General features: G+C 40.8%; 5 protein-coding genes and 1 long non-coding RNA gene across 10 annotated transcripts; 4 read left to right on the plus strand and 2 right to left on the minus strand.

Moving 5' to 3' along the window:
• Positions 1 to 16,102: 16,102 nt before the first annotated feature.
• Positions 16,103 to 19,061, minus strand: LOC310726052. 2 transcript variants are annotated; one of them, XR_014533619.1, is made up of 2 exons: positions 18,284 to 19,061; positions 16,103 to 16,453 (listed from the first exon to the last, which is right to left on the minus strand). It is a non-coding gene; the product is annotated as an uncharacterized lncRNA (long non-coding RNA). The 2 variants fall into 2 exon arrangements; XR_014533620.1 differs by having other exon boundaries at positions 16,103 to 17,536.
• A 6,177-nt stretch (positions 19,062 to 25,238) lies between these two features.
• Positions 25,239 to 67,221, plus strand: LOC310726336 (single-stranded DNA-binding protein 3). Of its 2 annotated transcripts, XM_083541812.1 has the most exons (18): positions 25,239 to 25,850; positions 32,505 to 32,577; positions 33,515 to 33,576; positions 36,149 to 36,233; positions 53,633 to 53,722; positions 58,335 to 58,418; positions 60,076 to 60,135; positions 60,760 to 60,826; positions 60,919 to 60,986; positions 61,166 to 61,230; positions 61,368 to 61,413; positions 61,950 to 61,985; positions 62,360 to 62,414; positions 63,036 to 63,106; positions 63,533 to 63,611; positions 63,728 to 63,756; positions 63,857 to 63,958; positions 64,087 to 67,221. In XM_083541812.1, exons 1-18 carry the CDS (start codon positions 25,795 to 25,797, stop codon positions 64,114 to 64,116), a joined length of 1,158 nt encoding a protein of 385 aa, XP_083397938.1. In that variant the 5' UTR covers positions 25,239 to 25,794; the 3' UTR covers positions 64,117 to 67,221. The 2 variants fall into 2 exon arrangements, with proteins under 2 accessions (XP_083397938.1, XP_083397939.1); XM_083541813.1 differs by lacking the exon at positions 58,335 to 58,418 and having other exon boundaries at positions 25,550 to 25,850.
• A 1,343-nt stretch (positions 67,222 to 68,564) lies between these two features.
• On the plus strand, positions 68,565 to 71,832 carry znf622 (zinc finger protein 622). Of its 2 annotated transcripts, none has more exons than XM_083541792.1 (7): positions 68,565 to 68,717; positions 69,418 to 70,002; positions 70,082 to 70,333; positions 70,421 to 70,583; positions 70,722 to 70,837; positions 70,935 to 71,078; positions 71,392 to 71,832. In XM_083541792.1, exons 2-7 carry the CDS (start codon positions 69,423 to 69,425, stop codon positions 71,523 to 71,525), a joined length of 1,389 nt encoding a protein of 462 aa, XP_083397918.1. In that variant the 5' UTR covers positions 68,565 to 68,717; positions 69,418 to 69,422; the 3' UTR covers positions 71,526 to 71,832. The 2 variants fall into 2 exon arrangements, with proteins under 2 accessions (XP_083397918.1, XP_083397917.1); XM_083541791.1 differs by having other exon boundaries at positions 68,566 to 68,717; positions 70,079 to 70,333.
• A 248-nt stretch (positions 71,833 to 72,080) lies between these two features.
• Positions 72,081 to 76,641, plus strand: d2hgdh (D-2-hydroxyglutarate dehydrogenase). Its single transcript, XM_083541776.1, has 11 exons — positions 72,081 to 72,373; positions 73,274 to 73,380; positions 73,565 to 73,720; positions 73,866 to 73,923; positions 74,043 to 74,182; positions 74,259 to 74,452; positions 74,540 to 74,708; positions 74,939 to 75,082; positions 75,252 to 75,394; positions 75,485 to 75,650; positions 75,727 to 76,641. Exons 2-11 carry the CDS (start codon positions 73,278 to 73,280, stop codon positions 75,987 to 75,989), a joined length of 1,536 nt encoding a protein of 511 aa, XP_083397902.1. The 5' UTR covers positions 72,081 to 72,373; positions 73,274 to 73,277; the 3' UTR covers positions 75,990 to 76,641.
• Positions 76,431 to 82,053, minus strand: acvr1l (activin A receptor, type 1 like). Of its 2 annotated transcripts, none has more exons than XM_083541779.1 (11): positions 81,966 to 82,053; positions 81,289 to 81,368; positions 80,641 to 80,720; positions 80,298 to 80,549; positions 80,004 to 80,215; positions 79,719 to 79,818; positions 79,176 to 79,322; positions 78,818 to 79,093; positions 78,537 to 78,734; positions 77,848 to 77,978; positions 76,431 to 77,509 (listed from the first exon to the last, which is right to left on the minus strand). In XM_083541779.1, the coding sequence occupies exons 3-11, from the start codon at positions 80,705 to 80,707 to the stop codon at positions 77,375 to 77,377; spliced, it is 1,518 nt and encodes a 505-aa protein (XP_083397905.1). In that variant the 5' UTR covers positions 80,708 to 80,720; positions 81,289 to 81,368; positions 81,966 to 82,053; the 3' UTR covers positions 76,431 to 77,374. The 2 variants fall into 2 exon arrangements, with proteins under 2 accessions (XP_083397905.1, XP_083397904.1); XM_083541778.1 differs by having other exon boundaries at positions 81,568 to 81,999.
• Positions 81,805 to 89,455, plus strand: otomp (otolith matrix protein). The gene is made up of 10 exons (XM_083541819.1): positions 81,805 to 81,912; positions 82,969 to 83,092; positions 84,513 to 84,649; positions 84,984 to 85,086; positions 85,445 to 85,630; positions 85,807 to 85,981; positions 86,080 to 86,147; positions 87,121 to 87,305; positions 87,963 to 88,134; positions 88,786 to 89,455. Exons 2-10 carry the CDS (start codon positions 83,017 to 83,019, stop codon positions 88,794 to 88,796), a joined length of 1,113 nt encoding a protein of 370 aa, XP_083397945.1. The 5' UTR covers positions 81,805 to 81,912; positions 82,969 to 83,016; the 3' UTR covers positions 88,797 to 89,455.
• Positions 89,456 to 144,179: the final 54,724 nt, after the last annotated feature.

Consider the following 144,179-nt stretch of genomic DNA (forward strand, 5'->3'; position numbering starts at 1 on the left):
GTATATAATCAAAAAGAGTTTAAGAACAATACAGCAGAAGTGCTCAGAGGAGACAATCAGTGATTGGTGGAAACAAGGTGGTCATTGATTTGTTGTTGGGAAAGACGCAATGGTGTTTAGTAATAGGTTTGTAGTAAATAAAAGTAATTGCTCAAAAAATTAACGGTGAGCGAACATCATTGGTAACATTGAGGCTCAGAGATGGTTTATTGGTAAAAGTGGTGAGTTCACAGGGAACACTGGTGATTGGCTATTGGATAAAATGGCGATCAGTGATTGGTCATGGGATAAAAATGGTGTTCAGTGATTTGGCATTGAATAAAATGATCAGAAATTATTGGATAAAAATAATCAGGGATTGGTTTAATCTATAAAACTGGTGATTTGTGTTTGGTCATTGAATAAAAATTGTAAATCAGTGATTGGTTTGATGGATACCAAATTATCATCATTGATTCGTTACTGGATAAAATGGTGATCAGTTTGTTACTTTGGCATTTACATGTGTATCTCAGGTTGTAATCACTAGTGGTGACACCATCAAACTTGTTCTCAACTTGCTGTGATGAGAACTGAAGAAATATAGAGTGGGACAGTTGCTTTATGTTCTTGGTGTAGCATAAGTCAATGTATGAAAATCATCACGGTAAACGGGATGAAATGCTTGTTTAAAATGAAAGTGTATCTGTTGCATGTGCTCTGAGGAAACATTTCAGAAATGTGGGGCCTCACGTATTCATCAGCCCCAGGCCAGGCATTAGCGTAATGCTGCCCCGTCTACCACATAAGTTCTCAATCCCAGTTCTGGAGACTCTAATCAACTGCACATTTTTGTTTCTTCTGATCTAACACGAACGACTGAGGTCATAAAGGCTTTGTTAAGTACCTGATGAGTACGGTCTTGTGTGTTGAAGGGGTCGTGTTTTATTCCGTAGACATTTTTCCGGCCGAGATTCTAAATCAAGTAGCTTGCAGTTAATCTACTCTTGAGTCACTCTTGTTTGCAATTAGGCAATGGATTTGTGTTCAAATATCCTACTGTAGGTTTGCTGCAGTCGGGATGCATCGTTGATATGAAACGACATTGTGTCGTTGGCGTTAGTGTGTGTGGCCGCAGCGTTCAAATTTGGCCTTTGATTCGAGCGCACTTAACTAAACGCAGTTCGAGTGACACCTGGTGAAGTTCAGGCACTGCATTCTAAGCAATTCTTTCATGAAACGCTTCCAAACAGCTTGCTGTTTTAAAACTTGACAAGCCCATGAATCCCCAAGAGGCTTAATTGTTGTTTCAACTGCCCATATAATTCTTTATATTCATTACCCAACTTGTGCCGGTCAACAACCATCTGTCTCTTTTATGTTAAAGCCCAATTTTATAATTAGCTTCTTACTGGTGTCTATTGCTCCTGTGGTGAATTTACCACTGACTATGAAACAAAGAACACCCGTTAAAAGATTCCTGGATTTTTTTTCTCTGGTCGTCGAATCGAGTCGGGGTGGGACTATACATGGATCGATGCCAAATCAACAATCAGAATCGGCCGTTTGCTTACATCAGCACCACTTTTTCCTGCTTTCCTCAACCACACAATCTGCACTGCCTTATTTCCTGAGCAAATTAGCAATTTTTCCCCCCCATTTTATATACACTGGTTAAGTATGGAGTGGCATGATGGGTAGCGTTGGTGTACTGCAGCTTTCCGTTTCCTGGTTGCGTCCTAAATTGGGTTTAATGTCTATGTGGATCTTGGTGTCTGTATGGGTTCCGTCCAGGTTCTCCGGTTTCCTCCCACCATCCGCGGTGCGTTCTCAGCTGGCAAACCCAGTGTCCCTGGGATTCCTCGCAATGCTGACTAGAATAAAGCCTTTACTACGGCTGAACAAATGAACACTTTTGTATTCGTATTATACACGTATTGGCCAAGGGAACAGTTTCTGACGTGTCTAGATAAAAACTCAGCGGATAACTACCAGAACTCTCTTTCCGAGCTTCGCCATCAAAACTTATGATTGGTCCTTCAGCTCCTCGTTGATGACAAGTCGCTGAGTACGACCATGAAAACGCTTTGTAATTGGTATGTTTCACTAAACCAGGTGTGATGTCTGCTGGCTCGGCTAAAACAGCTGAAAGAAGGATGTAGCAGTGGTGTGAACGCAAACTGCAATCTTACCTTTTTGTTTTTCCAACACTCACAGACACCAAGCACACACTATTGGCTATATATGATCTTCTGTATGGGTTCCTGCAGACCTCATCTTTTGTCACTCGCACTCAATCAATTTGTTTCGCTTTATCCGACAAAATGTTTATGAAAAATGTACCAAATGGATGTCTGAAAAAAAAAGATTTGAAATGGTACATGTGATTATATATATATATTATAGCTAGAGCTTCCTTCACCTTTCCACCATTCACCATGAGCTTCACAGTGTAGATGGCATGTGATACCGTTGTTTTCACACAGAGGGAGCTAAGTAACTTCACTTTGGTAGTTTGGGGAGACTTTTGGAGAAGACGCTTAGATCCCAGAAGTGATACCCAAAAAAAAAAAACTAAAGGTCTCCAGTTCCGCATGACTAAAAGGAAACAAAAATAGTTATTGATTAAATAGAAATCATCATTGATAACCAGAGATATTTTCTTTTCTTTTTTTAACAACATATCGCAACCATCCTTATTGTCTCATGTATTATCCATACCTCAAGACCCGTCTGTGTGACCTGCATTACCTGTAACCTTTCGGACCGCTTCCACACACCTGACCGACCTTGAAAGCTGTCGGTGGGCAAATTCGCTGAGGAACTGTTGGGAAATAAACCTTTGTGAACGCTTTAAGGATATGAGGATGTTCTTTTATGTGACTTTACAGTGTTTGTACCCAGAGTTCATTGCAGACAAGCTTTTAAATTCATGCCTTTTTCCCCTAGGATATTATTTAGTCCAAACTTCTAGGCCTTTGGTGTTTTTTGGTTCTCTTTTCTAATAGCCAAATCTTCAGGTTCCTTATAATATAGAAAACAGTGTGTGTGTGTGTGTGTGTGTGTATATATATATATATGCGTGTGTGTAATATTGGAACATTAAGTACGCGCGTGCGGGACGAAGGCGGGATTTTTGGCTCCTGAGGCGTCCAAAAACAGACCGCAAATCAGCTCACTATCGGGCTAAAGCTATATTATTCGACTTGTACGACCGTTTAAACGTTTTTTAAAAAAGTATTTATAGGTATACTGTTAGATACTGTTCGGTTAGTTTACTAAGCGTGAGAGACACACGACGGCGAAATCTAAACTGTGCTCAACACTTCTTTCTCTCCAAACTCACCTCAGCAGCGCGACTGACCTGTTTCAAGCTCCCCACTCGGTGAATTGATTCTACTACAGGTCCGCCTGAAAGCGGGCTCCAGGCAGCGGGGGTGTTTACTTCTCTCCGCTTGTGTTTATTCCCCCAAACACCGTAAAATCTGCATCGAAACGCGTTCGCACCATGATGCAAAACTCTAATAATCGAACCAGTATCTAAATACACAGGTCAATTTGCGCGCGCACCTTTCGTATGCGGAAGAACGCTTTCTTTGTCCCCCCGCAATGAAAATGAAACATTCCACAATTTATTCCAGGGAAAGACTGACAGTTTTTTGGGTCATGAAGCAGCTGTTCAAGTCAGCGTCCTGCCCTCCCTCCGCGGGAATAAGAAATGAGTACATTTTAAATTAGATAAGTAAATTTTTTTTCTTTTCTTTTTCTTTTTTTTCTACGTAGAAAATGCATCGAGTTTTTATTTTAATAAAAGGGTAAGTTTAATGAGACAGTGTATACGTAAAGGAAATTAGGTTTTTTAATGCATTTGGTAAACATTAGTATACCAGTTTTTGCTCACAGGTATACAAAGTTTCAGGATTATATTGACTACTTAACACACTATATATACACACACACACACACACACACACACACACACACACACACCGATGACAATTTTGTACACTTTCTCATTCTCATCAGATTGTCACCTGGAATCGTTTTCCAACAATCTTGAAGAGGTGTTGAGTGCTTGTTGGCTGCTTTTCCTTCACTCTCCGATCCAACTCATTCCAAACCATCTCAGCTGGATTTGGATCAGGTGATTGTTGAGGCCAGGTCATCTAATCACCTTCTCCATCACTCTCCTTCTTGGATGAATAACTCTTACATAACCTGGTGGTGCGATGTGGTCATTGTCCTGTTGAACGCACTAAGTGCATACCAAATGCGATGGCATGCCGCTGCAAAATGCTGTGGTAACCATGCTGGTTGTGTGCCCTAAGTTATGAGAAAGTCACCAACAGTGTCAACAGAAAATACCCTTACACCATCATACCTCCTCCTACAAGGTTCACAGTGGGAACCACACATTCAGGAACCGTCCATTCACCCTCAGTTTATCCAACCAAGACGTGACAGTTAGCATTAAAAACTCAAATTTGGTCAAATGTACAGTTTTTAACTGATTTAATTCTCTTCGGCTGGTTGTTCTTCCGAAATAATAATGTCTTTGATGCAGTTTGACCATGACTTGTGCAGTTTCCATTAATCAGTAGATGTGGAAATATGTCTGCCATTTGGTTGGTAATTACAATAATGGTAATTATAATAAACTTATCCTCTGCAGCAGAGGTAGCTTTCCTTTCCTTGGATGGTCCTCATGAGATCCTGTCTCCTCATAGCTTTTGATGGTTTTGGCAAGTGCACTTCGAGATACATTTAAAGATATGAGATGTTAAGGATATCTTCACTATTATTTACAATGTTGAGAATATATACATACATTGCTGCTCATCTTTGTTAAAAAGTTATCAATTATTAAGATCAGATTCACTTCCATTTGCTAGATTATCAGTTTCTTCATGCCTGTGGGACTTGCAGTGTGAGTCATTACAGTACAAAAAAAATAACCACAGAATAGGACTATTTATATTACAGCTAAGGTTCAGTTCAGTGTGTTCACGTCTCAGATGCTTTGCATCTCTTTGCCTCTTTGCCACATGGTGTGCTCAATAGTCTAGAAGTCCTGTTTGTGGAGAAAAGTGGCGAGACGCAATGCTCTTTGATCTTATAGGTCTGGGTCGGACGTGTCGGATTCCAGGCGTGGAGGGTGAGGGGGACAACAGAGAGTCTGTAGAGATTTAATGTGAGCCATTCAACATACCGGTGGCCTACAGGAGCTTTGTGACAAATTTTATCCCACAATATACCACATAAATTCTTTTTTTTTTTTTATTAGTCTAGCCATTGTGTTGGTCTGAACATGAAAGGTTTAGGGGAAATGTGAAATCTAAAACATTTAAAATCAAGTGCTGTAAATTGCAAGTTGACATTTGTTAGTGCATTTCTTAAGTTCCCGTGTCAGTACGCCATTTAAGTTTATATGCAAAGAAAATGGAAAACAATGAATCTTATCCAGTAATATACAGTACATTTGAGTCAATGCGTACTGAAGCATTACAAAGAAATATTAAGCTTGTTAGGATGATGCAAAGATGGTTGGTGCATTTGGTTGATGTGTGTAGCTTGTACATTTAGGCTTGTTTTGCTAATCCCCCAATTTAGCTAGTACAAAATCTAGCATGTGACATGGATTAATCAAACAAATACATATTAAAACAACTTGATCTATGTTAATCACATAGTTAAAAATAGGCTATCAATTCTGGCTACATACACAATGAGGAAGTTGTTGATTTCTAGTGTAAACATAGGGTTAATGGAATAAAACAAGACCACCTAATTGATACCATTTTCGAATTACAGTAGCTCAGATGTAATTGATGAGCCAGTGCATGATGTTCAGTGCTTACCTTTTTTTTCCACTGGTGCTACAAGGCTAACTGTATTTGTGTCTTTTGAAGCAAATTATATGGTAATATGGGTGTGAATTATTGGAAAATATTCCGTTAGATATGAGATTTCCAAGGACAGCGGGTTGTGTTGCTGCCTGACAGCTCCACAGGCTGTTTCACATGTTTTCCCTCTTAGCTTATGAGGTGTTCCTCTGGGTTTGCAGTTTTTTTTCTCCAGCTCCTGGAAAACAAGGTGGATTTCTCCTGAGTGTGCCAATGTGTGATGGACTGGGATGCCACTCAGATTCCCATTCTTAGGATTGGCTCTGCATTGACAAACACCCTAATAAGGAAAAATGCTTACTGAAGAAACAAATGTATGAATAAAACTTCTATTAAAGTTTGTAGATTTAGTGCAAAAATTAAAAACGTTTTCTATTACCAATAATTTACATAACAGTGGTCCCCAACCCCTGGGTCAATTGGTACAGGGCCGCAGAGAGAATACATAACTTAGATTATTTCCGTTTAATTTATTAGCTGATTCTGAACGATGTATTATTTTGGAAAGTTACCGGATTCTCTCCGCCACATCTGTCTATGACTCACTCTTGATGCTGGTCACATGTCTTACCTACATCTGCTACCTTTTTAAAGGGGCTGCTCCGGCCGCTAACACATAATACATTACCGCTAAATCGAAACCCGCAAGCTAGCAAAATGAACAAAAAAACAACACAGTGGATTCACGTTTATTATTATATTTAGAAAATACCAGTTTTTATGCCGGTCGTATCATTTTATTTTGTTGTATTTATCCGCCACACCTTAAAGGCTGGTCCGTGAAAATATTGTCTGGCATGAAACCGGTTTGTGGCGCATAAAAAAGGTTGGGGACCTCTGCTATATAATATATGTATTTCACAATTTATAGTTCTTTGAAGTTATTAATAAGATTTTAGACACAGCTCTTGCTATGTCTTAATGAGTTCAATCCAGTGTGGCAGAGAAGGAGAACTACAAATCTTCGGGTCAAACTACTGGCCTAGATCCTGACAAATACAATTTGCAGGCTTTTTTTTATTGCACTCAGGTTAGCACTTCAAAGTTTTGGGTCTAAAAAAGGCATTTTGTTTTAGCTGAATCACAAATGGATAAAAAGGTGCACAGTGAAAGAAGTAATGGTTTGAACAATGACCTTAAAGTTGGTATTAATATTAAACCATTAGAACGTCCCACCATCAGAAATTCGACTTGCATTTACATAATAAATGGCATCACTAGAAAACACTATGGTAACATGAAAGGAAGCCATGACTGACATTTACCACCCACTGCAAATCAGACCCTGCCAATCAAAAAAACAGTATCCAATGTCCATCCACAGTAAGAAGCAAGCACCCGTATCTTGTTTGAACATCACAGGGCAGCTGCACACAGCTGGATTAAAGTGCAGTCTGCTCTCTTGCGCATACATGAGCTCAGAGACGCCCAAGTTTGGTCAGTGTAACACACACGACGTGAGACGTAGTAATGCTATCCTTACAGAGGCCATGTCTAGTGGAAAAATGGTTGAACATTGAAAATGGTTTTAAGGACTATACACACTAAATTGGACTTTCCATCCAAAGACCTTAAACTACTAAACTATGGCAGCCTAATCTATGTGTCACGTTTAAAGCAAACAAGAACAAACCCATTCATTAGATCTTGCTGTGAAGAGAGCAATGAAATCCAGATATTGTTCGACATTGAATTGTGCTTCTGTCTGCCTTGCAGTGCATCAGCTGCAGATGTCCACTCTACATCTGAAAAAAATGAATTGTCGCTACAGAGATGGGAACTAATGAAGTACAAATACTTACTTCACTATTTATTTTTCAGGAACATTTTTAATTTCACTCATTAAATTTTTTGCACAAACATCTGTTCTTTCTACTTTTTACATTTTAAAACCAGACTCGTAATCGATTTGGTGATTTTTTTCTTTTCATTGCTTGCTGTTTTCAGCCCATCAACCTATTTCCTGTCATTGCATGGCTTTTTCAACCTACCACTGGCGTATCATTTTCTGGCTATCACACACCACAGATCTTGGCTAGCCTACGAAGCTAACGACGAGCAAGGCAACAAAGAAATATGGTTAACATGGATGAGAAAAAAGTGAGTCAGCAATATAAACATGACTGAAAACAGAGACATCACCTGTTCATCATCTTTTTTCTGCTTGTGTTCTATATGGTGGATGTTCAGCCTGGATACATTCATTAGATAACAAAATGTGAAATTTTTTTGGATTAATATATTAATATGATGTCAGGGCCAGTTACCAGCATTCCACTAAAACAGGTAGTAGTAATTGCTACTATTTACTTAAGTATATGTCAGAGCCCAAACTTGTTTACTTTAAGGTGTAGTCAGTACTTCAACTATCAAAACATGAGAATCTGTACTTCTGCTTAAGTGAAGTACATTTGCCATCTCTGTACAGCTATAATGTGAGCGGTCAATCACTGCAGTTTAGATGAAGATTTAGGCCAGGCAATTGCTGTCATCTCTTGTCGTTTCCTTCCAGTTGAACCGTGCAGGAACTCTACTTTTGTCACTGTTTACCTTCCATAAATTAAGTCAGCAACTTTAAACAAAAGCAGCTGCGAAGGAGGTTCCACTGGAATTGTAAATATCTGAAAGATCCGGTGGGTATGTTTACTTAGGGCCTTGAGTCCTAATCCATTCAGTTCACTTTTTCGTTGTGTTCCCAAACGGACTGCCAGCACGCCTTGACAACCTGACCCAATCCCGTTTGGCGAATGACTGCGTTCATATTTACACAAGCGTGAGGGCTTGACAAACCTTAATTGTCAATATGGAAATTATGTACACCTTACGCTATATATAGCCTTCCCACTTACCAGGTGTTCATCGATTATAATGTGTTTATAAGGTGCATAACGCTATTCTGGTGTCTCCAAGAACATCAAGCCATTGTAATTTAACAAAACTTTCGAAGGCCTCACATCCGGTAAGGAAATTTCAGAAGCTACATCATGATGCAGATTTGGCTTAACTCAATTTAAATCAATTTTATTTCCTTCAAAGCTTATTACAGTGAACAATATCACATCACAGCTACGAAGGTCCAGATTCAGCCAGCATAAAAGGACTCCTCAGGAATGCATGAAGAAGAAACACTTTTGTGAACGAAATATAAAAAATAAACATCTTCCCATTGGCAGCAATGAAATAATAAAAAGAATGCTTAATGAAATCGTAGAAGCCAGAGTATGCAGCTTCTTACAAAAATTCTTAGTATAGTATATAACTCCAAGGAATCTCCAACCCTTGCATTGTCACTTTTCTGACGGAAACGCCCACTTTGGAATGCTGATGCCGCTGCTGGAATGGTCTCTATTAACACTTAAGTCAGCCCTGTGTTCCCAGAATTCCCCACACCATTTGGTTAAGAGCCACGGGCTCCAACTGGGTCTTAATATGCATCATATGTGAAGTCAGTGTGGAGTCCCAACCCAAGACCTCTGCCTTGGCAGAAGAACCCAGCAAAGCAAATAGGGCTTACAGGGCAAAGGTTTGATTTGATGATCCAGTAATTCTGGGTTCACTTTGCACTTTTTTTTGTTTTCTGGTGCCATGTAGGAATGTGGTCTTGTTCTGATTTTGAGCTAAAGGACATTGTGGTTTCCTTAACATTCCTCAATATCCAGTCTCAAAGTGTTGACATTCTATTTATTAGTTATTAGATGATGAGAGATTTAATAAGACACCATTTAAGCAGTGTTTGCTCTTAATCAAAGGAAGTTTTTACTAAAGACTGTGACTACCAAGTTTCTTCACTCCCAAACCAGATTTCTAGCTAGAGCATATGGAACATTCAGTCAATAAATGTGGCCAAGATCCACCCACAGAAAAGCACAATTTCACTGATATGGCAGCTGACCAACCACAGACATTGTTTTTCAATCAAGTCATTATATGTTGCTTTGAAATGCAGTGTTTTTACCTGGAATCCAGCACATGAAAGTGTAGGGAACCAATAAGAATGCAACTATCCAAATTCTGAAGTTTGCGGCCATAAAAGTGTACAAAGATTGTGGCTGGAAGGACTTTTAGAGTCAACTGTAACTTTTATACTAGTGTACGTTATTACAAATTTGCATTCATGAGACTGTGTGTCTCTCTCTCTCTCTCTCTCTCTCTCTCTCTCTCTCAATTATAAGGGTTCTTTGTATGCAGAACTAGTTCTGAACTTATCCGCACCGCAGTATTCATGCTCTTCACTTCTCAAACAGAGGGAGACACAGCAAAGCTGAGTGCTTTGATACAGGAAGCTCGTTTGATTTAATGTATTGTGTGTGATAAAATTTAAACTAGCATAGATTGGCTATGTCTTTTTACCAGAGTATGGTTCTGTTTTCTCTCTCTCTCTCTCTCTCTCTCTCTCTCTCTCTCTCTCTCTCTCTCTCTCTCTCTTTTTTTTTAAACATTTTACTCCATTTGGTCATTTGCCAATTTCCACAACAGCTACCAGGCAGTGAGGGTAAAGGGTAAAGGGCTTCCTTTGGAGGACAGCGCTAACGCCCTCTAAACTACACAGACACCCAAGATTGGTTAGCGTTGCTCTGATTGACAGGGGAGAGAGTATGTCATTCCACCCACTCAGACAGCACAGCCAATTTTGCTGTCTTGTATTCTCAGTCATGGATGCAGCATCGGTGATCTCCTGACAATAGGGTGAATGTGTTACTGTTGAACCACTTGGAAAAATATCTAATTTTATAGTTTTAGTCATCCAGAGATTGAGAGATCTGGATTTAAATTGACAAGCTAAGCTTCCTCTACCACTTCCTCGATCCAACCCCCCTCCCCACCAACACCACTGAAAGGTTTCTCCTCCTGTTCTGTCGGCTTAGCAGCTGCAGTGTGTGGTATCTTAATGGATGGTTCAGAGGCCACTGGCGAGGCTGGTAATACATAAATCAATTTGTAAAGACATTTCTTCTTGGGTGCTCAAGGGAGCTAGTTTTTTTTTTGCTTGACTCAGCGTACCTCCAGCATGTAAACCCAATGGTGGGGACCGAGGCTCCAGCTTTTTGAGTGGTATCAGCAGTGCACATTCCATAGTCCTAAAGGAACCTGTTGTTTGTGGAATGGTACCTGTCGGATGCCATCAGGTTTACTGGTGTCTTCATAAGTTAAAGGATCAACAGAGGTTCTCCAGGGTCATCAAACCTGATCACACCTGATTGATGTGAATTTAGAATTCCTGCCCCACCAAGCACATCAAAATTTAAAAAAAGAACACGTTCTCCATGACTACCCGTGTATTGCCGTTGCTCTTTTTATTACGTCACCTTGTCAGACTCAGTTCCATTACCCAGTAATTCATGGAAATGCAACGATTCTTGCCAACCTTTCCAGAAATTTGCTTAATATTTGCAAAACATTTGGATAAAAGCATATCTATTCTCTCATGTGCTATCCTTCACTTTCTGTTTCTCTCGCTCTCTCTCTCTCTCTCTCTCTCTCTCTCTCTCTCTCTCTCTCTCTCTCACTCTCTCTCTCCCTAGCTCTCTCTCACTACACCTTATAATGTCTTCTAATTGAGCTAAATCTCATTATTCCTCGCCAGGCTAATGGCACTGTCACTATATGCAAGACTGCACATCTTAAAACAGATCAAGCAGTACTTTATGTCTGAGATTAACACCGTCTAGATGATGAGATCTGTTTGATTTCCTATGCTCTCCTTTTTGTCTATCTCTCTGTATCTCTCTCTCTCTCTCTCTCTCTCTCTCTCTCTCTCTGTCTCTCTCTCTCTCTCTCTCTCTCTCTCTCTCTCTCTCTCTCTCTCTCTCTCTCTCTTTTACCACAACATATTTTCTAATTGGAATCATATTATTCTTGGATATCTTCATACAGATCAGCCAAAATGTTGTAAGAGGAGTTAACATCATTTACGTATAAAAGCAGACTGTTTGGTTTAATCTGTGCTCTACCTTTTTCATCGCTTTCTCTTTCTATCTCTCTCTTTCTCTCTTTCTCTCTCCTGTCCTCCACTGAGACGTCTCGCTTTTCTTCTCAATGGATTCTTTTCCTTCCACATTCCATTGAGAGTACGCCTCTTAACACACGCAAGGCATGCTCTTAATACTCGACTGTTTTACTCGGTAAACCGAGACACCCCTTGATGCACAATTTGCATGGAACCGTGGCAAGATCTGGTTAGCCGCTGACAGCATTGCGGAGAGAGACTTTATAAAAAAAGGGCCCAAAGTTGCAAGCAGAGATTTGCCAATGGAAGAATTGTTGGTACAAGTGCCAAAGAGTTTTATATATTTTGCGCATGGAGAAGAAATGTTGAAAAGCAGGATTTATGAATGAATTAAAACACACACACACACACACACACACACACACACACACACACACACACACACGCACAGAAAACTGCAAGGTTTATCTAATTTGTGGGGGAGAATAATAGAAGCCATGCTTCTTCACTAAAGAGAAAAACTAAAGAACGAAGCCCTGGCCCTTTATACCTCCCTGTGTCTGTAGTTTGTACACATGCTGTGTGTGTGTGTGTGTACGTAAAGGAATGGGGGTGGGGGGGGGGGGAATCATGGAGGCCCCGCAAAGAGACATGAGAGGCTCTGCAGGCTTGGCCTGGGGCACGACTGTCAACAATATATGCCTCCATCACTCAGACAAAAGCAGAACTGCAGGAAGACTTGCGAAAAGAAAGACACCAGGTTGGGATTTATCACCACGTGTTCTACCGGGTTATGGAAAACACAACTGGCGTGGAATAACTGGAGAGAGGTCTGTAGGGCCTTTCTTCCGGTTTGGCTGATGTGTATTTCATTCATGGGTCCAATGGATACAAGGATTTGGCATAAGAACATCTCATTCCATATTTCTTATTTCATCTGTTGGAAATAAATATGGAAATTATTATAATATACATCTTCACTGTATCAATCACTACCAGTAGTCATTATTGAAAAGCTTTTACTACAGCTGGGCCAGTTTGGGTCTTTGTTTTATAATCTCCACACACACACAAATATACCTTTCCTCCCTCCTACATTCTCTTTCTAACCCCCGTCCATCATCTTCATCCTCCTAACAATATCTTCCCTTTTTCTTTTCGTTCCAGATTCCGGCTCCACGTTTTCCTCGCCGCTGCTTCATCCTGACTCATTGTGGTCACATTTGCAAAGATGCACGGCGCTCGCCAGGCGCGTTACACACTCGATGACCTCACTGAATCTTCTAATGCAGCCGAGCCTGTGGAACTGATTACTGTGGACTGGAGTTGCTCATTTATGCCCAATACGTAACCTCAGGAGAATTTAAATGTCTCTTTTTTATGGGTCTGGTCTGGCAAGACACATTTTTATCGGTGGCACTGTTCCAAATCGGCTTGTTGCAGGCAAATGCTGTTTTTTTTTTTTTTGTCCCCCTCTGAAATGTGGAGGGGAAAGACAGACCACGTGGATAAAAGCAAAGAATTGAATTAATTGTATCATTAATTAATCTTTTTTTTCTATACTACGTCTTGGGGGATTTTATATGTTGATTCTATTGCATTTTTCTGAACTCTAATCAGTTAAGTGGCAGTCTTGAATAGAAGTAGAGTGTCGGAGGTGTGGGTCAGTGTAATTGACCGGACTGACCCCATCCCCCTTAGCTCATGATGGAGGAGCTGGAGGTTTGTGTGGCTCGAGGAACAATTAAAGCTGTACTGCATTAATAAATCCAGCAGACGACAGCCTCCAGCTTAAGGCGACTTTAATCTCTAATTAACAAGGCCCCTCCCCTAGAAACCCTGTTAGCTATGCTAATTAACCCACTGCTAACGAGGAATCTGCCGAGTAACCATGGCAAAACTGGGAATGGTTCTATGTTCTTGGTTTGAACGAATTGGTTCGAACCAATTTTAAATGCCATTGATTTTCCACTCAGAACAGCGAGTAATGTTGGGATTAATATGTAAAAATTTTCACAGTTACACTCTTGACCAGATGAAAAAACGAGACATTACAGACAATATTAGCACATAACCAATTCCAATAAAAAAAATAGGAGGTTTAAGGTTTCCTTTTGTGCCTGGTGTAGATTGCCAGAAAATTGACCCTATCAGTGATTTTGCTTCTTGTGTCCCCTAGATAATTCTTACCTACAGACATCCAGACATTTTGTAGTTATGGTGGTGGTGGTGGGGTGGGTTTTCCTCTGTTTGTGTGCTGGAAAAATCCCGGAATTTCTCATTAGGCCGTGGAGTGAAGATACGGGGTGCTCGCATTTCATTTGCATGTCGTTAACTTGCTTCACCGGCGTCAAGACAGCCAGCAAGCATAGAAAAAAAAAAACCTGTTTTCTCCACTTCTTTTCTCGCAGACATGCCTGTGCCTCTCCTCAAGCTTGAAAAAAAAAAAGAAAAACAGCCTGCTTTTCATCCCAGATGTGTGGAAAGGGTCATAAACTCTTCCTGGGCTTTAGCTAGCCCCCCTTTTTTCCCCATCTGTAATTGGATGCAACAGCGCTTGCTCAAAAAAAAGGGTGTCTTTTTCCGTCCTAGGTGCCTGGGACCACATTCAATTAAAAAAAAAAAAGAACCAGATGAAAAAAATGGTGGCTGTAGAGGTTGTGTGGCAGAGCTGGAGATATACGCTTAAGAAACGTAGCAGAGGACAGCGACAAAAAAAGGTGTCTGAAAATAAGTAAATGTCTGATTAGAAATCTAAAAGAAAATAAACAACGTAACAGATGATGCATAGCGTTAATGATTGACTAGGCCTATTTTCACTGTGTTTAGGTGCAATCATACCTAGAAGAGGTCTGATTATTCAGCACTCAGATGGAGATCCATCTGGAACGGCAAGGCTTGTTTTCTATGCTAATTTTGCAGGTGCTTCTGGGATGGCGAAGGTAAACATCACCAAACCCAAACTGGTCACAGGGACCTGCTTTTTGCACTGATCCGTACCAATACAAGAGGTATTAAGGAAATTTTTTTGGTATGTATGGGGAAATATTATAGAAATAGAAGTGTGCAAGGAAACAAGGGCTAGAGAGGGTAGTGTGAGTGTGTGAATGTGTGTGTGTGTGAGAGACAAAGTGTTTGTGTGTGCTTCTTGAGCCAGCACAGCAGGTTATTTCTGTATGCATGGTGCATCTACTCATTCCGTGAGGAACATCTATCATTTTAGCCGGTGATTAATGGCCATCCCGAGCTTGGCTGGTGCGAAAGCGAAAAAGCCTCGAAAAAAGGGGGGGGGGGTATACACTGAATGGTGGAGGTGGAGGTGGAGGGGGGCGAGAACGAGAAATGCCACTGCGAATGCGGCAAGTCGAGCCCTCACAACAAACTCGCAGCGGAGTCTAACTCCCAAAGAACCAACACAAAGCCTTTGTCTTTTTATTCATGGCAGTGTTATCCCAGGCCTGACTGTCCGGTCCGAATTTTGCGGCGGAAGAATCAGCTTATTGCGGTCTTGTTATCTTATAAGGGTATGCGGAAACAACATCATTCGTTCAATCCAATGGGCACGTAGAGTCAACAGGATAAACCAAAAACGAGATGCTTGAAGACAAAGCTGTCCAATTCATAGTATTACAAAAAAAATCAATCCATTTTACATTGGTGGGGATGGATGGATGGATGGATGGATGGATGGATGGATGGATGGATGGATGGATGGATGGATGGATGGATAGATAGATAGATAGATAGATAGATAGATAGATAGATAGATAGATAGATAGATAGATAGATAGATAGATAGATAGATAGATAGATAGAACTTTATTGTCATTGCACAGGTACACAGCAATGAAATGCAGTTTAGCATCTACCAGAAGTGCTAATGGAAGCACATATGCAAATTGACAAGGGTGCTGATTAATATGTGAGTATATGTACAGCATGTAATTATATATAAACATATGTACTGTGAATAAATATAAAAGCTATGGCAGTGAAAAATGTGCAGACACTTTTAAAGGTACAACAAGTAGAAGGTTATAAGGCTATGGCATTGAAAAAAAACTGCAAAAGCTGAATAACAAGTACACTAAATATATATATATATATGTAAATGTGAAATATTAGGCAGGATGTTCAGTAAGGTATATATAGATCCACATAAATAAAACAGTAGTGCAGATTTATTCAAGGCACAATATGTGTAGAGAAACGGGGGTATAAAAAGTACAATAGGCAAAATGTACAATTGTAAAGAAGTTACATACAGTGTTAATACAGTGATCTAAAGGTGTAGTGTAGAGTTCATTAGGGTGATGGTGGATGGAAAAAAAGCTGTCTCTGAACCCGCTGGTTCTGGCGCGTAAGTCCTGTATCTCCTTTTTGATGGAAGGAGGTTAAACACTTTGTGACTGGGATGTCTAAAGTCCTTGATGATGTTGTGAGCTCTCCGCATCTGCTGTGGTGAAGGTGTTCAATGGCAGGTAGTTTGGTGCCAGTGATGTGTTGGGCGATATTGATCACCCTTTGAGGGCTTTGCGTTCACACACAGTGGAGCCTCCTTACCATACAGTGATGAAGATGGTCAGGATGCTCTCGATGATGCAGCGGTAAAAATTCTGAATCCCTGGGGACAGATCAACTTTCTTAGGACTTCTCAAGAAGTACAGGTTAGAGTAAAAGTGGACTGTTAGCAGTAGTCGAGTCAGTAGTTGAGGTGAAATATCCTATGCCTTGATTGAAACGAGCAAAAAAGTGATTGAGGTTGTTCGGTAGGAAGGCACTGCTGGTTGGTAGAGATCGTGGTGTTGGTTTGTTGGATGCGCCTTTTCACATGCGTGTGGGTTCAGAGTTGTGGAATGGTCTTTAATGTGGAGTTTGTATGTGTGTCTGCCTCTCCTAACACCTCTTTTCAGGTTGGCCCTGGCTCTGTTGCAGTCCTCTGCATTGTCATATTTAAAAGCAGCATCTCTTGCTTTCAACAGGAGACGGACCTCAGAGTTCATCCACAGCTTCTGATGGGGAAAGCATTTCATGTGTTTGACGGTAGTGACATTGTCAATGCACGTGTTGATATGGTCCAAAACAGATGATGTGTAGATGTCCATGTCTGTGTGAGATTCTAGTGTGACCTGTGAGGCAAACATGTTCCAGTCAGTATCCTGAAACTGTTGCTGTAGAGAAGAAATGCCCCCCTCTGGCCATACCTTTACTGTCCTCACAGCTGGTTTCACTCGTTTGAACAGTAGTGTGTATTTGGGTAGCAGAAACAAAGAGAGGCGATCAGACTGACCCAAGTGGGGGAGGGGAATAGCCGTGTATGCCTCAGCTATGTTTGTGTATACCTAATCCAGTGTGTTGTTCCCTCTGGTAGTGCAGGAGACATTATGGTGAAATTTATCAGTACAGACAGTACAGTAGTACAGATCTCAGGTTGGAGTGGTTGAAGTCTTCAGCAACGATTCTGGGTGAATAAACATGCAGTTAGTGAAGAAATTACTACCGAATCCGAAATCTGGGGAGACGCTGGGCCTTGCGTTGTGCACCTGCCGCCAAGATGGTTATCCGACATGGGATCCAAGTTGTTTCAGTTAAACCACCAAGGTTAAACGAGTATCCCGAGTGGGCCACCCAGCTCCGGTTTCATCAAATAATTACCCCTGATTCTGAGCCAGCTTGTGGTGGTATAAATCAAGTGAAAGGGCATCTCCTGATATGCAAGAAGAAAAAATAGAGGTGCTTGAACAAGTAGAGGGATGGGTTGAAATAAACAATGGGTTGTGATGGGAAGATGCCTGTATGGTAATAAGGAGAAATGCGGACACATACTGTAGGTCATGTTTTTTTCTTGTTAGTCCTGGCTTGCAGCTCAGGCATTACGTTTGCTTCAGCAAGATGTGAACCGAGAGGCAATCAAGGCCAAGAAAGGTGGCATAGTGAGCAACTAGTATTTTTTATTAATTAAATAGAAGAGAGATACTAGTCAATTAAAACAGTGACCACTTTGTTCACTGTAGCTTTAGATTCTTTGACAGGAGTTTACCATGATACTTTGGTCCTTGGCTGCTTTGACATATTGTGCATTCTGAGATGCTTTTCTGCTTGGCACGGTTGCAAAGTGTGGTCAATTGCTTGACCGCACTTTCCTGTAGGCTTGAACCTGTCTATCCTTTCTGCGTTGACCTTCCTCATCTTACAACACGCTTTCACCTGTAGCATTGGATGTTTTTTGTTTTTCCACGCCATTCCGGAGAGTGGTTGGATGGGTAAAATACTCAGCCACAGTCTAAATCCTATTTGCATAATTTTTACGAACTGTGCTGCTTCCGTGTGATTGGCTGACTGGATAACGGTCAGCGTACAGTTGCTTCCATTAAAATGGTAGGTGCATGTATTGTAAAATTCATACCGAATCCCAAATCCTTATGTTTGGGATGGAGTTCTAGGTTTGCCATACCTTTGCTTACGATTTCTTTCCTTCTAAATTTGTTGGAGATCAGGTTGAGTGACTCCGGTATCTCTCTTGCAGTCCTCTCTGCATTTCCATTCTCTTCTCCTTCCCCACACACACACACACACACACACACACACACACACACACACACACACACACACACACACACAGAGAGCTCTACGCTCTATTCAACCCCCACCCCCCATTGCTCCAACACCCACAACACGCAGCCCAGAGCAAAGAGGATTTCTTCCTGGCACTAATAATGAGATTTTTTTTCCTTGAAGCCTGCCTCTACCGATATAATTCAACAGGGGAACCAGAAATACACGTACATTATACATGTACGGTCCTGCGTTAAAAGGGGGAGCGACTTCAGCATGTCGTTCCCTAACATCCGTGTTCGTTTTCGTGCTGTTTAGTTTTCTGAATGGAGAAGGCACGACGATTGATATGGACGGTGCGATAAGGCAGTGATAAAGTTTGGGGTCTAGCGCTAGATCTACTTCAGTGCCTCAGAGGTTGACATGATAGAGTGAAAGAGAGGGAGAGTGAGAGAGAGAAAGAGAGAGAGAGTGTGTGTCTGAGGTATGCTCTATGTGAATTTGCCATGGTTGAAACGAGTGAATTTTTGAGGTTTGGTGCATGTTTGTACCATGATGCAATTCGCCACAACTTGTTTGCAGTGCTGTTTTTCTTTTTCTTTTCTTTTCCCTCGTCACCCACAGATGCATGTTGCACATAAGACTATACAATTTCATGAACTGAAAATACTAACACGTACTGCGATTAATCGCCATGCACTCATCATCATAACACACGGTACATGATTGAAACAAGCATTATCAGGTGGGTCAGGGTTGGGGAGCAATAATAAATATATATATAGTAATATATGGATATGTATTATATCTACTGTGTACGAGGTGCAGTGGAGAAGATTTCTTGGTTGTGCAGCAGTGGTGGGGGAAAAAAGCGAGTATTTACTATTCTCGGAGTGTCTCGTCAAGTCTCTCTCCATCCCTCACTATCTCCCTCGTCCTCTCTTCTTCCTCCATCTCTTTCTCTCTCTCTCTCTCTCTCTCTCTCTCTCTCTCTCTCTCTCTCACACTCTCACTCTCTTTCCCTCGCTTTCTACCTCACTCATTGGAAGATAGTTCTGAATTATAGGCGTCAATGTGAATTTTTTGGGCTCCTTTCTGGAAGAAGCTGAACCTGAAGCACAGAACACTCACACACACTCACTCACACACACACACACACACACACACACATATATATATATATATATATATATATATATATATATATATATATATATATATATATATATATATATATATATATATATATATATTATCTCACAAAAGTAAATAAACCCCCTCATATTTCAGCAACCATTTTAGTATATCTTCTCAAGGGAGAATACTATAGAAATGAAACTTGTATATATTTTGCAGTAGTCATTTGTGCAGCTTGCATAGTAGTATAGACAGCCATTATTGTCAAAATAGCTGCCAACAAAAGGGTGTACACCCTAAGTGATAACAGTTGTACATCACATAACCATGCAACGTACAATTTTGTCATACTGACCAGTGGTTGTTCAACATGGCACAAGGATTTGATAATTAGAATTGTTGCTCTCCTTAAAGATATAAAAGGATCCGTAGCACCCTGAAACTGGTCATACAGAGGTTAGATGGGTTCCAGTCAGAACAGGGTCGATCAAAGAAGTCGAGTCCTCGTGCTGTGTGTCAGGTGCAGAAGCTGGCTTTGAAAATACAAACGCACAAGTGCTGCCAGCATTGCTTTAGAGGTCGCAGAAGCGGAAGGTCCGCTTGTCAGTGCTCAGACCATACGCCTCACACTGCAACAAGTCGGTTTTCATGGCCATCGTCTCAGAAGGCAGACTATTCTGAAGCTGGATCACAAGAAAGCCCACAAACAGTTTGGTAAAGAACAACCTGTCCAAAAGCATGAATTACTGGAACCATGTCCTGTGGTCTGAAGAGACTAGGATAAACTTGTTTGGCTCAGACGGTGTCCAGCATATGTGGCCATGCCCTGGTGAGGAGTACCAAGAAAATAGTGTCTTGCCTACAGTCAAGCATGGTGGTGATGCCCTCCCTTCAGAAACTAGGTCGAACGATAGTTTTCCAACATAATAATGACCTCAAACACACCGCCAATATGACAACTGCCTTGCTGAGGAGGCTGAATGCGAAGGTGATGGAGTGGCCAAGTATGTCTCCATACAAAGAAGTGCCGTGTATTTAACATCCAGCAGCACCGTGGTGTCAAAAAGGGGATCCCAGCAACAACCTGTGCAGCAGTTGTGAATTCCATGCCCAGGAGGATTAAGGCAGTGCTAGATAATAATGGTGCTCACACAGAATATTGGACTCAAAATATTGGACTATTTTGAACTCAGGTTTGACATGTTCATTTAGGGTGTACACACTTTTGTTGCCAGTTGCACATTGTACATTGACTACTGTAAAATATATCTAAGGTTCAATTCTATAGTATATATTTATTTATAATTCAATATTTATATATTATGGCTGTCAATTGATAAAAATATTTAATTGCAATTATTCACATGATTGTCATGAGTTAACTCATGATTTCAACTCGTACAAAAGTGCTTTGTGTTTCTATCAATGAATAAATCAAAACTGGTTCCAGATTAACTAGATTATAAATTTCAGATACCACTGAAATTACAGAAGACCACCTTCTTCCATGGGCTTGGTGCAACTGAGAAATCAGAATACTTCTGTCAATTTTTGCATACGTTTCTGAGGTACCAATTGATTGGGGATGAAGACAATGCAACACCATTTATTCATTGTTCATATACTCATTAGAGCAAGGAACAATATCTTCTTCTGGTCTGGATTATCTTCAGGAAATTAGATGCTATTAGTTATAAGGAAAGTTTATTTCAAAGTAAAGAATGCTGTTACCTTCTCATAACCACAGGGTCCTTGTTTTGATCTTGAGCTTAGGTTACTGTCTGTGTGGAATGTTGCATGTTCTTCTCATGTGCTGTGTGGGTTTTCTTCATGTTATCTGGTTAACTCCTCCTGCCTGATACAATAAAGTAAAGTGCTTACTCCATATGAATGAGTACTTCTTCTGCATAATGTTTTTTTAAGATAGAACATACATAGATCACCTCTCCTATTTGGATGATATGCTGGACGATATGATTTTTCTAGAGTGTAGATCGATATGAATTGTGCAGGCATGTGTAAATAGGTTTTAATTCTAGGGAACATTTTTTCATGCCAAGGAACAGTAGAAAAGAGTGGAAATAGGTCTAAAATTGGTAATAGCTCCATAAGGAGGCATAATGTCAGAGAAATTGGTTGCTGTACTTGCTGTAAAGTGTAGCGAGTACAAAAGCTGTTCCTGTAGTGATAACTCACTTGAGTGAAAGTACAAATACTGATCAAGAAAATGACTTGGAGAAAACTAGTTAGGTAGTTGCTTTAGAATCAATCGTTTTTGTCTACAATTTTTTATTTCTTCAAAACAGATTTGTTGTTTAACGAAGCAAGCTATGCTGCAGTGAACAGCACTTCCATTTTCAGCTTTATGTTAGCTAATAATGTTTCCACGGTTTGAATGTTGTGCTGTGGTCAAGGATGCTTATCTCCATGGACGGCTCCACTCTCTCAGTCATTGCTGGTTCATCATTTTGCACCTGAACTATAAACATTTAATCAGCTGTTTTTTGGTTTTCCTTTAATTCTCCTATATTATCATCATTACCTGGTAGACTGTATTTTCTCCTATGTCCTGCATGTAAAAATAGTGGGTCTAAATCCAAACTCTGTTGTCAGTGTGAAGAAAGATTTAACTTCTGCTCTCATACCAAGGCAGCTAATGGCATTGTCTAAGGATCCAGGTGTTTGTCATATAAAATGATATCAGATTTGAAGTCAAGAGACGCAAAAAGACAAACTCCTCAGGATTAAATGCTTGCGATGTTCCTTCTTAGCAGACCCGATAATATCTCGTGAGACATCAGGCGAGGCAGTTCCTGAGGCAGTTCCTGTAGCCATGACTCAGAGTGAGTTTGGCCGGAAGGGAGGCCAGGAGAGACCGCAGGATGTTTTGGATAAACAGGAGCGAAACCATCATGCGTGGTCAAGCTAATGAGCTACAGCGAGCAAAATTAACTTGTTCTATAGCGGTCTTTTTTTTTTTTTACCAGGAACAAGTAGCTCGATCAAGTAGCTTAAATATATACCTAATAAGACAAAACATACTTTACTAATGCATTATTATGTTATTATTTAGATCTAAGAAATTCATAGAATTTCTTTAATTTTTAATTTATTTTTTAGTAAATTACAAGGCAAATATGGTGTAAATAGCAACAGCCTGACTAAGAATTAATTATAGAAATGGCTGTTTTTTTTTATAAATGCAGTTTAACACAGGAAGCCAATGCTAACCTTATGCATTGTTCAATGGAGAATGAAACTAGTCAAGGTAATCTTTTAAAAAGCTAAGGACATTTTTTAATTCTTTCAGAATTTGAAGCCAATCTTAGAGCACCACTCGATTCAACTGATCAGCTAATTACTAAAGCTTTCATGAGCTAAATTTGGTGTCAGAAGAGAAAAAATAACTATCTTGTGTAGGGTTGTGGTCAACCACAACGTCCTACAGAATGCATTGCCTGTATTTTTCAAAATGTCTATAGTCTACGCAAGTTGTGTACCACAAATGGGGCCCGTCCTCTGAGCAAGGGCGTTACTTAAATGCTTTGTAGAGGGGGATGGGTACAACTCCGGGATGACTAGGTCTACAGGCCGCTCACTGGTTCACTGCCATAGACGTAGACAAAACCATTTGACTGAATCAAAATGATTGTTTGATCGTTAAATGCAAAAATAAAAACAACTGATTACATGGAGTCTGAAATTCGATTGATCGGAAACTATCGACTATTTTTCTAGAAGTGTTTTTATATTACTACCCTCATTCAAAGACTATTATTTCTATAGTAACAAGTCATTCACAGGACTTTTTTTTTTTTGCAAGTACAAACATATTTAATGTTTTTTTTAACATTTCATTGTTGATAGTGTTATGTTTTGAATAAGATGAATATTTATGGAAGGAGTATCCAGTGTCAGAGACTGCTTGGAACATATTCACATATATTTCTTTTTGCATTGAAACAGATCAAACCACCCTGTGATTATTGATTTTCTAATAATGCACAACACTCAAATGGTTCATTTCTTACTTAGTTGCACTTACTTACTGCTGCTCTATAGGATTTTATTTTGGAATTGTTTGGTAAATGCTATAAATGTAAAAAATTAACCAAGTGATTTGGCTTCCAACTCAATAACTCAACTCAAATGCAGCTAGGGGTTTTTTGTTTTTTTTCAGGTATGTACATATGCAACAATGATTTCTGAGCTCATCACAGAACCAAGATTTACACCCCTATTGGCAAGACAAGTTTGTTTAACTATATGTTGGCAGCATTGGCCACACAGATCAGAGTGTTTTTAAAAATGCAGCAGTCTGATTTCCAATTACTTTCAAACTGGTAGCATTACTCACATTGTCACATCGTCCTTGTGTGGACTGGCTTGTGTACAACTTGTATATTACTGACTATGTAAATAAGACAAATGTTTACCTTCGCTGTAGTTATCTGCATAGATTAACATGAAAATCTTTTATTTTGTTGACTAAAGTTGGATCCCCCAAATGCCAAAAAAAATCCTCTGCCAATCTACTTTAGAGAAGGATGGCGTAAGACAACCCACTATAAGCATTGCATTCAGAATTCTGCAAATCCAGCTTTGAGGACCAACTGCCCCCTGAGCAGTCACAATCTTTTCCACATACAACTGTTCACCAGCTAATGGTAACATCCGTCATGAAGCTAGATCAGCTGGGAGTAGTAGACCTAGGTCAGGTTTGTATAAACTACAGCGCAGTAGTCTGATTTACAATCGACCTCTAAATTGGTAGCGTCACCTAAATTGTCCTCACATGGATCGGATAGTGTTTAACTCTTGGCCATTCTACACAACAGTTGCTCTGTCTGAGAGTCTAAATCAAAGTAGTTTAATTTGCTATCGGTTGTCTGTTTTCATACTGCATATATTTAAACAGTCCAAAAAATGCTAAATAAATCTTGTTTGAGGGGTACTTCAGGCTGAAACAGCACTCATAAAACCCTTCATTTGTTTAGAAATGCGGAATCTTTTTTTCCAAGTGTGTGCAGAACACAGAGCCTGTGCGAAAGGAATGAGTAGATAATTACTTAAACATCTAGTTGAAAACATTTTGTGTGTCAGATCAAGCATTTTTTTTTATTGGTCAGGTCCAATATCCAAAATACATAGCATTTCTGATTAGCAGCTCAGGTGTAGAAGAAGAAATGCTGTTCTAAACCCCAAATACACAACGTTTTGCAAAGTTGTTTCAGTCTAATCCAATTAAATAGGCTTGAAAGAACCTTCTTTTATTGAATCTGATTCAAAATGTATAGTTTTTGTTTGTTTGCTAATTTGGCTCGGCTAGTTTTGACAATGCAAAATTAAACAAAATGGTATTGTATGAAATGCTTAGAAAACCCACAAACGAGAAAGCGAAAGAAGTGTAAAAGAATTTGGGGGAAACTTGTGCAGAACGATATATTGAAAAAAAACCCCGCACAAACTGATTTTGTGTGTCGGATCTAATGATATTATCCCTATAAGCTTTAGTAGGTTTACATTTCCAGAACTCCTATATCAAAAATTCCTTTGTTTAGGCCTGGTTTATGCGTCTACCACCAGTATATCTGCCGACCAAAATACTAGGTTCGTTTACTCAGGTTGATCGAGTCATTTTCTCGGACGGACACCACCAGGCTCAGACGTTCTTGTTCTGGATAAACATCCACACGCTGTTCATCCGACAATCTGTAGGGCTCTCATCTGCTGGAAGAAAGAGAAAAAAATTCATAAATAAATTAACAGGATCTGATTTAAATCACCAAACTGACGGCCGACATGTAATCAACCGTTTAAAGTTCTCCTTTCTGGAGAAAGAATTACAACTAAAGGGGATAAAGGAGTTGAAAAAGTTATGGCGTGCGTCAGGTCATTTTTGGTGTGCGTTCCCCTTTAAGAAGCCCCCCCTCTCTCCGTGCAGCAGAGGGAGGACGAGTAAACTCCCGGAACAGCGATTGAAAAAAAAAAAAAGAAAAAAGAGAAAAAAAAAAAGCTCTCGCGGCGGACTGTTTCAAGTCCCCCCCGGTAGAAACTGTGCCTGATTTGTGGCCGATGTTGGAGATGTAAAAAAAAAAAAAAAAAAAAAAAAAAAAAAAAAAAAAAAAAAAAAACAGGAGGAGGAAGAAAACCACACACTACCCCGGGTAGCTATGGAGATGGAGCCCTTTCCTGGCCGCTTTCTTTGACAGGCGTCGAGTCGGGGGGCTTAAAAAAAATCTTATATTTTTTTCCGAAATCGGGAGTCCAACAATGTACGCCAAAGGGAAAGGAGCCGTGGTGCCGTCCGACAGCCAAGCGCGGGAGAAGTAAGTTCAAAATTCGGACATTCGTGCGTTGTCACGGAAACCAACCAAAACCCCATTTAAAAAAAAAAAAACCCGTTACCGTTTTAAACGGTCGACCTTTCTTCCCCCTTGTTTTTTTTTGTTTTTTACCTGCGCGAGCGCGACCTGCGTTTGAGCGTGCGCGCACCGCCGCAGCTCGCGACAAAACTACTTTCAACGTGAAACTTGTTTCGAAAACTTCAGCGTGCGGTCGCGGTTTTGTTTGTATTTCTGTTGTTGTTGTTTCGGTCTTTCTTGTTGTTATTACGGGACTCTTCTTGTTTTGTCTTCGCGTCGTTTCTTTTGTCTGGCGCTCACGCGCTGCACCGAAAACTCCTTTCTATTCTTCTTCTTGTTTAAACTTAGAAACTCCACCGTCTTGCAAAAAAAACACAACAAATAAAACAGTGTGCATTTTCTCCATCAGTAAGACTTTGTCCTCGTGCATGCGTATTTCACTTATTTATTTTCTTGTCTTTTTTTGTACCGGAGGGGTTGAAACGGATCCCCTGGTTGCAAACGGCGTTTAAAAGGGCGCGTGCATGGCGTGTGTGTTGTAGGTGCGTGTTGCATCCTCACCTTGAAGGTTGTACATTGTTTTTTCTTGTGCATTTGTATCACCTTGCGTTGTTTCAAAGGTGGGCAAAGTTTGCACAGAGTGGTATAAAGTGTGTTACCTGCATCTTAGAACTTCCACAGCAAGTTCATGGATCTTCCGTGGCTTTAGGGTAGTGTGCATTCGTGTATACGTGCATGCATATATATGTACGTGCAGGCATTCATTTGCGTGTGCATGCATACATATGTACGTGCATGCATGCATAAAGTGTGAATGGTTCAAGAAAAGCTATCCATACAGACTGAGACAGTCAGACCGAGGTTGTTGGGTTTCCTGGTCTTGTGATCATGTTGTTATGATATCATGGTGACATTTCCATTCAGAGAAGATCACCGGTGCGTTTAATTAAGATCATGCATAGGGGTCAGAACCCATTTCAAGTGCACACCAGAGGCATTAGGGATTTTTGAACACCTTTTTTTGGGGGGTTGGGGGTAGTGGTGCGGGTGTTGTAAGGGGTACACTCCTTTTATTTTCACCTCAAAATTAAAGTGTCGAGAGCAACTCTTAAGGTTCTGACCTTCTAAACATTGTTCTGATGTGTAGGCTGACTCGTCCGTGTGCGAACATCACATGCCTGTGCGCCTCAAAACTTTCTAAGAAGTTCCTTGTTTCGCAAAAGTCCATTAGAACCTACGCTGCTCAAGACATTGTTCACTGTGTTTGTGTGTGTGTGTGTGTGTGAGCTGGAGTCTCAGCTTCATGTGTTTACACAATCTCTTGCCTTACGATAGTGTTACCACTGCCTCCACTGCCTAAGACAGGCTGGCGAGTCGCCTTGACCGACTTAATCTGCTACAACTGTGGCAAGTGGCGATGTTTACGATACTCGCGCAAACGGTTTTGTAGGCTAAAACCGAACTCTTGCGGAATGGGAAAAGTTTCGAGGATGCTGATGTTTGGCGTAAATGCTAAGTTTTTTTGGAGCATGTTCATTTCAGGGTAGATTTACTCATAGCCCTGCCCACTAAAGCTCCATAAAAGGAAAAAACTTACAGCTAAAAACTAAAATGGCGACTAAACGCCAAAAGAGCGCCTTCGCAAACACGTCTAACGGAAAGTCAACTAGAATCTGTTATTGTAGAACGTCTGCTTCTATACACAAACCTGAACTTGTTTTGGAGGCACAATGACATCTTTTGGTTCCTCAGCGAAAGCTTAGCCTTAGCTATCTGCTATGATGTGTGTGTATATATTTGCTTTGAAAGCGTCTTGAAACAATTTAGAGAGCCGTTATTAAGAAAGGGCTGGAAGTTAGCTTTGTGTAGCATTGCGTTGCTGGTGGGGGGCATTTAAATCAACTTGCGTGGGCACAACCAGTGTCACTGATCGACCAATATTTGTTCGAAAATAATGTTTAAAATAACGCAATGATTCGGTTTGCACCAAAAAGTATTTTCTTTACTTTAACATTAGTGTATGTTAATTATATTTTTTTCTCTGTAGTGTTGTACAATATCTGTACAAAGTCTCTGTTTTGAAGGTCCACGCAGGCCAGTTTGAATTCAGATCTCTAGAACTTGAAAACGCAGGTCACGTAATGAATGCAGATCCGAAGCGCTTGTTGCCACATCGTTTTTTCCAGTAGATTTGGCAAACATCCAGAAAACTGGTTCTTTAGCTCGCAAGTTAGCTCGCTAATTACGAATGAGCATGACGCCCAGTCAGCCACGCAGCCATGTTGATTTACCTGCAGGTCTTAACGGGGCGTTGTTATTTGCATCCAACAACAGCAATGCGGCGCTTGCGCTAGAATCCTTCGCCGTAACGTTTCTCTGCCGAGAGGAAACGGAATTTGGTTGGAGTTGTTGAATTAACTTTGTTGGCTGTAGTCATTGCTAAGAGGCTTGCATTGCTAGCATGGAGTGATTTTTTTTGTGGATTAATTGGGAATTAATTTTCGAACGAGAGGCCCAAAAATTCAAATGTAAAACATTGCTGGAAGTAATAAAAAAAAACAACAGCTAATAATTGGAAGTATCTTTATGGTTGACAAGTTTTAATATCACCTCCTTCTTAAGCCACAAATGTTTGACTGCAAGCTTCACTGATAAGTTCTCATTAGCGAATTAATTGAATCAGGTACGGGAATGCGAGTACAGCTATCCCAGAGATAGGGTGGAAACCACTGATCAGGGATGCTCTCTTATCAACGCGTCCTTGCTAAATTATTGACGTGATGGTTGGAAACACGATTTTCCTAACCGTCCCTTTGAAGGGCGCTTACATGCAGCCTGGCTTCATTCATGTTTTAAGAAGGCCTTTTGTTCAAGGGCCTCGGGCGACGTGTCAGGTGTGCTCGAAGAGTTTTTAGAAGTCAGAAGTGTCTTTGTTTTTTTGTTTTTTTCAAGTTGACGTTGAGGAATCCGCATCGGGTACCTGTTTCAGCGCATGCACCACGTTGATTAGTGGCATTACACCACAGGACTCTGGCATCTCAGACGTCCTCTGATATTGTTTTAACGTGTTCCAACTTCGAAACTGTAAACGAAAGATTGTTCCTGCGTATTCGCTTTGCGCTCCCACTTGGTTATATATGTGGGTAGGAGGGGAAAAATAAGAGAACACCGGTTTGTGACTGCTGCACCTGGCATTACGTTGCAAGGCAAGCATCCTGACCTGTGTTTAATCTTCCCCTTGTGTACAAGACTCCCTGCAGAGAAACAAGGTGTCCCAGTGAAGCCGTTCTCCAACAGGGGCTAATAGGGAGTCTCGCGTCCTGTCAGTCCTTTCTGTACCATCTTGTAGCACTTTCTCTCACTTAATAGGGAGTCTAATGTCCCGTCACTCTCTCCTGTACCATCTTTCTTAGAATGAACCCTTGAGCATCAAGTCTGTTAGACCTGCAAGTCCCAATCAGCTCTACAGTCAGCCCTCTACATTCAGCCTGGCATGGCTCTCTGGGGCAAAGACACTAAGGCAGCAAAGGGGGAGGCAGGGAAGAAGGGAGGTAAAGAGGAGTTTTGATGGATTTGTCCCCCCTAGCATTCCCTCGAGCAAGCCTCTATTCAGGTTTTTCCAGAAGCAAGAAAGGCAAGTTTTGTGTCAGCAAGAATTCCTAGTCATCGTTGCTGCTTCTTCACCTCTTGAGAATTCCATGCTTTTTCAGATTTGCATACTTTACCATCAGGATGCGACCATTTGAATTGGAGGAGGAGCCGAGTGTACACAGAGAGGGCTTTTTCTGGTACAGATTTGAATAGGTTTAGTTCCGTTTGAATATGTGAATTTGAATAAAGGAGGGGTTCTGCAATTGTTTTTCAAGGTGGTACTAATCGTTGTTTTGTTGTGTGGTTGGTGTTATTTTTTTAATAACCTTTCTTTCACAAAAACATTCTTTTTGTGTTATTGGTTAAGCATGTATCTTTATTATTTGGCATTTGCAACAGGGACCTGAAGTCTCAACCAGATAACTTGTTTTTTCCCTTTTTTTCTCCTCTCATTCTCATCTCACAAACCCCCCCACCCCTATCCATCCCACATCCACACATATGGACGTCCCAACAGTTACATTTTGATCACTACCCCCTCTTGAAAATCAGTGGTTTAAGTTATACATTTTGAGTAGGCTTGGCGGTCAGGCCTGCAAATTGCCTCCAGAATGCACTGCTGAACAAAAAGTGTAGTCTTTAATAGTTCATAGGTGAATAAAATTAGCTGAAGCAGAAGCTAAGCTTAGTTTATATGTTCAATTCAGGTGAATGCTTTTAAACTGTGAGAACTTGAGAAGTGTGAGCCAGTAACATTACCCAGGTTACATCAAGCAAGTTTTCTCTTTCTTGTAGCTCTTAATTTCTTCAGACTATCTTGCATGCTTTACAGTTTTCGGGGTACCTTTTGGATTCCAGATCTAGTGCACATTTGTCGTTACATGATTATTGTAATAAAAATTAACCCTTTTTTCATATTTGTTATACATCTCGGATTCTCTCAGTCAGACTTTTGCCCAGTCAGGTCTATTGCTCAGTCTAGCATGCGATTGTCCATTAGCCGATTTTGTAAATTATGAGATCGTGCAGATACAGGTCAAGATTTTTCATTTAGTATTCACATTAAACTTAAGAATAGGGTGAAACATGATCTCCATGACTTTCACGATGATGTGATGTAGTTGTTGGTGCCAGACTGGCGGGTTGATCCTGAAAAATCCTAGAGATTACACAGATTGGTGCAAAAATAAGTGTGCCAGAGTTCTTTGGACTAATGGTTTGATAACTGATGCTTCCAACCATGGTAAGAAGGTAGGATGGGCTTCAACTGCAGATTACCAAATTGTGCATCAGTCCTATCAGCCAAGAACATGAGGCTACAGTGGGTATGGTATCTCCAAAACTGGACAGTTAATTTTCAAAAGGTGATGGTTTTCAGTTTTCAGTTCTCTAACTCTGTTGTCTTTTGCTAATAGTAGTGGACTCTGATGTGGACTTCTGCTGTTGCATTCAATATGTATTCGATATTGTAGTCTAACAAATTAGTTTGTGTCTTTGCTGGACTAGGACACATGTATACAGCTTAGATTACCTGGAGTCCTTTTACGACACATATTGTTCTTGACACTACTTTCTTTCATCAAACAATGGTCTCTAAAATGCAACTCCCCCATTGCAGAAGCCACTCACTAACAACAGAACTTTTTAGAAAGGGTTTTTGGGTTTTGTTAGAAACCATCATCCTTGTGTTTATGGCTGTCGTTGTTTTTCCCCCTTTTTCCCACATCTCTCAGCAGGAGGCGTTTGCCATTCTGCTCACTCTTTTGAGCTTTTGCTAGAATTGTGTGTATGTGTAAGTCTCCTTCTTGTCTGTTGTCTTCTAGCTTATCACACAGCCAGTGACCGACAGATCTGAGGATTCTTTCTAGTTATTTATGACATGCTATCAACAAGGGGGAGGTCTTCTGCCCCCAAACTCCCCAAACCTATATGCGCAACTCTGCATCCACACGTCCTCGGACTTCCAACTGTATTTTAAAAAGACACGGTGTACTTTTAAGCAGTAATGGTGATTGCTTGGGGTCACAGTAATTTTTCTTTCGTTAATTACACGTGAACTCGAGCCGTATGACACACTTGCTGGGCAACAAAACCGAAGTACGTCTGTGGACTTGCATGTGCTCGATGAGGCTTGCAAAAATCTACTCGGACTATTCTAAACGCAGTCTAAGGACCTCAGCCATAGAGCTTCACCCCTTCCGCAGTTTCCCTCTCGGCCGAACGTGATAAAAAGCACTGTTTTTCCAGAATTGTGAAGAAATACACACAAAAAAACACACCAGCATTTTTTTGCCAAGAGAGCCAGGGCTATTTTTGTGGGTATTTGGAAGTGGAGAGGATTGAGGAACGCTTCAGCCATGGTACTTGTCTAGCTGGTTTGGAGACAATGGGTTGGTTGGTGTCATTGCGCAGCCTTATAAGGCATTGGGGTAAAAGTTTAAACAGGATTTAAACAATTGACTGAAACAGACAAGGTCTATCACCAGAGATGCGCATTTTGTTCACGTAATTTTTCTTTAATTTGTAGCTGCAATCATCACCGATGAAAATGTCTTGCTGACTTTCACAACAAAAAACACGACCTGCATTGTTGTAGCAGTTAACAGATGAGCCATGATCCTTTCAGGAGTACAACATTTTCTGCACAAAACAAGTCGAGCGCAACGTTGTATAACATCCTCTGTTTACCGCAGTTAGTAACACTGGGTAGACTTGCATAATGTTAGCTAATACTAATCACCACTACTAACTAGACTTAAGTTTTTCATGCGATACAAAGAGTAAACATGATCCTTCGCAAATTCTCATTTTTGCACTGCATTAACTGCCACTTTTTCATTTCCAGCCATCCCGAACATGGCTCTTGGAAGCTCACTGGAATGTCCACTTACCTGGGCTTTTTAGCCAGCTTCTCAATCATGATGCCTAATGAACCTTTTATAGCCAGTTTGAACGTGGAAGCAGTGGTGGTTGTTTTTATTTTTATTAGTACAAGCAATGTCTTTTTTTCTTTTGTTTGCTCCCCAGGCTGGCTTTATACGTCTACGAATACTTGCTACATGTTGGCGCACAGAAATCTGCACAGACCTTCTTGTCTGAGGTGAGTGTGTGTGTGTGTGTTTTGTGCATTTGTATATCCCAGAGCATTGCTAAACCCTTGGGTCAGGAAAACTTACGTAGTCCGTCATACTCTCAGATAGTTACTGTCTTTAAACAGTAAACGGACTCCTGTAGATAGAGCGGGGTGTGAAAACGCTAATTAATGGGGGATGAAATCAATGAACTTGACTTTGCCTGATCACCGCACCACTGGGTCTTGGTTGAGGATTTGTTTTACATTTCTGCTATTTGAAAGACGCCCTTATTCAGAGCGATTTTCAGTTATCTAAATTCTACAAGTGAGCAATTAAGGGTTAACGGTCTTGCTCAAGGGCTTGGTGGAGCTCGGATTTGAACTAAGGACTCTCTGACCAGAAGTCCAACATCTTAACCACTGAGCTGCCACTTGGATCAGTTTTCTTTATAGTTTTACAGCAGCAGCTTTTAGATTTATCAACAGAATATGGCGGAAAATGACACGAAACTAAACAATAAGATGTTTAGAAAGAACGTTGTAACAGTTGTTAATCTGGTGAAACGTTCTGAACTGATACATTAATAGACAACAGTGGGTTTTCCTCCACACACAAAAAAAAATTTAATTCTGGAAAATCGATACTAGGTGAAAAGGAATGAAAAGCACAGCTCTGTTGCTTTACATTTAATATATCAAAAAAACGGAGCGAAATATACGCCAATCAAAGTGACTCCCTGTAAGTTGTGGAGAAATGTTCACGGGACGCAACGGCCATGGGACGTATGGGAGGCCACCCGCCGTCGTATACAGATAGACATCAGATGCTCTGTGTTCTATTAGGAGAAAGAACGAGTCGATTTGTTTTTGTCTGCGTTGCTGCCAGAAATAGGCGACTTAAATGTGGTGCAGTGGGAAGTGTGTTTGGAGCACCTAATGTTTTTTGTTTGTGTGTGTGTTTCAGATCCGGTGGGAGAAGAACATTACTCTAGGAGAGCCTCCAGGATTCTTGCATTCGTGGTGGTGGTACGTTGTCTTCTATATGTTGTTTTCTTTTTTTGGGGGGGGGTGGGGTTTGGGGGGGAGGGGAGGATTGTAATATTGATCCCAATCGATATTCATCGCTTCCCCCAAATCATGATACCTGAGAAAATGGGATACAGTGACATGACAAAAGGTGGTCTACATTTTTGCCAGTTTTGCCCTGACCCTCGGCCCTGTCCTTACTGACTCCACCCATCGAAAGAAAACAAAAGCCCCAGATGGTGTAGAGTAAGCAGGACACGCCCTCGCGCTTACCCCCACTGCCAACCTTTGTCTCCGTCTGTGTCCTTTTGTCCCCCCCCCACTCCCCCCCCCCATCTGCAACAACCCCAAGAGAGAGGATTAACTCTTTGCATACCACTCTCCTTTGTGCGCAGTGATCAAATCCCCACCTCCCTGCTGTCATTTAAAAAAAAAAAAATTATCCTCGCCCTCGCTCCTCTCGTTGGGGGGCAGGCCGGTTGCTGGGCCACAGGGTCAACAGCCTGGAGGTTTCCAGAGTTCAACAAGAGCCAAGAAAGGATGCAGGTTTTGATTAAAACACCGATCCCGCCTTCCACCCTTCACCACCTCAGATCTCGTGTCCTAATAATTTGTTCGCCTGTCTATCGATGCCATCTTCTGACCAGCTCACTTAACCTTTATTTCTCTTAGCTTAATTAAAGGATTGAGCTTAATCAATCGCCTCCTGATTCGCTTGCTAATATACTTAAAAGAAAGGTTCATTGTAAGATTGTTTAAACATAGCAGGGAATGCTGGACGATATTCTATTTGTATTGCGATTAATTATATATATATATATATTTATATATATATATATATATATATATATATATATATATATATATATATATATATATATAATGATATAAATTTCCAATTAAAGAAATTGAACAGGATATTTCGAGTCCATCTTGTGCTTCTCATGGAAACGAACCCGCATGCACATGCAAAAGACGACCGTAAAACTATAGAAAAGGGGAACTTATGGGATATTAGACCCCCATGGCCCCCCCTTCCCCCATCTTGGTTGTTTCCTGCCTGTAGGAGATAGCCTTAATACCCTTAGGTGTAGCCAAGTCCTGAAAGAATAGCGATTGACATGAAAATGCAGCTCCTCCAATTAGCATCGGAGCATTGTTGGCGTCGTTGAATCTGAAAAGAAGCGCTTTGACGTTATTCAGGATGCCAGCAGGGTGTGTTTTCAGCTTAGCATTCGAGAATATGGGATTTGCACGAATTAAATGAGGGCATACTATAGATTTTATACTACGGATATATTGGGTACATCTGAGTCATTTTTTTTTTCAAAGCCCACTAGCTTTCCCTCTGTCCATATAGAAGTTAGCTATGGAATCCTTCTCTCCTTTTCCGTCTGTTTTTCGTTACTGCTACCCATTAATGGCCCCCACCCCCACACACTAAGAGTCCGGTTTGCCTGCTCTTATTTTCCTGCCGTGTTTTAATGGAATGTTCCTTATCCCAGTAAGCCTTCAACCTGGAGGGGGGGTCACCGAGTGCTCAGACACCCCCGAAATGCAATCCTGAACGTTATTTATTTGTTTATTTACGTAACCATAAACCGAACGTTCACGACAGTTTAGAAACATCCACTGCATCTCAGGTGGTACGTCTTGCTTCGCTCGAAGTCCCGCATCTTCTGTCTCTCTTTCGTTCTTTTTTTTAACCTGTTTTCACCCCCTGTAGCTTTATTGGTTATCCATTAAATCGATGCCTAAAGACCAGGAGTGATCTAATTTGGACGTGTTAAACAGGTACTTAGTTACAGCGCAGTAATTAAAATGCCATTTGGAAGGAACCCTTGTGCTCCCCCTCGGCGGCCCTGGAGGACCTGAGTGGACTTAATTGAGGAAATCCCTGGCTTAATTGATCCGTAACCTACTGCTCGTGCCAAGTGGACAGAGAGTTTCTGGAGGATCCAAGGGGCTGCTGCATAATTTTTTTTAAATCTTACCTTTTAAACAGAAAACAGTGCAGGCTGTGGGATTGTGTCCTGACTGAGCAGGTAGGTTCTGCTCAAAAACCTTCAGAAGCACCTTGTTTTCAGTGTCTGAGTACACCTGTAGAAGTTTTCACTCCCATTGATGTACCAGTCGAGATATGATTGACCCTGGCAGAACTCGCCAATAGTAACTAGCATCTCACTGAAGCCCCACCCTGTTCCTCTCCATTATACATCAGTCACCAATCCTAATGATATTTATTAATTTTTTTTGTTAGTGAAAATCTTTGGTCCTTATAGTGAAGGTTAAAGATGTTTAAAATATAAAATCTGTTTTAGTTTGAAACACAATATAGGGGAAGCTCGTTGGTTTAGATTTTGGACTTCTCATCCGAAGGTCGTGAGTTCAAATCCCAGCACCACTAAGTTGCCACTGCTGGGTCCTCGAGCAAGGTCCTTAAACCTCAACTGCTCAGTTGTAGAAATTGGATAATTGTGCTTTTCATTGGATAATGGCATCTGCCAAATGTAAATGTAAAACTTTCAGAGCACCAGCTTGTGTTTTTCACAGTCCCTCCATCTCGTTGCAGCGTGTTCTGGGATCTGTACTGCGCCGCCCCGGACAGACGCGAGACCTGTGAGCATTCCAGTGAGGCCAAGGCCTTCCATGACTACGTAAGTGCCAATCTGTTAATGCTGCTTTCACCTCTTTGGGCAGAGCTAGACCTCTGGGTCTCAAGGATGCTTTTGTGATGTTATATGAGGTTGCGTGGATTGCACCGTGCCAATCTGAAAGGGTTCAGCGTAGCAAATGAAATGAGGCAAATCTTAAGATTTCACACTCTATCGCCACCTTCTGGGCCATCGTCCTAATTTCAGCATTTTTCAAAACATCCCCCATATGGGTAACATCCATAAGGGATTTCAGGTAATAATGGCATCCGGGCCTACCTGCAAAGGTTTGTTTATGCGCCATAAACGTCTAACTGCGCAGACTTGTCCTTGTGAAGTTCGGCACTTTTGCGACTGTAGGGACTCTGTATAGACTGAGTCCTGAGAAACAAACGCATCCGGACAAATACACAGGCCGAGCAAATGTGGACTGAGTAATAGAGCAATGTTGGTTGGTGTGCAGGTCACACACTCCCATCTGTAAATGCTTTGTGTAGTTCCCTGACTTTCAGCCTGAACTTCAGAGGGTTTGGAGTAGAAGCCAATCTGCTTAACAACATATAAAGGTGTGTGCTGTGGTTTATTTAGACCTTTCTCCTTCTCTTTGTTAATTGGCTACACTCAATTCTGGTTAAATGTTACATTAATGTTATTATGATTTCTTTTAATGTGGTTGGTTGGTTGGTTTGATGCATTTGTTTGACTTTTTATTGCCTGAACTGTTGCGTCACTGGGGCCTGGCTTGAAAATTAAGCGCGAACGGAGAGGAATTGCTCTTCTGTGATTGCGACTTGAAACGATTTTCATCCTCTAATCATGAGGACCAGACAATGGTAATGAGCTGAACATTTATTTGGTGAATGCTGGTCAAATATGATTAATATAGGCTGCAGTTTCATCACCAGAGGTTCTGATTGTCCCCCCCAAAGCGTCAACTTAAACGCTCTAATCACAGCCAAGAGGAGCTTTTTTTTTTCTTTTTTTTTTTCCCTCCTCTGTTCCCTCCTCTGTTGAAAGTCTCTGAGGATTTTTCCTTTATCTCTTTAAAGCGTCTGTTTTCCCGCGTGTATTTTGAGAGCCGCCGTGCACGTCTCAGCAAGGTCCACCAGCGCGTCCTTGAGTTGGGTGATTTATGGTGTGTTTAGCCCTCTGCTGGGTTTTTTTCCCCTCGCAGGCCAGTTGCTCCTCATAGGGGTGTGTGTGTGTGTGTGTGTGTGTGTGTGTGTGTGGTTCATCCTGGCTGTTGCCATCTCCCACTCCTTTTCCTCCCAACTTTCTGGGGAGATAATGGACTACAGTGCTTTAATCTCCTAATCCCGGGAGCGGTTGAGGGGCTAAGCCGAGGGGATTTGGTGGGATTGGAAGCCTGGCCAAACGCCAGAGGTGCCTGGTTTCTCCGCATCGCCACCATAATGAGCATTGATCGGACAGCACACCGTCCAGTGCCATTTATCACAGCTGTCCCGGAGTAGCTGCTCGATCTATGAGGGGTCGTCTCTCTCATCTCGCTGTTCCGCCACAGCCTCGTTTTTGTGGTTCCCCATTCCCAAGACGCTTGCGCATAAATCCTTCCGGGGCCTCTTTAGAAGAACAAAAGATTCAGTCGCGAGCGTTTTGGTGGGGTGTTTTGTTCCAATTTAAAGCGTTTCAATAAAAAAAAAGGGGGCTCTGCTGATTATGGCCTGGCGTTGCTCCACCGTGTACGAGTGCACTTCCATAGCTTTTCCCTCAGCTCTGAGGTCGAGAGGTCTGTCAGCAGAGTCGCTTGCCGTGTGCCCATGTATCCATCTGGCTCTGTCGACTTTCTTGCACTTTCTCATCACGAACACATGCTTACCTTTTTCTACTTTCTCATTACTTTCTTGGTTGTGACTAGGAGGTAATCAGGCAGCTGTCAAACTCCTACTCATTTAGTTCAATAATAAATGATTATTATAATTCAATTTGCTGGTATCGTGATTCTCTTTGTGCTTGTCCCGCTTTGTTGTTTTGACGGCTGCGTGTTGTCTACAGCGTTTTGTGTGTTTTACACAGGGAGCAAAAAACTTTTACTTTGGTTATAATTGAGTGATGTGAAGTTGTGATGTGAAGAGGTACTGGAAGTTACCGGAAGTCTAGTTAACGCCTAGAAGTTTTCCAACAACATCTAATGAAGTTGAAGCCTGATGTTGTGTACATTCTGGAAAACTCTTGTCAACGACAATACGTGAAGTAACCAATACTTGGGATTTTCCTGTTGTCGCATTGGCACCTTCAACTTCTGACCAATCACAACAAAGAATTCAACATTCATCTGCCCTGGTTTTCCTAGATTGCAGCAGTAATGCCATGGCCAATATTAAGTCCCTCCATGGCCCACTGCTTGTCGTTCTACCAGTGTAAATATTTTGGTTATGTGTGCAGTAGAAAGTGCGCAACAATGTTTATTTAGCCATTCGAGTAATCAGCCGGCGTGACGTCAATTACACCGTCGCTCAAAACTGATAGCCGAGATAAGGCGGGCCGTGTACGGACCAGGATCTTGACTGAACTGGATTTTCACCCTTTTGTTTCTCACTCGCTTTCTTATGCATACAACATGTCTCTCTCTCTCTCTCTCTCTTTCTCTCTCTCTCTCTCTCTCTCTCTCTCTCTCTCTCTCTCCTTCTCTCTCTCGCTCTCTCTCTGAGGAAGATTGATTGGGTAATCTCGCTCTTTCTCCATGATGCATGCTCATTCGCTTGCATGCTCTGGGGAAACAGAGAAGTGCGGCCAGCATGATAATATCCTGGGAGGAGGAGACGGAAGACGGCGGTGGTGGCGATCATCAATCAAGTTCCGCTAATTCTCCCATTCGAACTATAACGATGGCAAATTAAAACATTTCAAAGCAAGCATGTTACCTGCATTACCCCCTGATGATAATCTGTGAGAAAAAAACCTTGAATGAACAACAAACAAAAACAAAACAACACAAAGGTCAGATGTGCATGGAACTTTCTGGCAGTCGCAGGGTTAATCTGCTGTTTGCTTCTTCGAAGGTGCTTTGAGCATGCTCACTTCAGGCATACGGTTAATATTTGATCCAGTAGATGAGCCTGTGTTTATTAAAGAGAAAGCAAGAATGTTTGCATCCTATCCATTGCGCCGTACACCAGTTAGGCTTTGTTTATTTTAAACATTGTACACTTTTTCTTTTTTTTCCCCGTGCAAAAGTTTACCCTGTAAATGTCCAAATAACGAAAAGTCTCAAACGCAATTTGTGGTCAACGGCGGACATTGAACGGTTGGAAACCAGTTAGTTCCAGTTATCACTTGCATTATAGCATTATAGAGTCCTACTTGTGAAGCGTTACTTCCGAAGACCCCTTTCTTGAGTGGTGTAAATAATGTCTGCATGTTTTTAAAATAGTTTTCGGTTTTGTGTACATAATAACGAATCGAAATGTGCTTCAGCTAATTGTTCCTGCACCACTGATTAACCGTAACTCTGTACCACCCCTACAGATCATACGTATAGTATACCATTGTACCATCTTGCCCCATAACCATCCTTGATTGATTGGCATTACCAGTAGCTTTGAAAAGGTGTTGCGCTGTTGACTTGCATAGCAGGAAAGAAGGAAGTGTGGCTAGAAAGATGTAACGTGCAATCTTGGAAATAATGGTGTGAAGAGGAACTTGCGGGTGCACCCCAGGTAGCAAAACTGAAGTCAGGACTCGAAGTAGGCCTATCGAGTTTAATAGCTGATACCAAAAAGGCAGATGTAGAGGACAGAGTAGTATGGAGACAGACGATCCGCTGTGGCAACACAGAATAGGAGCAGCCGAAAGAAGACGACAACTAAGCTTCTTATAAAAGTGAGCTTGGCCTCTGTAAAAGGTAACCAGGATCACAGTGGTGACGAATGGCAAAGCCTTGTATTGGGGAAAAAGTCTAATCGGTAGGTTGGTACGTCTTTTGAAATAGTGCCTTCACTACACGAAAGTAAATTCCACAGGATCCACAGGATCCGCAGGAGGTCAGATGTTGCACAGAGAATAAAAGGAAAGGGTTGGGCAACCAAGACTCAAGATTTTCTTCGTTCCTGCCTTCCGTCTGTGGGGACTGCTTTGCAAAACACCCTATCTCTCTCTTTCTCTCGCGCTCTCTCTCTCTCCCTCGTTGTGTGTTGGCAGGCAGCATTGGCACTAGACCCTTGGCTCTGTCTGTTTTTGGTGCTGTTCTAGCATCTTGGCCAATACCAACTAAAGGGGAGGGGGTAGTTGAGGAGGAGGTACAAGTACATCAGTCTCAAGTACCAGCTGCCCATCCAAACTCCCCCCCAAAAAAAACGGGCCTCCTTTTGATAGATTGTGTGTTTGTGTGTGCGCGCGCACACTCTTGTTTGCTTGCTTGCGTGTCTACACATAAACACTCTCACATATGCGTGTGTTTGGCCACACGGCCCGTGCCAGGCTGCTCGTCTGAGACGAGAGGCAAACACTCTGCATCTGTTCATGCCCCACTCGAAGCATTCACACACTTTCCCCGTCCTGTAAAACCAACACGCCTCTTGCACCGTACATGACGTTTTCGCCAAACAGGTACTGGGTTCAAACCGAACTCTTTTCATTGGACTTCAAGGTGGTCTTGTTGGATACCATGGCGTGGAAAAAAAGTCCAGAGCGCATGTGGGATTGTGTTTGTGGTAGAGTGCTAGTCGCAGCATCCTAACTTGTAGGACTAAAAAAAAAAAAATGTCAAAACAAAGTAATTTTACAGTCAGATAAATGTTTTTTAATATTGTCCATTTTTATGCCGAAAAGTAATTACACCCCTAACAGCTTGTAAATGTGCAATAAAGGGAATAATAACAGGGAAGCAAAGGATGCTAGCAGAGAATGTACTTGTTTCTCATGGTTGAAGATGATTTCGAGATTTGAGATTGTGTGTTTTTGTGGGTTTCGCATCCTGAGATCCTTTTTTTTTCTCATCACAGTTGTAAAGAGTTGGTTTCAAAACGCTTTGGGAAAGGCTAAAGCTATAGGTAGAACATTTCTAAAGTGTATCTGTCAATTTAACGAGTAATTGAACGTACACACACAAACACCCTGATTGCAACTCCTCCCAGCTTTACTACCACCTTGTGCGTGTGCGTGTGCGCATGCGCGTGCGCGTGCGTGAGATGTGTGTGAACAAAAAAAACAAAAACAAAAAAAACCCGAACACCTGGGCCTGTTTCAGTTGAAGCCACAAACGCCGGCCTTTGTCAAAGTGCAAATCTTTGTAGTGAAGAAAGTCACGTCCTGAAAGTCGGCACGTTGAATCGGCGGAGGTTTAGCAGTTATGAGTTTCACCGGGGTGTTTTTTCCAGGTTTAAGAGTTCAAATCCCAATAGTCACTTTTAAATGCCAGGACTGTATTTGGATAAAAAAAAAAACAAAAAAAAAAACCCCGACTCAGTTGATGCAAGTAGATCGATTGATGATCTTGCTGACTCCGAAACATACTCGATGAGACTAAACCAACACACAGGCATGTGGAGACAAAGCAAGGTTTACATTAACGTACATAGTGAGGGGTTCTCTCACGGTATCTGAAAGAGTCGAAGGATGAAAACAAGCTTAATTCCTGCTAATTCAATCGTGCCATGCCAAGTAAGAAGGCTTATGTGGTGATTTGTCAACAGTTTTAACATGTAGCTAGTTTATTTGTGGTTGACCCTGAATTTGGGTGGCAGCAGAACAGTCTCTGTTTTTGCAGTTGTTCCTACATGGGCTTGCACAAAAAAAAAAAAAAGAATCAGGTGTGCCTGGTCTGAACTTCGCCACAGTCATCCGCCTGTTTGTAAAACCTTCTTAAAGTCAGGTATTGATGTACATGAGGTGAGGAGGCCTAAGGTGCAGTCAGTGTTCCAGTGCATCCCAAAGGTTTTTCGATAGGGTTTAGGTCAGAGTGTAGGCCACTCAAGATCGTCCACTACAACCTGTGTAAAGCATGTCTTCATGGTTTTGTGTACAGGGGCATTGTTATCTCGGAGCAGGTTTGGGTCTCCTAGTTCAATTGAAGGGACAATTTCATGCTACGGCATCCTAATAATTGTCATCTGCAAGTTTGTGGTAACAATTTGAGGAGGAACTACATAAATTGTTTTGTCCATATAGTGTGATAGAATGTAATATTTTAAACTGTATAAAGGCCCACAGCTGGACGGAGAGGAGCTTTCCAGTGCAGCATGTCCACTTCTAATCAATGTAGTCAGTCTGCTAGCACAGGTCCAGTCACCACTATCTTGATGTGAGTCACTATCTACCCTATATAAAGATATAGAACGGTTCTCCTCAGACCGCCAGCAGACACGGTGTCATGTTTTGCAAAAGCCCAGCAGACGATTAATCACTCGCAGCAAATCTCTATAGCAGGAACTCTCGACACTGTTAGAAAGGGAGTCAATCCATCGATTCATGAAAATGAGTCATTTTCATTTTAGCACTTTCATCCTCGATCGCTAGAAGTTTCAATGCGGTGCGTTTGGGTTTCCCAGGCAAATTCCTGGAAGGTTTGTAATTCGGCTGGATTTATAAATGAGATGCATGAATTATAGATTTTGAAAAAATATATATAATATTTATTTGTTTAATAGACAAAAAATAGAAAATTTTCTGTACCTTGTCCTTGCCCCCGCCAAGTGTAATGGTCTCTGTTGTTTCCTAAAAGAAAGAAAGGAAAAAAAAGTGTGTATATGGATGTGTGATAAATATATTTCTATATTGTTTGAAGCCCTGTGGAGACTGACACACACACACACACACATGCACGCCTGCCCCGGGATGTGTCTGATCGACTGCATTAAAGTCTCGGATTTACCGGCCGGGTCGAAGAACGCCAGAGAAAGGGCAGCATGTGTGTCTTGAAATGGCGTTTGTTAGTACCTAGAATTCAGTAGGTTCAATGTACTCGGGAGCTCAGTTTTCATCAGGCCTGTTTCTCATAATCCGTTTTGGATGTCTTGTGAAATAATTCGGCGTGCCGTATTGTTAACACGGACACCTCCCCATATTGTGCAACCCCCATGTTTCATTCAGAAAGCTGACTCCACGGGTAGGACCAAAAAAAAAAAAAAAAAGAAAAAAAAAATGTTTTTGAAAAAATGCATTTGCCCCCCTGAGAGCAGACGCATAAAAAAAAAGAAACTCTATCAAGAACACACAGTAAATACGCTAACGCGGAGATAGCGGTAGCGCTGGAGCTAATTGGTGGCTCAGGCCAATCTGATTTCCCAGAATGCGCTGCCGCGATACGAACGCAGCAACCGCCCGCTAGTTATCGTGAGAAAGCCGACCAGACTGAGAGAGAAGAACGAAGCACCGCCGCATCACTCCGTCTGCAACGAGATGGAGCGAGGAATAAACCGCATATCTGCACAGGATTGTGGGTAACATTGAAAATAATCTGAATCTGCTAACTGGTCCCACATTAGGGGTGTTCAATGCTTGCCCCATTTTTTTTCTTTCCTTTTCCAGTTTCTTTCAGTTTCACTACTTTGTCAGGCATCTTTGCAACGTTTCCTTATAGTCTTAATTTTTTATTTTTTTTAAGCGTCCAGGCTCGTGATCGATAATCTTTTAAGTAGCATTGATCAAAGCCATTTGCTTTTCTAAGATGACTATCGAGCTTGTAACACTGATCAGTGGCGCTGAATGCGAGCCACCCGGCCATGCTATTGACCGCACGCGCAAAACATTTGTCTTCATTGTGCCTTTTAATTATTCATGGCCACGTGATTATGGCCGGTCAGGCCTTCACATACAAACACAGTCAAATTTTTACACTTTCTAGGTGACAGTTTTGACATCATCAAAGATGTCTATTGAGGGAAACGTTTAGTTTTTTTTCTTGTCCTAGCTCACGTGTATCTACCACCTTTTTTTTATTTATTTACATGCTAAGTAAGTTAGAAACCGGGAAACTAGCTTTGCCTCACACTAGAGTCTTTGGCCGCTTAAGGTGTGTAGGTGCGCTACATTTACAATAGCAGCGGTAACAATAGCAACGCAAGACCGTGTGTGTTTCCCTGTACCGTGTGTATGTGACCAGCAGCCGGCGCTTATTAACGAGGTGACTAGCAAGTAACATAACATGAACCCCGAAGGCCTTTAAGATCGACATTTGACCTGAGGGGTACATTACTGACCAGAGATAAATGTACTTTAATCCGGATACATTTGAACACGACGTTCTCTGCGTCCACACTTTCATTAGCAATCGTTTCCCCAAAAGTTGCTCATCCGCGTGAATGACCAAAGAAAAAAAACGCGTCGTCAAAAGTCTTTGTTTTCACAGTCCACACTGCGAAAGCGGCGTCTCAAGAACATGCGTATTAGTGACGACATGGCCCAGGTGAATACGTGCGCCCACACGCAAACACCTTACACAATGCATATTGTATATCGTGGAAACACTCAATGTCCAACTTGCGTCTGAGTAAAAGCGTGAGACGTGATGGTGGTTCTCGGGACAGTGCCTTGCTCTGTTGTGGGAAATATTAGAGGCAGGTGTGTTCGATTAGACTCGGCGCCGAATGAATACCTCTCCTAGTAGGCGGTGCACGGAAAAGCCTTGTCTGTCCGTCCGTCTATCTGTCGGAGTGGAACTGTTGGCTCAGTCAGCACGATTAGCTTATTTAAGGCTGAATGGACGAGTTTGTTCGGCTCCTCCCCTCCTCCTGCCACCTTTTCATGAACACTGGTTTTTAGATGTGTGTGTGTGTTTTCCACCTGCCTGTTTCAATCCCGCCTTTTTTTTTTCTCCCCCCGCTTCAATCCAGCTCCCAGTCTGGAGCGGGCACTTTGTCAACTCATCACCTGCATCAATCGTGCGGGTCAGTAACCCCCCAACACAAGGGTAGCACTTGCTTTCTCTCCAAACACGCACACACACTGAGAGCCGAGGACAAGAGGGTGAAAACCAAGCGGATTACAAAGCCAGTTTAATCTGGCCCAGACGCAGAGGGAATTCTCGCTCTCTCTCTCTCTCTCGCTCTCTCTCTCTCTCTCCCTCTCTCTCTCACTGCTTCACACCCTCCTTTCTGCTTCCTGCACTGGTGCTGGGGAAGGTGACTTCGGTGCAGGGGGTCCCGATTGGTCCGTTCTCAACATGCGTGCGCAAACGTGTGCACATGTTCTCACACACACACACTCCTCTTAAGTCTAAGATATATATATATATATATATACCATTCTCTCCTAAATAACACATCTCTGTCTACCCTGAAGGGCCGTTCGTTTTAGAATTGCCGTTTAAGTAATAATGAAAGTCTAAATGATGGTCTACAGTTAGCAGACAAAAGACATCTGTTATTGTTCCCCAGGCCAAACCTTCTCCTGCCAGCCTACCTTTGCGTGCGCGCACGTGTGCGCCAGTGCCAAACGTGACGTCTCTCGTTTCTCTCTACGACACGTCGTCCCCTTAAGCTAGAGTAAAGGAAGGCCCTTCTGACTGGAGCTGGTTCTCGGATCTCGCTTGTCAAGTCTGAGGTGGAAGGATGATGGTAGTGGATGTACGCACACATACACACAAACGCGAGTACACACACGTGTGTGGTAAGAGGTGTCAGAACAAACTGTTCGATGTTTGTTTTGCCGCCGTTTGATACTAGCCGGATCAGAGAGCTCAGGAACAGGAGAAGAGAATGTCGACTTTCTTTTCCGTTCTTTCTTCTAGTGTGTGTGTGTGTGTGTGTGTGTGTGTGTGTGTGTGTGTGTGTGTGTGTGTGTGTGTGTAGGGTTGATGTTTTGCTGTCTCATATCCTAGCCATCATTTGCTGCAGCTTTTCTCTCTCTCTCTCTCTCTCTCTCTCTCTCTCTCTCTCTCTCTCTCTCTCTCTCTCTCTCTCACACTCACTCACTCACTCACTCACTCACTCACTCACTCACTCGTCTTTATCCGGGATGCCTGGGGGACAGAGTGCAGACAGGACCCGTCTCCATGGCAACAGCTTCTGCAGGCTGCTGACACCCATCTCTTTATTGGCAAGGGAGGGGGAAAGAGAGGGAAAGAAAGAACGAGAGAGCGAGACAGACAGACAGACAGGCCACACTCTTCTCCTCCCGGGACTCGGTGGCCTGTGCGTTTGCATGCAGAATTAGCATACAGCGAGAGGGGGGAGGGCTCGGGTTTATGTGTGTGTGAAGGAAAGGAGAGAGAGAGAGAGAGAGAGAGGTGAGGGACTAGGACTTCCCCAGGGTCCTAAACAATCTCCTGTTCTAGGTCAGCGACTTGCCTGAAGTACTGCACCGTCATTGTCTTGTTTTGTTTTTAGCATCACGTGACATATAAGGTTGTAGTGAAGCGGTGCTGTCCCATTGTAAGAGGGGGGTGTGTGTGGTCAAGGGAATCGAGCGGGAAATTTCATTTTTGATAATTTTTTTAATTCGGCAGATTAGCGTTGTTTGATTTGTTGTTTGTCGAGGTGTGTTGTAACCATGTTACATAACGAGTGAATTGAGTGCGCATGGCAGTGTTCTGCAAGTGTGTGTGTGTATATATAAACATCAGGAGCTCATGCAAACATGTCTACTACCCTAGACGGGCCCCACACCCCAAATCAAATCCAGAAGCTGGGCTGTAAGAAGAAAAAAAAGTGGGGGCAGGGGCGAAATGGTTTTCGGGAGTTAGAAAGTCTTGTCGAGTGGGGGAGCCGAGCAAGTAGGGGGTTGAACACACCCGGTTAATACCCACGCCTTGCTTCCATGAATCCTCTTTCTGGTAAAGAGTAAGAGAGTTAAAAAGAGGGGGTGGAGAGGAATTCCATGACATTGGGAGTGTGGCAAAAGGGGCCCAAGCACAGATATTTCAAGGAGCCTAGTTTATTTATTCATGGAAATGCCGGTGCTTTGAATACACACCACCGTCGTACCTCGGCTCTTCCGAGGCAGTAAGTTGCAGCCGCCGGCAGTGAGTTATAGTTCGACACTCGTTATTTCTATGTCTGCCAACTGAATATTGGATAATGCGATTCCTAATGAGACACCCTACATGCTTGAGCATTTGTCAAATCACCAAAAGTTCTGCCTCATCAGAACAGACCTTGTTGACGAGCACGGCTTCCAGCAGAAGCATTTAGCTAATTGATTTCGATTCGAACGTGGATTAGGCGTTATTCGAATTACAAAGGAGAAGCAAAAGAAAGTGTTCTTACTTAGCGCACAGACCGCCCCCTGTCGGCAGTGGAGCAATGGCTTCTCGGCGAGCGTCGTCCGTGCGCTCTGTTTACACGGCTTCTCGCCCAGTGTCGGACTTAACTGGGCTCGTCACCCGGTTGAGATTTACCGGCTTCAGGGATGCTGCGATTGTCGCACGTTTACCTAACCGCTCTAAACTCGTACACGATGGATGTACCAGCTGTTTTTCCGAAGTTAAATGCTGCATAGTTTGCTTTGTGCCATATGGATCCTCAAAAGAACATAAATGTGTTATGTGCATGCATATTTTTGTAATTTTTGGAAGTAATGTTTCACGCCAATTGATTCATGCTGATCTTTCACTTATGGCTCTTGTCTTATTCGGATCCGAGCGGCTTCGCAAAAAATTTGCTGCTACAAGAGGTCAAGCGCTGGCATATCGTTTTTTCCTCGAGCGTAAATGTCAGTGCATATCCAACCAGTTCTCTCTCGTTCTCTCCCTCTCTTTTCTATCTGCATATATATGTTTAAATTGAAATGTTGCGATTTTAAAACAAAGCGATCGTTGATGCTGTTTCAGCCCGAAGTTTGAGCAGAGCCTTAGGACTAAAGTGCCGCTGCATCGTTCCCTTTAAAATAAACTAGAGACCCTTATCAATTTGGTCTGGAATTTGCAAAATAAAGGTGCAAGTTTTCGTCAGAGACTCTGGAGTCATGAGTTGACGCAGGTTTATCTCGCTTGGACATTCGCTCTCTTTTTCTCTTTCTGTCTCTCCATCTCTTTCCGTTTGCGTATTGCGCCGTCAACTGAAATCTACTAAATTCTTTAACGGAGGTTTTTGAATGTGAATGGCGATCTTTTGAGGCATTGTGCGGCTTGTTATCAAAACAAAGAACATGGACAGTTGGAAAGGATCTCGGAAGAGGATTTCTTCCCCCGACACCCCCCCCCCCCCTTTCATTCTTCAAACGCTAATTTGTTGATGTTTGCACTCGTATAATCTTTCGAGTCAGACTTACCAGAAACGCTGTTCACTTTTAATTAGCTTCATGCAAGGTCTTACCCTGGCAGGAGATGTGATTAACTAGATTAGTTAGATCTGTTGGCCAAAGTAGAGGAACAGGGACTTAGCCGCATTGGAAAGCTACAATCCCCCCAGCTCTGTTCTAACACCCACTGGCTGACTCACCTGAACGTACATCTTATTAGAGCGATTAAATCGGGCTTTCTCCTTCGCTCTGTTGTGTTACACATGTTGCGCGAAGGCTTTCTTCTCACTTTGGGCGGGAATCATGCACTTATGTATTATGGGGAGCAAAAACGTATGTAACTTATGTGCCTTTGGAATTATTGTTGATGCTTTGCTCGTCCTTCTGTCCTGGTTTCAGAGATCAACTTGACTGGGTACCCAACAGACCCTAAATGGTTTTGTTCCTTGCGAGCTGGCGAAAAGGAAATGTTCATGACCTGGAATGTATCCTGGTTGGTTATTTATTAGTGGTCTGTGGAACCCTGTTAGTCTGAGGTGTTTCCTCTTCCATCAAGTCTAAAAGTTGACAGGGTCATGATTTAAATGTCTGGATTTAAAGGATGGTAGCATTGCTCTGGAGCCATCAAACATTAACCAGAAATAATTCATCTAAGTCTTTTCCTAATGGTCACTCATGACTGGCCACTGGCAGATTTCTTGTAGTGTGAAATCTACCACTTCGCTATTCGAGAAGAGCCTTCCAGGACCGAGGCCCTGAACATGGACCGGAATTGGACACTGTGGCTACGCACCAAATCTGTCCGTGTCCTCCTCGGCCTCGTCCCCATCTGTCTCCTCTTTCTCTTTAGCATACCCCCCCTTCCCCTCCTGGTGCCTAATTAATGGCATTAATTATCTCCAATTAGCAGCGTGGTCTTGGCAGCCGTTCACGTCTCGCGTTCCTTTTGTTTCACGGAGCTCTGTGACATGCTACGCTCCCTGTGGGGCTGTCGCTGGCCTAATGAAAGGCAACCAGGCCAGGCTTTCGGCCTTTTCCCTCTCCCTCTCTTGTGCTTTCTTTCTTGCTCTCTTAGCATGACTGAGTAAAAAAGTGTGTGTGTGTGTGTGTGTGTGAGCTACTGCCACGTCTCAGGTCCGCTTCAGGTGACAGCAAACGGACACCGGCTGCTCAGCAAGCGCGGCCTGCCAGGCTTATGTGTACAGACATCAGAACAGTGGCCTGTTTGGGTTGGAACGGCTTCAGGGCACTGACTAAGCAGATCTAACTAACTCTATGGGTAATGCACACTCCTTGCTTTCACCCCAGGCCACTTATCAGATTAACACACAACGTGTTGTACTAGTGCAACACTGATGTACCCAAGTTCGGTCTGGAGCTGCTCCACAGACAAACTGAATACGCTGCCTAAGAAAAGGTGTCGTATAACAAATATTCAGAGGCGGTTGATGAATGCTAATACTGACCTTTGATGGCCATAGATAAGGCAGGCTGAAAAGAATGAGGCTCGCTCACATTCTCAAGGTGAAAAATGAGTCCTGAAAGCGCCGGCTATATAAGACCGTGGAGGAATACGGTCTGCCAGAAATGTAAGCGTCATGCAGGGATCGATCCCGCACATAGATACTGACCTTGACCTTCAATGATGTTAAACTGAAATAAAGACATTTATAACAGATTTTCTTCTGAAATGTTACTCTTACAATGGTCTGGAGGGGGTGAAGGGTAAAACCTCGTCAGTCAGACATCCAAGATGTTTGGAACTTGTCTCAGAACTAAACAGTGTGCATGCTTTCTTTCTTGACAACGACTTGCCCAGAGTTATAAGATGCAGCGTCCTCGTTAACCTTGCGCGGGTTTCAGTGCCTCTTGAGAATCTTCTTCCCGCTACCCTTTGCTAAGCAGGTTAAAGGCTACAGGTTGGTTTGGGGCACATTGTTTGATTTTCCATGATCAGGATGTCAAAGGGAGCGGTCATATGAACATTTTTACCAGCCCAGACCACCGCAAACGCTCTATATACTGCCTGAACTGACAGGCAGCCTTATTATGCATGCAGGTCTTCACTGCTAATCTTTATAGACTAGAGAACTTGAGTGAAAAGAGAGACAGGGAATTGGGCTGAGGCAGAGATTTTTTGAAAAATCAATCACTTGGCTGAAGCTGGCAGAATTTACAATTTAGATGTTGGGAGGGGGAGTTTTCAAAAAGGTCTACGCAAGATTGAGGTTTGTTTTTTCCCAAAAGTACAGTATGCACTAGGGGGGATTTGGTAGATTTTGAGAGGTAACTCGGACTAAGGGGTGAAAATTGTAAAATGCACAACAGTATACAAAAAAGCCTTTTTACAACTTAGAAAGGAAGGTTCTGGAACATTTAATAGCTAAAAACCTTTCTAGTCGTAATTCTTATCATTGCCTAGCCCATGCCGGAAGCTCCCGCTTCTAATCTAGCTAAGTACCTAGCTAAACCAGCCGACAATCTTACAGTTTTCTTTCATACTCGCAAACTTCGCTTGAATCCAACGGTAAATCGATTCTGTGCGTGAACGATGAGGGGCACAGTCAAACACTTTATTTTAAACAATTGTAGAAAAACGCATCTGGCGTTTATCCCCAACTTATTTATTGATGATTTTTTTTATTGGAATTTAAGTGTTTATCTTTTATGCAAATCTATAAATCTATATTTTTTATTATTGAATTTTATACATTTGTTAAAGTTTATTTATTTTTTTTTTTTTGGTACAATGATGCTCTGCACAAAAATCCTACCCTGTCCTTTTAAACCACTTCCTTGTGGCGTCGCTCGTGGTCGGATTCAACAGTAGTGCTATTGTTTGTCTTTACGATTCAGCCTTGTGTGTATGCGCGTTATGATAGATAGAGGCTGCACACACATTGTCCTTTCCATTGGTAAAAACGCGCTAACCTTTTTTTTTTTATGTAGGTTAGGACCTGGAATGCAAAAAAAAAAAAAAAGAAATATTTTTGGTTTGTTTTCTGGAAAGCTCACCCCAGCAATGAACAGTTATTTTTTCAGTCCCAGTTGCTTCAGTACCAGTTCCACAGGTTCCACTTGCACGTCCGGGTGTTGCTAGGATAGCTGGGAAGCGGTGTACGTCTGAGCCACCACCACTTATAATAATCGTACGTGCGTTAGATCAAAAAACAAATCATTTTCATCATTAAGCGAATCGAATGTGTCTCAGGTTGTATTTTAATCGAATCGGTTGACCCGCGCTTGCAAGGGCTGACGTTGCCCTCTAATGGCTGCTTTTGTTATTTATTTGTTTATTTACTTTTGCGTGTGTTTTGAGCACCCTCGACGCGGGCGACGAATCCGTTTTTATTGCAACAGACGAGTTACGTAGCTCCTCCCCCGAGCCCAACCCCCCCTTCTTTCCCTTTTCTCATAAGAGTGTGTGTATACGTGTGTATATAAGAGCACGCTAATATTTGTTTACGTTAACACGAGCGAACGTTGAATTGCGGTGGTTGCCCGCGAGCGTGTTTGCGTTTTTTGGCAGCGCGGCGTGTTTATAATTGCGTGCGCGGCGTGTATTAAACGTTATTGAGCAGGCTTTATAGGGGAGCCGTCGTGAATAGAGGTGCTGTTTAATGGCTTGATGAGATGATGGCAGTAATCAGTGTGGTATACGACGAGCTCTGAAAAGCCACGGCCCTCTCTCTCTCTCTCTCTCTCTCTCTCTCTCTCTCTCTCTCTTTCTCTCTCTCTCTCTCTCTCTCTCTCTCTGTATCTCTGAATACACACACACACACACACACACACACACACACACAGCAGATGATTGACGGCCTGAGGGTTTTAATGGCACTAGAGAGGGAGAGCTGAGGTCGGGGTTGTCATGGCAACAAGGCGACCGAGCCCCCCCCCCCCTTTCTCTCTCTCTCTCTCTCTCTAACTCTCTCCCTTTTCCTCCCTTTCTCTCCCTTCATACATGTTTCTGCATCTGAGCAGAGTCTTGCTTCCAGAAGCATGGTTATGTGTGCCTGAAAACACACACACACTCACACTCACACTCTCACTCTCTCTCTCTCTCTCTCTCTCTCTCTCTCTCTCTCTCACACACACACTATATATATTTGTGTGACACAATAAATGTGTAGCTTTTCTCCTTGTCTTCTCTTTCTTCCCTCTCTCTTTTCTCCTCACCACTTTCGTCTTTCCACTTTTCTACATTTTCCTCCTTTGTTCTCCTCCGCTTTTGTCCTTTTCATCACCTATCCCTTCCTCATAGCTCCCCTATATTTTTGTCTCTCTTCTCCTCATCACTCCTCTTTTCTCCTCTCTTTCCATTGCTTCTTCTCCACTCTTTTCATGCCTTTCCTCCTGTCCACTCTTTTGCCCCTTCATCCATCTTCTTCCTCTTTTTGCCTTAATTGCACTCTTTTCTTCGCTGTTCCTCTTTTCACTTTTCTTTTCACTTTTTCTCACCAGCTTCCTCTCACCTCCTTTTTCTTTTTCCTTTGCATCATGTGACTAGAGTGATTCTTAAACAGCTCCACCTGGAGACATAAAAAAAATATCTGGCAACCCTGATTGTGCAGGCAGGCCACTGAGGATATAAAACACTGTACCGACAAAAGATAGTAGATATCAGACATTAAGATTTGTATGTGCCTTTTGGAAATCCCGTTCCCCATTTAGTCCCTATTTGCTGTACTAATAACCTCCACTCTTCTGGGAAGGTGATCCACTAGGTTCTGGAGTGTGTTTGTGCGAGATTTCATTCAGCCACAGGGGCGTTAGTGAAGTCGGGTACTGTTGTAGGTGAGGTCAGGAGGCCTGGGGTGCAGTCAGCGGTCCAGTGCATCCCAAAGATGTGCAATAAGTTTGAAGCTCTATGGAAGGAAACCTTCCACTCCAACCCATGTAAAGAAGATCTTGGTAGAGTTTGCTTTGTGCACAGGGGCGGCATCATTATGCTGAGACAGGTTTGGGCCTCTTAATTCAAGGGAAAATTTCATCTTCCCACACCCAAAGACGTTTTTATAGAAATTGTGTGCCTCGAACTTTGTGGAAAAAGTTTGAGTAGGAACCACATGTGGGTGGAAAAATCAGATGTTCCAATACTTTTGTTCTATCTTTGCCTGTGTGGTCAGCTGTGTTACAAGAGCACGGAGGTTACCGGAACAAGGAAGTGGATCATGAGGAAAAATGTGGACAGTAATGGACTGATATTTTTTGGCCGTGTGTGTGGTGTGTGTTTTGTTTTCTGACCCGTCTCACTTTCTGTCTTTCAGAGTGCAGCAGCGGCGCCCAGCCCTGTAATGGGGAACATGCCCCCTAATGATGGCATGCCTGGTGGACCCATGCCCCCTGGCTTCTTTCAGGTAAGAGAGCTTTCTCTCTCTCTCTCTCTCTCTCTCTCTCTCTCTCTCTCTCTCTCTCTCTCTCTCTCTCTCTCTCTCTCTCTCTCACACACACTTCTTTTCTTCTTTCGTTGTTTTCCACATCTGTCCCTCTTTCTGCAGGTCTGCGTTCATTCATGCCTCCCACTCATCCTCATACCTCTTTCTTTTGCTGTCTTCCTATCTATCTATCTTTTTTTTTTGTTTTTGTTACTCCTGCTCCCTCTTTCTCTGTCTTTTTTTATAACTGTCCGTGTTTCTCTCTGGCTGTGGGTCTGGCTGCTGTCGCTGTGTGCGCTGCTCTGATAGGGACGCGCTCAAATGAACACCTGCTAATTTCCGTTCAGCGTGCATGCTTCTTCTTTGTTGTGCATGTGTGTGTAGGGGGGGCACATTTAAGGTAAAGATGGGCCGATTGGTTCTGAAGAGCTCGTCATTAGTGTGTGTGTGTGAGATCCAATGGATGGTTTCCGCTAAGTTCCCTCTGAACAAGCAGCTTCCGTTACCTCTTTGCATTTTTCTTTCTCTCTGTGTCCCTCTCTTCGTCTAGCTCGCATGGCGCTTTGTGTCTTCACGCTCCACACTGTGCACCATCACTGTTGTCGCTTTTCCAGAGCGTCTGCTTGCGCTGCAATATGTCTCAAACACGTGTGTTTTGGCGACTTATTGGAAAGCGATGCCGGGGAGTGGGTGGGTGTGGGGGGGAAGCACGGGAAAAAGCAAAAGCGTTCTCGAGCCAGTCGCGTTGTAACTGTTAACTTACTACTTAGTGTTCGGAATTGACCGCGAGGTGTCTCTTGATTGGATTGCTGAAGCTTGAGTCTTCTTTTCGAGAGATTTCACATATTTTTCTGTTTTCTTTGAACCAAATCTGTTTCAATTCTTGCCTCGCGTACCAATCAACATGGATGCCTACGTTTGGCTAGTGTCGCTCCTGATTGATTACCCCAACACTCTGAGGAGAGATCTCCTGTACTTTTAAAAGCAGAGCATGGGTGGGTCTGTGTGAGTTATACGCTAGTAAGCTGATGCTAGCTTTATAGTTGGCGTATTTGATTAGAGGTATCACCAAGCTAATATGTCTGTATGCTGGTTGATTGAGGCAAAGCAAACGCCTGCTAGTGCTGGGAGCAGCCATGTTTGTTTGATGCGTCTTGCTGAACTCACAATTGTGGGGACCGTCCTTGATTTTTTAGTTGAGGGGACTCTAAAGGAATGATCGAGAGGTGACCGAAAGTAATACGGCTTCCAGACTTGATGCATTTGTGGTAAACGTTTAGCGCAGTCTGATTTCACGCCAGCAATTATCTTACCTTTTTACAGTTGCGGGTGGATTCTGTGTGAGCGTTTGACCGAAACATGACAATGTCTTTTACACAAAATAGCTTTGGAACCGGCTAACCAGCAATACCACGTTATGTTTCACTCGAACAGCTACTATTTATATGTTTTTGTTTAATCCTGAATCACGTTTCCAGGCAACCAAACATTAGATTTTGATTGTATTTTTGTAAAACTTGGTGGTGGATTTTTTTTTTTTTCCTGCATCAAACCTGTGACTGAGATTTCGATTTTCCTCTTCTTTTAAATTGTGTCTTATGTTCCCGGCAGCACGCACGCACACACACACATGCACACGCACAAACACAGAACATGTCCGTACACATCTGAGCAATCCCGTGACTAGTCCCTTTTGTGTTTTTAATCTGGTTTTCTGTCGTAACGGGGACCTGAATGTGTCCCCACAAGGATGGGGATGTCTGAGAGAGTTTGACTTTGCGAGGACTTTTGGGTTTAGGTTAGATTTCAGTGGAAGGCCCTTATAAGAATAGGACAGCAAATGTTTTGTGTTTTGCTTGTGTGTGCGTGTGCCATCCTGACTGCTTCCTCTGCCCAGTGACAGACAGGCCTGGCATTTGGCTTTGTTTGTGATAAGGTAGAGGTGAGATGCGAGTGAGAGGAAATAGCAGAGGCCACACACACACACATACACACACACACACACACACACACACACACATATATATATATATATACACACACACACTTCGAATGTGTCCACTTACAAACAGTGTAATGTCAAGATTTGTACTTCGCAGCTCACTTATATAATTATGATTATGAATACGGGGTACAGAGAGAAACGGGTGAAGGATGACTTGCGTGTGAAGGAGAGATAATCAGTGTTGGAAAAAGAGAGAGAGAGATGGAGAGATGTGTGGCGGCATTCTAGCACAGGAAGAGATGCTAGTGTGTTTGTGTGATGAGGTGTAATGAACGTCCGTGACCTCATCGCTGCCTAGAGTTGGAGGCCTTGAGTATCAGCGCACTCCTCCATGCCGACTTCAGTGTAACGCAGGCTGCCAACACACACACACACACACACAAAGTGTTGTAATGTCTATGCTGTTTCTGGGACAGTCAGTAGAGCAGCTCCAGCATCAGACCCCTCTGGACCACTTTCCTCTTTCACTCTCTCTCTTCGTTCTTTCTTTCTTTTTTTTTTTTCTTTTTTTTTCTTCTTCCCTCTCGGCGAGGTCATAGACAGGTCAGGGCTAAATCATAGCTCTGCTCTCTAACATACGTTCCCAGCCTATACACAACTCTTCGAAATCAAATCAACATCAAACAACGCACGCTCCTAAGTTCCCTATCTCATAGCATTACCAAAAGTATTGGGACACCTGTCTTTTCCAGCCATATTTAAAATGTTACCACAAACTTGATGGAACACAATCGCATATAAGGTCTTTGACTTGTGGTAACATGAATTTATCTCTCGAATAGGAGACCCAAACCTGCTTCAGCATGGTCATGTTCACAAAGTCAGCTCCATGAAAATGTTCTGCTTTAGAGCGCAGACCTCAACCCTATTGAACACCTTTGGGATTGGAATCTTGAAGGCACCACAGGCTGCTTCACCTCGCCTACATCCTACTGAGGTCCTTGTGGCTGAATTAAATCTCCATAAACACACTTCAAAATCTAGTGGAACATCTTACCAGAAGAGTGAAGCTTATTATAACAGCCAATGGGGATCAGATTTGGTATGGGATGTTCAAAAAGCACATTCTAATCTTCAGCTCTGGTGTCTACAAACTTTTGTCTTTATAGTGTATACTGTATTCATCTCAAGTCAAATGTAACCTGATAATCTGAGACTTCTTGTAATCTTCTCGATGTTATGGTAACACTAGCACTTTGGATCGAATTACAAGTAACAGGGTGTACACAGCCCTCAGCACCATGCACTTGAATGTTTACAAATTTTGTCTAGCTAGAGTTTTATAGCAATTTTTTTTATTTCTTTTGTGCCATTTTTGGAAATGTTTTTTTTTTTATACCCCCTACTTTTGTCGTACTTGGGTTCAGATAGCAGCTCCAAGTAAATAAAAACGTCCAGCAAATATGGAAATTTCGTAATTCTTGCCATGCTCCGGGCAATCTAGTGGGCGAGGACGTTTGATTTGCCGCTACGTTGCGTCATTCTGTGCATGTCTTTCGCTTTAATCGCTTCTGTGGCTCGTTTTTTTTTTTCTCTTTTTTTGCGCCTGCTACCTGAAGGATGGCTGCACCAAAAAAAAAAAAAAAAAAACACAGGCACTGGGACCTTGTTTTCTTTCTTGACAACAGTGCCCCCAAGTGACACAACCTGGTCATTGCAGCCTGCTTGCCTGGGCTTGTGTTTGCAGATGCGTGGCGGTGTGCAAATTAAGTGTAAAGGTAAAGTAAGTGACCGTCAGTGGGCGTCAGGTAGGACGGTGTAAGAAGGGCGTACACGAGTGGATTTGGAGGCCAGGCTGATGGTGATGGTTGTGTTGCGAGTTCCCTCTGGCTGTTGGGATTCCTGGAAGGCCATATGCTTCTCATTGAGATATATAGGAGAGGAGTGGGGGTTGGGAGGAGTTGGGGAACAGGATGTTCGCATTTGCGCTCATTGGTTTCTTAAAGTTGTAGCAGTCATTTTTGGAGTTTCTGGTGTTCTTGTATAATATGGACAAAATAATTGTGAAACCTGACACTTCCAGCCATATGTGTTTCTTCTCCAGACTGTACAAGATGTCTTGGGACACGGTAGCATTAAACTTTCCCTTAATTTCAACTAATAGACTATGTCTGCATGACAATGCCCCCGTGCACAATGCCAGCTCCATTAAGATATGCTTTACATGGGTTGAACTGGAAGATCTCCTGCCATAGAGCTCCAACCCTGTTGAACACCTTTGGGATGTGTGCGCTGACCGCACCCCAGGCCTCCTCACCTCACCTGACTTTACCAACACACTTGTGCCTCAACAAATGTCCACAAGCACACTCCAAATTCTAGTGGAGCATCATCAAATTCTAACAGTAAACGGAGACTAAAATGTTGAATGGGAATCCTTAGTGACTGCCTGGTCAGGATCAGCTACTTACTCAAGACGAATAAAGACGACAAAACGTTTGTTAGCGAAGACATGTAACATGATTACAGCCGATTCTACCTCATAGTGTGTGTATGAAAGTGTGTGTGTGTGTGTGTGTCGGCGGAGCAGCAGCAGGCCTCGGCAGCGCGCCCCCGTTTCATGTCTCACCTGCCTCTTCTCTCTTAAAGGGCCCTCCCGGGTCGCAGCCGTCTCCCCACGCACAGCCTCCCCCACACAACCCCAGCAACCCCATGATGGGACCCCACGGCCAGGTAAGACACGTACACACACTTTCTTTCTCTCTCTTTCTCACACACACACACACACACACACACACACACACACACACACACACACACACACACACACAGGTGTGCACTGTCGAACTGTCCCCAAACAAATGAAACAAAGTAGTTAACTGGATTTTTTTTTCTCCCCCCATCAAAACAATCGAACCAGGAAGTTATTTTACATTGTGGGTTTCGATTGCAGGCCCCTCCCCCTTTTCCTCCTCTTCTTCCCTCCATCTCCGTGTTTCCTTCGCTCTCTCGCAGCCCACACCCAGCGTCTCTCCATACCCAGAACCAGCGCCCCGAGAGCGGGATGAATTATTCACGGTCCTCCCCGCTGCTGGAAAGGCTTCTTCGCTCCCACCCACCATCAATAACACATTAATATTGCACAGCCTGATGCTGTAGAATGCCCTCACACACATAAGAGCACGTACACACACACACACACACACACACACACACACACGCTCTGTCTCTAAAGGAATAGTCAGACGAGAAGTCAGATCTTTTTTTAGAATTGCGCTGGAGCTGGAGAGAAATGTCTGCCAGTTAGCATGATGTCACTCCAATGCCAAAAAATAAAAAATAAATAAAAAATCGAATTTCCATAAAAACTAGTTTGAAATGGATCGGATTCAATAAGGCAGTTTTTTTTTGTACTGCTGAATTAGAATGAGGATGTATGTAATGTATGTATATAAACTGTGTATATATTTGTTTTTATTTTCTTCTCTTCTTTCTCTTCCTTTTAATTGTCTTCTCGCGCTCCGATTTTGCTGCGCTGGCATCATGCTAATTGGTGGGCGTCAGCTTTCACGGCTTGTCAAAACTTGTCTTGGATAATTGGCTGCACACGAGTGGAAAATATCGATTTGTTTTGTGTTCGGTTGAATTTTTCTTTTTCTTGTTTACTTCAAAAGTAGCATAGCCGATCGTCCGGACGCACGGCGACGGAGGAACATCTGTAAAAATGTCCAAATCAGTACATTTACACCCATACACACATCCATACAGACATGGTTACACATCCTGACTTTGCCCTGTCCAACTGTGTACTGCTACACATACACAAAAGCCCATAACCTGTGTGGCCATCCTTCTCTCTCTACACCGTCTCTCAACACATTTTGACCTCAAGCAAGCCAGGGCCTGACCGAGCTCTTAGGCAGAGTCCCGGACCACAGGACACACGGCTCCTGTTCCGTCTCTCGTCCAACCGGTTTCGGATATCGGAACGAGCCTGTTGTGGTCTTGGCGTGCGGTCTGATTAGGACCCGTCGATCCGTCTGTGTATATAAAATAATCTCGACGTAGTGCCCGATAGCAGACTCCTGTCCTGATAAGTGTGTGTATGTGTGGTGCGTGCTGTGTGTGTGTGTGAATTTGGAACGCGAGCAGCGAAGAAGGCCGGATGTCTTATATGTCACATTTCGGTGCCATCGCCATTTTGCCGCTCGGTGCATCTGCCTGCCTGCATTCCACCTGCTCCAGCTGGCCTCGCTGCTGCCATTCATTTAGCCGCATCTTTTTATTTTGCACTGTCACCGTAAACAGCCAAGCGCTGCTAATGATGTGGATGCGGAAAAGAAAAAAAAAAAAACATGCTCCTTGTTTTCTCTTCTGTCTTCGTCCCTAGCCTTTCATGTCTCCGCGGTACCCGGGTGGACCTCGGCCGTCTCTCCGCATGCCAAACCAGGTAACGTATAACGATGTGCCCAACATTTGTACTCCAGTAACACTAAGAATATGAAGTAATCAAGTTTTTGGATTGACCCGAAACATCGGCGTGACATGTTTATACGGATGTAAACCCACACGTGAACTGCGGCTTTTACAGCATGTCAACCGGTCTTTGGTTCAGATTTGGAGTTCGCCAATAATTGCCAGGTTTGACTGTAGTCTGTTTGAGGGCAAGAAAAAAGGGTTGCATTAAACATCATTGGAAATGGATATTATTATCATATCATCTTCACAATGAGAGCTAGAGAAGCACTCTGCTGCACTCCTTCAGTAAAGTAGGCATAGGGATGCGTTTACGAATATCTCGAACAGAAGATGCACTATGTGTCCCAAAAACCAGGCAGGTTTTGTTAATTCCTGGCGTCGCATAGCCAGACCTCAAACGTCACTAGAGAGTCCGAACGTTTCAGTCAGCAAACATTGGCAAGAATGACCTACTTTCACCGAAAAGGCAATTTAACGGACACGGCAGACGACCAGCTCTTGAGCAAACCTCTTTAATAACTTGTATTCAGGGAATATTTTCAGACACAATATCCTGCTTATTGTGTTCGTTTTTCCCCCCTCCCTACCCACACAGCCTCCTGTCGGGGTTCCTGGTTCACAGCCACTCTTGCCAAACAATCTGGACCCCACCAGACCACAAGGTAAGTCTAGATTAGACGCACTTGCCCAACAATCAAACGTGTGTGGTGCGTTTTGTCAGATTTTAAGCATATTTTTTCCTTCTCTTGTTCAGGACACCCCAGCATGGGCGGCCCAATGAGAATGAACCCGCCTAGAGGGATGGGCAGCATGGGTCCACAGGTATGTATAAATACCCTGCATTAAATTACTTATCGATTAAAGAGGTGCTTTATCACTTGGAAGTAATATCAGCTTTATGAAAGTTAGTGTCCACTTGCTGCATGGCAAAACGTTTGTCTTCCAACGATGGCTGCCGGTTTATGTATCTTAATAAATGCGCAACTTTCACCTCTCTCTAGAACTACGGTGCAATGAGGCCACCTCCGAACTCTCTGGGTGGGCCTGGCATGCCAGGAATGAACATGTGAGTAGCAACCGCGAAACCATCATCGTCATCGGCATCATCGCTTTAGGCAAAACACATGTCAGACCCAGCTAGTTTACGGTGTCGGACGACTTTGCCCTTTCTCCTCCCACTCATCTGTTTATTTGTTTTTTCAGGGGTCCAGGAGGACGGGGTCCATGGCCAAATCCCAACACTAACTCAGTAAGTCTTAGCATTCCCCATAATGCATTTCTATTTACGCAAATGAAAGAATCATAGTGATTTCGCTTCAAACGGACCAAAGTGATTTGATGCATCTAATGAAGCTAGACGTTATTGACTTGAAGTCTCGTAACATGAAGTTCCAAGTGACTGATTTCATTAAGGGAACTTAACCGACTCGCGTGATTTATGGCATCGGTTCATAATCGGTCAAAGTAATTCACATGATCAGGTAAACCAAGGCGGTCAAATTATCATGCGACTGGGGGGGTTCTTCGCTCAGTGCTTAAGGCTCTGGGTTACTGTTCGAAAAGGCCCCTAAGCGAGGCCCTTAATCTTCTGTGCTCCAAACATAGTTGACCCTGCGCTCTGATCCCAGCTGCCTAACACTTTTACTGTGCTGTATAGTACAATCTTTTTTTTGGAAGGAAAACAAAGTGGACTGGTTCACGTCAATTAAGTGTAAAGTCAATCGGAATATTTGTTTTTATTATTATTTTTTGCTAATCCATGCCTCCTCGTCTTTCCACTCACAGATAGCGTACTCATCCTCATCTCCGGGCAACTATGTGGTAAGTACCAGACACGCAATCTTAACACGTGGCCCTGTAGTGCCATTTCTGTCCTTCTCGACTCGAACACAAGTTAATGCTTTTCCTCTGGAAACAAAAAGTATGCCTAAGCACATATTTACTTTCTAAACATATTGATTTTTTTATTTTTATTTTTTTCTTCTCGAGCAATTACTAAATTCTTCTGTTTCGCTCCGGGCGTTGTATTTGGACAAGCAGAATATGTGGGCATTAATCATACTGCCATAATATCTCCCCTGTGTCTACTGCAACTTTGTTTAAAATTTCTCCTCCGGCATTTCTGGAACTGAGAATAGCGTTATACGGCCTTCCTAAAAATGAAATCCGTGTGCGCGTGTGCTTATCTTCCTCAGGGTCCTCCAGGGGGAGGTGGTCCTCCAGGAACTCCCATCATGCCAAGTCCAGGAGGTGTGTAATATCAACAATATATATATATATATATATATATATATATATATATATATATATATATATATATATATATATATATATATATATATATATACACACACACACACACACACACATACATATATACATACATACATATATATATATATACACACACACACACACACACACAGACAATCACACATTTCACACACAAATCCACCTGCGATCAGCCAACGCTGATAATCTCCCACTCGCCCTTGGTCTCAGCAGCTAATGTCAGTGCGAGGTTGCTGTATTGCTTTTGTGGCTGAGCGTAGAGTGGGGGGAAAAACACACACACACTCACACGCAAACACACAGTACAACATTTCCTCCCATCCCCCACTTGGAGTGATGTAATCCTAACCCGCTGCTTGGGCTTGGACATTATCGCCATCTTCACCGGCATGTGAATGTTGAAAGAAGCATCAAGCTGAGCGTTTGGCTGAGCTTCATATTGATCAGTTATTATATAAGCGATTATATTGGTTGGAACTGACCGGTGGGATAAGTTTGTAGATGCGATGGCTGCAACACACCCCATCTCCCTCCCCACCCCGGCTTTAAAACTGATCTTTTGTCTTTTTGTTTCTGCAGATTCAACGAACTCGAGCGAAAACATTTACACAATGATGAACCCCATCGGCCCCGGAGGCAACAGACCCAACGTGAGTGCAGACTTGTACTCTAGAACGCTCCAGGTCGTTACAGAAATTTTTACATCCAGATAAATTGCGGCACGAAACATTGACCAGGCCATGATAGAATCTCACCATCATGGTTCATTGGCATTTTTGATTCTGCTATTGATACGGAACAATTTTCTCTCGTAATCTGGCCGATATTACCGCCACTCTGTTACTTATAGGGTCCCCTGTAACGAACTTGGGATTAATTATCACACGTTTAGCTCGCAGCGATCAATCAGATGAGCTCGATTATTCTGTGTAATTGAATTCCATTTCCTAATCCACGCCATTGTTAATGAAGCCGTCTACTCCTCCTGTCACACGTGTTCAAAAGAGCAAAAGCATTCCAGCGTTATCCCTGTAGCAGGTGGCCGGCTTCTAAATGTACGTCTCGTGTGTCCGTAGTTCCCGATGGGCCCGGGTCCCGACGGTCCTATGGGAGGGATGGGCTCTATGGAGCCTCATCATATGAACGGATCATTAGGTGAGCGCGCTGCCATGGTGTCATCCAGCACATCCGATACTCAGCCGTTGTGTTAAAGCTCCCCCTGTTGGTTGTGTTGTCTCTTTGTCAACTTTTTTTTATTTCCACATTTGTAGGGTCTGGTGACATGGATGGGTTGCCAAAGGTGAATACTTTAAATATTTTATTTAACAGCTATAAAATAATTAAACTAGCTACTCCAGTGTGAAAGAGCACTGACCATTTTCCCATTTCTCCCCTCGTAGAACTCGCCCAGCAACATGGCAGGGATGAATAATCCGCCAGGCACACCGCGAGACGACGGCGAAATGGGCGGAAACTTCCTCAACCCGTTCCAAAGCGAAAGTGTGAGTAGCTGGAGGAGGAAAAAAAAAAATCTTAAAAATTTATATTTAGTTACGATACCAAATGACGTCGTACCATGACCATGCTGTATCCGTCTTCTCGCTCATTTTCTCTTTCTTCTCGTTTTCAGTATTCACCCAACATGACGATGAGCGTGTGATTTTAAATTTTTTCCCCCTCGTATTTTTTTAATTATGATTATTTTATTCGTTTTTGATTTTCCTTTCCTTTTTTTTTTTGTACCCCGCATTCCTTTTGACACCACCAAACAACCCTGACCCACCCCTACCCCACACGCACATGCCTCACGGGACTTTGGACAGGGGTCGTGGCGCACCGAGCAGCCTCGTGAAGGACGTCGTAGGAAAGCGCAGGACTTGCGCCCATACGGCCGCCTGGCGACAGGAAGCAGCCCCCGAGCCACAGGAAGAGCCTGCTGACCGCTTTTCTCTTCGGCTCAGGACATTAAAAGAAGGGGCGTTAAAAAGTCGCACACGTGTACACGAACAAACACAGCAAACGTGTACGCAAACACCACCCCTGCGAAAGGACAGACCGATGTGCAGAACAGGAACGTGTGTGGGTTTCGGCTCAGCTCTTTTTAAACTCACTCCATGTTCGCTTTCGTCTTTTTGAAATTTTCTTCCCCTTTCCTCACTAACGCGCTAGGTTTTAGTCTGGGACGTGCGGGTTTCTTTTTTTTTTTTTTTCCTTTATTTAAAAAAAAAAAAAACTAAAAAAATGTCCCCCCCCCCCCCCCCCCCCCCCTTCGTTTGACATTAACGTGTACATTGTGAAACACTCATGAAGATGTGACGGGCTACGAACGTTTCCATTCTTTTTGTGTATGTATTGTATTATTAATAATTATTGGGTTTTTTTGTATTAATGTTGTAATGAATAATTGATAAGGGTATTTTTTTTTATTCTCCTCAGAAGGGCACATTGTATCTCAATAACCATGAAATCGTCAGAGTAAGCACATTCATGCTACCCAGTGGAAACTCTTATGAGTTATTATTGTTATTATTCTTTTGTGAATGTGTTTTTGTTTTTTGTTTTGGGGGGGGGGGGGGGGGGTCAGATTTGAGCTTGGGCTTATTTCTATGATTTTATTTTTTTTTTCTCTCCTCATGCGTGACTTTTTGGAATTCCCCGTTTACGTAATGTAGCTTTTTTTTCTTTTCTTTTTTTTCCCCCCTTTTTTTCCCTCGTTTTTATGTCCCCCTCTCAACAAAAAGCTCTGCAAGCCCCAGGTGTGAGATCAGTTCAGATAGTAGTAAACTTCACTCCATGATTTGATCTCACTTTGCTGTTGCTGTGTTATTGCACCCTCTCTGGCCAACAAATTAAAAAAAAAAAAAAAAAAAAAAACCCACTTTTCTTCTAAAGTTAAAATCCCTTTTTTTATTTTTCTTAATTTTGAAAAAAGCAATTTTGTGGTACAAAAATTTTTCAGCTTCACGGTTTTATTTAATTAAACCCCCAACCCCCCCAAAAACCACCCCCACCCCTTTGCGTCCACCTTCCAAAAGTTTTTTTATTTCCTTTTTTTTTTTTTTTTTTTTTTTTTTTTGTTTGCAACACTTCAGGACATTGTAAACATGTAAATAATGCCAGTCTAAAGATACCTCCTGCTGAATCACATCCCTGTCCCCCCCAAAACCCACCCAGCCTGCATGTCCCTGAAACACGGCGTCTCTGGGAAACGAGGGAAAACGGAAAAAACGTACGTTGAGGTGCTCAGATATGTGCGTTCTTTTTTTTATTATTATTATTTTTTTTGCCAGGACTGAAGGGAGGAAGGAGGTCAGAAAAAAGGAGTCACAGAGCCCAGGCTTCTACTTCTTCAAGACTGTGGGGCTATACTTTGTCTAAATTCAACACCCCCCCCCCCCCCACCCCCAAAAAAACTTTATCTTAGAGATCCAATCAGGACTACCTAGTTACCGTCGCCGATCCGACAATGCAAGTACCAATCAGGATTTGTCAACGTTTTCTTCTTCTGAATGTTTCGCATCTTTTAAAAACAACATTTTTTATATATAAATTAACCTTTTCTGAACTCTACCCTGCCTCCCAAACTCCACCTACATTTTTTTTCCCTTTTTTTTGGATCATTTGCTTCTTGTAAATACTGTAAAATGCATTTTGATATCATCGACATGTTTTTTGATAGTCCACTCCCGACCAACGAACGAATCACTGGAGGGTAAAACAGACAAAACAAAAGTGTAAAACAAAGCAACGTTTCTAGCTCTGAAAAACAAAAAACAAAAACAATCTTCAGTGAAATGGAAAAACAGAAAAGAAAAAGAACTTGTCTTATTGCAATGACGATGAATCCACAGGTTAAAGCTGAACTAGAAGAGAGGTGGTTTTGTAGCAGTCCCAACACCACTCCTGTTTGAGCCTCGAGTACTCGTGATCCTTCATAGAGAGAAAGAGAGCGAGGGCTTGTGCACTTTCCCAGAAAAACAAGTGAAGGCTCAAATTCGAAACTTCAAGGGACCAGAGATACAGACTTCGATGAAGGATTTTTATCTATTACAAAAAAAAAAAAGTGATTTGAAATAAAACGGAGACGTTTTTTTCTGTGTTCTAAGATCTTTTTTTATGGTCAAATCCCAAATTTTCAAATTGGACACTCTTCGGGGAGTGACCTCCATTTTCTACCCCCTTTTACCCAGGGAGTAGGGAGTATGGAGCAATTTGGGATCAAGCCGGTGTCTTTACCCTGTTTGCCATACGAAGCCTTTCCCATCGGCCATCTCTGTACTACTGTTGTGACGCTGTATAATAATGTAACATTAAGGAGAAACTAAAATGGTTGGTCCTCGGAAAGCCTCGGTTCTATTTTTCTTTTTTTTTTTTTTTTTTTTTTTTTTATCTCCAAGAAACAGAACAAGCAGTATTGAGTACTAAGCAGTGGACCTCCTTCAATTTTTTCCCCCTTTCCACCTCTAGATTTAGACTGGCTCCTTGTCTTCTAGGGACTTTTTTTGTCTCGTGTAGTTTTAATGTTTCTTTCTATTGTAAAGATTTCTTTAGACTGAAAAAAAGAAAAAAAAAAAAGGAAAAAAAAAACCCAAACAAAAAAAAGTCGTCTAAAAATGTAAAAAAAAAAAAAAAAAAAAAAAAAAATGCATCAATAATAAATGTAATTTTTTTTTTTCTCCTATGGAGTCGTCACTTCTTTTTGCTCGTGTCCCTTCGTTGTAGATACAAATTTAAGACTAATAAAAAAATAACATAATCCCTTTTACCAATGACTCCTGAATTTTCATCTCCCTCTCATTCCCAAAGTCTTTATTATTAACAAGTAACATTCTTTATTTTGTCTTGGTGACTTAATTAAAAGCATTCATTAATCAACACCAAACAACAGATGAAAGCAGAATATTCTTTTGTTTTTTTTCTTCCATTTTTTACTTGACACTTTATATATATATATATATATATATATATATATATATATATATATATATATATATATATATATATATATTAGTGTCCTGAATCTCTCATTGTATCTAATGTGTGGAGATATATATTGCAGTTGATTTTCGTTATTTCTCCAAAATCATGAATATAAAATTCATATTATAAATGAGGAACACAACTCTATTGGATGTCCTTGGATGTGGTGAAATGAAGTTTTCTCTTCACTTGAACTAAGAGCCCCGAACCTGTTCCAGCATGAAGATGCCCCTGTGCACAAACCCAGCTCCATGAAGATCTGCTTTACATTGGTTGGGGTGGAAGATCTGCTATAGAGCTCTGAACTCTATTGAACAAAATCAAATAAACACTGGCTGCATTCAAGGCTTCCTTCCCATGCCCTTGTGACTGAATAAAATCTCTCGAATCTCCACAAACACACACTAAAATCTGGTGGAACATCTTCCCAGAAGAATGAAGGTTATTATATCACAGCAAACGGACTAAATGTGGAATGTTTAAAAAGCACTTATCTCAAAGTCGGGTGTCCACAATCGTTTGTCCACATAGTGTTTTGATGAAAGGTAGATTGAAGTTATGTTTATACCTGAAATATCCATAGCATGCCTTTTTGTATTTTGGAAGAGCTCAACATGTGCATGGGAATAAATCCAGGTGAGTCTCAAGGGATGTGAACTTACAAGGACATACAGTATGTAATGTGAAAATGGTTCGAAATCAACAGCTGCAACGTTTTCTACGAGGTAAATTGTTACTGAAACGCTTCTACAAATTTCCTCATGGTCCCATCGGGTGACTTGTCCATCTGGAGTTTTGCATGAACTCCAGTTTCTTGTGGGTTCTACAGTTTCCTCTCACTATCCAGATCACATCTTGTGTGAACGAGGATATGGATTTGGGTGTATGTTTCAAATAATTAATTCGAATTGAAGTGAATCCTAGATTTTTTATTTGTTGTTTTTAATTGTAAAAAACGCCTCTCTATTAGTTCGCTTATATGTTGAAGCCACTTTGAATCAAGAAATTGTTCGAGGTAATTGAAAATTGAAGTCGACTTTTATATATCAAGTTAATTTCGACCGATTCCTTCACAACACTTTCAACCGATATTTTGTTTTACCACAAGATGGCGACATAATCCAAAAAAATCCCCCCCAAAAAAGAGCGTCGTCGTCCCGCATGGAGTTCAGTTCCGGTTTAAAGATTACGGTTTTCCTCTTGTCATGTAGGAACGTGGGTTCAACTCGAGCAAACAAATATATATTTTTATTGACAAAAAAGTGGACAAATAGAAAACAGGTAAGACCGGGTTTAATCTAAAGCGTATATACCTGCATACATACATATACAGGTTTGTATTTTTATACGTATATTTATCATCTGCGCCATGTTTGTTGTGTTTAGCTATGAGTTCGTTTGCTAGTACTAGTAGTGTTGTATTACTAGTGCTCTTGGTACCCCCCTGACCTGTTAACTAGTAAAATAAATGTGACCAAAATTGTTTAAATCGACAAAAAGTAAGATTTAGGAACAAAACTCGTGGTCAGTTTATGAAGAAACGTGGCCATCGTGGAGTTGATTGTCAAACCTTATCCTGGGGTACCAAGAGTGTGGACCCTGTGTAGACCTGCTACATTTACATTTAGTGCCTTTTGGCTAATGCTCTTATCTAAAGCAAATTACAGTTAGTTATTGGGCTAAGCAATTGAGGGCCTTGCTCAACGGCCCAGCAGAGGTAGTTTGGTGGGGCTGGGATTTGAGCCGATGATCTTCCGATCAGAAATCCAAGAGACGTCTTATCCACTGAGCTTCCACTTCACACATGAACAGGTATTAAATACAGGGAATTTATTCGGCCCTCATGACTTAAATGTTCATGAAGTGCCAGGGGATTCCTATGACCATATTTGGAGTGTAGGTCCTGCCCATTTATTCCTCAAACTCTTTTGTTTCTGATATGGATGCGTAATTAACCGGTTGCTTTTGTGTCTCCGGGCAGTCCCGATGTCTTCGTACACCTGCATCAGCTGCCGCGTTCAGTTCGTCGACGCCGACGTGCAGCGCGCACACTACAAAACCGACTGGCACCGGTACAACCTGAAGCGCAAGGTAGCCAGCATGCCACCGGTTACGGCTGAGAATTTCCAGGAGCGCGTGCTGGCCCAGCGAGCGGCTGCCGAACAGCAGCTGGCAGACGCGCACAGCCTCTCCACCTGCACCACCTGCAACAAAAAGTTCTCCAGCACCAACGCCTACAACAACCACTTGCAGTCGCACAAGCACCAGCAAGCCGAGAAGAAAGCAGTGGCCGTCGCCCAGGAGGCGGTGCAGCGCATGAACGAGAAGAACTTGGAGAAAGGAGCCGAGTTGGACAAGGACGCTCAGAACGAGGCGATTCAGAAAGCCATGAGGGAAGGCCTGAGGCCGAAACCTAGACACGCCAACTCCGAAACTGCACCTCCAGACAGACAGGAGAGAAGGAGGCTCGGTAAAGCGCCACGCCTGGAATGGTTTGAGCGGCAAGCCAAGAAGATCGCGAGTGAGGAAGGGGAGGATGAGGAGGAAGAGGATGAAGCAGATGAAGGTGTGATTACACTTTTTATTCATATATTTTGCAGCTTCGACAAAGCTCCAGTTTTGAAATCTGCAATTTTTTTCAGAAGAATGGGAGGATTGTGACGACGCCAATGATGATGAGGTGGAGATGGAGGCTGAAGACGAGGATCCGACGGAAGAGGGCGGCATAGCCCAGCCCACTCCTGCTTCGGGCTCCATCCATGTGACCGACTGTCTGTTCTGTTTGCACCACTCGCACTCTTTGAGCAAAAACATGGCCCACATGACCAAAGAGCACAGCTTCTTCATCCCCGACATCGAGTACCTGGTGGATCTCCGAGGATTAATGGCGTATCTGGGTGAGTCTGATAGGTCAAGCGTCCAGTGTCTCTGCTTTAACGCCTTAGGAAAGTCCTAATTTTTAGTAACTTTTCTCAACCCCACAGGAGAAAAGGTGGGTTTCGGCAAAGTGTGCTTATGGTGCAACGAGAAAGGCAAGTCGTTCTACTCTATCGAAGCGGTGCAGGCGCACATGAGCGACAAGAGCCACTGCAAACTCTATACCGACGGAGACGCGGCGCTCGAGTTCGCCGATTTCTACGACTTCAGGTACAACAGGTTGCCTGATGTAGTCGCCGTAGCTGCACTGCGGGGCTGCCACGCTTCTCATTCCGATTGTTCTGAAATTATGCCTCAGATGCCTTTTAATTATGTTTAATAAGTGCGTGTGTGTGTGGTGGTGCTCAGGAGTAGCTACCCTGACGCTCGTGACGGAACCGATATAGAAATGAAGGACGGAGGGCTTCCCGACGAGAAGACGGTGGAGTTCGATGACGATACTCTCGAGCTCACTCTGCCGTCCGGTACGTACCACCCCTTCAGTAAACACTCGGGTACGGCTCTGTGAGGTTTGTCTGCCCCTGTTCGTGTTTGATGCCCATGTTTTTTCGTGTGCTACAGGGGCGAAGATCGGTCACCGCTCTCTCATGCGTTACTATAAGCAGCGTTTCGGGACGCAGAGGGAGCTGGTACCTGCACATAACCAGCGTGCAGTAGGACGGGTCCTGAGGCAGTACCAGGCTCTGGGCTGGGCTGGAGAATCTGGTAAGGAACCTTTATTATTAATACGAGAAATAATAGGGGTCCAAGCACCAAATTCATGTATCCTGAATAAAAAAGACACAAAGCTTGATCTATCGAGCCCGTCGTCCAGATGATGGCACTATAATGCAGCGGTTCCCATAAAACGTCAAGACCACGTTGGTCTTTTCAGCTCAAACCATTCAAATACAGCTTCTTGGAAACCCACTCCGCTCAACATACATCCATTTGCGATTTATGTCACCTCGCCCCGAGTGTTCGGATCGATTACGACGTGGTCCATGTTGGTCTATAACGTGCCGCATCTGCGTTTCAGGTAAAGGCTCAGGGGTCAAGCAGCAGAAGGACATGCGTTACGTCCAAAGGATGAAGTCGATGTGGATGTTGAGGACGGGAATGAGCAACAACGCAACCAAGCAGCCCCACTTCAGGGCCCAGGTCATGTTTTAAACCTGGTTCGAATGTCGGAGACACCGTGGCCCTTGGCCTCCTTAAGGACCTTATGAATTTTCTTTATGAATGACCACCGTTCAGGACATTTGTAACCATAAAAAAAAAAAAAAAATTGTTTCCAAATCAAATTATACACATTATTGAAACTGTCTAAAACCACAAAACAAATCAGAACATCTGTGTCTGGAAAAAATCGCGAGCTTGGTGTTGTACTATAGAAATCACGAAAATTACAACTCACTGTACAAATCGTTCCTGTACACTAGTTTATAAAATAAATTTTTTTTTTTTGCGTATGACTTCACTAACTGTGTCACGTTTATATTATACACCAGTCACCAAAAGTATTGTAATTTATATTTTAAGATGAAAATGTCAACAGGAAAAGGACAGCATTTAAAAAGAAAAAATCCTAAATGAAATAATTTTTTTACTAAAAAAAATAAAAAAATTGTAAGGATTAAATTACATTTTTGTTTAAAAAAAAAAATCAATAGTATTTATAGGATAGAGAGTCTCAAAATATGAGTAATGTTTATAGTGTGATGCGTGAAATAAAGGTAGGTAAACGAACTAATTCTTTTGGAGGTAATAAGGATGATTTAGTTTAATCCTTTAATCGACGTTTAATTTGTAATATTTGTGTTTTATTTGTGATCATGGAAAGTCCTATTATTTCGAAGCGGCACGTTTACTCCAACCCACAAGGCGGCGCTGCTGCTCATGTGACAACCAAACTTCAGGCCAAGAAGAAGAAGAAACACTTCGTGTTGCTGTTGTTTATGAGGCGTTTTTATGGTTTTACTTTTAATTAATTTAATGGATAATTACAGCTAAAAATCACAGTAAGTGACATTTTAATTCTCCTTCTGTTACATTCTTCGTAACTGCTTTATGATGTTTGCGGTAACGGTTAACTGCTTTTAACAACTGATATCGCAATAAACCAGAAGTTATATTTGTGTTATTTATACGTTTCGTATAAATGCACGAGATAAACGAGTGCTTTATAGATGCAAAAGAGGAAAATGCGCTTATTAACCTCGGATTTAATAAGTCCGCCATCTTGGAAAGGGCAAAATTGTCCCGTAGGCATGAAATGCGGCTTAATGTCCGCCATATTGGAAAGGGCCTAGCTGTAAAGTAACGCATGCCTGCAGCGAGTTTTTCTTTTGTTCGTTTTGTTCTACTTTGTCCTATATTTACAGCACAGTCCCTCTAAAGATGTTTTGTGTCAAAACGGGTGAACTTTAAGCTACTGCACGTCGTCACTGAGGCACCTCTGTGGCCGCCATATTAGAAAGGGCGGAAGTCGCTTCCAAGCGCGTTTAAGTGACGTGAAGCGGGTTTATATCCGCCGTCTTGGAAAGGAACATTTCAAGGGCCCCCTGTGTTGGAAAGGCGCTTTAAATACATTTATGGCATTTTGGAAGATGCCCTGATCACGATTTATTTCATTCATACAAGCGAGCTGCGTAAAGTTTAAGGCTTTTGGTCAGGGGCCAAGTATTAAACTTACTGGCAATGGATTTGAACTCGACCTTTGGATCCAAAGTCCAATGCCTTTGGACCTAATGCCTAACACCTCCTCCACACACTTATATAGTTTATTACCCGGTTACTGGCTGTAGGAGAGGAGTGTGGTTCTATGTTCGCATTATTGGAAGGGCTAATGTTTAATTCTGGTTTTGCTTTAAACTTTAAATAAGTAATTAGCTTGTGCATTTCTTCTCCTTTACCCAAAGAGTTATGGCGGTGTTTCAGAGATTCCAGCGACTCCAGACGGTGCAGTTGGCTGCCAGGTGGCTGAAACCGCAAACTTGCAACAAGGCTGTTCACAAAACCGTCACTGGTAAGTCATCAATGTTGACACAAACACCACAATTCTGGACTGAACACCACAACTGAGTGATTGAACAAAATTAAACTCTTAAAGGTAGGTTTGTATTACTAGGAATCAGTTGAGCCTCATAAGCACTTGTAGAAAAAATCTCTCAAATGATAAATATGAATGTGGACTCAATTATAAACGGCAGATCGACGTGGACACGATGCCGCCCCGACTCGCCGAACTTTCTCTCGAATCACAACCGAAGACATCGGCTTCTTCAGCGAACTTCTCCAGGGAAGGACTGTCACAGACCCGGATGTGTTGGAGGCCTGCAACGTCGACTGGCTCAAGTCAGTCAAAGGTGAATAACGAGCTCTTCAATTGGGTCATAGTCATTCAGAACTACTGAGAAACTCCCATGGATCTGGTCCACACTGTGTCTTTACTGAATACTCAATGCTTTTCTGCAACTAGAAGTGAAGAAATGGTCACCTTTTTCCGTGCAGGTAGTAGCGAGGTTCTGTTACGGCCCCAGACGACAGAAGAGGTCTCTCGGATCCTCAGGTAATTACATGCTCCTTGTATCAACATTTTTATTAAGCCTGCCTACTCAGTAGAATAGAAATAGTTTGATGACTACAGAGTGCATTGTAAATTCAAGGTATAAAGGGTGTGACCCACAGGTACTGCAACGAGAGGAACCTGGCTATAAGTCCTCAGGGTGGGAACACGGGGCTGGTGGGAGGCAGTGTTCCCGTGTTTGACGAGATCATCCTGTCTACTGCGCTTATGAACAAAATCCTCGCCTTCGACGGCCTCTCGGGTACTTCGTTTTTCAGCGCTAAAACAGAAATTGCAAAATGCAGTCAATTATCATGACTGACGTACAAAATTTCCAGGGATTTTGACGTGTCAGGCGGGTTGCGTGTTGGAGAACCTGTCTCAGTACGTGGAAGAGCGTGACTTCGTTATGCCTCTGGATTTGGGGGCAAAGGGCAGCTGCCACATCGGGGGCAATGTGTCTACCAATGCGGGTGGCCTTCGCCTGCTGCGTTATGGCTCCCTCCGAGGGACAGTCCTGGGCCTAAAAGTGGTGCGTGACAGGAACTAAAAACACGAGTTTGCTCAAAGAGTCTCGTTGCTTCTTACAACACTTTCTTTCGTGGCATTGTGTCCCTAGGTGCTGGCTGACGGCAGGATTTTGGACTGTCTGGCTAAATTGCGCAAGGACAATACGGGGTACGACATGAAGCAGCTGTTTATCGGGTCTGAGGGAACGCTCGGGGTGATCACCGCAGTGTCCATCCTCTGTTCTCGCAAACCCAAGTCTGTAAACGTGGCCTTATTAGGTACTTTGTTTAAAAAGGCGGTCATGCCAGACACAGTTAAATTAAAAGTTGAAAGGGTTGCCCCCGGCGTCAAGAAAATTAATACCTTTGGTGTATTTATCCTAGCTGAAATAAACTGACTCAACCCCCCCCCCCCCCCCCCCCAAACCTACCAGACATAATTTTCCACATATTGTTTGGTGACTTGAATAGCGTCCTGGTATGTGTTCAGCATAGTGTGTATTCTGCAGGCTGCTCAAGTTTCCAGAACCTTCTGGAGACATTTCAGATCTGCCGTGGAATGCTGGGAGAAATTCTGTCGGCTTTCGAGTTCCTAGACGCCTCGTGCATGAGCCTCGTGGAGAAACATCTCAAGCTCATCAACCCCATCACGGGTAACATCAACATGCTTGCTTCACATAACCCTATCCAAAATAGCTGCCTAATGATACAACTACTACTACAGTTTATCATCAGCCAGCTGATGTTCCTGAACAGATGACTAGCATTTCTGAGGGTAGCTGAGGACGTCTAAAACAGATTAACTTTTTCTCCCTCCACCAGAGAGCCCGTTTTACATCGTCATCGAGACGGCTGGATCCAACTCTGCCCATGACGAGGAGAAACTGCACAGCTTCCTAGAAAAGGTCATGGCGTCTTCGCTGGTTGCAGACGGTACAGTGGCAACCGAGGATGCTAAAATAAAGGTAGCCGACCCCCTTCTGACCAATCATATTAGCGATTTTGGAAGGCGGTGTGGTATTAAACAGCGAGCGGTTGTGTACACGTCTCTGCAGGCTCTTTGGTCTATTCGAGAGAGGATCACCGAGGCGCTACGGCACGACGGATACACGTACAAATACGACATCTCTCTTCCCCTGGAGAAAATCTACGATCTGGTCACCGACATGAGAGCGCACCTGGGAAACCGGGCGAGGAACATAGTGGGCTATGGCCATGTCGGTACGATCGCGCGTCTCCCTTTTTACTTAAACTTTGTATGTCCTCGTGAACAAACTCTTTATCGTTACGTCTTCAGGTGACGGCAACCTTCATTTGAACGTCACGTCTCCCGCCAAAGACGCAGCACTTCTGGCAGCCATCGAGCCCTACGTGTACGAGTGGACGCAGAAGTGGCGGGGAAGCGTCAGCGCCGAACACGGCCTCGGGCTCAAGAAGAGGAACTACATCTACTACAGTAAATCCCCCGAAGCTGTACGCCTCATGAAGGACTTTAAGAACATGCTGGACCCTAAAGGCATTCTCAACCCGTATAAAACACTTCCTGATAATGGCTGCTAAATCGGTGTCGAGTAAATACAAGTTTCAAGCATTTCACCCCAGGGTCCAATTTTGCTTACGTAAATTACCATCATACACGTCGTTATTAGAGCTTGTTAGAAAGAAACACGATCAGCGAATACGCTCATGGCTCTAATAGATCATCATGAGCCACGTGCTGGGGAGGATTCTCACAACGTCTTGATTAATGCTAACCCTAGCTGAACGGCTGATAAGCGGAGAGAATCGAATCCCTAGATATGCGCATGCAAAGAGCTTTGACGATTCCAGTCACGTTTTTTTTTCTCCATTGTGCAGGTGATCTGGCACTACTACAGTAGATCTACACTTCCGTCATAACCCTGGTGCAAAATACAATAAGCGGACTTATTTTTTTTATTATAGATTTTTCATGGTTGTGGACAAAATACAAGATTAAGTCCCCACAAAGCATTTACGCACCTTTAAATCCAGCATGAGATTTTTATTGTGACTTATGTAAATACACCGGGATTGTGTTCGACGATGAGCCCGAATCCGTTTAATTATCAATAAGAATTATTTTGTGCATAACATCCTTTTATAAAATCAATAAATAAACATTGCATTGTTTTCGGGGGAGGGGTTACTTCCATTTAAAAAAAATTAATAAATTAAAAATGCTATAATGAAATCTTGTGGAAAGCAGACGACTTCCTCTAGTGCAGGAGTGCGTGTTTGTGCCGTGTGACGTCTGAGGATTGATTTCATTTGATGTGCGCTTGCTGTGTGAGTCACTTCGGACACAACCAAGGTTGATTTCCCTCACGTCCTTGTCTTAGTGTTCCTATAATTAAATACGTTATATTATATTCGGTTAAAGTCACAGTTTATACGAAGTGTAGTGGTAGTCCTACGTCTTTGCCCCGATCTAAAGAGCTTTATGGGGCATTGACGATTATGCGGCACTGTACAAATCGCAAGCGCGGTGTTAGGTATGAATACGCGAGTGCGTGTTTAGGGAAATAAATTAGGCTGCCTGATAGCGCAGGAGCGGTCCAGCGTTGAGCGATTGTCGGTTTGAAAGGGAGAAAAGAGGCTGCTGCAGCGTGCGCAAGCGTTCCGATGGCTTTTAACATGCAGGCACGGGGACGAGAGGGCGTGTGAAGGAGATCCTCAATGGTGTGGATGCCAAAGACCTGGTTCACTTCTCTCTCAAAAAAAAAAAAAGTAGGTAGGTTTCACGCTCCTGGAAAAACGGATCTAGGATCAGCGCCCTGAAACCCGCGTTTCCTCTGGAATCTTCGACAGGATCTAAAAATGGCTTGGGTTTTATTCCTGGGAGCGTGAAAAAAAACGCCCAGCTTTCCACAGAACGATCGAGTTTTTGAGGGAGCTGATACCAAGTCGCGTTCCAAAATCCCGGCTCAGCAGTCCGGTTTTCCTTTCTCTAACAAACTGAGGATTTTATCCAGAGTCTTTTTAATGCGCAGCGCCGTCAGTCGGGCCGACGGGTTCTGGTACCAACACTCCTTCATCAGCTTCACCAGGGCCGAGAGCATCTGGTAGGGGTGGAAAAACGTGCATTATTTAGGAGGCACGATGCGAAAAATCCGAGGGGTGGAGTCGGACCCGACATTGGATCAATGTGTTCATGTTGTTTTAATGTGGTACGAGCAACAATTTAAAATGATCCAAGATCAGAATCCGACTCCTGGACCTTTGGTTTCATAGCAAAGACTATCATGCAAATTAGGTATGAGTAAATCCAAACGATTGGTTAGAATTTTTGTCCGCTCCTAAGCTATATGCGAGGTGAAGTATGTACCAAGAGAACATTTGTGTCCCCGTTGAGTGTGTGTGAAAATTTGGGTGCATGATGGCGCAAGATAGTAAGTACCGGATCAGAGAACCAGCGATTGGGGATGAAGGGTCTTTGCTGCTCCACACACACCACTTTGCGCATGTCCTCGAAGCTGGGGTCATTTGGTACCAGGTCGTAGAACGGAGGCTTGTAGTCCTCAACGATTCCTGCAGCCAATCAGGGGGAGAAAAAATAAATAAATAAATAAATACGTTAGAACCCAGAGGTGGAATGGGATCAGGTCTGATCCTATAAGCCACACAATGTGGTACAACCCACAGGGTTCCTACACATTTTTAGAACCGTGACTCTTTTTTCAGACTTAAACACTCAGACTCGTCTATAGACCTTTTAGAATTTTTAATTTAAACAAAAACATCTGCTTTTAATCTCTGTTTTCCATGTGTTTAGTCGGTTTAGTAGGTAGGGGGCGCAAAAAACAAAAAAAATTTTGCTTCCAAAGTGGATAAATTTGAAAAGGAAAAAGGCTTTTGACATGTTTAGACGTTGCTGTGACGTTCCAAAGAGACAAAAAGTAAATAAACGGCGGGTGGAAATGACGCGGGTCATTATTTGTATTATAAAACGTTTTTTTTGCTTATTATAACTACAACCCCAGATTTCAGGGTCTTTCTGTATAAAAGTGTAATTTTTTCATTCAGCATTGACATTTCGATCTATTAGTTGTTGCAGCCCTTGTAATAAGTGTCGTTGATGGCGCTGACCGTTACTGTAGGTGCGTCTGGAAATCTCCCACAACACCAAGCCGAACGCCCAGATGTCCACCCTCTTATAGGCGTCGAAGCAGTCCATCTGAATCGTCTCATCCAGCACCTCGGGGGCCATGTAGCGCTTGGTGCCTACTTTGGGGTTGTTCCCTACATCGAGCTGATTGTCAGCTTGCGTATGAGTGACGGCCAGACCTGAAATAAAAAAACAACAATAAATCAAACCTTTATGACGAACATACAACTAATAAGAAAAACGTATTCTTGCGTCTTGATACCGAGGTCAGCAATGCAGCAGCGCATGTCCTTCTTCACCAAAATGTTTTTGCTCTTGAGGTCTCGGTGGGCGATAGCCGGTTTGCCCTCTGTGCCCAGGATCTCGGTGTGCAGGTGCACCAGGCCGCTGGCTACCGAGGCAGCCATGTTCAGGGCGTCGGGCGGCGACACGGCGGTGCGCTGCAGGTAATCGTACAGAGAGCCGTGCTCGTGGTAGTGCGTGATCAACCACAGCTGCGTGCTCGAGTTGCGGGACGTCATGTCCGATGCCATGAACCCTGAGGAGACACGGCCTCAGATGTGAAAACTGCGTTCGAAATATGGCTATACTATACACGTGCCGGACGAGAGCGGGCTCACCTAATATGTTTTCGTGCCGCAACAAGACCGTGTTGTAGATTTCCGTTTCCCGGAACCACGACTTCTCGTCCCGGGAGGAGAATATTTTCACGGCTACGTTCTCTCCCTGCCACTGGCCTCTCCACACCTCTCCGTATCGTCCTTTTCCTGGTGGAAGAGCGGATCTGGTCGTTCTTTTTTTCTAATATTTTGGAATTAGGCCCCATTTGGGTAATAAAGATTATAATAAAGATGTGTATACTTGTGTATACACAAGTGTGTTGTACATTTTATATTGAATTTTTTAAACATATCTACTTAACTGTTCTTCCATCCATTATTCATTTACTTCCTTGAAATGTGGAATTATCAGGATTTTCTCCTTTTAAAAGAGAAATGGGACACTGCACTAACTCTATTCTCTTTTTTTTCTCCAAGTGTGAGGTGTGAGACTAAACAAACTTGTGGTCCCATGAGGAAACTCGGATGTTAACTACGTTCCATATGTAAAAAATCTGTATCTGTATATCCTGGACATCATTCATCATTATGGAAATGTCTTACCAACGCACTCGACCAGGCTGATCTGGCGCGCTACCGTCCTCTGCACCAGGAATGGCAGACCTGAGCCACTGCCTGACGTGCAGGAATGATCCAGCAGGTCCTGTGCGAGGAAAAAATATGGAATACTAAGAATCTTAGTACGATCGAATACAAATGTATCCACGTTTCATTCCGGAGCCTTCTAGCACGCCTGGGCAGAACCCCTCAAGTAGATTTAATCCGGATGCCGAAACGTCTTTTAAATATGATTGCATAAATACAGCACAGTTAGAGTGTAATACGTACCGCCAGGGTGCTGTCTCCAACGTTGGAGGTGATGAGGCCATCGATGGCTCCCTGCTCCGTGTCGAACTCGTGCAGACGCTCGAGTCGGCGTGGGTGCAGACGGCGGCACACGGGTACGGCCAGCATCGTGAGCAGCGCCAACACGGCAAAAGGAACCAGGACCAACAGTACCAGAGTCTCCACGCGGTATCGCATGGGTTCTCCCTCCGGATCTGCACCCGGAGCACAAAATAACAGTGATCCAATCATTTAGAGAACAACAACAACAAAAAAAAATCCCTTTTATACACTTACTTTTGAGCAGCAGCTGAATCAGGGCGTCTGCCGAGGTGTTGGCGTTGCACATGGGCCGAGCGCAGCATTCGATCACGTGACTGGTCGAAGGAGAAGACAAGCAGGTCAAGCTCCTGCTGTCGGGGCCAATCAGGCAGCCGCGGTGGAATGAGGGCGCGCCGTCCCTGACGGTCACGGAGGAATAGCACTGGTCGCCTTTACACTGCTGCGCCATGCAGTCCCTGCCCATGCATACACACTCCATGGAGCCATCTGGACACACACGCAGAGGAAACACGCCTAAATGTAATGGCTCACAAGACTTATGGGTGATAGCCTCAGGAGGAAGTGGAAATCTCAGTACCTTCAGCTAGTGCCTGCAAAGCCTGGAGCAGCACGAGGAAAAGAACCTGGGTGCAGCGATGACCCATTTGCTTCAGTGCACTGAAAAAAAGACAGAGACGCCGCACCTGTCTATAAGCCGCAGGTGTCTACACTGAAACTAATGAACTTTACACAGGCTTTAACGTAAGAGTGTCTGTTACACAGTGTAACTGGTGAAATATGATGTGGCTCCTTTAAGAGCAGAGCGGCATTTTGAGAATAGCCTGCCGCCGCATTTTTTCCGGTATTACTGCATGTGTGCAAGACCGAGGAATATGTCCTTATTATTTTCTGATACTCATTTCTAAGTTTCTTTGTCTAACCCATAACGCTGTTGCCAAGAAAAATAAAAAAGCACGAGTTTTGGAAACCTGTCTGTGCTTATATGATTTACTAAAACGAGGTTTCAGGAGTTTTTTCATCATCATTCCTTTTCTCTAATAAACAATCAGTATATAAACTAATATCTTGAAAACGCTAAAACGAATTCGTGTTTGAAGGATGAAAATAACCTCAGAAATGTTGGCTACTTAAATATGTTGTGAAAAAGAACAATTACTGTATAATAAAGATAATAACAACAACAATAATAATAATAATAATAATAATAATAATAATAAGTACTCACTTGCACAAATCCTGAGGTAATTCTTAACACTGTCTTCCAGCCCTCACAAAGCCAGTCATCTTTCAAGAGCAGACATGTTCCTGAGAAAGAAAAAACAAGGATAAAATAAGAATAAAACATAATAATAAAGTTTAAGCCATTATTTAGCCTGAGATGCTTGCTTGGCTAGGGCTAACTAGCTAGCTGCTAATCACTATTAGTCAAACGTTCAGCTAAGTTATGTTAAAGCAAACCGTGTGTATTGTAATAGTTTTATAGTTTATTAGATCAAATAATTACCAAACGCTTCATGTTGCGATATAAACCGTTATATCGGGGCATTTACAAGTAAATAAATAAATAAATAAATAAATAAATAAACTGCTAGCAAAGCAATATGAAGGCAACCAGCCTAAGGGTTGTATTTCAAATCACCGATTGCGCACTAGGTAGTGCGCTCCACGCTGAAGTAAACGCCGTATTTCATCGCCTATCTAGTGTCATTCCTACACTAAGAAGGAGCCATTTGGGACCCAGCCAGTCGTTGCGCCCTAGCTAACTGGATGTTGGAGGGGTTTTAAAGGACGAACGGGGCGAGTTTCGCATCACCTCAGCAGCCAGAATAAATCTTTCAACAGTTCTAAAGTAAATCCTGTGCCCTCTGTTTGTTGTTAAAGTAAAAGGCTTTTAGATCTTACATGGCTGCCGGCAAAAACACAGCAGATGGAGCGCCACCCAGTGAAGCGGAGTGTGTGCGCCTCTGTTGGTCACTCGCAGAACTGCACCATCGCCACTACTACATTTCTTTCATCCTTTTCACCTGCTGGTTCTTCTTTTTGTTTTTCATGTTCATCATAATAATCATCAGCATCTTCTCAATCATCCTCTTCCTTATCTTTGTCTTCCTGATTTTCTTCATCTTCTTCATCATCTTAATGTTCGCCTTCATCTTCTTCATGATTTCTTTCTATCTATTTACTACTTTGCTCTTTTTTCTTGCTCTCATTTCTTCTTTTTCTTGTTCTCTTTCTTCAATACGCAATCGGTGCATTAATTAATTACATTTCTTACTTTGCGCAAATACTGTACAACAATATGGATATAAAATGTGCACAGTCTCCAGAGTTGGCTTTATATGATTAATTGGGAAATATGTAATGTGATGTTGAAAGTGTTATATTAAATTATATGATATTATAATCAGCTTTCAGAATCTTCCACGACTCGTGCCTCTTTTAATAAGCCATTGATTATAGGGTTGGCAACAAGGGAATTAGGAAGTAGATCTGGTATCAAGTGGCCTACATGCCTCTTCATGCAGCCTTGTTGCATGGACAAAAGAACCCGCTATGCTTCTCCTCTCTATCGCTAATCTCCATCAAACCTGGCTCGCTCCAGAGCCAGACTTTTTTAATCCCCAGAAGGCTTTAGTGACCATCCACAAAAAGCCATTGTGCTGAGCTTAATTATAACCCCTGTGATGACCTGACCAGGGGAGGTGAAGTGTGCAAAAATGCTGCATGCCATCAGCTCTCTGAGGATCGAATAAGAAACACTAGACTACTAAGGAAAAATGACCACCCAATGCTAGCTAATGGAACAGCTCGCCTCTTGTCCAGATTTCTGGGTGCTGGGAGAACAGGGGCAACGTGAGCCTTCTGAGATCTTTCTCTCTCTCTTTCTTTCTCTCTCTCAAAAAAGCTCAATACTTCTGCAATCATTTGAGAGACCTTATTGCTCAAAGGCAAGATGGAGCAAACAGCAGGACGCTTGGTTTTGGCTTTTCTCCTGGTTGCCATGGTCAGTGGGGCAACCATCCAAAGCAGTGAGTATTCAATAAAACACCACAAATATGTCTGAACTTCGCTTTCTCTGATTGTACAGCAGAAATATTGCAAAAAAATAGCTATCGTAAAAAAGCTATCGTATTTATCGTAAAATCATTGCAGCACTAATATGGTATACTGCAAGAATTACTTCAACCTTAGTCAATATATAGGTTCATCCAAGGATTTTCTTACGTGAAAAAAATGGCAAGGTTTAAGGTACTAAGGAATGCTAGAGGAACTCATGTAAGTGGTCTTTACATCCATTATGAGCAGAAAAACATCCACGGGCAGACTACCTTGAACATACCTTGTAGCCTCAGATTCCTCAGTTTTTATTTCATTCTTTATTAGATTTACACACAACCCTTATCAAGTATTAGGGATAATCCATTCTGGGAGATTTATGTGGTGTTAAAGTATTGGATTCATATTTAGACATGGTATTGTCTTTATTTACTTTCAGAAATATAAATTTTTTATACACATTCAACTTGGAAGAAATGATTTACTATTTAATATTCATGATCTCAGTATTTATTGCATGGCTCCAAAATCGTGGCAACAATTTACCAACAAATTACCAGGAATATATACAATGCATGAACCAAATTTAACAGAAATATATAATATTTTACAGTATAAACATCAAATAATTATACAATACTAATATCGCTTTACTAGTTATTCAAATGTATTCTTTGCTATCATATTTAACATACAAATGTGAAAAAAAACTATGTTCAACATAAAAATTACTTCATTATTACCTATTAAAATTCAATAATCAGTGTATCGGGGTGCCTAATCCTATTGTTCCAAATTTTAAGGTTTCTAGACAACCATTATTAAAAATAGAAGGTGCACTAGAAATTATTTATGCAGGAAGTTCTATAGTATTTATAATACTTTAGTATTGTAATCTGAGGAAACTGTAAAAAGAATTACATTCTGAACACATTTGAAACTATTTTGTCATTTATACTGTTAACATATATTTACTCTCTAAGCATACTATACATATTTCAGAGCCAGATTAATGCTACTAATTACTAATAAAATCGAACTATACTTATAGTTTATTTTTCTTTTTTCTTTTTCATAGCTTGAAAAATTTTCAGCTATTACCATTTTACTAGATTCCCACTAACTTCTGCATTTTGTCTGCGAGTACCATCATATGATTTCGCGTTAAAATCCGACATAAAAAAGTATAAAATTACGACTATATTTTACAATATGGTTAGTTACAAGTGTTTTAATGTTGAATTGACTATACCAATGCTAATTTTTCCTGTACACTTTGGTAAATTGTACTGCTTTATTTGACTTTTTTTGTAAAAATAAGGTTTTTTAATGAGACTTCACCTGACATTTTCATGTTACTTATTGCGTACTTATAATTTCACCTCGCCACAGTCACTTGGTGCGCAGTCTCCGAGATAGAGGAGCAGAAGTGCTTGGATTTGGCCGGGAACGTCACGCTGCGGAATGTCCGCGGAAAACTGCTGTGTGTACGGGGACAGAGCGCGACAGACTGCATGCAAAGGATTAAGGTACTGCAAAAATGATGTACTGTAAAAGTATTCCTCATATATATATATATATATATATATATATATATATATATATATATATATATATATATATATATATATATTATATACAATATTCATATTACATTGTAATATTATGACAATTTTTGTTATATTAGTTCTTTTATAAGAAAAAAGTCATAATATTATAATACAATATATATATATATATATATATATATATATATATATATATATATATATATATATATATATATAAATAAAACAAATCAAAAATGTAAAAAATTTAAAATAAACCCATTTTTACCTAATAATAAGTTCTTTCTTCGAACAGAACGGCACGGCCGATGCCGCTTCCATGTTCCCTGACGAGATCTACACTGCCGGCATTTGTTATGGGTTAGACGTCGCCGTAGGAGAATCGCACAACGGAATAGGTCCCAGACTATTACCACATCGACTGCTAAAGTTTACACACCTCAGGACAAACCTAACCAAAAAAAGATTTGTGTTACATTTTGGAGATTATATTTAAGTAGAATATAATTTATAATTATTATTATTAGGATATGATTGATTTCATAATTTATTCGTTCAATCGAATATGTAGATGTGTATATATTTTGTTATTTATTAATACATTTTACAAATGAGTTTGGTAAAAAAAAAAAAAGGGGTGGGGAAAAAAAAGGGGATTTTGCCCTTCAAATCTTTTTATTTATTTATTTATTTATTTTTTATGAATTGCTATTTAAGTACTACTGATGGCTGCTTGTTCCTCTTACTATCCTTCAGATGGTGTTAATTACTACGTGGTGGCATTGGCACGCAAGTCCTCGGGTGACCTGTCCCTGCTGGAGATGCACGAGCGCAGTTCGTGCCACCCGGGTATCCGCACCACTGTGGGTTGGACGGTTCCCATCGGCTTCTTGGTCAACACATCGCAGATCAGCGTGGACGAACAGTGCAACTTCCCTCACGGTGAGTTATATTTATATATAACTATACATAATACATCAATAAATATAATATAGAAATATAGATAGATATACACACTTTGGAGTACGCTTGTGGAGGGGGTGCAGTCAGTCACAACTGTTTGTGTGTGTGTGTATATGAGAGAGAAAGTAGCAGCTTTAACACACCTTCTCCCATAGCGGTGGGAGATTTCTTCGGCTACAGCTGTGTCCCAGGAGCTAAAGACCCAGAACACGACCCCAAAGGGAACAATCCTAGAAACCTTTGCGAGGCCTGTATAGGTGATGAGAACGACCGGCATATCTGTGTCAACAACCCTCGGGAACGCCACTATGGTGAGGCAGGAGCACTCAGGTACAGTGTGTCTTTCTGTTTTACTAGTTACTAAACTAAATTACACAACAGCCTGAATGTATACACTTTGCTTTTGTGTATTGTCTGGTGACTTGCAGATGTGTGGCCGAGAACCTTGGGGATGTAGCCTTTGTGAAACACTCCACTGTCTTTGACAACCTGAATGGTATGCTAATCTGTTTAACCCTTCCTTTTTTTTCCCCCCAAATGCTAAAAAATATGGTATTTCTGAGTCTGGAACATATCCCATGATCCTTAAAGTAACAGGGATTTTCTTTAGCATGTATTCAAACAGCATTTGAAACATGGGTTGGACTCCACCAGGCAGATCCGCAATATCACAGAAAGTTTGGAACCTACTTTTCTTCATCTGTGATCTTCAAAAAATTGTTACTATTACTGACTTTTGGAATATTTCAAATATTTACTGACTGGAACGGCAGGAGTGTGAACAAGTTACAGGGCTAATTTGATTATTGTGCATTAAACTGTAATGGACAGTTTACAGTTGTGCGTGTTCTTTTTTTTATTATCCATCCACACACACTATAAAGCTTTTCATTTTCGTAGAATGAGTAGAATATTGTTTTGCTTGGGATACGTTCTGAATCCAATCCAAAATCATGGATGTGAACCAGCAGGGGGCGGCGTTTCCTAACGTTGTAGCTCTTGGTTTTTGAGAAGTAAAAAACAAGTCAAGGTGTCATGCTAAACCATGCCTGCCTGTTTCAGGCATCCTCCATGCTGTAAATTTTGATGCGACTCATGCTTCGGAGCAGGAGCATGTTCTTCTTGGTAGAATAGCATTTTAGCATTCGCAAACAAGGTAGATTTCACAAGTGGGGAGAAGCAAACGGTTCCGGGAATCTCAAGTAATAAATAAGTATTGTTTAAGCCATGGCATTGTTGATGCCTTCAATCTGATTGGTCAGAAGGTGTTGCTGCTTATATATACTAACCCTTTTACACCGAACCAAGAATAAACCATTGAATTGGTAAGGAACATTGATGGAAGGAGTCTCCAGTGTCACCCAAGTTGCTACATAGGGTCAACATTTAAAAGAAATCACCAAAATGCAATGATACGTTTGATAAAACATCTTATCTTTTATGATCCGAGGCTTGTGTCTGTGTGCAAGGTAAAAACCAGGAATCGTGGGCCCTGGACATAGAGATGGAGGACCTGAAGCTACTGTGCCCAGACGGTGGTGAAGCACCTCCCTCAGAACACGCGCGATGCCACCTGGCCGTGGTGCCCGCCAACGCTGTGGTGGTGCGCCTGGAGGATAAATGCCGCATTTACAAGTTCCTGGACCGCGTTCAGGTCAGTTCTACGTGCCAGCTGGCAAACGCTTTCAGTCAGTGAGAGGCAAAGTACTGGGATTCTTTCATGGAAAAAATTTGGAATTAAATGAGTGAGGTTACCTCTAATGCAAAAAAGAAAAAAGATACAACACAATTCATCTCCTGTTAAAGGCTGATAATGGATGCATACAGGGTTGTATTCCCATTCCGATACTTACAAGTAGTAGTTTTGCCGAAGGGAAATATCAGTCAATCTTGTTTTTTTACTGAAGAAATATTAGGCAACATGGAATCCATGAACTAGAGACCTGCACGGGACGGATTTTTCAATCCCGCTTCCCCAACGTTTTGTTATTTTCTCCCGCCCACAAAAAAAGTATAAGTAGTTTTATTTTCAATGCACTGACTGCTTCTTCCCGCTACTCTGCTTTTTAGTTTCACTTGCTTCCCTTTTAAATATGAATGAAAAATAAACGGAAATTAACAAACACGTTTCGTTTAATTTGAGATTAACTTTTTTGTGTAAATGATGAACATGGACAAGGAACTTTTCAGAACATTGCAATATGTTTATAAACCCCCCCTTATAGAATTAGTAAAGAATACATTTTTATTGGTTGGGTTGATTTGCCTATTTGTTTGTTCAACACCTGATTTGTGTCTTTTTGTCCTTCAGAATACGTTCGCCAACGCCACACATGGTTTCTCGCTCTTTAGCTCGGTGGGGTACGGACAGCCTGACGTCATGTTCAGCGACTCAACTCTTAACCTGATGAGGGTGATGGGAACTTACCAGTCCTGGTTGGGACACAGTTACACCACCATGCTTCAGGCTTTTGAGTGTGAAGGTAAACTTTGGCTAATCCCAAAATAATTGAAATTGTGCATCGCTACTAGTAGTTTGTTGTCTCCTATTGGTGACATGTCTGTTGCCTTTGGAACACCTTTGGAACAACATTGGCAACTTGTAGATCACATGCTGGTATCTACTGATATCAGTAGGGACTGTTAGGATGCCTACAGATTCCAATAAACTTTATACAATGTTTTTTTTTCACACAATGAAAACTGGTACTAGTTTTAATGTTTAGTAAGTGACGTTTCATATCAGTATTTGTAGATTTTAGAATTTACCTGAGGTTCATATTTTAATTTGTTTGTTTGTTAATAGTAAATGAATTTAAGTAATTAAACATAACTGTAAATGGATACAAATTTATGTCCAATAATACTATAATAGTAACCAATGGCATAATGGAATAAGCCCCTTCTGGACTTCAGAGGTTTTTTTTGGAAAATAATTGAATTTGTGGTAGAACAGAACAGAAACTCTGCTTTGGTTCAGGCTATTGTTGATTTTTTCTTTCCTGTATTTGTCAGCAACTTCCCACTTTTCCTATTACGGAAAAGTACGTACAAATACGAAAAAAAATTTATAACAAAATAATATATATATTTATATATTCTCACTGCATTGTCTCTCTCCTTTTTATCCACAGGCCTATGCTGATTGGATTAAGACTCTCTCTTTCTGCTTCTCTCTCTTTCTTTTCCACCTTCTACCACTGCATACTTTTGCCAAGTTCTCATTCTCAGGCTTCATGCTTTCCTTCCTTCTCTTTCCTCTGTGCCCATCCCACTTCATACGCCATTCGATCTGCGATCTCACCGAAGACGAAGGCCAATGAGGTTGCCTCATGCTGTGAAGGGATTCATTCTATTGAGCCTATGCTGTGTTCAAATCCATGCAATTTGATCCACATCCTTGGTTAATGGAGGGGGGTCTACTTAGTAGAGCTTAGTAGAGTTGTTACCCTTGGCCTCCACGGCTATATTGTAGACGCCTGATAAATTTACATTTTGGAGGACCAAATACAATGTTCTTGACTTTCACCATTAGCTCAGGTATTCTCTATACCTGCTGTATACCAACCTTCTAGAGGATCTTTGATCAAAAAAGATCGTCGCCAATTCTCAAACGTCACTCTGGAAAATGTTCTCCTGGTCAAGCATACTCATTGCATTTTTTTTGGACGGATCTCAACACAGGTGCTCATCCAACGCTGTTTTTCAGGACTTGAACATAATTTTATGTAAATAGTCTTTTTTGTTTCTTTTAATTTGTAGAACTGATTTCCATGAACAGCCTATTATCAATAAAAAAAAAAAGGAATGGAAATTGTTTAATAGTCCTGTTTACTCTTCAGTGCATCGGTTTAAACGTTGTTAATTACCTTTTTTTTGTGCGAGTATCATGCAGCAGTGGGGAAAACGGCAAAACCGCATCTCTAGGGCAGACGAGTGTAGCTTATCCGTGAGAATGACAACACAAATGTATTATAAATGATAATGACGTCTGATATGGGGTCCTAATGGATCGGTTTCAGTGTGGAAACACAGCTAATGAACATTAGCGCTTTCGATTCGGGGTTAATTAAGCATTTGTTGGGCACACACAGCCTAATGAACTTGACGTCGACAGCGCACATATCTAATTATCATTCGACCGTGTGCTTTCTTGAGCGGCCTATTTTTCACAGTTTAGCATTCATTATGCGCCACTGTGCGACATATTGGGACGTCGTAATTAACCTTTATGCCCTCGGAGATGTCACGAGTCTATAGTTTTTTTTAATAAAGCCCATGTTAAACACTACCGGATTCGGTTATCACTGAGAAAGATGAATCAAAGAAACGTTAAACTAGTTTTTACCAAAAAACTGACAGAATTTTCTATAACTTTGTGACAAGACAAAGGACTAGAAACAGGTGCAAACATTAGATAACAGAAAAGAAAAACAATGAGTGAGCATAATTGCTATAAGAACTCTAAACTTTGTGGACATTCTACAACTTTAAATGTATTTAGAGATGGATAAAAAGTATGGCGTTATTCAATAATAAATGACAAATCCCATTCGTAGACAAATTTTATTGCTATATATTTATATATACCCATGTAAAAAGCCATTTAAAGTTAGCTTGTTGCGCACTGGCTAACAAGGCAGGGTGCAATTTCAAGAAAGGTGCATGGAAGTTCGCATGACAAAGTAAAAAGTCAAGGGGTCAGTAATGTAGAATAAATTCTAGAAAAAAGGACGATGTACAAACTTTTTCACCTCATTCTTGAGGTGGCCGTGTGTTGTGTTTTTCTGCTTTGTAAGTCAAATGAGCTAAAAGTAATTACAATTTCAGACTTCCCACTTTGTTGTAGGTGCCCTTATTAGGGAACAGACCAATGAGCAATGAAAAGCCAAAAACGTACCTCAGTTCTGGGAGCTTTTTGTTGTGTCTTTTTATTTCTATTTACCGGTATCAATAGCAAAATAGGGTAACCCTTTGGCCTCCGGATAAAAGATATAATTCTAGGAAACCAACTCTCTAATTCTCACACATACCCATATACAGAAAGAGCTTGCTGTGCTACCTATAAGAGCTGTCACGGTTCACTGAGCCAACTGGCATCTGCACAAGTAAGGGGATTGAGGTCCTGGCAGAATCTGCTTTCCCTTGATGTAATCTTTCCTCGTCTGATCCTGCACAGCTTTTTTGGATGGCACAGACTTCCTGATTCAGGCCCCCTTTCAGTCCCTGCTATCACGTTGCACTGACTTATCAGGATCACGGTAGGTCGAACAAGCACAATACCTGTATACAGAGACAGGCTACGCACTCAAGTATGTCACAATGCACTCTGGGATTGAGCAGTCCCACTGGAGCCATCCAAAGCTTATATGATCTGCCTCTGAGAGGCTTGTGCTTAGGTGGTTCTGGCTGTACGGTACAGTGCTGTGTTTCGTACACTGGAGAATCAGGAAAGCCATGTTACCTTTAAGAACCTGGGTATGCTACATGTGTTCTGCGCTTACAACGAGGGTACAGCTTCATTCTGTCAGGTAACACTAATGTTCGCCATCTTCCGTTTCCGTTTCCAGACCAGTAGAGGTAATAATCTCGGATATTTAACTTAACAATTATTTAGACTTAGCATAAATTTGTCTTCGCCAATGGAAACTGGCGGCTGCAAACTTAAAACTTGCCCCTTGGGAGGATAAATTGGTGCTTACAAGCATGGCCCTCAAAGTGACTTTCAGGCTTTACCAGTGCATGCTAAATAGATTTTAATACAACTGAACAAGCTGCAATTTTGACTATGTAACACAAATTAGGGAAGGTAGGGAATTTGTCTGCCTTAAGCAGTGACAGAAATAAATGAAAACAGATGAGAGGACAATAATGAAGATGTTGGAAAAAAAATCGCATATGCCTCTAGCTTGCTAATGCATTCAAGTAAATTCTCTCATGTGATTCCCAGCACACTTACAGGTTCGGCAGTAAGAGACATTGTAATGATAGTATCTTTGACAGCCGTGTGACTGGAGCTTTCTGCCGAGATTCTATTGGACAGTTGAAGCTAGCTCACACCAGAACTCATGTATCACTAATGCTCAGGTGACAGCTGACATCATAGTTCGTTATTACAGAACAGCATCTAATGTTTACAATTTACTATATAACAACTGTAAGAGCTTTATAGAGAATCAATTCTAGATTTTCCTATAGCAGGTTCACACACAGTCAATTCTAGATATCAGTCCTAAATGAGCAAGGAAGCGTTGTTGGTATTGAGACGGAATTCCCTGACACAACATAAGGAAGACACCTGGAGAGGAACCAGACACAGAAAGGTACCAATCATCTCTTGGAGATTGCAAGATGATCGCCAAATGTGAACCTGATACTACTTGAGCATAAACTGTCTTAAATTTTGAACTGCAACTTTTCAGGATTCTCTTAGATTAAGTGATTTGAGGGAACCTGGTTTTCTGTGCTAAAACATTTGCAGCATCATTAGGGAATGACTGAACTCCAAAAATAATCAATGCAGTAAATATATGACGTGCAAATGCTTTGCGGCCTGACAGAACGAATGCCGTTACCACATCAAGGCCGAACTGGAATTCCAGATAAAGACATATATAGCAATCTGTTGCACAGGAGTAGTAATCCAGTGACAATGACAGAGAATGCAAGCATACCAGAGTGACAAGCGATCCGTCTAGACTCAGAGATCTCATTATTCTATGTCTCTCTCCGATAGCACAGAAACCTAACTCTGAGCAAGAGGCTTAATTCTGATTCATGCTCATGTAACACAGCTGAAACCCCACGAAGACAAGAGAAAGCTCTATGTGGATGAGACTTGAATCCTAATTATTAGTATTGCTATTATACTTGTCCTTTAAATGTAAGAGTCTAGTCTCTAGATGCTTTCTGTATCGATTTCTTTAGCGGTATTTCCACCCAAACCTGTCTTTGTCTTAGGCATTGCTCTTGGGCATTTTACCAGACTGTTATAGGCCTTATGTTTGTTTTCACAAGCACCAAGTTTGACATGAAACAATTCCGTTTCTTTTATTTGGGCTTGAGCTTCATTTGGTCTCAAACTACTAAAGACTCAGTCTTTTCAAGTCCTGACCTTGGACTTCGTAATGCCAGCCTTAAACACAGTCCTATAGATAGGACCATATCTTGCAAAGAGCTTTTTTATTTGGCCCTAAATCCACTGCAGTTCCACTTCCTTAGAAATGCAATTAAGACAACCTGAGCTGGCAAATATTTACAGCAAGCAAGACATCATCAAACGCCCATCACACTGGCCTTGACATTGTGCCTTTAGACAGGGGGACACTCATCTGTTGTCCATCAAAGAGGTCAAGAAAGAAAAAAGGAACAGAGGATTAAACCATGGGAAGACAATAAAAACATCATTATGCAGTGCCGTTGGGGGGAAAATTAAACAAAATAACATTTGCAGGAATTTTTTTGGAGGAAAAGTGGTAAAGATATTCGACTTCTTGTGAGTTGTGAGTTGTAAGTTCAAATACCTGTACCACCAAGCTGTCACTGCTTGGCCTCCTGAGCTTTTTATCCCCTTAATCCTCAATTGCTGAGATAAATGAGATAACTGTAATTCCCTCTGGATACCAGCACCTGAAAACATTTCATAAAATGTAAGTGGAACTGTCACAGCAACGTTGAATACCTGGTGATACCATATGGATTTGTGAATGCGCCATCTATCATCCGATCATTTGTCAATTATATGCGTTCAGACAAGTTCAGCTAATAAGTAGCGTTTTACACAGATGACATTCTCGGGGTAAATAGGGTGCTGATAAGTGTGTATGACTTCATTATCTCTGTGTTAGGAAATCTATTACAGTATAATTAAACCGAAGCCCGAGTGCAACATCCCAAACCAAACATATTGGACACAAATAAATAAAGGGTACAATCTCAGTCTGATGATGTAGATTTGTTTTGACCAAACGTGACAAACCATGTCATGAATATTCATGTTTCATATAGGATACAAAACTTTTTTCAAACCAATTATCCACTCAGAGGGATGCTAATTGGTAGATGACAGCATCTTGCAGTCCAACCATCCATCAAGCTTTGTCTAAGCATACGATGGCCTTTTTTAAAGCATCCTTTTTAGACACACACCTATGGACCCTCCTGCCAACAAGATGGACAATCAAAATTCCCAGGTTCTACCCTTTGCTTCATTGGATAATCTTAACTGTATACAGCTACTATGGCAGATGCCTATTTCAGAGAAACTTCCAACCCTCCCTGAATATAAATAGTTCACTAGAGTGCTAATGTGTGACATTGCTGAGCCCTGGCATTTTTACTTGAGCTCCTGCTGTCCCATGTGCTGTCCAGAGCTGGAAGTCCTCGAGCAAGCATCTGGCAATGCTCTTAATGAGAAAGGAGATACAGGGCTTTTTCTCATTATGAAGGGAACTTATGTTCAGTTTGGAGCATTTCAAGTCACAGTAACAAGCTTCACACTTATATATGTGCTGGGTTCATTATCACAGATTGCTGAGGTGGGTGTGGGTATGTGTGTATGTGATGAAACTGGGGACCGTTCCAAACGGCGTGACTGACATTTTTAAAGCCGGTATGTATAAATCAAGAAGTCGCTATAGAAAGATTGCTGTTCTTGTGCAAATAGATGTTGATTACTATGGTAGTGGTTCAGCAACACAAATTATGACCAAAAAATGACCCACCTTTGATACATGTGGTGATGTATTTGGATTTTAATCAAGTTTAAAGCAATGGTCCTTTTCCTGGAAAAAACAATGAGATGTTTCTCTGAGGTGAGATGATGACAGCACTTGAGTTAAACAACCTTATATTCTTATTCACAGCTAATAGACAAAAAGAGTGTGACTGTACCAGTCAGTAGTGGTGAAACAAGAGCTCAGTTTGATGATGACCCCTATCTACATTTATAGTCATAATCTTGGTGTAAGCTAGAAAAGTTACACGGAGCAAATAAAGGCTACAGGAAATGAAACTGCTTACAAGGGTTGCTAGGCTAATTGTTAGTTTTTAGCTATGGAGTTTATCAGTATAAGACAGGAACCAGGTGGTTTGGGTACTCTACATGGGATGCCCCTAGTTGGCTAGTCAACTCCCAGTAGAATATCCTACAGGATGAAGACCCCCTTGTAGAATTCACCAAACCCATTGAAACGATTCTATATAGCATTTGGCTTGAAAATATCTGGGGAGCAAAATGTCTGGGCAGATTTTCTGAACCTGTTGCCTGCTTGCTGCTAACTAGAGAACCAGATTCATGCCTGTATATTATAAAATGTAGCATGTCATCAAATTCAAGGTAATGAAAGCTTTTTCACTAGATGGCACTATCTAGCCATACTTCCTCTAGAACTCTTAAATGTCTGGCAGTCTTAAATCATTGGCTTCCAGCTTATCACACACACACACACACACACACACTAAAGATTGTCAGTGGTGTTGCTCAGGGAGTCCTTAAAGCTCTTACATGTGACATGCATTTTTGCTGATGTTTCACCATTTCTAATTTCAAAACTTCGAGGTTACTGCATGTGTGTTTATTAGTCCCAAGAAAGAAAAAGGACACCAAAGACGCATACAGTGTACACATACAGTATATATTTATGTTTGATGTCGGAGAGACAAAGAAACATCTCTGGGATTGTACAAGGCATTTGGACAGGTGGATCCATCACTGATTTTTGGCTGTGTGTATGGGTGGGGAAGTGTGTGTGTGTATTAGAATGCAAGCCAGGACATTAAGGCCCACATATGGTGTGTGTTTTAATTTAAAATAAGCTTGCAGGGTTTTTTTTTTTTTTATGTTTCTGTGTATGTGATAGTTGGCAAACAATGTGTGAGACTGTGAGTCTTTGTGTTGTGTCCTTAGAGCTGGGAGAGATCCAAACTAGCCATAGTGTTAATGAATCTCTCTCTCTCTCTCTCTCTCTCTCTCTCTCTCTCTCTCTCTCTCTCTCTCTCTCTCTCTCTCTTATCCTTTCTCTTTTAAACACTCATGGTGTTTTAACAATTCTATGCAATTTGCATGCACATGCATTCTTTTGGTCCAGTGAGAAGACAATTTCAACATGTGTGTTTGTTGGCTTGTTGGAAACAACATTCCCCCTTCTTGCTAACCCAGGTCATCATCTACTGAATTCCTGTTATTTGGTCATTTCCTGTTTCATGTCTACTTCTGGTAAACTCCACCAGGGTGTGAGTTTTTTTTTTTTTTTTCTTACGACCTGTTTGACTTCTATTTCAAATTCTCTATAATGGTCTGTTCTTTAATTGTTTTATTATTGCATTCATTTTGCCACATGGGGACTTAACTACTTGGCTGAACCTGGATTGTCAAGGAGCTCTTTATAATGGGAGCCAAAAAAACAACAAACACAAAAAAATGTTTCCACAAAAGGGGGTCAGTTATTTTGTCAAATTCAACAAGTGTACAAACGATATAACTACACGGCGGGCCAAGTCTAACATTTTTGAGGCTTCCTTACAAGAACCTGGTCCCTACCAAAAAAAAAAAAAAAAAAACTAAGAAAAAAAAAAGGCAGTCACAATTCCACTGTGGGTCAACTGACTGATACAATGTGTATTATAATTAATATATACCAAATTACATTCGAGAAGGCAAGCACAAATCAAAACCAGAAAAGAACAACCCTCCACCTCTCTGGTCCTCTTCCTATTTAAATATGGTGGCCAATCAGTGATGTCATTATGTGGGGATGGTATCAAGGCAGGCCAGGACAAGCCAGAATCTTTGGTTGGAGGCATAAAGGAAAAAAAACACAGTAGATACACTCAACATATCAGTTGTAAAACAAATTTTAGCATTTAGAAATATTCAAAGATAGCTGAAATCAAAATACAATAGAATAGAATACAACAGAATAGAGTCGACTTTTTAGGTTTCACCCAGAAAGACTGATTAGTTTTTAAAATACTGATTAGTTAATTACTATGTGGTGTTGTCTTGGCTGAGCAGACGTCTACAGCACTTTGCTAGGCCAAGAAAATCCACAGGTCTATATACTTTTCCTTGTATAGCTATTGACATATCATTGGACTACAACCAGGAGGTGTGTAACTGCTCAATCTTTCTTCCTGGCATTACAGGACAATCAGTCAGAGCATATTTTCGAATTAATGAAGCACAAACCGACTTACTGTAAGTACATTCATCATTCTCGTTCCAGCTGGTTTCCATCTATTGCACTTTATTTATTTGCTAGATTGGAATTGATTGCCATTTATCAGTAAGAGGAAACGAACAATGGCATTGAGCTGCAAAGTACTGTAAAAGCACTTATTATTGTAAATAGCAGTTTTATTTACACTTCTCACACCTGTTTGCATGTATGGGATAACATACGTAGAGACGTAGAGACGAGATGTACAACCACCCACTACCAAGTGCAACCCCTTACTGGTTCTGCTCTTGGTAGTGGGTGGTTGTTCATGCTTGGCCCCCTTAAAATATGACTGCCCTGCCATAGGACCACCCCTGATTCTGTCCTAAGATTATGCAAACTGCAATTAACTGTATTTACATAAGTTTGCACACTCTTAAAAAGGAGTCTGAGGCCGTTCTATCATGAGGTTATTGGGAACGTTGGCCCCCCGAGCTGTCTCTAAACAGTATTTAGAGAAAAATCCAAGGCTGATACTATTTTAAGTACAGAACACTTCCATGAGCTACTGAGTTTCAGTATATGACCATAAAATGACAGGATATGCACTAATTTGGACCTTAATTTACATCACTGAGCGTATTTATTCAAACTCTACATATTAAAAAGTGCTCTGAAAGCGAGTCATTTCGTATTTCTGAAAGCATTCTGAACAAACTATCATTATTTTTCGTCAATTTTAGCTCCGCTACAGTTACGATACATGTAAATCTGACCAAGACACTACTGTATTAAAAGATTGTTACATATGATCCATTGCTTGTAAAGCTGCAAATAGGGAACAGTCAAAAAAAGAGGTAGATTTCACCCAGTAGGATCCTCAACCCTAAATCTACCTTGGTACCCGTTCAGGCTATCTTACAACCTGACTCCCCTTTCGCTTGCTGGTTTCATTACAGATGACCTTGTAGTATGCTGGGAGCTGCAGCCTGCCAAAGTAAGAAGACAAACAGCCTGGAAGGGTTTCATTTACCATTTTGTTTTTCAGCAGAGCTCCAGCACTACAAGCACTACAGGCTTCCCCTCAGAGTATTTCACTCCTCTGAAAGTTATTGCGTTAATTCATCCATCATCGCAGAAGTCTCGGTCCTATATCACGTCTGCCCCTGCTCTTGTCCATCACCTATCTTTACAACTCATGTCCTGACCTTCCCTTGGCCTGGCTTCTCTTTCGAGATATCTGATTTTAGCCTGACCTGGAACCTAAAGAAAGTTCATCAGGCTTAGAAGGGGTACTATATAATTGATGACAAGAGCTTTTCAGTAACAGACTTCATCTATAGCCACTGTTGTGTTGAGTTATGCGCTTGCTTGGCTAAACTTTAATATTTTATTGGCACCCGTCGATGGCCAGGAGTCTTTTTAAGAGAGCATTTAAGGCTTCATCAAACTGTTAATTTAGCAAAATTCAACTCAGAGATAACTAAATCGGACACTGTCAAGTATCACTGCCCTCTGCAACTGGTCCCATTAGATGTTAGACTCTGGTTGGTACTGGTTTTCAAGCTGGATCTTACTAGTAGGGCTTTGGGCAAGCCTACCATTGCCAAGTCCATGTGAAATCCAAGGCCAAGACCAGCTGGGACTCAAGAGTCATCATCTATTTTCTAGATGAAGGTGTAAATTCTATAAAATCTTGTGCATAAATAAATTAAAAGATACCACAGTCATTATTTCTGACACAATCTTGGTCATATTAAACAAGACAAGCTCATGTCAATACAGAAAATTGTATTTGAATCCTATAGCTGTGCTTGGTGATCCAGGTAATCTGGCTAATGCCCCCATGCAAGATAAAGTTCTTGAGACTTATGTCCACCCATGCACCCAAATTTCGATCCTTATTTTCTGCATAGGTCAGCTACAGTATATATCTTAGCCCCTTGCTTAAGGTACACCTTAATCTGATCTTAACCTCAGGATCAACCCTAAACGCAGCCAATAAGAGAAAAACCCAACTTGCCACACCACCAAAACAACAACCCCTGCAAGACGTAAGGCCGTCAAATTTACTGGCACTGGAAACTCCTTTCAAAATCCTTAATCACCATCTCAACAATGACGATTTATTCTGTTCAGTATATATGGATCATTGTACCCAAGAGTCCATTTGTATTCGTTACTAAACCAAGATATTTATTCGGATGTAATCGCCCGTGGGATGCAAAAGGCTTTGCACCTGTGTACCAGCAAATTCATTTCCTGTCATCACATGCTCCAGTAACATGCACATAATTACATAGTTTTGTTTGCTGTCTATTTACAGTCGCAATTAATCTCATGCATTGTGTTTTTAACGACTTAGTCTGGGCTTAGCACTTTATAACAGCAGTTCAGAAAATATATTATGACTTCAACCAGCTCAGTGGCATTTGGACCTAAACAAAGTAAAGCTGTTGTCTATTTCCATGAAACTAATCGACTTTCTCTCTTCATCTGTAGTTGGAAAAAAAAAAACGCTTATTTGCTGATGAAGAGCCTGAATGCTCTGATTCAGGTGCAGATTGCTGGACCTCTGCTGAACTCTGTTAAACCATGTATAATCGCTTGCCGCTTCTTAACTATCATTTGCCTCACCATTTTCTTTTTCTTTTATTGTAGATGCACAAGGACTTTTATGTTGCATTCTTATTACAAGAACCCATTAGGCATTGGGTACACATACACATATGCAACAGCCTGATACACACTCATCACTACTCATCACTGATATCATGCATCATCAAAAGAGATGATCATTTAATTATTCAATTATTTTGAATTTCTATTCAATTGTGAAAAATATATGTTTAAATAAATAATTGAAATCAAACAAACAAATATATACAAAAAATTCCAGCATCTCTATAGTATTGCTCTCACTTTTGGTATGAGCGTGTGAACATGAGCCCTATTTACTGTATGTACACCCACCCACCCACACACACACACAAATGCAACACTTTCACCAAGCCAGGTCGTCTCTTGGGGAGGTCACACAGGGTTGTATTGAGCGTGAGCGAGAGTGTGTGTGTGTGTTTTAAGTGTGAACTGGGTAAATAATGGAACCTGACACTTGTTTTAAAGTGAGTGAGACTTGGAGATGGTGTGTATATATATGTGTGTGTGTGCGTTAGACAAAGGTATCCTTTGAATCGCAAAAATGCATGGTGTTATAGAGCTGTACAGTGACTTGTTCTATCTAAATGACAAGCTATACAGTCATTTCAGCTTCGTGTTCTAGCTTCGAGGTGACCTTTCATGACCTTTCAGCTTGGTCTTTACATATTGTATAGCAATTGTTTTTGTGGATAGGCATTCAGTAAGAAATGATGTGGAAACGTTGAGCTCTAGAGCACTATTTTATTTATAAAAATAGGGTGCAGGGGAAAAGAGTAAAACATCAGACTGTACCCCAGGCGCCCCCCCACCTAACCCTACATCAGTACCTGACTTTACTAACGCCCTTGTGGCTGAATTAAATCTCACAAATCTCTGCAGGGACAATCCTAAATCTGGTGGAACATCTTCCCAGAAGAGTGGAGGTTCTTATAAGAGGAAATCTGGACTAAATGTGGACAGAATGCTGGAAAAAGCACATATGAAACTCGCAGTCATGTGCCCACAAACTTTTTATTTATTTATCTTCCATAAACTTGCATCTGCTTTGACTTGTATGACATGGCTTTGAAAAACCTTTTCCTGTTGCAAACAATGAAATAAAGCAAAGAATGCTGTTGTCATAGTCATTTCTAAGGTTACTGTGAATTTTCTTTTCAATCGCCTCAAATGTTCTTCATGGGTGAACACCTAGTCTTACCATTAAGCACAAATTAGCAGCTAATTAACTATAAAAAAACAACAACCTTTCTGATCTTTTCAATAAGATTTTTTTTATATCACAGTTGTCCTTGACAGTTACATTGAGGCGGAAATTCCATTTTGTGTGAAACATGCTTTGTAATTTAACATCTTGTATAAATGAACTGGGCTGAAATCTAATGTGGAGTTAAATGTGTCAAATGCTGAGCCCAAGCCGATGAATGAACTTGCATGCGGAGCTGTTAGGAAACTCCAGATTATAAAAAATTGGGCGATAAAATGCCAGACTTGTGTCTTTGGTGTGTCTTTAGCAGATCGTTTAATTCGAATCCATGGTCAATTTCAGGCTAAGCAAAATTTTTTATCTGGTGTTTTAATGGTGATGTGAGAAACATGGGCCTGAGGATGTTTCCATCGATTCATCTGTTCGATCTGGATCATCGACTATAAGTGGGCTGTGGAAGCTGTAAATCCTTCTGAATAACACTGAAGAAATCGCTTCAAGAGCGCAAGAACATCACTGGAAGACAACGAGAGATCAGGAAGACCTTCAACGAGCTCGACCCCCGAAAATTTGGAAACCATTCGGCAACTTGTGCACGATCATTGTTGATAATCCTCCCTCCCTGCTCACCAGATTTGGCTCCTGCAGACTTCGCCCTCTTCCCAAAGATGAAGATCCGGCTCAAAGGTCACCGAGTTGACACCATTGCGGAGATCCAGCATAAATTGAAACACTTTGAAAAGAAGACTTCCAGGACACATTTCAGAAATAGCAGGAATGCTGGGAGAGCTGTATTGCTGTGCAAGGGAACTATTTTAAAGGGGATAGCGTAGATAAATAAAGTACTTTCTTGTAAAAAGAGCCAGTCTCTGAGGTTTTTGATACCACATCGTACAAGTTGAGCATAACCAAGGTACTGTAAGGTTTTGCTACGTTTTCAGAAACGACCCAGAACAGGTGCACACATTGGGTAATTGACTATGACAGCACTATTTGTGCTAGGACACATGGCACATTGCTGAAAAAGGCACTTTTTAACAACGAGGAATCTTAATCAAGGTCACCCACCTACTACATGAGAACTTGTGCACCATCATGAAAGCCCTACTAAACCCTATAGATTCTTTGCTAAATTGGGCTATATCTCCCATGTGTATATCTCATGTTTAAGCTAGGTCCTGGTACTTGTAAAACATTAATTACTAATCCTGGATATGTATTAAAACATATAAAGCCAGACCTATATATCTTTGTGTTCCAGACACCATTATGAATGCCAGCTCAGGGATTTTTTTTTTTATCAGATTATTAATATGCTAGTTTAATGCTAGCTTAATCTGCCTATTTATGTATACAGGATCCTTCATGTTTAAGTACTTTTCATTATTTGCAGCAATTATCCTAGATCAGTGATTAAAAAGTAAAAGACAGGAGATGGAGCTGGAGGTAGCAGAGCTGAAGATGTTAAGGTTTTCGTTGGGAGTGACGAGGATGGACAAGATTAGAAATGAGTTTATTAGAGGGACAGCACATGTAGGATGTTTTGGTGACAAGGTGAGGGAGGCGAGATTGAGATGGTTTGGACATGTGCAGAGAAGGGACACGAATTATATTGGTAGAAAAATCCTGAAGATGGAGCCACCAGGTAGGAGGAAAAGAGGAAGGCCAAGGAGGAGGTTCATGGATGTGGTGAGGGAAGACATGCAGGTAGTTGGTGTGAAAGAGGCAGATGTAGAGGACAGGGTGGTATGGAGACGGATGATCCGCTGTGGCGACCCCTAATGGGAGCAGCCGAAAGAAGAAGAAGAAGATCCTAGATCAGTGATTGTAGATTGTTTCACAAACAAGCCTTAATTATCATCAATTCATTATTTTGACCCAGTAATCTCTTGAAAAAAACAAAACAAATGATGACTGATCCTTGTTCTGATCCCGAATACTGGTAAAATGTGCGAAAAATGTCTTCCTGCATTAAGTTTCGTTAACACAACCTATAGTTATATTTTATAGGGCTGCAGATACACAAATACCAAATACAAAAATCAGGCCATGTTTTAAAATTGGCCTGGAAAATCAGTTTAGAATGATTCTGGATTGTTTATTTGTATCTGCGTAAAACCACTATAGAGCAGATTCTGATCCATCGGCAGTGCATAGGCACTTTCAAACGAATGCATTCTGATTACATTTTGATGAATGTGGACAATAAATTCTAGCCTAGGTGCAGGTCTGGGGCAGATAAACAGCTTGTCTGGATGTTTGCATACCATTAAAAGGTCATCAAGTGAAGCCAAACAAATCCCAACCTTTACTCAAGCACCATCAATCTAAGGCAGCAAAGAACCACGCTTACTTCGCTTCCAATATATGAGCTGCGGCTTTTAAAGCACAGGTGATTGTTTTTGCCTGTTTTTACCTGCCAACTTAAGGATTTTTTCTCATTGGATGTCTGAAAGGTCTTCCTTTTCAAAATGAAGCACACGCCTTCCATATCCCATCTCTTAAGCATCCATTCACATTTATATTTACGGATTTTAGTGTGGCCCAAACATCTGCCAATTCTTCGCTTTGCCTTTCACCGACCTTTGCTTTCTACTTTTTAGAATTTTACCATTCCCTTGGGTGTTTGTGGGATGTGTGCAGGCATTCTTGCATCAATTACTTGCAGTCCATGCGGTGATCAGACCTGTCTCTTGATTGACTTTTCATTTGGATGGTTTGAAATATTTTCTGAAGACGCCTTTTGCCGTTTTTGTGAATCAGACCCATTCAGAAATGTTCCGCCTTCATACAGGTACTAATCATAGGCTTTGCAATCAGTATGCCTTTTTGGGTAACCTCTCTTTCAAATATACTGGAATAGCTGCCATATAACTGAGGAGTGTTTGGAGTGCCAAGTAGAGCTCTCAAATAATCAATGTACTGAAACTGAATACATGGAAAGCTCTCCTCTCAGAACCAATAATGCTGATTTGGACAGACATATCAACATAACAAGTGCATCATATTAACCTACAGATGAAGCACAATAATGGTTGCTCAGGACATTTTTTGAGGTTTAACAATGATTAGGGAGCAATGGTCAATGATCAATTAACCCCAGGGATGCAAATTCTGCATCCGATTTGTTGTTAAAGAAAGGGATTTTTGGGGGGGACCCTTGACAAAAGCAAGCTGTATGTGGACACCAATGTGTACTCTTCCCTATGCATGCTGAAGCATTACAGATTTTTATCTTCTCTGGCCTGATTCATGACCTGACTTCAAGTCTCAAAAAGGCAGATGGCAAGAGATGAAATCAAAATCAAAATTGCTATCCATTTCAAAATGAAAAAGCAAGCATCTGGAAAGGTGCAAGTAGTTGCAAACTGACAGATGGAAAGACGAGTAAATGACATACTACTAGAGACACTGCAGTGACAGCAATATAGTGAAGTGTTGCCTTGTAGTTTGCCCTATTTTTACACGTCCATATGTGCATTTGATTTCCTACCTGGATATGTTTGTGGTTTATTTACTAGCTAGCTGCTGGATTATACCTCAGCAAAAGCATATTTGGCTTAATTACAGACCACTACGATTCACCAGAGTTTAATATTTGCACACAGACTGACCACTAACCTGGGGAAAATAATCGGCTAATACCACCTTTTTACATTTAAAAGCTTTCTTGATTTTGCTCAAAACTTGGGCTATTGCCTGTTGGGGGATTTTTGCATGTTTGACTTCAATTGAATTTCAAGAACTGGTTTAAGCTGCATTAAATTAGCGAATCTGTTCCTTTCGAAGGTAGAATAGAGTCATCCTTCAATCTGAAAAGGTCATTGGCTGTGACACAGTGAGCGTGCCTTCTTGGGGAGAAAAAAATCCATTAATCTCCAAATTTAAATTGTCATTCTTCTTTCTTATTACAAGGGGGTTGAGACTTGACCTCATTCAATTTAGAAAATTCCTTCATTTTCATAACCATCAGCTCATCAGTCTGAGAGAAGGAGAGCAAGAACAAAGTAAAAATTAAAAACTTACCATACAATTAGCGATTTCAAGGACTCAAAAACTATTTTATATTATATAGCCATGCAATTCATAACCCAGTGACGGCCATGGAAAGGAAGGTTATTAAAATTCAGCAGACTGTAATAGTACAGAATAAAACACTTGTAAATCTGCTGGGGAAAAAAAATGACAGTGGCGTCATGTGACCCAACTGTTACCACATTAATGCTAATATTTTCTATTAGCTGTTACATGATACATACATCTGAACAGTTCTTCGTTTCGTTTAATGTTGTGGAACATCTACAAAAAAAGCTAGTTCCTAATTTTTCTTGTAGCACCATCTTCACTCTATTAACAGACATGCTAGTTAAGGATGCTAGTTTTATTTTTTGCTCTTCTGATGCGATAAAAAAAGTTCAACACTGTAAACCCGAGTAAACAGAGCCAATTATTACACACTTTTTGGATTATTGTTGAGCAATTAAGCTGTAATTATTCTAATCACAGCATGATTTTAGCCCCAATATTACCTCAACAATAATGTTATACAGCACTAGTTAAACTTTACACTCTTCTTTCTTTCTTTCTTTCTTTCTTTCTTTCTTTCTTTCTTTCTTTCTTTCTTTCTTTCTTTCTTTCTTTCTTTCTTTCTTTCTTTCTTTCTTTTTTTCGTCTGACAATTGTGACAAGTTTGCAGGTCGTTTGACGAGGCTTGAAGTCCAATCAGCCCCTTGTCTGAGACTGTTTAAAGGTGAATAAACGTAACGAACGTTAATTAGGGCGGGAATTAATCAGGGGACTTTTCTAGCTGTGAGCATTAATGTCATTAATGAAGCGCAGCATGGCAGTAAGGTCGGCGAGAAACCACTTAGGCGAGCGCGGTTTGCTAATTCTGCTAATCACAGGCATTTTTTTTTGTTGGATGTGGACTGTGCAGAAATCTGAAAGTTTGAAGCAATGCAATATTAATATTGTGAGTTATTCTTGAACTACTCTTGACTTAGGTGGTGCTTTGGTTAATTCCAGTACCTTGACTAGTGACCTAAAAAAATGAATAAATCAACACCTTCTGACTAATTAGGAAACGATGAATAATAAGTGGGAAGTAAAAGCTGAACCTGGAGATTGGCTTAAAGTCTGAATGGTGTTGAGACAGTACCAGCTTGTCGAGTGGAACCCCATGAACAGGACAGGAATGCCAGAGGCTTTGGCATCTGCAAGACATCGGGATTAATGCCAAGCTACCATAGGCAGTGCTTTAGGAATCCTAACTTCTCAGGTCTCCTGGAGTTTGTTCCTGCCAAGTTCTACAGCCCTCAAACTCTGCTTTGAAATGGGGCCATCTTTTGTACATTTGCACAAGACTTTAAACTTTGTTTTATCCACTTTTATTTTAGGGAAGTGAATCCTTAGTGGAAAAATGCCACTGGACTTCTGATCAGAAGGTCATCATTTCAGCCCTTGGGCAAACTGCTTAGCTACTCAGTTGTGAATATGGGATACATTACATGGACAAAAGCATTCTGATACCTGACTTTTACAGCCATATGGGATTTTTCACATTTTCCACAGTTGGTGGAACACAATTGTAAAGGAGGTCTTTGGATGCTTTAGCAATACATCTTTCCTTCACTTAAACTAGTTGACCCAAAACTGTTTCAACATCACAATTCCCTTGTACACAAAGCCTATTAGATATGGTTTACATGGGTTGGAGTGGAAGATCTTGAGTGGCCTGCTATAAAGCTCTGACCTCAACTCTATTGAACATCTTTGCGATGAATTGAAACACCCCAGGTGCACCTTATAACCTCATCTACATCAGTACCTGACTTTACTAATGCCCTAGTAACTATATGAGCAAAAATCTCCACATGTAAACTCCAAAATCATGTGACATCTTCTCAGAAGGTTATTATAACAACAAATGGGGACTCTCTGGCATCTGCTAAATTCCGTAAATATGACATTGCACACTTAACAATCAATAATAGACTGCTTCTACCTTTGCTACTGAGAGAAAGAATAGACATAATTAGACATGCATTTGCAACCCTTGATTTTGCATTCCTTCCATGATGTCACGTAAAAAAGTAATTACACGAAGGTTGTGTGTACATTGCAGAAAAGCACAGGCATTTTTAATTAAAACAGCCATACATTATTATTGACGCGTCCTTAATTAAAATATGAATAATAATATTGTTCGGGGGAAGAGGGTCTTGGATAAAAATCAAACGATGAAATGCAAATGCTTTGATTTACAAGTGATTTTGATCGCACTTATTTAGCATTAGTGTCAAAAAGATGGTCAAACACATGTTTACGTTTGACTGAACTGGGAAGTGGGAACTACCTCATGCTTGAATTTTGAGATACATGATGAGGGGGACGAAGGCATCATTGTCTTCTGTTAGAAGTATATTTCCTTTGTCACAACAAGCAAATATGTCTGTATGTTTTTGATCTGAAGCAAATACTATATGTAGTATACAGTATATAAAGGTAAAGAAGAACATTGTTTACTCTTGATACACCAATTTGGGGTGAGGGGATATTCTCGAATTTCCAAGGAATCAATTATATTTCTTTTTTTTAAGTTAAACAGGTTTTGGCTGAATACAAAAGTATTGTAATGTTTGTACTTGGACTAAAAGCAAAGATGTTCTGTGTAGAATGTTCAAGAACCTATTTACCTTGTTTTGGAACTATTTTGGTCGTCACCCACTCATTTCACTGCTTTGTTATCTACTGTGTTCACCTGTATTGTGTTAACCCTTAAATATTGTATACCTTGTGTGTCTATATTTTGAAGAGAGTCTAGTGTTTTTTTTAGGTTTACTGTTCCTTAATTCCTACTTTCATTCCTTCGTTCCTTTTCTTTCTTTCTAAGTTCAACCTTTGCTGTGCCAAGCAGAAGGTTTCTGCAACCCAGAAAAGAACAACACACAGTTCTTCGCTCAAGTTTGTGAAAGACATAACCGGGTCTTTCCACAGGTTGCCCATGAGGGTCCCTGGTCATGAGGTGATGACTTTGCCATTTGTACTCAGCAAAAGATACGCGCACATGGGACTCTCTTCGAGTTCAGAGGGAAATAAAGCTGGGATGTAGAAAGTAGAACTATAAATCACATTGTCAGTGGTATACATCGGTGTGCTGTCTTTTGTTGCTATGAGCTGTTCATGTGACTGTTTCGACCATGTACGTAGAGGGCAGCTTTAACTTTCATAGAAGTATTAAATTGATTCATGTCTATATATGAAGTAATTGTATGCATTGTATCAGGGCAAATTATTCTTTTGGGTTTTGTTCAGCAAAATTTGCATTGCTATTTGTACAAAGATGTGTGTGTAATTATTGTTCAAAAAATGAAGAGCCTCAAACACAATCACCGCACAACAGAGTCGTTTACCGTGAAGGGATGCGTGTCATCTTTTGAGCTAACAGCCACTCTGGTGTCTTTGCGGTCATGACCAGTGACCACAAGAGTGACAGAAAAGCACTGAGGAAAGGAAGAAAGCGAGTGTAAAACGACTCCAGCGATCGGACGACTCTTTCAAAAACCCACAAAAGTCAAAGTCCTGCCAAGTTTTTTTTCATACAAAAGCTTTGCCGTTCCAAGGACCAAGGAACTATACAAAGCATTGTGCTGTTTTCTTGAACTTGGAAGAGCTATTCTGATTATGCATGCCCACGTACGAGCACAAAGAACTAAGAAGGCAACACAATGCAATTTGATTCTCTGAAACACCTGACTGATTGATGATTTATGTCCCGGTGTAGGCACCTAATCCATGCATAATCCACAAACAAATACGAGCATGACTTCCTACTGTGTTAGTGGCTGTGTGTGACAAGTAAAAAAAAAAAAAAAACCATAGTGAGGGCTTAAGACTTTCAACAAACCTCTGACTGCATAGTCTATTGCCAGAAAATGTACTTGCTTTGAATTTCTTGAGGCAAAAAATGAGGAAATATGATATCTGGTTTTCTTAGTTTACTCAAAAACTGCCAACATTATAGCGAAGCCTTTTTTGTGGTGGTTGGTCCAATTGAATTATTTCCCCGCTGATGTTATACCAACTTCTGACCAATCGGATTTGAGTGTATCATACATTTTTTGTGTGTTGTCAATACATGACACATGCTTTGCTTTGGTGCTTTATATTGTACAGTGCTAAGTAGCTGTTTAACGGCGTGATCGTTTTGTTAACGGATGTACAACACGGAAAATTGCGCATTTATTATCAAACCTCACAAAGCTCTTCTGGGGAGAGGCAGGAGATTAGCAATTAGAGAACTGGAGTTGTTGCGTCGCTTCACGATTAATGCCTCTAATCAAGCTGATAAATGTGACTTGGCAAGAAATATTATTTGAAAGCCTGTAAAATAATGAGCACCATTGTTAATGCTGAGGTTCAATGTTTTCTGTCTTGATTTCTAAATGAGGGGATTGTGAACGTAGCAAAAACTGTTTGCATGCTCTCGTGGTTTAAAACAAGCAAGATTATGAATAAGTGGGACTTGAACACTGGGTGTGAGAGCCAGGCACTCTATCAGGGTCCCACAGGAAAGGGGATAAACCGTTTGGGACTCGGTGGGGTGGAACATTACAAAACATTACAAAAATGTATATGAATAAAAAAGTCAAAAATCTTAAGAAAGTTTCCACTCATACAAGACGGTAGCCTACCTGAGACACAAAGGGCAGCTTAATTGATAAAACATTAAACACCAAGGAATAAAATGAATGAACAGGGCAATTTAGATGCACCTAGAGGAATGGGACACAGGTGGTAGCAATAATACAGTTAAGAGCCAGAGACATGGATATGTACCCAAAGCCAGTTTCAAAAAGAAATGGTTTACATGGGCTGGTGCTGAAGATCTTGATTGGCCTTCTTTAGAGCTGTGATCTCAACCCTGTTGAACAACTTTGATATGAACTGAAACACTGCACCATACATCACCTACATCAATACTTTACTAAGGCGCTTGTGGGTGAATGAGCACAAATCACCAAAATCTAGTGGATCATCTTGCCATAAGAGTTGAGGGTATTATAAAAGCAAATAGGGTCTACATGTGCAATGTTCAAAGATCATATACTAATCTTATGGACCAACCACAAACCTTTGTCCATACAGTGTAACTTTCAGTGCAGTTGAATTTTTCTTTGGTCTTCACCCTCCAATTTGTAATCATTCTCATTCCAGTTGTCTGGCTGTCGGCTCTGGATTAAACGCCTCATTTTGATTCACTTAAACCCAGCCAAGAGGAGACTGGGACCCATCGCAGTGCACGGCTGCTATCTAAATATTGAATTTTATTGATTAATGCGAGCAATCAGTTCTAGTAGCAGCACGGGCTGTGCCGCTTGTCTACACGCTCGCTTTTCATAATAAGGTCGTTAATTGAATTCTAGACAGCGAGTGGAGACAAACAAATTATGACCTTTATCCTTCTGTCTGAGGTGGTTTGAAATAACTTCATTTAATGATGACACCTATATGAGCGATTCGGTCAGGGGGAATGCAGCACTTAAAAATGACGCATACATTTAGTTATCGAATTGAAGAAATCATGGAGTTGACCGGATAAGAAAAAAGTAGTCGGTAATAGTTACTTGTTTTTTTTGTTATTCAAGTAAAGAATAAGTAGAAGCCTTTCCAAGAGCAAGTCTTTAAAAACACCACTGGGAAAATGAAGAGTGCAGTGCCACTGGCAATAGGACTTCCACCAAAAACAAGTAATTAAACCCAAATCCTTCGTGGAAATGTATCATTAAGGAGCCGTATCCAAAAGTCCAGTTTTTCATTAGTGTATTTTTATTTTTTTTTTCTGAAATAGCAACTACAACTCAAATGGGAAAAGTCTTTTTAATGAGAAAAAAAAAAAGAGTTCCTTTTTTTGACCTAGGTGCTTATTACAATTTCCCTTAACACCAATTTAGGGTTGCAAGCAGATTTCGAGCCAGCAAAAGTGAAATTGTTTAGGTTTAAAACATAGATACCTATTTAATGTAACTTTTTCTTGCTTTATGGTGTATTTGATACCAGGCTGAAATGAATACTGCTCAGATCCTTGGAGGAGTTGTAGATAAGGGAGGAAAGGGCATTGAGAAACAATCATTAAAGTAGTCTGAAAAACTGTGAAGGGATTTTTTTTAAGTTATTGCTATACAGGTTCTCCCTGGGTCCTCCTGGTTTCCTTCAGGTTCTCTAGTTCCAATTTCACCTCCCAAACATGCTGGTTGTCTATACTCCATTACATTTTAGTGGGATGGACTCGGAGGTGGGAAAATCTTGGTGGGATTCTGATGACGACCAGCATTCCATGGAAAACATCTGTATTTTAAATTACAGACTCGAGACTCCTTCCATTAAAAAGAAGGTGTATTAGGTTTATTGAAACCAGCTCTTGAGTCTAGAAAAGAAGGTAAGTTTAGGATTTTACTGTAGATAAATAACATGAATAACATGGCTGAAAATAATAGAAACAACTCATTTCAGTCGTGGTATGGCTTACCCACCCAGTTTTATCTTCATTTTCAGCTTCTGTTCGGTATTCAGGAAGTCAAGAAGAACCCGGGTGTCCTGAGGCCACGCTAATGAAAAGTAATTCGAATAATTTAGCGTGAGTCAGAGTGCTACGGGCTTCATGGGGATTCTGATTAATGAGTCGTGCCGTTAGGAGGGGAAAAAATGCGCCAGGGGATCGCGACTAAAAAAACCAAACGCCCGAGCAAAGACACAGCATCAGGCAGCGTATGATCTAAAAAAAAAGGAAAGTGTCGACCTACTTGTTATGCGCTCGGAATGATAGATACTTACTGTACATACAGTACTGTACCAGATTGAAATTATTGGCTGCTTTTTGTTAACCATGCTTCGGAAGATCTTATGTTCGGGTGCTTGTTGGGGGTAATTATGTCTTCATGATATATTCATAAACATGACATCAATCTTTTATGAAGCAATCCTGGAGTATTGATGCAGGAAAAAATTACAGGTGGTTTGCTGGTGTAGGGAAATAAACAAAGGTGGGGTGGTTACTGATTGCAATAAGAGCATGTCCTGAAGGGTTTTATTCACTCAACAGCCCCCCAACACACACACACACACACACACACACACACTTGAGCAATATGAGTTTACTATATACAGAGTCGATCCATCATGGCTCTCCCAGTAGATAGGGCTGAGGTATAACCTGCCGGTGGCAAATTTACCAGGAAACATGCACAAAAGGGCATTTAAAGGCAAAGTGTGTGAGTGTGTGTGGGCTTATATAGGTGTGTGTTAATGAGATCTTATCATGTAAAAGCTTTCCTGTCATGCAACCATTGGTTATTAAAGTAATACCATTCTGTTCTTTTGCATTAATCACATAATCCTGGTCTGTACTTTTAGCAACATCTTTTGCCGTAACTGTACATACACTATATAGACAAAAGTTTGTGGACACCTGACCATAAGAAGGTGCTTTTTGAACATTCCATTCCACAATTTCTTCTCATTTGCTGTTTTAATAACCTCCGCTCTTCTGGGAAGAAGTTCCACTAGATTTTGGAGTGTGCTTGTGGAGATTTGTGGAGATTCCTTCAGCCACAAGGGATGTGGGTGATGTGAAGAGGCCTGGGGTGCAGTCAGAGTTCCAAATCATCCTAAAAGTGTTCTATAGTTTTGAGGTTCAGAGATTTATAGCAGGCCATTTAAGATCATCCAATGCTAACCATATATTTATGGAGCTGGATTTGTTCACAGAAGCAATGACATGCAGAAACAGGTATGGAAAATGAAATGCTAGTGCACCTATAAACATCCTATCCAGTTGAATGCTTCCAACTTTGTGAGAACAGTGTGGGGAAAAAAAAACGGAAAGTCTGGGACTTTTATCTAAATAGCGCATTTTAATTGTATCGAGTACGCAATTATTTGTAACGGGGTTAAAGAGTTGGCAGTGATATCGTTTACACCCTTATACACCGTGTCTTTCTTTCTTTCGTTCTTTCTCTCAGTCGAATTGGTTTGCAATTTTTTCGCTTTGACTTTACACAGCTTCCCAAATTGATTTTCTTTTTTTTTTAAATATTGCCAGGCAATAGATAATTACAGGCAGAACGGCAGCCGAGCTCGGCAAATCAAATACATTCCAGAGCTTTAGAAAAAGGAAATGAGTGTCTGATTGATCGCATTGCTCAGGAAATTGACTCTGAAATAAATCACGGCAAGCAATAATATTTCAGGGTGAAAGTTAACCAGTGCGTTAAACTCATCATTCTCGTCATCCTCGTTATTCTCTCCCACTGTGTTTAGTCGCGTTCTCGTCCTGCTTTTACACACCCTGTCATGTTAGATGCTGTTGGCGTCAGTGTGTGCTATCATATCATGCTATCTGGTAAACATGGATTTTGAATATTATGGGTGCTAAACTGGATCCTTAATGATTTCTGAGTGGCAGGTTATGATACTGAATGTTTGAATAATGTGTACATATAGATGTGAATTCATGCGTTCAGACAATCAAATGGCAGAGGCACATTACATTAAATCATGCACAATCTGCAGTCACTGTTTCCATCAAACGTCAGAAGATCAAAATGAGGAAAAGAAACGTGACCTCGGTTACTTTGACCCTGCACTTCAGACACAACATTCACATTTCAGACACAACATTTACAAGAGTGTACACAAAACAATGCGAAAACCAAAACAACGTCCAGTGAGAGGCAGTTCTCTGGCTTTGTTCATGAGAGAGTTCAAGAGAGACGTCTGAATATCAGTTACTTTGACCCTAGAATTAGTGTTAAAAAATCTGTTTTATAGACACAACCATCACTAGCGGGAACACAAAATGGTGCATAAAACAAAAAAGATCAAAGAGGCAATTCTGTGGCCTTTTTTATAACACACATCGAATGAGATGTCTGGAAGGATTGAGTTACTCAAAAGAAGCACTCTTTAGGACCGTGGTGAGCAGAAAAGCATCTCTGAAGGCACCTCAGAATCTCATTTTACATTTAGTCCCCATTCACTGCTATAATAAGTGGAGAATTTGTGTCCATTCAGCTACAAGAGCGACAGTAAAGTCAGGTACCAATGTAGGTGAGGTGAGGTGCACCTGGGGTGCATTCAGAGCTCCAATGCATCCCAATTGGGTTGAGTCAAAGTTCTAGAGCAGGCCCCTCAAGATCTATTTTAACCAATGTAAAGCAGATCTTCATTGAGCTGACTTTGTAAACAGGGACATTTTCATGCTAAAACAGGTTTAGATCTCCTAGTTCAAGTTAAATCCAAATGTAATACTTCCACATGCATAGTCATTCCAAACAATTGTGTGCCTCCAACTTTGGTAACAGTTTGATGGAAAAAATTTGGTTGTCCCAATACTTTTGAAGTGTATCTTTAAGTCTTGTTTTGTCGTGACGTTGATCTGGGGATTGGGGTTAATAAAAATTTCTATATAGCTACTGTAAATATACACTATGGATAAATATGGGCAAAAGTATTGGGACACCTGAAGTTTGATGATCTTTTGATTTTTTTTCCAGGTAAGAAAGTGTGATGAAAAAAACTTACTGCTGACATTGGAGACTCCTTCCTGAAATGTAAAAAAACGTTATAATAAACAAATTTTTCCGTTTTTTTTTTTTAAATCCTTTTTGTTACATAATATATAGAACGACTTTTAGGTGGAGAGCATCTGCCAGACAAGCAACTGTAAATGAGTTACTATGGAAACAATGAGGCACTAGTTTGAAGGCAATGATATGCATTACAGCTGGATATGCTCTAAATCGCCACCCCTTCAGACCACTCAGAATTTAACAGTGCAGCAGTATGCATACGGTATTATTTATAGCAGTACTAACCACTAATAAACGTTTGCGTCTCCATGGTGCAGCAATACCCGTGTAATGGAGTCCTTGGAGACTTTTAGTACCTGATCTAATCTACACAACCTTGGGTTTCCTTCTAGAACCTGGAAATCTCCTTAGCTCATATGCTTTTTGGCACACATAGTCTTCTTTAAAATCCAATATACAGTTTTATGTGCATTATCCTCTTTTCCATTGAAGATGATTGGATTGTGCTTCATCATTCTGGGCCTAGAAAAAAAAACTCTGCCAGCTCTATTTGTGTACTCTTAGCCAGACTTAATTAAAAAAATTAGAGAAAGAAATCCTTGAACCAAATCTTTAGATAATTCAGTAATCAGAATCGTTGAAACAGTAATGAAACAGGTGTGATGAAGGGTGATGGAATAATTGGTTCATTTGTTTGTATATGGTTTTGTTTTATTTTAAGTGTAAAATTATAAATAATAAAGATATAATATATTATATATAATAAATAGATTTTTTTTAACTGCATTTGTTTCTCATCCCTTTTTTAATTGTATATGAAATGAAATATTAAATGAAATATTTGTTTCTTTGAAGCATGAATAGAATAAGTAAATAAATAAGTAAGTAAATACATTTTAATCCAATTTTTAAATTTTTGTTTTTAATTTTAAGAAATTGTTGTGTTTTATTTAAAACTGCATTCACTTTGTTAAGCACTACTTTTTTATTTGATTTTATTTACTTTTTTTTTTTTTTTTTTAATTCTGTAAAGCATTTAGAAAAAAAAACATTGGTGACAATATTTAAAGAATGTAAAATAATTGTTAAAAAAACAGTTCATGGATATTAATTTGTGGATTTTTTCCAAATACATTTTTGTGAAACTTTTGTATTGTAACAATGAAAATTTGTCAGAAATCAAATAACTGAGCAGTAACAATATGACTGAATGTACTGAAAATAAAATGTTCATAAAGTGTTCTAGTGAAAGCTTTTTTTCAGACATGAAAACATCTTCACCTGTGATATTTCTGACTGTCTTATAATAATAAATTTATTTATTTATTATTTTTTTTGTCATAAAGATTTGTGCATGCCTGAGGGAATTTTTTTATTCTATGCTTGTTTTCCACTTGTTATAATGTTATACCATAAATACTACATTTATACAGTTTGTAATTCTTCCCCAAACTTTTAGCAAACTTGGAGCAACGTAATTGTTTTGGATCACAGATGGGAAGTAATGAAGTACAAATACTTTGTTACTGTACTAATTTTTCTGGTATCGGTACTTTCACTATTTATTTTTCAGACTTCTACTTACCTTCACTCATGAAAATTTTTACACAAATATCTGTACTTTTTACTTACATTTTTAAACCAGACTCATTACTCGGTACTAACATGGAGTATGGGGTTAACATGGATGAGACAGAGGAGGTCAGTGATGTAAACATGACTGAGAACAGAAACATTCCTCATCACCTGATCATCATCATCATCATCATCATCATCATCATCATCATCTTTTTTCTGCTTGTGTTCTATATGGTGGTTGTTCGGCCTGGATACATTCATTATATAACAACATTTAAAATTATTTTAAATTAATATATTAATATGATGTGAGGTCCAGTTTCTAGAATGGTACTAAAACAGGTAGTAGTAAAGGCAACTTTTTACTTAAGTACATGTTCAAACTTCTTTACTTTAACTTGAGTGAAAAAAGTAAGTCTTTTAAAACATAAGTATCTGTACTTCTATTTCAGAATGAATAAAGTAATTAATGAATATACTTATTGTATATATCAATCATCATCAATCAATCATTTTCTCCCGCTTATCCGTAATCCGGGTCGCGGGGGCAGCAGTCTAAGCAGGCCCCGCCTTCGACTGCTGCCCAATCCTCACAGCACCGTCCCTTACGGTCCCTCCTGCAGGTGGTGAGCCCACGGGAAGGCGGCCCCACGTCACTCCGACGTCACGGACCTTGATATTTCCCTCGTAAGGGACCCCCGGAGCACAGAGGGTTAAGGGCCTTGCTCAAGGGCCCAATAGTGGCAGCCTGGCGATACCAGGGCTTGAACCCCAGACCTTCCGATCAGCAACCCAGCGCCTTAACCGCTGGAGCCACCACTCCCCCTGTATATATCAGGTTATACCAAATATGCCATTGTTTGATATAAATTGCAGGTAATCTACAATTGAAACATCACAAACAGTATATGTGTAACAGCATCATAAACAGTTATGTAATTAAATGATTGTGATTTGGGGTTTTTTGCCGTTTTTTGGCAATTAGGCAAGAAAAAATATAACAGGGAAAAAACAAAAAAGGTAACTGAAACTAAGTGAAAAACTTTCGCTCATCTCCATGTGGCTTCCCCATTAAAATCTCACAGCTGAACTCGTAATGGCCGCCCTGCTGTCTGTCCCAAGGGAGTGACATTTAATAATGCCAGCCATCACAACTGTTCACTAAATCTGCTAGGATATGTTTGCCCTCTCACACACTCTCCCTGTGTGTTTCCCCAGATGGGAGTGAGATTATTAAAGTGGCTAAGCTAGGCTGAGGCCACCACCATGAATCCTGTTGCTCTGTAAAAGCAAATCTACTGTGGAAATATTATTCATTCAATCACTCACTCACTCATTAAATCAATTACTCATTCAATCAATTACTTAATTACTTACTCATGCACTCAATCAATAACTCACATACTCAATCACTCACTCATTCAAACAATCACTTACTCAATTATTCACTCACACACTGGCTCTCTACTAACTCAGTCACTCACTTAATCATTTACTTATTCAAACAATTACTCAATTACTCAATCAGTCGCTTACAAACTCAATCATTCACTTGCTTAATTACTTATTTACCCAATCACTCACTGAATTACTCACTAACTCACTTACTCAATCACTCACTCAGTTACTTATTTACTCAATTACTCTAAATTATTTTGAATTACTTTCTTTCTGCATCTCTCACTCACTCACTCACTCACTCACTCACTCACTCACTCACTCAGATACTTAATCACTCACTTAATTACTCTCCGTATTTCTCTCATGCACTCAATTACTCACTTAGTCAATTACTTACTTAATTACTGACACACTCATTCACTCACTCACTCACTTACTCACTTAATTACTTAATTACTGACACACTCACTCACTCACTCAATTACTTAATTACTGACACATTCACCCACTCACTTACCTAATTACTCACTCACTCACTCGTTTAAGTACTCACATAATTATTCACCCACTCACACACTCACTCATTTAAGTACTCACATTATTACTCACTCACACACTCACTCAATTACTTAGTTAATTACTGACACATTCACTCACTCACTTAATTACTTACTTAGACAATTACTTACTAAATTACAAACACATTTACTCACTCACTTAGATCCTCATTAAATCGCTCACTTAATTACTCTCTGTATTTCACTTCTTCTTCTTCTTCTTTCGGCTGCTCCCATTAGGGGTCGCCACAGCGGATCATCCGTCTCCATACCACCCTGTCCTCTATATCTGCCTCTTTTACACCAACTACCTGCATGTCTTCCCTCACCACATCCATGAACCTCCTCCTTGGCCTTCCTCTTTTCCTCCTACCTGGTGGCTCCAACTTCAGCATTTTTCTACCAATATAATTCATGTCCCTTCTCTGCACATGTCCAAACCATCTCAATCTCGCCTCCCTCACCTTGTCACCAAAACATCCTACATGTGCTGTCCCTCTAATAAACTCATTTCTAATCTTGTCCATCCTCGTCACTCCCAACGAAAACCTCAACATCTTCAGCTCTGCTACCTCCAGCTCCACCTCCTGTTTTTTACTCAATGCCACTGTCTCTAATCCATACAACATCGCAGGTCTCACCACAGTCCTATAAACTTTCCCTTTCATTCTTGCAGATACTCTTCTATCACAAATCACTCTTGTCACTCTTCTCCACCCACTCCACCCTGCCTGCACTCTTTTCTTTACTTCCCTAACACACTCTCCATTACTTTGCACTGTTGACCCCAGGTACCTGAACTCCTCCACCTTCTCCACCTCTTCTCCCTGCAACCGCATCACTCCACTGCCCTCCCTCTCATTCACACACATGTACTCTGTCTTACTCCTACTGACTTTCATTCCCCTTCTCTCCAGCGCATATCTCCACCTCTCCAGGCTCTTCTCAACCTGCTCTCTACTCTCACCACAAATCACAATATCATCTGCAAACATCATAGTCCAGGGAGACTCCTGTCTGACCTCGTCCGTCAACCTGTCCATCACCACTGCAAACAGGAAAGGGCTCAGGGCCGATCCTTGATGCAGTCCAACCTTCACCCTGAACCAGTCTGTCGTACCTACTGCACACTTTACTGCCGTCACACTGTCCTCATACATGTCCTGCACCACCCTCACATACTTCTCTGACACACCTGACTTCCTCATACAATACCACAACTCCTCTCTCGGCACCCTGTCGTACGCTTTCTCTAAATCCACAAATACACAATGCAGCTCCTTCTGTCCTTCTCTATACTTCTCCATCAACATCCTCAAAGCAAATAAGGCATCTGTGGTGCTCTTCCTCGGCATGAAACCATACTGTTGCTCACAGATGGTCACCTCTTCTCTCAGCCTGGCTTCCACTACTCTTTCCCATAACTTCATGGTGTGACTGATCAACTTAATTCCCCTGTAGTTACTGCAGGTCTGCACATCTCCCTTATGCTTAAAGATCGGTACCAGCACACTCCTTCTCCATTCCTCAGGCATCCTCTCCCCTTCCAGAATCCTGTTAAACAATCTGGTTAAAAACTCCACTGCCATCTCTCCTAAACATCTCCACGCTTCTACCGGTATGTCATCTGGTCCAACCGACTTTCCATTCTTCATCCTCTTAATCGCTGCTCTCACTTCCTCCTTACTAATCCTATCTACATCCTGCTTCACCAACTCCACATCCTCCAACCTTCTCTCTCTCTGATTTTCCTCATTCATCAGCTGCTCAAAATACTCCCTCCATCTTCTCAACACACTCTCCTCACTAGTCAACACATTTCCCTCTCCATCCTTTATTGCTCTAACTTGCAGTACATCCTTCCCAGCTCGGTCCCTCTCAAACAATCGATATAAATCCTTTTCTCCTTCCTTAGTGTCCAACCTCTTATACAGTTCCTCATATGCCTTTTCCTTGGCTTTCGCCACATCCCTTTTAACCTGCTGCCGCATCTCCTTGTACTCCTGCCTACTCTTCTCATCACTCTGTCGATCCCACTTCTGTTTTGCCAATCTCTTTCCCCTAATGCTCTCCTGCACTTCCTCATTCCACCACCACGTCTCCTTGTCTTGCTTTCTATTTCCAGATGTCACACCAAGTACTTTTCTAGCTGCCTCCCTCATCACTCCTGCAGTAGTTGCCCAATCATCCGGCACCTCTTCACCACCACCAAGCCCCTGTCTGACCTCTTCCCTGAACCTCACACTACACTCTTCCTCCTTCAGTTTCCACCATCTTATTCTTCTTTCAAACCTTACTTTCCTCCTCTTCTTCTTCGCCTCCAAAACCATCCTACAGACCACCATCCGATGCTGTCTAGCTACACTGTCCCCCGCCAACACCTTACAGTCTCCAATCTCCTTCAGGTTGCATCTCCTACACAGAAGATAATCCACCTGTGTGCACCTTCCTCCACTCTTATACGTCACCCTATGATCCTCCTTCTTCTTAAAATACGTGTTCACCACTGCCATTTCCATCCTTTTAGCAAAATCTACCACCATCTGCCCTTCCACATTCCTCTCCTTAAAACCATACCTACCCATCACCTCCTCATCACCTCTGTTCCCTTCACCTACATGCCCATTAAAGTCTGCCCCAATCACCAATCGTTCTTTCCTAGGTACACCATCTACCACTTCATCTAATTCACTCCAGAATCTTTCTTTCTCCTCCATCTCACAGCCAACTTGTGGAGCATAGGCACTGATGACATTTATCATCATCCCTTCAACTTCCACCTTCATGATCATCACCCTATCAGAAACTCTCTTCACCTCCACTACACTCTTACTGTACGCTTCCTTCAGAATCACCCCTACACCATTTCTCTTCCCATCCACACCATGATAAAACAGTTTAAACCCACCTCCAATGTTCCTGGCCTTACTCCCTTTCCACTTGGTCTCCTGAACACACAACACATCTACCTTTCTCCTCTCCATCATATCAGCTATCTCTCTCCCTTTACCCGTCATAGTTCCAACATTTAAAGTACCAACCCGAACCTCTACTCTCCTACACTGCTCCTTTTTCTGCCATCTCTGTAGACGCCTTCCTCCTCTCCTTCTCCTCCTTCGGCCAACAGTAGCCCAATTTCCACCGGTACCCTGTCGGCTAACGATACCTGTGGCGGTCGTTGTTAACCCGGGCCTCGACCGATCCGGTATGAAATTCTCATTTGTGATCCGCATATTTGATTTGGCACATGTTTTACGCTGGATGCCCTTCCTAACGCAACCCTCCCCATTTACCCGGGCTTGGGACCGGCACTAAGAGTACACTGGCTTGTGTCCCCCTAATGGCTGGGTTACTCTCTGTATTTCACTCATTCACTTAATTACTCACTTAGTCAATTTCTGACCTAATGACTGACACACTCAGTCACTCACTCACTTACTCACTCACTCACCTAATTACTGACACATTCACCCACTCACTTACTCACTCACCTAATTACTGACACATTCACCCACTCACTTACTCACTCACTCACTTACCTAATTACCTACTCACTCACTCACTTACCTAATTACTCACTCACTCACTCACTCACTCACTCACTCACTCACTCGTTTAAGTACTCACATAATTACTCACTCAATTACTTACTCAATTACTGACACATTCACTCACTCACTTAATTACTCACTTAGACAATTACTTACTTAATTACTGACACACCCACTCACTCACTCACTTAATTACTTAATTACTGACACACTCACTCACTCACTCACTCAATTACTGACACACTTACTCACTCACTCACTCACTCACTTAATTACTTAATTACTGACACATTCACCCACCCACTCACTTACTCACTTACTTACCTAATTACTCACTCACTCACTCACTTAGTCAATTGTTTACTCACATAATTACTCACTCACTCATTCACTCACTTAATTACTTACTTAATTACTGACACACTCAGTCAATCACTCACTCACTCGTTTAAGTATTTACATAATTACTCACTCACTCACTCACTCACTCACTCACTCACTCACTCACTCAATTACTTAATTACTGACACATTCACTCACTCACTTAATTACTCACTTAGACAATTACTAACTAAATTACAAACACATTCACTCACTCACTTAGATCCTCATTAAATCGCTTACTTAATTACTCTCTTTATTTCACTCATTTACTCAATTACTCACTTAGTCAATTTCTGACCTAATGACGGACACACTCACCCACCCACTCACTTACTCACTTACTTACCTAATTACTCACTCACTCACTTAGTCAATTGTTTACTCACATAATTACTCACTCACTCATTCACTCACTTAATTACTTACTTAATTACTGACACACTCAGTCAATCACTCACTCACTCACTCGTTTAAGTATTCACATAATCACTCACTCACTCACTCACTCACTCACTCACTCACTCACTCACTCACTCACTCACTCACCTAATTACTGACACATTCACCCACTCACTTACTCACTCACTCACTCACTCACTTACCTAATTACTTACTTACTCACTCACTTACCTAATTACTCACTCACTTACTCACTCACTCACTCACTCACTCACTCACTCGTTTAAGTACTCACATAATTACTCACTCATTTACTCACTCACTCACTCACTCACTCACTCACTCACTCACTCACTCACTCACTCACTCATTTACTCACTCAATTACTTACTTAATTACTGACACATTCACTCACTCACTTAATTACTCACTTAGACAATTACTTACTAAATTACAAACACATTCACTCACTTACTTAGATCCTCATTAAATTGCCCACTTAATTACTCTGTATTTCACTCATTCACTCAATTACTCACTTAGTCAATTTCTGACCTAATGACTGACACACTCAGTCACTCAGTCACTCACTCACTTACTCACCTAATTACTGACACATTCACCCACTCACTTACTCACTCACTCACTCACTTAATTACTGACACATTCACCCACTCACTCACTCATTTACTCACTCACTCACTTAATTGTTTAATTACTCACATTATTACTTACTCACTCACTCACTTACTTAATTGTTTAATTACTTACTCACTCAATTACTCATTAAAATACTTACTCAATTACTCATTTACTCACTCACTCGTTCACTCAAGTAATCGCTCCTAGAATTCCCAAAATGTCTGTATTTCTACTGCTAAAACAACATGATGCTTCCACCACCATGCTTCACTCATTCTCAATGTAATTCTAACAACAACCTACCAAATAACATTATACAACTTCCAGCCATTATTACATACAGAAAATTCCTTAATCAATGAGTATTCCATGCGTTTTATGCCTGTTTGTTTTACTAGCTAGATTATATACGTACATACATTAGCTTCTAGACCGATTTGTGCAAGAGATTTGATTGCGTTTTAATGTGTAAGCATTAGGATATTAAAATAAGTGTTTCAAATGAATAATAAAGATCCGTGCACAAGGATCAAATTAACAGTGTTCATCACCATTCCTGAGCTTCAGATGCCTAAAATTACAAATCACTTCTGCTGCTTTACAGTGGTCACGATGTCGTTTAATTTACACTCTGCCATCCTTTTAAATATCTCTATGTTTTCCTCCATCTTGATGCCTAAAACAGCTCGAGCAAGACATTGACATAATTCTCTTTGCATCTTTCATGCTTCCAGGTTGAATCATAATCTTTTACTGTGATTTATGGCCGGATCACATCCAGCCGATGGTAATTTATGATGCATAAGCTGCAGGGCTCTGCAAACGATATATATATTAGATATATAGCCATGTTTCGTATGTGATTGATCGCTCATATCTTAATTACTTATTGAAATACAGTAAAAAGTGCAGGTCCGAGGTGATCGGCTCAACAGGGTGGGCCCTGAAGTGTTCTGATTCAGGTTGTGTAAAACCTCAATGTGGAATATTAGTTAGAAATTCCAACAAACACACAGGCACACAAAATGTACTACACTTGTTCAGATTTCACTAGGGTGTTAGATAAGTTCAGGTATGTAGATTGATGATGTAATTGAGCTGAGGAGGCCTGGGGTGCATTCAGCATTCCAATTCATCTCAAAGATGTTCAGTAGGTTTGAGATCAAAACTCTAAAAGAGATCTTCCACGCCAAACCATGTAAAGCATATCTTCATGAAGCTGGCTTTGTGGACAGGGGTATTCTCATGCTGGAACATGTTTAAGGGCCCAGTTGTGTGCCTCCAAATTTGTGGAAAACAGTTTGGGGAAGAAGCACGAATCTTATGGATTTACTGATTAAAATTAGGATTAAATAATAGTGATAATAGTTAATAAATATATAATAAATTTTTAAAGGGATGTTGACAATTCTCCTAAAATATGTAGGTTGATATATATATATTTTTCTCACTCTCTCATGTTCCTCTACCCCCGGACTTGATGAGAAAGAAGTCAGCATTCAACACCCATGGATTGAGCAGCAGGTGATTGAACAGTCCGTATTTTTCGCCTGAGAAGTCATTAAAAAACATTTAGAGTCATGTAATTAATCAGAGATGCTGGCTAAATGAGTAATTGATTTGCCATAAAGAAAAGAGGGGGAGAGGGGAGAACACTTACTTCTAGTCATTGAAGTGCTGCACATTAATTTGTATATGAATTTTGGATAAATTTTAATTATACACTATATGGGCATACACATTGGAACATCTGAGTTTTCCAGTCCAATAAAGTTCTATCTATCTATCTATCTATCTATCTATCTATCTATCTATCTATCTATCTATCTATCTATCTATCTATCTATCTGTCTGTCTGTCTGTCTGTCTGTCTGTCTGTCTGTCTGTCTGTCTGTCTGTCTGTCTGTCTTGATCAAACCCTGCATTTGCATCCAAGGCTACTAATAATTACTAATAATCACTAATTTGGTGGTAACGTCGGCTTTTCAACAAGATGTTATGCCCGACCATTTTCTCTGGGGGGAAAAATAAACCCTTGCATTTAGTACCTTTTATCCTAGACTCCTAGAATGCCACTTTGGATGCTTTATTGAAACTGAAAGCAATCCAGCCCCTGCATATACCCCTTGCGTATATTATAATTATTAGGTAGTGGCTTTATTATGTTGTGGGCACAACACCTGGTATTCAGCTCAGCTGCTCTATCTGGTCACAATTAAACATTCGACATGCTACCATTCACAGCATATGTTAAAGCTCTGCAATTCAGCTTCTAAACTAAAATTTGAGCAAGAGTTTTAATACTATTTGTTTGGCCGGATCTTTCATTACAACATAACAAATCTTGCTCTTGCTTTTGACAATCACACTGGCCTGTTTTATCTACATTTTTGTGTTTTCCTGTCACATTCTAGATAGGTTTGTCCTCACCTTGCTCACCTGTCGATTGGCTGACCGTCCTGACTCCTGATTCTGATTACTTCCTTGGCCTTTTGATCAATCCCTGCATTTGCATAGGGGGGTGGTAGCTCCAGTGGTTAAGGCGCTGGATTACTGATTGGAAGGTCAGGGGTTCAAGCCCCAGTATCGCCAAGCTGCCACTCTTGGGCCCTTGAGCAAGGCCCTTAACCCTATGTGCTCCAGGGGTGCCGTATCATGGCTGACCCTGCGCTCTGACCCCAGTTTCCGAGCAAGCTGGGATATGCGAAGAACAAAATATTTCACTGTGCTGTAATGTATATGTGACAAATAAAGGCTATTCTATTCTATTAATTTGGTGGTAACATTGGATTTTCAGCCAGATGTTGTACTCAGACAGTTTCTCTGTGTATGAAACCCTGTCTCGATTGCTTCTACTCAAGTAAAATCTGATCACCCAAGAGATATGGACAACCTGCCTAATCAGTCTCCAAACTTGAAGATTAATGTAACCTTCAGATTGAAGTTACAATGTTCGGCCCACTTTACGGGAACTCTGGAAAAAAATCTATATTGAAAACCATGATGCTGTTTGGCCTGAAAATGTTTAACAGTCTGGAAAAGTTTGCTGTTCTTGTCTTAGGCTGCTATGATTCAGTTAAAGATCACCAGACTGCACTTGAACTCTATTGAATGATGCGTAATTGCCCAATAAGTGTTTGCTTTTGTTCTGCTTGCCAACAGCACGGTCTCCCGGAGGAGTCATTACAACTCAGAAATCAATATTTCCTCTCCAGTTATTTTTTTTTGCGACTCTTCACCAATTTGAAAACATTCACATTTTCATTTGTGCCATTTTTTCCATAACGCTTCTTTTCTTTTCTTTTCTTTTCTTTTCTTTTCTTTTCTTTTCTTTTCTTTTCTTTTCTTTTCTTTTCTTTTCTTTTCTTTTCTTTTCTTTTCTTTCCTTTCCTTTGTAACCAAGTCTATGTTTTAGGGGACTTTGCTTCACCTGTAAGACACTTTTATGATTATATTTCTCACAGAATTGGACAAGAAACATTTTTTTTTTCCAAATATAAATTAGAGATGCTGCATAGATACTAAATAGGACCAGACATTGGAGTTTTTGGTGCAGGATGTAGGACACCACAAAATATCCTCAAAATGCTATAATGATATGAAGAATGCTAGGCTGGTAAATCATCAATAAACTACTTCATTTTAGCAATTCATGGTTTCAACATTGCTGGGAAATGGTGGAACTGGTTAACCAGATAGAGAGACATCAAAATGCTGAAAAGGAAAATGTAAAAAAGTTCAGTGATAAAAGATAAATAAAGAAAGAAAATTGTTGAATAATAAAACAAAAAATACATTGTAGAAAGCATCAATACAGCTTATATGGCGATTTGCTGGCAATTGTTTTTAAGATAAAGGTTACCTGATACAGAATAAACTCCACTTCCCCCCCAAAGAATGTAAGAATTGGTGCAAGAAACTGAGGAAACAAGAGCCCTGCATTATTTATTTATTTATTTTTTACCTAGGAAGTGTAGGCCACTCATCTGCTCAAAGGAGTATTTATATTAATACATTTATGACATTTGGCAGCAGCTCTTATCATTTCCATTTACTGCATTTGGCAGACATTAATAATTATACCGTTTAAATAACTGAACTGTTGAGGGTTAAGGAACTTGCTCAAGGTCCAAGCTTAGTTGTGATGGCATTTGAACTCACAATCCTCTGGTCACAAAGCCAATGTCCTAACCACTTAACCATAAGTTCAATTAAACAAGTGAGCAGTTGATTAATAAAGGCCTGAAATGGTTCAGCTTGGTAATTTCTTCCAAGACTACCATCCAATGCCTTAACTAACAAACTCCTATTTCTCTTTAAAAAAATCAGCTTGTTCTGATTTACACGAATGGACAAGAAAGCCTTCACTTTCTTTGTAATGAGGTCTTATGAGCTTTAAGCTCTGGTATTAGCAACAGCTAAACAGCTGGTATTAGCAGTTCAGAAGATGTAACTGCTTGATTCATTATGTAAAGCAAGCAGGTCAAAACAGTATTTCCATATTTTCCAGGTTCTTCGTGCAAGTAAGAAATAAAAAAATCACTATGGCCTTTTTAACCACAGTGGAATTTTGAATAAGGACACTAAATCTGAGGAGAGCGGGAAATTGGATAATCTGTGTAAAAAAAAAAAAAAAAAAATCAATAGTCAGCCACTTTAACATTAATGTGTGTAATGATGGGAAAGCAGGAACAAGTCGACAAGAAATAATTTATCCGCATTTATGTGAAATTTCTTCCATTTGATTGATTAGAACTAAATGAATTAGGCTGCACGTCTGTCACTTTAGATCATAGAATAGATCTTTTGTGCAATTCTAGCCTCAGACCAGGCAAACACTTACATTGTATATGAAAAGTTTGGTTACTTTCAAAAGACACTTGACTTTTCCAACCATATGTGGGTTTTTCCCAAACATTACTATACCATTGCATCGGATTTCATTGGATCCGGTGGCATTATAATTATATTTGTTTTAAACGAGGAGGCCCAAACCTGTTCAAGCATGACAATGCTCCTGTGCAGTGGAGTGGAAGATCTTGAGTATCCTGCTATATAGCTCTAATCCTAACCCTATTAACACCTTCGTGACATATTGGAATGCTGACTGCACCCCAGGCCTCCTCACCTCACCTACCTGACTTTGCTAACACCATTGTGGCTTAATGAGCACAAATCTCCACAAGCACACTCAAAAAATAAAACATCCACCCACAAGTGTGGAGGTTCTTAAATCAGTGAATGGAATTGAATGTTTGAAAACCAACAAGGAGTATTTTGCCTTATATCTTGTGCTCAGTCCAGCTGTAACTGATGAAAGTCATCTACACAACATAAAACTTCCAGCACCATGCTTTACCACAGGCATGGTGTTCTGAATGTGATGAAGTAGGATGTGTTTCCTCCAAAATTTCCACCTTTCTCCTGTCATTTAGTACTCATGTACTCAACAAAGCAGTCTGCACTGTCCTCCAAGTGTGTTGACCAAAGTTAGTGGGTGAAGATTGCCAGCAATCCTAAAGGGACTGCTTTAAAATGTATATAAATGGTATTTTTAATAATACACACGCAATAAAGCAGTTTCATGGGGTTTAATCTAATGCCAGACAGCTGCTGTAGTTGATATAAGACCACATCGAATGTGTCTCTGTGAAAATGACTTATTACACCGTAATCGATTAAATTATTAAAGTAAATAATAGAAAGAGTTGTGTACTTGGAGAAGGTGCCCTTGTTAGCCACTAGTGTTTTTTGTTTTTTTTACATACTGTCTTGAATGTTTTGTTTTTGTTTTTATCTGATAGTCCATACATGCATAAATATTCCATGTTTTTTTTTTTTGTAAACAGCTACATAAACCATAGGCAAGATGATATCTCTTTTTAGAGAAGGCAGCTAGAATGGATGGCATACGCACCAGTGGAATGGCATTGCTTGTAGGTGCACATTTATATGCGTTACACAGCTTTAATATTAATGCCTTGCGATGTTCTACAAATCAGAACTGTGCGTCGGTTTGTCTAGTAGTAAAAGTCAATATGACTAGATTTATGGCGTCGTCTGGGGAATATTTCACTGCAGGCCAGTCGGCGTGGCTGATTACTTCTAGAGAATTTTTCACCTTGCTCTTTCTGCTTGACTTTTTCAACTGCTTGGGGATTTTTTTTGTCCATAAATCGCAGTGAAACAGTTTTATTGCCGTTTAACCAATATTATCGGCAAAGTCCAAACAAAATTATGCCGATTATGAAATATCAGGGGAGTTCCAGTCAAACCGGGATTTTAAAGTTTAGAAAAAAACACAAACTTCAAGGAGTGGAAACTGTATTTGTATTTATACAGTGTTTGAAGCCTTCTGTAGATACCCATAGGTTTTACGCCTTTCTTCACAAGAAACTTCATTACCACATGCACATCAGTAATATTACACACTAGCCACTTACTGCTGCATGTAGTTCTGCCACACTAGCATCTATTTTTTATACCTGTATAATGAAAAATTCCAGTTAGACTTGAACTTCCCTCGTATATAAATGGAGCATGTGGTCATTTTCAATTATTTGAATTTGTTCTGTTTCATTTGTCCAAGAAAGAGAACCAAAAATGGTAAATTAGAAGCTGTGAGACCACTTGATTCTGGTCGTGGTCATGGCTGACCCAGAGCCGATCCGGTTAAGCAGCAAGAGCACAAGGTGGAACAAATTCAGGTGTTGCTCAGCCTCTGCTGCCATAGCGACTGCTTGCAACTGCTTAGCCTGACACTCTAAGCTGTTGAAAAGCAGCTGCATCCACTCACCATCCATGATGTTCTCATATCTCTTCAAATCCCAGATGCAGGAACTAAACCTGAAGGGTTTTTCACCTCAGGGACTTGTACTACTTGTGTTGAAAGGCTTTCTCACACATGCAGGAGTTAAAGAGGTGCTCAGAGCTGTGCATCCTCTCATGTTTCTTTTCTGTTCAAAGATCCAGCATTGTGGGGTTTTAAATTGCATTCGAGACAAAATAAACAATCAGAGACAAACAACAAAAATGATCCAGGCTAGACAACACATGCTATAAAACAGAAACATTTTTCAAAGCGAGTTTGAGGTAATGAGGATATTGTTTTTCTGCAAATGGACCTTCATATTGGTGCAGACGTAGCAGCAGTCATGCTGTCAGATTTGAAATGAAACAAAAAAGTTGGGCCCTACTGTTGGCTATCATTGGTATAATCTGTGACAGGTTTAAAATAATTTTTTCTCAAGGCAACTTACAGTCTGTTGGTTTTGCCCCAAGCCCTGAGACTTGCAAGGAAGGTATATCTTTACATACATATTACAAGCATGTTTGGATATACAGTAGATGCCAAATATAAGCATCTTTAGCATAACCAATTCCCCCATATTCATTACTGAAAAGCTCTTGACCCCATGGGTCAAAAAACTGGTTCAGTCCTCATCATCATAAATTAAAATCAAGAAGCATCTGCTTGCCATCAAGGCTCTGATGAAGTTTGTGAGCTTGAGGCTGTGAACAGTTGGTGGAGAAGAACAAGCCACACAAGCAGAATGAGCTACAGAAGGCGGCACCAGAATGTCGAAATGTCTTCCTAACTGACAGCTTTCTGGTGGTGACACCAGATGAGATGACAAAATTAACTCGCCTGGAGCCTCCGTAGACGAAAGTGGGAATTTCGATTTCCGTGACAACATTTTGCAAAGTGTCATGGCGCTTTGCTGCACTGTTTCAACCCCTTGATGAAAATAGAAAAGAAACACATGGTCATGTATGACACATGAAAAAAAAATTAAGTAATTTTCATCATCTCAACTGCGGAAGTATACCAGAAATAAAATAGAGATCATATGGGTTATGAAGTAACTCGGGTAATAATTAAACAGGGTCTTGGGTAATCATATTAATTATTACCATATTAATTATAATAAAACAGCAAAGAGACATTAGGAAAGGAATAAAACACAATGGGACATTCTGCTAAAGGGAAATAATCAACAGCAGGATGATGTAGTGCAAAGCAGAGGGCCATTGTAACCCCCTTTTATTACATGCTAGACAAATACAAAAAGAAGTAGTGTGCAATCCTGGACTGTTTGAAAAAGTCCACTGGGGTATATGTCCCCTCAGCCTTGCATTAAAGGCTTGAGTGAAGAGGACTCAACAACTCTTCTAAACTTGCTTCTGGTGGTAGAAAATATATTTTTTACATCTTGTTGTCAGGCTGCATGTTGCCTATAGAATTTGTATTTACAGAAAAGAGCCCCATTTGGAGTATAGTTTCACTCAAGGTGCATTTCTTGTGTTTTCTCATGGAGCTTTCATTGCTACAGTCACCTCCGGCTTAATCATTAGAGAACAACAGCTACATCCCATGTATCTTTTTATAAAGTGCTATACAAATAAAATTGAATTATTCACTTTGAGTCTACACTAGTAGCCATAGCTGATGGCATAGTCTGCAATAACCCTCCATGTTCTTTGTTCAAAATGAACAGCATCTTATACCCTAATATACATTGGAAAGGAATATGTGTGTATATCTGTGGAGGAGTAAAGCACTAATAAAATAATTTGTTTTGATTCAGGGTAAAATAAATGGCTACACATTCGTGACATTTGGCAGATGCCCTTTTCCAGAGTGACTTTCAATCATTTCATTTATACACCTAAGCAGATGAGGGCTAAGAGCCTTGACCAAGGGCACAGCAGTGGCAGAGGGATTTGGACTCACAAACCTCCAAACCTAAGCCCAAAACTTTTACCACTGAGCTACTACTTCCCACACTTTTTGTTAAATAGTTCTCGAATATATTCTCCAATACCAACTAAAGCTTGGCTGTTTTCAGAGATCTGTTTGTGGGCCATGTCAGAAATTTGCTTTAATGTACAAATAAATTATCTGATTAAGAGGGTGACCTTTACTCCTTGTATCCCAAGTTTTGACAGGAAAAGCACCATGACTGAAGACGGTTTTTAAAGCTGGCTCATCTGCTTTCAGCTGCAGAAAGTGAATGTATGTTCAGCCATAGATTTTGTTTTTTCTTTCGGCTTCTCCCCCTTAGAGGTCGCCACAGAAGATCCTCTGCACGTTTGATTTGGCACGTGTTTTTACGCTGGATGCCCTTCCTAGGGTTTCCCATTTATCCGGGCTTGGGACCGACACTGAAAGTGGCTGGGGTTGGTTCCCTGACCAGGGATCAAACCCGGGCTACAGCGGTGAGAGCGCCGCATACTAACCACTAGACCACCAGGGAACCATAGCCATAGATTTTGTTCTATGGATAAGAATCAACAGCTGTGCCCCTGCCGCATTTATTCCTAAACTGGAGTGGTCAGTTTACTGGTAAGTGACCTAGAGAAAGGTCTGTCTCATACCCACACACTCACTCAACTGTGTTCTGCGCTGCTACAAAACTGAACTCAAAAACACACTCATACTCATTTCACACATCCATGTCTTCAGTACCACCAATATTATATTATTTTATTACATAACTGTTCACATTGGTGTTTTTTGCACATTCACTTGAATGCTGCTGTTTTGCACAACCTTTTATGTAACATTTTGTGTTATTTACAAGTACACTCCTGTATCCTGTTCTCTCTTACACACTGCACTGTATAATACACAATAGGTTTACTGGCGGAGCTATTTTGTGTTTTATGTATTTGTCCTACACTGTCTTGTGTTGTCTTTGCACTGCCTTGTCTTGCACTAGGACAAGGTACAGCACTGCATACAAGAGAGCAAGGAGTCACAGTGGTCTGTAAAGGTAGCTCAGTAAAACCAGGATCAATCCCTTAGTGAATGAGATCGGTCCTTACCCTAACCCTTGTCATACCCAGTGCATTTTGGGTACTAAAACCCATCTAAAAAGCATTTCATTCATAGAGAGAATGTGAAACCTTTTGTGGAAACTTCTGCAACATATGTCTAAAAAAAAATATAATAGATGTTGACACACTGCAATATAAACCAGCATGTGGCCTAAGAATAGGAGATGGAACATGATGTATGCGGCCGGTCAGGAAATGAAGAATTTCAGTTTGAATGGGCCATTATTGATTTGCAATTAATCTTAGTGGGGTGGCGAATTTTTGTGGGAAGAGAAATACTAGGTTGCAATCAAGGTTTCTTTTTAAAGGCAAAAGTATCTGCGCTGCATTTTTTTATCTCTGGAAAGTTTTCACAAAGCCCCAGCATGCGTAAACTTGGATTCGATCGAACTGGAATGAAACTACTAGAAACAATTGGTCGAGGATGGCACAGCACTATTGCAATGGCAGTTAGTTTCGGCTTCTGTTCTATTTCTGTTTCCAGCTCTGCTCTGTTGATTTGTTACCTGATGGTGGTCACCTGTTCTGTGTTAGCTCTTGATTACTTGGTCAGTGAATACCTTGGGGTATCAATGCATCAAAGCAAAGTCTTATCATACCTTTAGTAGCTGAATTGTCCTGGCCTTGTTTTCTTGTTTCCTAATTCATTCATTACATTTTTGACTCTTATCTGTGTTTTGAATTTGGGTTATTCACCACACTTACCACAGGGTTAGTGTTCATTTGCAGGAAATCATTTGTTATATACTCTGTACATTGTGTTATTTAATCTGAATTTGTCTGTACTGTCTCGTATAGTCTAGTATAGTCTGTATTATCCTATATTGTCTGTAAGCTAGATGCATAGTGTTATTATTTATGTCTTTACTTTTGAGAGTCACTAACAGCTGGAAACAAATTCCTTGTGTGCCAACAAACTTCGGCCAATAAATCTGATTCTGATAAACAGGCATGGTGTACCAAAATAATGCCTAGCCATGGTTTCCTGAGAATAAATATCCCCATGATATACAGTATATTATTTATTTTTAAAGCACTTTCACAATGGACATTGTCTCAGAGCAGCGTTACAGAATGTAGGAATCATAGAGCAAAATGTACTTATATTTAAATGTTTTTTTTTTTTTTTTTTGATGAGCAGGGCAAGGAAAAACTACTTATATTTGAATGAGGAAGAAACCTGGAGAGGAAACAGACTAAAAAGGGGAATCTATCCTCAATTGAGTGACATCAAGAGTGTGATTATATATATCTTTAAAACATTACAAACACCAGAGAGTGTGAAATATCATGAGCACCAAATGGTGTCATTATGAGTAATTTCCTTTCTACAATTTTATACAGTCAGTTGCAGTTGTGGAGCCAGGTGCTCCTGAGCAATAAATTAGCTTAACATCTGAGATCATTATAGATTCAACAAAAGCACAACCATGCCAGAACCTTCAAATGTTCAATGATGGAGAAACAGCATATGAAGAATGTTGTTTAAAATGTTGATCAAGCTTTAACGTCTAAAATCTTCATGAAGTGGGATCCAACTGGAGCTGGTGCATCTCTAAATGGTTTGGGATCCTCATGGGGTTCGGCATCTTCTTTTTGAAGAACTAACTGTGTTAAGGTGCAAATGTATTAAACTGAAGATACAGTCCACATCCTCCAATTCGAACCCAAGGCAATATCTTTATTCTTTTATTTCAAAAGTAAATATATGCATTAAATGTTGCCACATCAATTGATAAGAACCTTGAAACTTCTCCATAACTGTAGGAGGTACTCCTATACAACACACATAAGTTGTTCGGAATATTATATCGCATTTGGTAAGGAAATGAGTCGTGTAGTCAGTAGGAGAGGTAATTTTTTTCGACGTACAACAACACTTCACACAGCCCTTTATTCTATTTTTCAGAAAATTTTGCACTTTGCAAATAAAGACTTTTGACTCTTTAATCTTTTTTTTCAATGTTAGATCGACCCCTCACTTCACTCATTAGCACTGCACTCATTAGATGTAGTAAGCAAAGTCTTGTGAACAAAAACAAAACAGCATGCAAAAGGATTATGGCAGAAAATAAGACTTTGCACTGCTCTCTCTGTCTCTCCATTGAGTGATCTGGACGTCTGCTCTGGATTAAGAATGGCGTCTTCGTCCTCATGAGAAGAAAGTGAGCAGTCAGCAATCAGATCTAGCAGTATTGTCTAACTTTGCCTAAAAAAATTACATTACAAGTTAAAATTCCAATATGACTCGAGTAAAATCTTTGAGTATCCGATTTAAACAGTACTTAAGTATTTACTCGGATTGAACATAGGCTCAAAGCTGCACTAGATGTCTTCACCCCCAAGACACATGTTAGTGAAAAGCCAAAAAAATACAGTTGATTTGTGAGGTTTTATTTCCGAAAATACAAAACAAATTGCACACCTCATAAACACTGCACAGAACATGCCAGAAAGAAACAAAGATTTAAAAAGTCAGTCAAGAAAAAAGACAAAGTAGTATAGCAATCTTTCAAAAAAGGCGTTATGTGACAAAGTAAAAGAACCATTCAATGGACAAATACAATGAATTTTACATCATTTTTACAATCATTTTACATCAAATTAAACCAAATATTGAGGGCTGACTAAATTATTGCAAAATGTAATTGGTAACGCTCATCCTCAATAAAAAAAGTTGCATAAATCTTTGATACTACTTTCTAAAACTAGAAAGTAGCCCAAAAAAATACGTTAATACAGTAATGAAGTACATTTACACAAATACTTTTCACCACTGTAAACAATATCCATTCAATCATCAATTTTTTTTTCTGAAAATGAAAATACAGATAGGGATTTATATTAATTAGGTTTTCAAAAAAATTCTTTTTAAAATCTAATAAAAATATGATATGAATATAATCGTTAAACACGATCACGATTACCCAAAATGCACAAAGATTTAACATCTGACCATAAGATTCGTATGCGATTTTTAAAAAAAGTTTGTTGTTGTTCAGTCAGGAGAAAAAAAACACAAATGGCAGGTAAAGTCAGGTTTCCCATTAATTTTGTCTGTCTTTTTTAAATAATTTAAACCAACTAACCACTATATTAAACTTAATTTCTGGTCCAAGACCTCAATTTGCACTTGTTCCTGGACCCATCTGAAGGTTTAATAACCTTCTTTTCTTGTATCAATGTTGTAATTAATTTTACCACCATTTTCTCTAAAATCCTTTTCCTTCCTCCCTCTAAATGCTACACCGAAGATATACGAACAGACCGGCGTGGAGAATGTAAGAAAAAAAATTTTCTAATGACTGGTCATAAGCCCCCAAAGCTAACTATATTAATAAATAAGCCTGCAAACATGGCATGGGAATGTCACAATGTGCTATAACCAAATGTCAACCATTTCATTAGTGGCACTGTTCGTTTGAATAATACTGATAGCGAGCGCCTTTAATGAAAAAGAAAGTTGCTTTGCGACCTGAGTGGACAGAGTACTTTTGTGCAATTAATGTCAAAATGGCGGCATAACAAAAGAAGGAGAGCTCATTAGGAGCTCTACAGGATGGCAAAAGTTTGGAGCCTGAAGACAGTCAGCTGAATGTCATTGTGCTTCCACTTACCGGGAAAAAAAAAACGCAATCCAAAATGGCTAATAAATGTCTACACGCAGGACGAACACCCCAGACTGACCATAAAGTTTGTTGGTGCTGGATATAAAAAAACCCCAATAATACATTTAAGAGTCTATTACACTATTTCATGAATTTCTACAGTAACACACAATAGGAAGTTGAGACCTGACAATCATCCAGGCAGTTTTGCTGCCTTTGAACAGCTCTGATTGTGAAATCCCATGTGAAATTCCATGTAAAAAACTTACACAAAAGAAGAAAAAAAAATATCAATTCCACTACAGCATACCCACATTTCTAATGGATGGTTCAATATCTTTCTAGTAACTCCTTCTATCTTTGCTGTGTATCATAATTCCTAGGATACAAATGGTGCTGCAAAAAGATATAGATTTATTTCCAATTCCTACTATAAAAAAAGCTGTAGGCGGCTGCAGAGAATTTTAAACGACCCCAATTTGACAAGATCTAATATACAAAATGTATATACAAATATACAAAAGAGCAAATATAGAAATTACCATCAGCAAATGAATATTTTTTTTTTTATACGTATTCTGCCTCTAATGTAGCCTCTTGGAAGTCCAGCAATGCAGCCAAAAGCAGGCTCTCAAAGCAAACTCCAAAGTTGAAATTGAAGGCAACAACAAAGTTGAAGCACCTGATCTCCCAAACACCAGATCTTATCCACCCATTGAATACCTATAGAGATTTTGGAGTGGCATGTTAGTGCTTTCAATTATCAATATCAGAACACCAACAGCAGGGATATTTTATCTTTTGGAAGAATAGACTTCTAATTTTCCATCTGCCATTTGCCCTTTAATGCATTACCTTGTCTTCAATAAAACTGTCGTGACCTTTAATGCGCAGTGACGACTAAAGTTCTTGGCCTGCACCACCCCATAATTGCTTTCTATCCCGACTCGGTCAATACTCCCAAGTCTATATTTACCTGCATGTAAGTAATGGAAAGCCGAGCCTCTGTTTACATCCTGCCACTTTCACTGCTCAACCTTCTGGTGACGGTGCTCTGATTGATTCATGCTTGAAAGAAAGACACTAGAAAGCATTTGCTATCAATCCTGTTAGGGCATTGCCATGAAGGTTTCATGGAGGTTATATGGAATGGCACAGAGTACAACAACTCTGATTGAGACACTGATGGGGGTTATGATATACTTGGAATGGTTGATATACTTGTGGAGGTTTGTGTTATAGGTAATTACTACTAAGTATTTTTTTTTATTTTTTTTTACGTATGGTTGTTCCAGTTTAAAATGTGGTTGATGTGGCACTTGCCACTTGCAGTATGCACTTGCAATATATTTGAAGTTCTGAAATTGATTTTCCAGCTCTCTTTTTTCAGCTGTGCATGAGGCTATTATGAACCAGAGGCTACCAAAGAGTACATACAAGTTCAGTGATTAGGAGATATACTCAAGATCTCAAGATCAACATGACAATGTTAATAGCTGCTGGCTGTTTCCTGGATGTTTGACAAGATTTAGTGTATTTATAAATGGATAAAAGGCATGAGGTGTCATTGTAATTATTAGCTACAACTTCCTTCTTCTCTTAGGATTCCTATAGATTTGGCATAAGGCCAGGTTGAGGGTAGGGCCCTTTTGAAAAGTCCTGCAGCAAAGGGAACACTCTTTAGCCTCGTTCTGTCATTTCCCCTGGCTTTGGAATCATAGAGCAAAGTTTGCCTTTGCTAATCAGCTCTCGGGTCTAATGAGATTAAGTCACCCTTTTGTGGCAGTCAGGAGTCAAGAATTAATATGTCTTCTTCTGTTCCCATGTGATTCATTGATATGCTGCTCCGCGGCACAGTTGCCTAAGCCGTTAATGACATAATGAATAATGGATGGCACAGCTCAGTATTACATTTGGCTTGATTGCAAGCAGATGCAGTTTTAGCATGTGGCGGTTTGATTCCATGATATATGGCAGTAACGTCTTTGTTCTGCAGATGGAAGCATTTCAATAAGTCACGTGACCATGGGTTGATAACCTTTGCTTTAGAGTTTGAGGCGTTTTTGCTGTCAGGAACTTGTTTGGAAAAAGGAAAAGAAAAGATCAGACACATTGACGGATCAAATGCGCCACAGATTTGGTCAAGCTACTGTTGCCTTTGCCTTTCTTGAGTGGTCCAAGTGCTTTCAAGGACAAGCAGCAAGTGTACTGCTTTATAAATCAGGAACATGAATGTCTTTGAAAGAAAACTGATGATTGAAGAGATGATGGTTATAGTGGTTTGGCAGTGTATCCTTGATGACTACTATAAAGAACTACGTACTACCTTCTCTGGAGAAAAAGAAATTGACCAAGAACATGACCTGAGTAAACTTATATTCAACCTCAAAGAAGCCATAAATGATGCTCTCTTTGCTATTTTGCTAACTATAGCAATAGCAAACTTTGGGTGAAAGTAGAGATTTGACTCATGTTATTAATGCTGCTGCTTTGGAAGTTGAGCAGAAGAGATAAGTATTCCAGATAGATCTTGAAAGACTAAAGCACTGCTTTATAGCCCTCTTGGTAGAGATCAAGCAAACCCTAAAGCAGCTATTATTTGGGCATTTTTTGATTTGTATGGTTTGGGACACATCCTTAAATTCTCTCTGAAGATTGGAGGTTTAGGTTATAAGGTACATACTGTAAGTGTTCATGTCACTCCCAGAACTATTTCTCAAGGACGCAATTTTTTTAGAGTGTTGTCTAAAGAGGGACTTTTTCAATTTACAAAAGGTTATAGTCTCCCAGAAGAAATACAGGAGTCACAGGTGTGCAATCTGGCCAGCTGTTTTTGCGACGTTTCCCCAAAGAAGAACATGTGCGGCACAAATCACAACATTCCCGAATGCTCATCTGCGACAAACATGAGCAATTCGGCGTCCCTGATATACATTTCATCCCAATTGAATGAAACGTACATGGTCCTACTTGTCAATTTTCCCAATGTCCAAATGATCACAAACGCCCCTTTTTAAAACCAGTTCCCAGTCAAAGCAGTTCATTGTCATTGGGGATTGTATCTCATTCAGAAGAACCTCGGCTGGAGACAGATTCAATTAAGGCGTTTCAAGTTTTTCTATTTGATCTCCAATTTGGATTTTTTTGGATTTGTATTAGATTCCAATATTTTCCCCACTCGCCAATAATGTTTGAAATTTGAAAAAGAAAAGAAAGCTATTGAGATTTTCCAGCATTTCACTTTAGACCTAAATGTCTATTCTTAAAAGGCTACTTTTTTTGTAATGTCTCAGGGTAATTTACTATTGATTCCCACTTGTGTTTCATTACTGCTAGCATTAAGAGTAAATTTTGAAATCTTGAGATAAAAAATTGGTGATGTTCTTCAAGGGCAGCCTGGTGGTGTATTTACACTGTGGTGCTGCATTGTAATGATACTTTGTCTTGTTAACATTGCAGAGGACACAAAAGTCTTGTATTGTTCCCTTGAGTGCAATTTAATAGCTCTAATCAGACCATGCGTTTCCCCCTTGGCTTTTAATGACCTTGAAATGCTCATCTGTTCAGTCTTATGCGGGTAGACACTTCCTGGATATTAGTCATGACACGCCTCTTGGTCTGAATATAGAAGAGTGACTACACCAGAGACCGGTGTCTGATATAGCAGCGTTTATTTTAATCAAAAGTAGTTAAAAACAAATGGAATTTAAAAGTAAATGGATAATCTGTTGGATTTTTCTCCAATTAACTGAAAAAAGGAAAAGAATTGTAAGGAAAGCTCGTAAACAAGGATTGGGGCATGCCTGAGAAATTCCTGGTTACACTTGCTTTAGTCAACAGCATCAATGTCTGAGTCTGTAGGGAAGATGAGAATCTCTTGTTGATATACAAGGTGGTATCAAAAGGTTTATTCTCATTGCGATACACACCAATTCTTTGAAAACCGGCCCTATAAGAACAATAGAATGTGGCCATGTGTAATCAGACTTAATATAAAATGCATAACTACTTTTGTAATTCCAGTTCAAAATCAAAGTGATCAAAAAAAGTTTTGTTGATTTTTGGTTTTATTCTTGGGACATACATGACTATAATAAAGATAAACGCTCCAAATGAAGACTAGATTTACGACACTGTTCAACCCATTGTATAGCAGATTTTTCAGATTAGCCTCGCTGATAAATGGTTTTCTTGAAGGCTGTTTAGCCCCAATCACTTAAGTTCTCATCACATGTTAAAATGCTCGTACTTTTACTATTTAACATAGGCATGAGTTCTTTTCAATTTGATTTCATCAGTGTTTAAGAGCTCTTCAATCACGATCATTCAGTTTGTTTCTTTAATGATCGTTTCTTCACTTAAGATGAAGGATCACTACCATCCTATAAGATTTTAAGAATGCGTTGGACAGTTCTTAACCCAATTTTTTGTCGTTATAAATGTCCCTAGTGGTTTTTCCTTGCTTGATGCATATTAATAATAGCAAGAATTAGCCAATGGAAGGCTCTTACCTATTTCCTCTTTTTATTCTACTTTCGGCTTCTCCCGTTAGGGGCCTCCACAGCGGATCATCCGTCTCCACATCCTACTGCTCACTTCACTGCTGTCACACTGTTCTCATACATGTCCTGCACTACCCTCACATGCTTCTCTGACACACCAGACTTCCTCATTCAATACCACAACTCCTCTCTCGACAACTCTGTCGTACGCTTTCTCTAAATCCACAAACACACAATGCAACTCCTTCTGACCTTCTCTATACTTTTCCATCAACATACTAAAAGCAAATAATGCGTCTGTGGTGCTCTTTCTCGGCATGAAACCGTACTGCTGCTCACAGATGGTCACCTCTTCTCTCAGCCTGACTTCCACTACTCTTTCCCATAACTTCATGGTGTGACTGATCAACTTAATTCCCCTTGTAGTTACTGCACATCTCCCTTATTCTTAAAAGCCGGTACCAATACACTTCTTCTCCATTCCTCAGGCATCTTCTCACCTCTCAAAATCTTGTTGAACAATCTGGTTAAAAACTCCACTGCATCTCTCCTAAACATCTCCATGCTTCTACTGGTAGGTCATTTGTTCCAAATGACTTCACACTCTTCATCCTCTTAAAGGCTGCTCTCACATCATCCTTACTAATCCTGTCCAATTTTTGCTTCACCATTAAATGTAGGAAGTGACTTTTTTACCCAGGAAGTGTACCCTTCCTGAAAGATGTTCCTGATTTTTTTTTTTGTGCCATTTTTTTCATATAGGAACAAACACACTAGCAAGTCCATTTCTGAATGGCTCAAAAAAACAAAAAAAAGAAAGTTAAGATTTTGGAGTGAAAGTCCAGACTTAAATCTGTTTGAAAGAATTTGGCTTTAGAATTAAAACAATTCTGCAGAGAAGAGTAAAAATGAATTTTTCTGCAGTAATTCGCAGTACAGTCCCAGTTATCGCAAACGCTTGATTGCAGTTGTTGCTGCCAAGAGTGACACTAACAGTTATTACGTTTGGGGGGCAATTCAGGTTTGGAGAGCTTTTTATTCTAAATAAATGAAATCATTACAAAAAAAAAATTAGCATTTTGTATTTACTTGGGTGATCTTTGTATAATATTAAACTTTGTTTCATGAGTTCAGTTATTGGGAGAAAATCAGGCAGGGGCAAATACTTTTTAACAGCACAGTTTATTCAAGATGCAATATTTTATTTGTCACAAACATAGTTATATACAGAATACAACTTAGAGTGAAATCTAAACCTGATCGTCAGCTAAGAAAATTGTGCATTAAATAAAAGCCTCAAATATAAAATAAGATTAAATGTATTAGATAAAGATAAAGTGCTTATTTAAATTTGTATAAAAATCTATTTAAATGTGCAAAAGAGAAATACAAATTGGATGGACTGTAAGTAAGTATCTCAATAACAAAACCAAAAACAGCCTATAGCATATAAAACTGTATATTCCTGTTAGACTGGCCCTATTGGCCTGCCATATCATGGGCTTTAATATTTGGATGCTGGTATATTTTTAAAGAAGTATGAATTTTTTGAAGATTTATGACTCCTGGTCATACAGTTATTTAAATCCCAGCAACACCAAGCAGCCCTTTAGCAAGACCCTCAATTGCTTAGTTATATAAAATAAGATAATTGCAAGTCGCCCTGGATAAGTGTGTCTGCCAATATGGCATAAATTTAAATATCAGTGTATTAATTCTAATGTTAACTTTCTGAACACTGAACACTTTATTGACCTGCAATACATTTAGTTAATCTATTTTAGGACAAAAGATTTGTTTTGGCAAGGCAACCAGAATTTGCTTGTGTCCTTGGCGTCTAAAAGGGGATGCTGCCAAAGCGATATTGCGTGACCATATCGATGCTACTGGGAAAAAATATACAAAAATTGAGTCTATCAAAGTGTCACCAACTGAGGCAAGGTTTAACCAGATCATGCTGAATAATATGTGTTTGGTCATTTCCTTATATACGTACCATGTTTGTTTACTTCATTTTTACATTTGAGATCATTGGTGCCAAGTGAGGATTTGCTGCAATACTTGTATGGGATTTTTCTTTTGAGTGTTTCAGCAAAATCAGACAGCCAAGGGTTTAAAATGCACCTCTAACTAAGGAAGAAATTTGGGAAGCCATCCAGCCCATGCTTTCTGGCAAAACTCCCAGTCCGGATGGGTTCCCTGTCGAATTTTATAAACAGTTCTGGCCTGAGCATTGTGTAACATTAATGCCTGTAATAAATAGACTCTTGAAAACAAGTTCAATGCCAGAAATCTTGGTCAATAGCTGTTCTTAGTCTGCTGTTGAAAGTAAAAAAGATAAAGACCCAGGAATTTGTTCTTCCAATCACCCAATGAGTTTGCTTAACGTGGATTAAAATGTGGATTTTTTTTTAGCTCGAACAGCATTTTTAAATGTTTTTTTTGCTTTGTGTTATCAATCCATATCAGACCAGGCTGGTCTAGATATGGTAGTGGTATTTAAGGTTTTACTGTAAATCACTTAAATAGTGCCATTATTGTATCTTTAACTGACTAAAATGGGTTTATGTTTGCAGTTCTGGTACCAATTTTTCATGGTCCACCCCATACTCTTATGGCTGTAGTCAATACCAATGGGTTTTTATTTTGTAATACATTCTCAGCGGGAAAAGATCGCTGCCAAGGTTGCCCACTCTCATCACATTAGTTAAAGAACTGTTTACTAAAGCTGTAAAGAACCAGCTGTAAAAACATTGTGCAGCATTGATATCCAGAGGGCCACAAAAGCATCATACATCCCTGTACATAGATGTTTGGGTTTTTTGTCTAAGAATTTTTATTGCAAAATTACACTTTTACATTTTATAACAATCCCATCCCAATAACCAAAAAAACAGAACAAAGGGACTTATGAAGAAGGTTCAACTACATAATTAAAAGAAGATGAGGAAAAAACAAAAAAAAAACCAAAGGGGAATACATAAATGAAACAAATAATAATACAAAAACTACCTCTCAAAGTAGTTTTTGTAGAAGCACAAAAAGGTTTATACCTTCCCTCAATCTACCTCCAGGATACATCATTAGATCATTAAAGTAGGTAATAAATTGTTGCACATTTTTCAAAAAAGCATTCCCTCCTGCCTCTGATACTATACTTGATTTTTTTCAAGCTTTAAAAAGATGATGAAATCTTTGTCATACTGATATAGAAGGAGGTTGTGGGGAGGTCCAAGATAACAATATAGATGATCTTCTAATAATTAAAGTACCTGTCATAATTGATAATTACAAGGTGGTATCAAAACGTTTCAAGACTAGCTCTGTCCAGATCAGGTTGCTTTCGTCAAATGTCCTTCCTCAGTCACCTCACAACCAGGAAGTAAAACTCACCCCTAGGGAGGAATTATCGATGCACAATGCCACAAATGTAAAAAAAAACCCATACAATTG

The sequence above is a fragment of the Silurus aristotelis genome (assembly GCF_946808225.1).
Source record: "Silurus aristotelis genome assembly, chromosome: 5".
Taxonomy (NCBI): Eukaryota; Metazoa; Chordata; class Actinopteri; order Siluriformes; family Siluridae; genus Silurus; species Silurus aristotelis.

Coding starts and splice junctions, on each gene's coding strand:
- znf622 (XM_083541791.1), top strand. CDS start 69,423: ATGTCTTCGTACACCTGCATCAGCTGCCGCGTTCAGTTCGTCGACGCC. Junction 70,003..70,078: donor AGAGGATGAAGCAGATGAAG/GTGTGATTACAC, acceptor AATTTTTTTCAG/AAGAATGGGAGGATTGTGAC. Junction 70,838..70,934: donor CGAGCTCACTCTGCCGTCCG/GTACGTACCACC, acceptor CGTGTGCTACAG/GGGCGAAGATCGGTCACCGC.
- d2hgdh (XM_083541776.1), top strand. CDS start 73,278: ATGGCGGTGTTTCAGAGATTCCAGCGACTCCAGACGGTGCAGTTGGCT. Junction 73,721..73,865: donor CTGGCTCAAGTCAGTCAAAG/GTGAATAACGAG, acceptor TTTTCCGTGCAG/GTAGTAGCGAGGTTCTGTTA. Junction 73,924..74,042: donor GAGGTCTCTCGGATCCTCAG/GTAATTACATGC, acceptor TGTGACCCACAG/GTACTGCAACGAGAGGAACC.
- acvr1l (XM_083541779.1), bottom strand. CDS start 80,707: ATGGGTCATCGCTGCACCCAGGTTCTTTTCCTCGTGCTGCTCCAGGCT. Junction 79,094..79,175: donor GCGGCACGAAAACATATTAG/GTGAGCCCGCTC, acceptor GTGTCTCCTCAG/GGTTCATGGCATCGGACATG. Junction 77,510..77,847: donor ATCGCTGGTTCTCTGATCCG/GTACTTACTATC, acceptor CACCCCTACCAG/ATGCTCTCGGCCCTGGTGAA.
- LOC310726336 (XM_083541812.1), top strand. CDS start 25,795: ATGTACGCCAAAGGGAAAGGAGCCGTGGTGCCGTCCGACAGCCAAGCG. Junction 58,419..60,075: donor TGATGGGACCCCACGGCCAG/GTAAGACACGTA, acceptor CTTCGTCCCTAG/CCTTTCATGTCTCCGCGGTA. Junction 63,757..63,856: donor ACATGGATGGGTTGCCAAAG/GTGAATACTTTA, acceptor CTCCCCTCGTAG/AACTCGCCCAGCAACATGGC.
- otomp (XM_083541819.1), top strand. CDS start 83,017: ATGGAGCAAACAGCAGGACGCTTGGTTTTGGCTTTTCTCCTGGTTGCC. Junction 85,982..86,079: donor GGTGAGGCAGGAGCACTCAG/GTACAGTGTGTC, acceptor GGTGACTTGCAG/ATGTGTGGCCGAGAACCTTG. Junction 87,306..87,962: donor AGTTCCTGGACCGCGTTCAG/GTCAGTTCTACG, acceptor TTTGTCCTTCAG/AATACGTTCGCCAACGCCAC.